General features: G+C 40.1%; 2 protein-coding genes across 2 annotated transcripts in view; one reads left to right on the top strand and one right to left on the bottom strand.

The window, feature by feature from the left end:
* Window positions 1–43,265: 43,265 nt before the first annotated feature.
* Window positions 43,266–129,229, bottom strand: EIF3H (eukaryotic translation initiation factor 3 subunit H). The gene is made up of 8 exons (XM_068182622.1): window positions 129,073–129,229; window positions 110,547–110,703; window positions 60,303–60,470; window positions 58,706–58,805; window positions 57,154–57,303; window positions 48,931–49,051; window positions 45,568–45,700; window positions 43,266–43,528 (listed from the first exon to the last, which is right to left on the bottom strand). The coding sequence occupies exons 1-8, from the start codon at window positions 129,190–129,192 to the stop codon at window positions 43,431–43,433; spliced, it is 1,047 nt and encodes a 348-aa protein (XP_068038723.1). The 5' UTR covers window positions 129,193–129,229; the 3' UTR covers window positions 43,266–43,430.
* Window positions 129,230–143,173: 13,944 nt separating this feature from the next.
* UTP23 (UTP23 small subunit processome component) overlaps window positions 143,174–144,179 on the top strand; it is a 3,832-nt gene continuing 2,826 nt past the window's right edge. The window contains exon 1 of the mRNA XM_068182609.1: window positions 143,174–143,408. Coding sequence (XP_068038710.1) covers window positions 143,221–143,408 — 188 coding nt within the window. The 5' untranslated portion in view covers window positions 143,174–143,220. The remainder of the gene's footprint in view (window positions 143,409–144,179) is intronic.

Genomic DNA, 144,179 nt, shown 5'->3' with positions numbered 1-144,179 from the left:
ACTTCATCCAGAAATGGAATATGCCCAATACTTAATTCACATAGTGAAACAATCCTAGTTCAAAATTTCATTGTAATCTACTAGGCCAAAAGCAACAACGCGTGCAAAAAAGCCAAGTTTCAAGTGAAACTGGACCAATTTACCATCTGGGGTGGAAAACTTCATTCTTCTAGCTAAGTTTTGCTCTGCATCATGGGATTCACTGGAAGCCAAAAACAGAAAGTAAACTCGTATGATAGAGACCCTCCTCAGTTGAAACATAAGAAAAAATGGTGTGTTCCTATGCAGATTATCTATAGTTCTATGTCCTTCTTCCTTTCAGAATTTTTTTGCAGGTGAAGACAGAACTGATACAATGTATTAATTCTTATGTATGTTGTAAGGGTCTCAAACATACGACGCAGTAAACTGGCCACTGAATAACATATGTGAGCATAATTTGCATTAATAAAAGCAAAATGTTACAAAGGAACTGAATCCCCAGTCGTTTGGGGATTTTGTCATTCCTTCCTGTGATTCTCTATAACAGCATGTTACAATTATTTGTCAAGACCTCCTAATTTTTCACAGAGACAAAACCTCTGAGCCTCAGGCAAGCCTTGGCATTGCAGGCAGCCCAGAGATCCAACAAGACTTTGTATGAAGTTACTTCTCTATAATTTCACCTGAACACCAATGGAAAACCCACCACTGATCACAGTGAGCTGTGAAAAAACAAAAATGTTGGAGCAGCTGCAGAGCAACCTTCCCTTCCATACATGGATTCTAAACTGAAATAGCTGTTTCAACTGAAAGATGAAGAATTATCTCCAGCTGTTTCTGGTGGACAGCTATCTCAAAGAAGTGATTTTGTAAGGCCCATTTCCAGTCTCTGTTACGTAGTGTTACTGTCAGCCTGAGTACTTAAAAATCTTCTCCAGTGAGGGTTCCCCAGAATCACAATATAAAAGCCCTGCACTTTTAATTCCTTTTATGTGTCTGTTGATTTACAGCACTGCAAGTGTGGTACTTTGTGCTCACATTCCCAAGCTTTTCTCCACATGCAGGGGCTGGGATGAGCCCCTACCACAGGACTCCAGAAGAGCAAGAGGCCCAGATGTTGGGACTGTAGCATAGGGCTTGTTGACACAATAAGCCTCATCTCTTCTGTCCCTCAGTTCCTGATTATTACATATTATATAGATATCATATATAGATATATATTATTTCCACTGATGTTATGCTTCCTGTCCTGGATGTAATTAATTTCACTGCAAAAAGAGCTACCTGGCTATCAAAAATCTTCTATTTGTTCAGAAGGTCTCCTGGTTTCTCAGGTTCTGTGTGTGTCTCTCTTTTTCCTAACCCCACCTAAGATGTTGATATTTTCAAGAGCTGGGCTTTGTCCCTTCTGATGGCCATTAAATTGGCAATGCTCTGACCGTATATCTGAACTTGGCACCATGTACTGTAGCTTTTGGCTGAAAAAAGTAGAAAAAGGGAAAGGATGAAAGGAAAGAGGTAGTGTATTTTTTGGGTTGGGTGTTTTTTGGGGTTTTTTTTGGTTTTGTTTTTTTTGGTTGTGGGTTTTTTTTGGGGTTTTTTTGGTTTTTTTTGTTTTTTTTTGGTTTGGTTTGGGTTTTTTTTGTGTTTTTTTTTTTTTTTTGTTGTTGTTTTTTTTTTTTGGGGGGGGGGGGGGGGGGGTTCGCAGAAGCTTCCTTGTCCACTTACCTGGGTTCACATCCTGTCCTCTAGCCAGAAGTTTTCAAACTCATCCCTTATTCTCTTCCCAGCAGACAGCTCACCCATCAGATTAAAGGCTCATTGGCAAAAGGAGTCTTCCTGACATTGCCCTGTTTCAGTGGTGCCTGAGTGGAGGGGCTAAGGCATCCCCTTGGGCTTGAAAAACACAGGTCTTATCCCTGATAATTTTATATCCCAAGATACTTTTATATCCCAAGATATCCCAAGATACTTTTATGTGGATGGCATAAGAAATGCCAAATCTGCCTTTTCATCCTGTATTTTCAGTGCTTCGAGAAACATTCTCAGATTAAGACCTGGGTTGCACAGAGAAGGAAAACCAGCTCTGATTGAGCTGACTTGAGCCATGCCATTTTACATGTGTTGAAGTGTTACTTTTTAATCAAGCACTAGGACTTACTCCCATCCTGGGAGTGATTTCACATATCCAAACGATACTCCTTCTGCCTCAGACTCACAATGTAGAAAAAATGTATCTCTGAAACAGAAGAGTGACTAATACGGGGATGTAAGTAATTTGTGTGCAAATAGCATGCAAAGAGCAGGACTGAGACTGTGTCTGAAGCCAAGTGTTCCATAAGTCAAGTCATAGGAAGTGGGAAGTGATAAAGGGTGTGACCCATGAGAAAAAAGTCTAAACTAATTAGGAGGATTCATTCCCTGCTGAATGATATGTGGAAGACTTGACATTTAAAAAGGGGAATGATCTGTTTCAAGCATCACTACCATGCAAGGGGTACTCACAGCCTGTTTGCTCCAAATATGCTTTTTTAAATACTTATTCCAGATCAGTCCCTGCTTTGATCAATTTTAGAGAAACGCCCTTTTGCTTTATATCAAATTTGGAAATTGACAGCCTTGGCCTTCATTTCCTGGTATGAGTCTCCCAGCACCAGTCATCATCATGGCAACACCCCTTAATCTTAATGCTCCCGGGACTGTGACTAATGAAACATAGGTTTTTAGGCCAAATAATTTATTAAGATTGCCCACCCTGACCTCCACTATGCTGCATGCCACAGAGTCCCAAGCAGAGACTGAGTCCAGCACAAGAAGGTCTCTTTAGAAAGGAATGGATGCAGTGAGCCTCCGTGAGAGAGCTGCTGCAGTGGCTGGCCACAGAGGCATTGGCAGTGCTCCCTGCCCTCCAGCAGCGCTCGGTGGGCAGAAGAGGGAGTGGCTGCAAAGAGCAACAGCAGAGCAGGAATGTAGCTGTATGACACACACATGTTGGTGAAGATCAGGTTGGTTTGGATGCTGTTGTTTTCAGAGGTTGAGGCTCCACAGGACAGAAGTCTTCCAAATGGAACATCCATGTCAGAAGTCCACCTCAGGTACAGCAAATTTGTGACCCTTGAAAACTACAAAGTTCAGAGTTGTTCTGTGCTAGAAATGGGGAGTGACAAGAAAAACCTAGGCTCCTCCCCACTGAGGGGACGACCCTTCCTTGCCTTCCTTGTGTTAATCCAAGCCACAAGAGGATATTTTCATTCATGAATCTTCAGAAAGGTTTTAAGGAGATAAATCTTAAAGAGAGAACAACAAGTTACTAATGCCAGCTTGGTTCTCAGAACTTATGTCCCAAAAATATTGCACAGATTTTGTCACTACTAGTATTTTTCTAGAAGTGGTGGAACATGTGCATGGAAAGTGATATGGAAGTACAAAACCTTTTTCTCCAACGTGTGGTGTTTGCAGTCATACTTCATCCTTCTGTTGAGTGCAGCCGAGCTGAACCGCTCTTGGCACTGGTGGGAGGTTGGACCTCTGGAGGCAGATGAAGATCTTCTGACACTGACTCCACTGACTCCAGCTGCTGCACATTGTGCTCAGCAGGATGCAGATTGGGGTGCTGTAGGTGAACTTGACTGTGGCCTTTCCCAAAGAGACCTGATCTGGATTTCAGGAAACCATCACCATCATTTTTCTTATAAAAAAAAGTAAATACAAAAGATTGTTTAAAACCCCAGTCATTACCAGAATAGAAACATAATCTTTAAAATTACAAATATGTACATAATTGCACAGTCCTGATTATAGCTTTCTGTGTTTGCCTGGCTACAGATCTGACAACTTTGGGAGACCTTGAGCACTCAGATTGCTTTTTTTTAATCAGATCACTGACTTAAGTGTGTGCATATAAAGCCCTTGGAGCCTAAGTTTAGTGGCCTATTTTTGAAAATCTTGTTCTGTTTGCACCCAAGCAAAATTACCAACAGTATAACACAAAGGGCTCTTATAGCTGGACTAAACACAGAGAAAAATTTGAATTTTCATCAGAGGCAATTAATCCCCAAGCCGAGCAGCTGTAGAAGATGTCACTCTGAATTCAGAAATGCAGATGTTTCACCCATTTCATCACTAATCAGCTAATGCCATGTTACATTGAGTGATGGCTATGAGCCTCTCCTCCTCAGTATGGCACCCACCATGTCTTTACCTTCAGCTATCATCAGTCTCAGAACATCCTAAGGCAAGGCAGGATTTCCTCATGCTGTCTTTGGATAAAAGCTTCTCCCCAAAGATGAAGAGGACCCCAGGGCATTTCAGCATCCTGGGCAGCTCATTACACAAACTTCTCTCTGCCCTCTCCAGTCTTCTCTGTCCTGCCTTTTCCAGCAAGGACCTGGCAAAAGATCCAGAGGGCTGCTGTGAAGTCAGCACAGGCAGCATCCACAGCCTCCCAGACTGCACAAGGTAAGGTCCAGGGGTCCATGGAGTATTCCCACTTAATCCTCACTGAAGGGGAAGAACAATTTCAGTGCATAGTAAAGCATTTGTTCAATTCCTCTTAGGTGCATGGTGCATTTTAATGAATAAAATATTGGATTACCTCATATAAACAAAGTTTAACACGATCATGAATCGAGGCCTGAGAGTGCTCTCTGCAAGCTCTAAAATTGCCTTTGGGAAACTGGCAATGTTTGGCATTTCCTGACTGTATATATTTTATGGAGTATATTATTCACAAACATAAAATGTGCATTAAATAAAGGTAAAACTGTGTCCAAAGCAGTGGGGTCATTAAAGATCCCATGGCACTTTATACTTATTGTGGGTGTTAGCCCTGGTCTTCTGGCCAAAATCAATTTGGCAATTACAGGCTGTTTGCCTAAATTCCCAAGAAGTTTCAGTCAGATGCCATATTCCTTGCTTCCTCCTGAGACCATTGAGTAGCAGCATTGTGTGCTGCTCAACAGTTTCTGTGTTTCATCTTTTAAATGTCTGTATGGGCCATGTCAGAAATGGGAAAAGCTAGAAAAAGTAAGAGGACACTTGGAAGGTCTTGTTTGTCTTGGGAGGATCTTTGTGGGGTTGGGGTTTTTTTGCTATTTTGGTTTGGTTTTTTGTTTTTTGGTTGGTTGTTGGTTTTGGGTTTTTTTTGGGGGGGTGGTTGGGTTTGGTTTTGGTTTTTGCTTTGTTTTTTGTAATTTTTATCTATTTAATTTAAAAGTAAAACTGAAGAGAATTAAGACATCCCCAAAAATAAGGATCCAGCTAATCTGCAGCCACATTGGAAAAATATGGTTACAAAATGTTCTTCAGCCCTGACCCAGTTACAACCTGAATTCAATTTGCTGCCTACATTGCCCATGGCTGTAATGCATCTCAGGAGCATGTTATTCACGTGATAGGGTCTGATCCAACACCCATTCCTTTCTGTGCTAGTCAGACTCTGCTGCTAATGAGGATGGCATAATTCTCTCCTCGTCGTTATGGCTGCAATCGTGTGCCAGAGGTTACATGTTCCCTTCAGGCACATGCTTTTAAAGAAAGAGTTTATTGTGCACTTTGGCGGAATCTGGAGCTGAAGCACAGAAGCCATATGTCAGGGGCTAGCTGTTTTTATATGGAGGCTTGCCATAGTTACAGCTGTAGGTAATTATTACAAATAATAATGACTAACATTTATGTAACAGCTTTCTCTGAGCATCTCAAATCACTCAGTAAGCCTTATATATTGATTACAAATCCCAAGCCAAATTCTGCTTTCATTCATATGCGCACAACGTTGAGGGTAATCTCCACTGGGATCAACATACGTAGCTGAGGGCAGAAGTTGGTCCTGTGCATACATGTGTGTACAAGTGCAATGTATATACACACACTTAGGTAGGGATATAGAGATTGGTTCACTTGCTGGCTGAAAACTGGAGCCATGATACAATCTGAGCAACATTCAGCAACAGCAAAAGCAAGTTGGGATTAATAAATATTTCCACAGAACAGTTTTCTTTGGAAAATTGGGCTTTGTTTTAATCAAAAATTTTCATTTGGGCAAATAAAACAATCTCCAAAGAAATCAGAAAGGAGTTGGTCTCTGTTCTTGTTCTTTTTTTTCCTGAAAAACTAAATATCTTCAGCATATCAAAACAAGATATTTGCATATTACCAGAGTAAAATGTATTTCCCAAAATGAAAATAAAATACTGTGACATGTCTTAATGATTTCTGTATTTTTCCCCTTGATGAATGATCTGTGAGAAAACAAAGAACTAACTTTCTCATTGACAACAGAAATAAATCTGGACGAATCAAATTTCCCATGAAAAGAAATTCTGCTCTCCAACCAGTTCTCCTCAGCTAAGAGATCTGAACAAAGATAATGACCCTGAAGCCTTTGTTCTCTGATGTTTACATAAACCGGGAGAAGTGGACAGAGTAGCCTTTGCATCATCTTTTAACTTCCCACCATCTGTGAGTTTGGTTTAGCAAAAGTTTGCACCTGCAGGTTGTTCTAATTCTTGCATGCTAGTAAAAGAAAGAAAGCAAACTGGTTTTGAATGAAGCTCCTATACAGGAGAATTTTGCATGAGTGGAACAAAATCACCATAATTATGAGTTAATCAAAAAGCTGAAATAAGCAATCCATATCCTGAGAAATGTCCAGCAGTGAAAATTTTCATTGTGAGAGGCCTCCAGTTCCAGGCTAACCCAGGAAGACAAGAGTTAGGATGTGAATATATGGCACTGTTTCCTACCACACATGTTTTTTGACATTTTTCAGTACCTGTATTGAGCAGGCACAAGAATGCTTATCCATCAGAAAGAAAAAGTTGAGTGACATGGCAGCAGATAAATGTAACAAGTCTCAAGATTCTAGACAGCTTCAGAAACCATAATCAAAGAACACAAATCATTGAGACAAAAAGTGCAAAGTATATACTCTGATGCAATGATAAGAACACTCAGATTCTGCAGCAAGTCGCCTTTTACAATATCCATTAAAATGAACAGCACTGAAGTATTTATTTTAGATATTAAAAAGCACCCTAGTGAATTATTCATCTCTTTCTCTGACTTTAGAGGAGACAGCATGGTACAGCGCAGCTTGTTGTAATACACAACAGCATTTTGATCTGCAGATTTAAAGAATTTCAGATTGCTTAGAGATACATGAGGCTCCGTGGTGGTATGTAACATAATTTCTCACACAGTCTAACCACTGGAACAACTCTTGCCTTAGAGGAGGTAAGTGGTAATATGAAACATGTTGTTTCCTATTGTGAAGTTTTAAAGAAATACATTACATGCAAATAATTGGACTTTTTCCTTCATTAATATTCTAGTTAAATATATGCTACTAACAGGCAGCTCTGGGACAGTTTAGACAGCTTGGCTGATACATAATAAAAACAAGGGCCCTTGCTAAATCATGCATTGAAGTTTTTCATAAGAATAATTCCACTGATTTCAGAAGAATTTCTCTTTTTTACTGAAGCATATTAGACAAGAGAATCAGGCTCAAAGTAATTCTATTGACAGTTTGAAAATGCTCACTCTAGTCTCCACAGAGAAACATAACAGTTGAGATTTCCATTAAAAAAATATCTGTTTTGATGAAATACAAAAGCATATGCTTTAACAAGCTGCTGCACCATTTTCAATAAGCACAAAAGCACAGATCACATTTTAGAGAGGTATTGTGAAATATTTTTAATGAAATTTGCACAAAAGTTCACCCTCTGAGAAAACTCGGTCTACCAGACTAATACATCAATAGAAAAGAAAATGAAACATGAAAACAAACTCTAGTCAGATGACGATAGGAAATGTTAGCTAGCCTAGAGGAATGGAAAGGCTTGGAATTTAATGCAAAATTTAACTCTTCTTTTGACACAGGCAATTATCAATGCTTCTCTGGTTATAAACTTTACTGACATAAAGGCTATTTGTTGAGGAGTTGGGTGTAAAATAAATCATTCTGGGAAAGCTCTCACATCTTTGGCAGGCCTGAAAAATCAGGTCAGCTATTAAGGACTATAAATATAGGTCTGACTCCATTCTGGATTTTTTTTCCACCATCCTTGTACCCAAATCATCCATACAAAACTGTATCTTCTTCCTGCAGTCTTTCTGGCTGCATTTCTCTTCTGGCTGTTTAAGTCACTTAATGCAGCATTTTTGCTTCTGTAGACAATGCCTAGATCCTTGTCTGCCCTTGTGAAAGACGGTGATATCCCAGGAGCTTCATTCTATCTTTTCGGCATTTGAATCTCAATTAAAAAAGCAATCTGTCATAAGACATGAAGTGGGACCGGTGCAGAGGGCTCAGGCCTAGTACTAATCACCTGAAAGGGCAGTTCAGGGTCTGATCCTGGTAAGAATCTGCAGTGGGACATGTTGTAGGATTGGGCTGAGCCCCTTTGCTTTTACAGGACCACCAGCAAGCACTCGGCAAAGTCCTTCATCCTGAAGATCCTCAGTTTTCCAGATGTGAAATGTGAATAGAAGATCTTCTATTATTATTATTATTATTAGCCTAAGCCTCTCCTACCAGTTTTGATATAAAATATTCAGGGGGAATTTATTCTTACTGAATGTCTGAGCTGCACTCCACACAATGAAGCCCCCAGTCTCCAGTGGTTCCTCTTGTAATACAAATAAGCTATAGCGATAAATATGTCTCTCAAGGAACAAGTTTCCCTGAGTCAATGGAGTTCAGAGCAGCCCCCTTAGGCAAATTCACCCTTTCATGCTTAGCATTTAAAACTCATTTTATGAGCTGGTTATACGTTTATAATGTTTAATCTTTGCCTAATACTTTTTATGGGGTCCTTGTGGATGAAGGGTACACTTTGAGGGAAGTCAGGTTATGTGAAAACTGCTTACAACAAGAGCTGGAAGGAATGGTTAGCTGAGAACTGGGGAATAATCCTGTAGGTCCTTAACAGCAGAACCTGAAAATGAGAGAATTATGGCTCTTTTCTGTTATTCTGCATTTTTTTTCCCCAGCTTCTGTTTTGGGTCATTAATGTTTCCCTATAGTCAAGGCAGGTATGCTAGTGGCTGGATGTCCCATACCATTTTCATATTGTCTCATAATAAAGCCAACATTAACTTGCCTTCTCAAAGCCTTAACTGACTTCAGTGAGTATATTCAGCCCTTAAAACTCCCACTCACTGTTGCTGGAGACACCCATACAGGAGGCTGACCTTTAATCTTATTGCACTGCTTCAAGGTAACTCTGTTCACTGTGCTTTGCAGTGGCTGGCTGTCATGGGAAGTATCTCTATAATATTGGCTAGCTATGAAATGCTATTCTTTTTAACTCAAAGGAAATAAGTTTATGCTTTCTGTAGGGAGTCTGGGGAGTTTTGGGTCTGTCAGTGCCTACTGATGACCTATGGCAGCATCACTCATCTGCACAGAAGTCTTCCTACTCCTCCTTCTTCATCCCAACATTTCTGGACCTCCTCTGAGCTTGACTGAGCTCTCCAAGGAAAAAACCAAAGCTCAGCTCTTAGCAAAAAAGGAAATCCCTGATGATTTCAAGTGACTTAGGGTCATGGTCTCTGCACTTCTCTTTGCCTTTACTTCTCTTTGCTAATCTCTGTAGATAAAAACATTTGTTCCCATATACCGGTTGACTTGCAGTACATACACCCATGAACACCCTCTATCCACCTTCACAGAAAAACAGACCCTTGCTGCTTTCTACACCCACACAAGCTTCTTGCTACAGTGCCTCTTCACAAAGCTTTGTAAAAACCAGCAACCCCACATGTTAGAGGGGCTCTGCCAACCCACTGAAGGCTCAGGGCTAACAGAATGGAGCCCTGTAAAATGTGCCTTCTCAGAGCACTCCAAAACATCCACTAATTTGCCATCAGAACCCAGGGAAATCGCTGGCATTACCCAGGGCTGACACTGAGCTGGCACTCCCAGCCAGAGGGAGTACAGAGGCATTGGGCCACGTGAATTCTGGTCTGTCGTGCATTGGGGCTCACTGCTCACATTGCTCAGTCGGGTAATCATATAAACACTGCAAGCCCTTCTCCCTTGTTCTACCCAAGTGCAGACCACTGACATAAAAAAGTTGTATTTTCAGAAAAATATATTGGAGCAGGTTGTCTTTTATGAAAAACAATGTATTATTTCGAACAGTTCCTTTTCAGAGCAGGTGCCTCTGCCTCATCGAGTATCAAGCTCAGCTAATGTTTTGATTGCAAATAAACATCTGCCTTGCCTTTAACTCACTTACACTGACAGTTCCCTGCAGCCATTTGCAGCACAATGTGGTGTGAAATCATCCATGTGAACTGGAAATCTTAATTGTTACTCTTGTCGCTCTCAGTCAACACTGCAGGCTCTTACCTCACACCAAGTGACACCAATAATGGACAAAAACGTGAGGTACTGCTATTTATCTAATACAGCAGCAGAGAGGGAAGGCCCTGAATACTCATTCAAGATGTCAACCTGAGCAAAAACAAAAAAGGAATTATTTGGATGATGATTCAAATCAAAGGCTCCAAAAATCCCAGAGATTATTTACACTGTAGAAAAACCTTTTTGGCCTGCTTAGAACTTTTAAGCAATTTTCCTGTAGTCATGGGGTTGCGATGGATAGTAATTATTTCAGTCCTTAATACAGGCTTCAGCCCCCCTCCTTTTTCTCCTCCCTCAGAAAAAAATAGTTATAGGTAGTAATTTTCCTTCATTGGCTAACACATGGCTGTGTGTGAAGAATACTCTGGATATCCAGCACGATGTAGGCTTTGATGGATGGAAATAAAAGATCATTCTCTGCAAGCTGGAGCTGAAATGTTAGCCTTTGAGAGCAAAGGTTATTTTATCAGGAAATAAATCAGAGCCCTCTTTCATTACTGTTTTTTTCCATGCTCATCTCAGTGATGACTAGGGTGTGTGTTCAGACCACAGGAATCTGAAGAACCACCCAGTCGCTTCATCAGTCCTAGAAGATGACAGGGCCCAGAGTCAGAGCTGCACCATCCTGGATACCTTTTTTTTTTACACTTTTTTTTTTCCTTTTTCTTTTTTTTTTTTTTTTTTTTTTTTTTTTTTTTTTTTTTTATTTGGTCTTATTTCTGTTTGTTTGTTTGTTTGCTTGTTCTCATTTATAGGCTGGTGTTTACAGTTCATTCCATGGACTCTGAGCCAAGAGACACTGGGTTTTTCTTCCAGCAGCCTGTCCCCTGTGCTGCCATGCCACGAGATGCCATCCCATGCTTCTTCCTGATCCATCCCTGGGGAGCCACCTTCCTCCAGGCTGTGGGAAGTATAGAACCTTCAGCAGATCAACGTCCATGGCCCTTCAGTGCTTTTCTTCAAGGAAGAGGCTTTGCTCTTCTGTCTGACACATCTCCCTTGTGCTCACAGCTTGCTGCCAGCTTCTTGTGTGTGGCACTGGGACAGTGTGCCAGCCATGGGAGTGGCTCCAAGGGATGTGGCTATGGAGCCTCCAGACCCCCACAGAGTGTGGGGATATGTTATTAGATCTTTCCTAGGAAAGCATGCAGGAAGGAATTGCACTCTGCCCCTGTGTCTAAAGCCAGGGGAAGGGGGGGCCCAACTGGAGTTGTGAGTTGGAGAGGAGGGAGGGAAGGGTTTGGGGAGACAAACACCGGATGGCAGCGGAGGAAGGTATTGGGACAAGCCTGCACATAGACAAGCATCCCTCAGGGCGGGTGGCACAGGCTGCCAGCAGGGCAGAACAACAAGTGGCCATGGAGAAGCAGGGTCTGGGTACACAAGCGAGCAAGGAGGATGAGCACAAGCCTTGCCAGGGAGCCAGCCCTATGAAGTTTCCACAGCCCCAGGCCCTCAATGCCTCCCTACATCAGTCCTCAAATAAACTGGGACACCACACCTTCAAGAAAAGATACAGCTATTTATAAGCATTCCAACTATGCCTTTGATTCTATTTCAAAACCCTAAGATATAATTTAGGGTTGCTTTTTTTTTTCTTTTTTTTTTTAAGGAAAAAAAAAAAGAGAGAGAGAGTATCAGAGAAGAGAGAAGAGAAAGAAGTTTAAAACCAGAAATACAGTCCTACCATCACAACTCCCCTCTGACTTACAGGCCTACATGTCCCACTCAGCCCCTGCCTTCCTGGCAATCAGACTTTTTAATTCATTAATTTATCACTGAAATTGTACACAATTAAGTGTGTACTTTTTCCAAATATGAATTTTACATTTATCAGCTGCTAAACATACATCACCCATGCCCCTTCTGGAAATGTAATAGGTATCACCATTTTACAGATGGCAAAATTAAGACATCAACACACTAGGTGACATATCAAGTTTGCCAAAGCAAACCTATGTCAGAGATAAGGTGAGAGCATGACTGCTTCATTTTCTGTTCTGATGCAAAATGCCACGCTTTTCTTTCTAATCTATCTTACTTCAACCTGGCAACAATTTTAAGTCTGACTGGAGAAATAAGATCTTCAAATTGAATGTCTCTCAGTGATCTCACTGTGACTCTTACTTTTTTTACACCAAAATCCTGCCATGGATGGAGTTTTTTGTTTGTTTGCATTGTCTTAATCATTGGACATCCCCATCTTTTTGGATACTTCCCTGTTGTATTACAAAGGTCATGAAGCAGTTGCAAGATCCAAGCTTTAGAAGTGTCATTGATCCAGATCCATGCTATGATATTATCCATGAGAGAAGGTTAGTTTGGATAAAATAAGCAGAATTTATGCTGCTGCAAATGGGCCACCTCATCAAGACCTCTTTTGCTTGCCCATATTTTGCATAGCTTGGTTCACACATGGTTGTGAAAAGTCTCTGACTAAGCTTTGCAGGGGGAACAATCAACTTGTAAGGGGCAGCTCTGTCCTGGCCTCCTCAAATGAGGTGAGAGGAGTATCTGAACCAGCATTTCATCATCCTGAACATGCACATCAAATCTGATAAATTTTAGAAGGCAGCATTTTAACCATGGCTGTGACCGTTTTTGGTCCTGGCCTTGTGCCCATGATATCAGTCACATGCTATGAGAACAGCAGCTGGGTTTATCACAGCATACATTTTCTTCTATCTAATTACAGTCCTGAAGTCTAAATTATCTGCACAGCTTTGTTTGAAGTCTACAATGCCTGCTTTGAACATCCCTTAAACTTCCTGCCAGTCTTGCAAAATCTTTCTCTGATTGCTCTGGAGGGTTTCTCGAGGACCCAGCATACTGAGCATGAGCCAACAAAGGCAGCGTCTTCAGGTAATTGCAAGAGCAGAGCCTAATGTGCTAAAATTCAGCAACAGCATGTCATGAGTATCTTACAATATATTTATATCCTTTCACTCCAGAAGTGTAGTTTCAATTCTTCTCCTCCTTTAAGGCTTCTTTATGCTGCTCAGATGTTACAAAAAGAAATGTTTTAGGTTATCAGAGCCCTTCTGCTAGGAAACATCATCCTTATAAAACAGATTGCCTGCTGGCTTGGGAATGATGTAATGACTCTGGCCCTCTCAAGCCAGTGACCCTGGAGGGAAGGAGGGAGAGCAATGGGAAGGACACAGCAAGGACAGGGCAGAGTAAAGGCATGCATGGAGAGGGCAGCATGCAGAGTATGAGGATGCCTTGACACAGCTCAAAGGATGCTGCTCCAGGGCATTCATCAGAGTGTGTTGAATTGGCACGGCCTGGTTTTTGGTAGCAGGGGAGAGCCACAGAAGTGGATTCTGTGAGAAACGGCTAGAATCTTCCATCATCATGGAGCAATCTCTGATGGTTCTGAAGATAGACGTGCTACTGGGCCAGTTAGAGAGGCTGGTAACGCCTCTGTGATGACATATTTAAAAAGAAAATCAAAACAACAGGCTTTTTCCCAGGGGCAGGTCATGGCCATGCACCGTGGCCACCACCATCTTGGCGTGGCCCGCAGCAACCCTTGCCTGCCGGGCCACCCCTAGCCAGCCGCGCCACTTCCCCTGCCCAGTGCCCCCCATGAAGAGAGGCTTTAAACAGCGCCAGCGCCGCGGCGGCCACCACTGCGGCGTGATGGCAGCGGGGCGGCCCGGCCAGCAGTGAAACAGGGCAAACAACTCTCCAACGGAGAACCTGAACGAGATCAACCTCTTGGCACTGCAGGATCCTGCAGGAATTTTTAAATTAGTGGAACTTGTTTGCAATGGCACATACAAGCAGCAGTTTTTATTCTGGTCAAAGAAGAGGAAGAAGTAAGGACATGTGAGGGAAAACAACACAGTGGCACCAAGGTCAGTGGAAAAGGAAGTGGGGGAGGAGGTGCTCCAAGCACCAGAGCCGAAATTCCTCTGCCAGCCAGAGTGAGGACTATGGTGAAACAAACTGTCCCCCATAATGCATGAAGTCCATAGGGGATGCAGACATCCACTCACAGCCTGTGGAAAAAATACGCACACCTGAGCAGGTGTATGCCAGAGAAAGCTGTGATCCAGTGGGACACCCAAATGGAGAGGGAGGGCCCCTGCTTCCAGAGATAGAGAGAGAGAGCCCTTGCTTCCAAACTAGAAGACTGCACCCCATGGATGAATGACCCATGCCACAACAGTTTTGGGAAGGGACCCCATGGCATAGCAGAGAAGACTCTTCTCCCTAAGCAAGAAGAAGAGGATCTCGAGTGATGGATGAACTGACCAAAACCCCCACATCCTGTCTCCCTGTGCTTTCAGTAGGAAGGAGGGAAGGCCTGAGGAGAAAAAAAAAAAAAAAAGGTGTTTTAAAGGCATATTGTACTTCTCATTATCTTCCTCTAACTCTGTTAATAATAAATTTACTTTATACCTTTAAATTTGAACCTATTTTGCCCCTTACAGTGTTTTCTCCCAATCCTTATCTCAACTCATGAGCCCTTCATTTATTTTTTTTTTCCTTTTCCTCTCCTGTGCCCAGCTGAGAGCAAGAAAGGGGTGAGCTAATGACTTTCATGAGTGTCTGGCATTTGGCCAGTGTCAAATCATGACGCAGCGTCCAAGAGGTGCCCTGAAACCCTCGGAAATGGAACCCTGCCTCCCGGCCTCACAGAGGGTATTTTGTCCATACTGTACTCTTGGCTGGGACTCCATACATACCTGCTGAGTTTAACATTTGTGATAGCCTGAGTGCATCACTGAAGACATTATATTTAGCTGTACAGTACGAGGGATGTTAACAAAATATACTGTGAACAGACTTTTCGTAAACACCATTTTCAAAATGCCTTAAGGATTATTCAGCTCATTTTAAATACATACTGTATTTGAAACCTGCTTAAATATATCTTTAACTGAAGACTGGACAAGTTCCAGCAAAGTCATCTATACAGTTGAGCAAATGATACTCAATTTATGACCATATGTTATTTTATTAAATATAAAACAACAAAAATTGTCATTGCCAAAGAGAAAATGAAAATATCTTCCCAGAAAACATGTATTTACTTAGTATTATGGCTGCTATACAAGTTAAGAAAAGGCAAGACATTCAAAATCAAGGCTATCCTTTATGCTTTTACCCAGCAGCTATATGAGGTAAGAGTCAAGTGCCAGCCATAACTTGCATTTCTTGTCCAGCACTGGTTGATGTACCAATTTGTATGTTATGGCAACAGGCTTCATCTGTTCTTTCAAACCCTTTCCTGCTTTTGCAGTGCCTACAATAAGCATCCAGAATTATCCTCTTCCTGACTCTCTTATCTTCCATCTTTTTTTAAGCCAGAGCTGCTGCAGCTGAGCCATCCTGAGAGGGTGCCACTGCAGAGTGGTGGGGCTTGGCCCTCCCAAGCCCTTTGGTGGTGGGGACAGTGCCTGACAGCTTGGCCCCAAACTCAAGGACAGACTTTCCTGGGAGAGGCAAAATCCCAGAGGCCTGACGGATGGAGGGGTAGGATGGGAGCCAGTGGCTGGCTGAACCAAGGGGCCAGTACGTCCTGGTACAGGGAGTGGCCTCGAGCTGCCATAACAGTCTGTGGCCACGCACCACAGGCAGGGGAACATGATGCATGTTCCTGCAGCTTTGGGCAGCTCCAGGCACCAGCTGCCTCTACCCAGCCTCTCTGGACTCAGATCTCTGGACTCATCTACCCTCTCAGAGTACACTCCAGGCCCTACAGGCACTAGCGTGAAAATGATCCTTGCCCTGAGCAATGGTCAGATGGGCTTGCCCACACTTAAGATCCAGCAGAAAAGAGAGCAATGTATCCCCCATAATTTAGGAGCACTCAGGCAAAGCTCAGGATTTCACAAGTCCTGCCCAACCTTGTGATATAGAACCAAGAAGAGCTGAGTATCAGCCACAGCAGAAGTAGCTGGTGAGCCTCAGTCCACAAACTCCACTACTATTTACTGTGCAGGTTGCATTAAACTAAGCACCCGAGCCACAGAACAAGACACCATCCTATCAAGTTCTGTGCAGCCTCAGAACTGAGGGATGATCCCCTCTCTGACAAGCTTACTGGAAGGAGAACCTGACATTGTTCTTGCAGGTGAGCTCTGCTCATTTCTCTGAACCAGTATCACAACATAAAAGCAAATAATTTCCTGATATATTTTCCAGAGCTCCCTTGTCCACAGTATTGGTCCTCACAGCAGCACAAGGAGAGGAGAAAAGGATATGTTCATGGGCAGGTGTGGGAGAGGCAGAGGGATCCCCAACCCCTCTTGTAGGTTGAATGGCTTGTGCTTGAATTCAGTGCATGCTGGCTGACAGGCCAGAGGACTACAGGGTTGCATACCAAGTGGAATTAAGATGTGCTAGTTTTCCTAGCTCCCACAATTTTTAAAGAACGGAAAGAAAAAAAATCTCATGGAATTAATCTAGTTCTTATGCTCATTCCAGCTGTGCTTAATTTACCCTCTGCTATTTCTCCCCTCTGATCAAGGAATGCTGTATCCGTACATTCATATTTCCCCTTAAAATCCCTGTGTTGAGCAGAGCTTTTCTTAATTGCTTTAATATGCTGCATTCTGGGATGGGAGAAGCTGATCCAGAGTGACAGCTGCTCCTTGTCCCCCAGCAGCACTGCAGCCCCGCTCCCCACTGGGGTCTATCATCCCCCCGGCAGCCCCTGCCCACTGCCCGCTGCCCCCCAGGCTGTGGTGCAAACAGGCTCTGGCTGCAGCCCACACTGACCCGTTTGACCCAGCTCTGCGTGTGCAGAGAAGCAACCACGTTATGTGCTTGACACAGTGACACCCAGCACCCTGCAGCAAAGCCAGAATATTCCCCTCTGCCTGGCTCACTTTCATTCATGGATTAAAAGGCAAGAGAGAGGCCTTCAGGCGGTCAGATGGAACCCGGCATCCTGGCAAGACTGCCCAGCTGTGATTTAGCAACCAACGTGCCAGATGGACCAAGCCTGGAAGAACAGGGATGGGGCGATGCCAAGCCAGCAAGGCAAGGGGAGCACAAAAGGGAGAAACCAGGGAAGAGGAGGGCCATTCAGAGGAGTTTGAGGTTTTGTGCATGTGTGTTTGCCTCAACTTGCCTGCAGCCAGTTTACATCCGAAGCCCCTCAGATAACCTGGGCTCTGCACTTAGCTCTTGCATATCAGACGGGCTGCTAGACAGAGCATCTGTGCTGCAGGCAGCCTAAACACTTGCCACAAGCTCTAATGCCACAGGAAGACCTCTCTGCAGGCAGAACAAGAGCCTTCCACCATCAAGTTGCCTTGGCTGGACCAGTGACACCAGTATGTTAGCCCAGATCCAGAGCAGGGACACATCTTCCACCACCTTCACCTGCCTGTTGCCTACTGACCACCCTGCAGATGTGGTGTTGCAAGACTGTGAGAGTACTAGCTACCAAACCACAGCCCTGTTTTCTTCAAGTGAAAGGAGTTTCCATGAGTTGTCCTGGTGGTTTCATTTTTCTTGTCCTTAAAACAGTATCCCATACCCCAGACAATGTGTTATTCTGTTCAACAGTACAGGAGTGTCCAGGAGGAAGGTACAGACCTGTCCTTAGGATGAACCACAGAGGGGTAATGTATCTAGACCCCTGCATAATGACCAGATTGAACATAACACAGCTCTTTGCCAAAATAATCACCCCATGTAGGCCAGTCTCATGTGCTGTGGTAGTCATTAGGTCTAACGTATGTGGCAGAACTGCTTAGCAAAATAGGAATTCCATAACAATTTATAGGGGATAGAATGCATATTCTATGCCATAACTTCCTCCTCATGGAAATTTCTCTGTAGGTATTTCTTCCCAGCCCTGTTCCCCTGCCGAAGATGCCCTGACCATTATTCAGCCTCACACGATGCCCTTTATTAGGAGTCTGTGGAGATGGTTCCCTCTCTGAAGTGTTTAGGATTCATTGCTCCCCTCTTTGAAAGCCACTCCAGGGAAGCTTGGGACAGATCATGTAGCAGGAATTTTTTTAAATTTTATTTTCCTATTCTGGCCTTTCCAGAGACAGCTGAACAACCATAAATAGACCAAACTCTTGGAAGGAAGGAAAAATAAAAGAGAGAGGCAGGCAAGATGATGATGTGAAGTTATGCAGTGAGACCAGGAAGCTGACAAAGAGGTAAATTATCTGGCCTTTTACAGAGATGGTCAGTGGTGGTGTGTGCACTGTCCCCTGCCTTTGGCTTTGGAGAAACCCACAAGCAGCAGCCCAGTGTCTGAAACAAGCTGGGCTGAGTCTCGTGGGTGCCAGGGAACACTGGCACCACCATGCCCACTAACAGGCCAGCCTGGGGTTTCCTCCTCTTGTGGCCACAGCTATGCTTCACCACCGTCTGGCTGGCTGCTGCTATTTATTCCATGATTTTCTAAAAATGTGCTCAACCTAGATGTCCAGACTGTTGCCAACCTCCTTCTTTAATAAAAGTAACAACAGCAAGGTATTGAAAATCACGAGGCATTTAGAAATATACAGACTCCTTTATGGGTGAAATAATCTAATAGACAAGCTGTTGTTAATTTACAACCTCAATTTTCAGACACACTTCTTGAGTCAAAAGTACTTCCTGCTCCATAATTCCTACAGGGACACAGGTGGCCCAAATTGCAGTATACATCTACTGTACATTAAAATGTATTTCGGACTTAGCTTAAACATTTTTGAAATCTCAAGTTTATGTCTAGACTATTTTAATCAGCTAAATGTCATAATAAGCCATATGTTGGGCTTGATAGGTTACATATACCAGCCCTGCTCATAAAGTATCAAAAGGTGTTTTTAAAAAGGAGTCTGTGTTTGTTTTACCAGGAAAATGGTGCTTTTAGTCAGTCGTATCAAACCTACTGGCAAAGTGCACAGGCTCTGACGTAGCTACTGGGAAAGACGGAGGCCAGGGTGGCCGCAGCGTGAGGAACAGAGATGGCTCAGTCCACCCCACGGGCACACGCCAGCTCTGCTGGCAGGGAGCCCTTCTCCTCCTGCCCACTCAAGCAAGAGGCTTCACCCCGTGGAATGGCTGCCAGCACAGTCACTCGCACCCCGTGGCTGTTTCTCTTTGAGGAGCATTCCTGGGCTGCAGTGGATGAATATTTTTTGCCAGACCCTTCCATGCAAGAGCAAAGGGCACCAGCCAGATCCTGAGCACCACTTTGCATCAGGTCTTACCTGTGTAGGGGGTGACTTGCTAGAGCAGAGCAGTGCTGGCAGGTTTTTTGGGTTACACCAGAGAAAGAGAGCTTTCACCAATAAAACCCTGCCATTACCAAATTAAATTAATTAAGCATAACTGCACAAAATCAACCATTCTTTCTCCAGGGATTTCACTAGTATAAACCAGCAAAAATCAAAATCTCTTTCCTGAGCATTGTTAAGCCAAAACGCCCAGCTTGGGAAATGACCCATGACTGAAGGATGCCTCATGCCAGAAGGACGGTTCCTCACCACGTAGGCTGAAAGGGATCCTCTGTTTGCTCTGGGCCGCAGAGGGCCTATGGCACACAGACACGTAGCTTGGACTGGCTCCAGTAGTCAAGGATATACATGCACACAAATTCATCACACTGTTGTATGAGATTATTTCCTTATGAAAAGCTGGCTCCCTTCTGGATGCAGAAATTCCCCTTCAGCTGCCAGCCACTGCCACAGGGAGGTCCTGCAGCCCCAACTCAGGCACCCTGACCAGCAGAATGGCTATGGGCCATGCCATGCCCAATGTACCCCAGGGGAGTATGTCCATCCCCCTCATTCTACTCTCCTGATAGCCCTGGAGCAGAAGACTTTTATTGGAAAAACCACATATGGCCCTAGGAGACATAGTTATGTGTGTCCCAGTGATGAAATCCCAGGAGTTCTACATCTGGGCACTTGCCTCTGGAGGTTCCCCAGGGACTGAATACACATACAGGAGAGCTTAAAGAGTATTTTAATTATAGTCTTTCCTTAGGAAAAACAGTCTGTTCAGTGCACAGAGATCCCCAGGGGCAACACCGGAATTGTGACTAAAAGTAAAGTAACCCTCTGGTTACCCCATCATAGTTCCATGGGATGAGCCATTTGAGATAATAGCTAGAGTAACCCACAAACTGTACACCGACCCCCCTCACACTACCCCAATTCTTTGGCTCCTGGGTAATTTAGCCAGTCACTTTCCAGATGCAATTATTCTTCCCCCTTTTAACAAGCCTCCAGGGCAGAGGATGAGAGAGAAGTTGTCACGCTCTCATTCTGCAAAGAAAGTGTATTTCCTCTGCAGAATGTGAAATACAGCCCAGTTGGGTAAAACCATGAAGAAGCAGAGCATGCCCATGGTACCAGGTAAGAATACTGGCTTTTTTAAAGATATATTTTACTGTCAGTTTCTCCACCACAAAATGTAAATCCTTACGAGGTCCCTTTTTTCAGAGTTCCCCTGTTTGCCAGCAGTAAACATCTGAGAGCTGTTTTTATTCCCACAACAGTTTATTGCCATGCAAATACCATAATTTTCAGTCTCTACAAACAGAGAGAGATCGTCATCCACCCAGTTTGTTACTATACTTGCTGGGCAGAAGGATGTAGTAAAAGTCATGATTGCTCTTGATGTCCAAACTAGAATTCCAGTTTTTAACTCTTTCCTTGCCTCTGCAAGCTTAGGGTTATTTCCTCTAATGCCAGCTAGTCAATTTGAACTCTGGTGTGAAAATCCACCCCATCTTCTCCCTGCCATGCTGACCACCTGCAGAGGAAGGAATAGGCACAGAGTTACTAAGACACAGTGGTAATTCATCAGCCTGTGGAAATTGGTACAGCTTTACTGAAGGTGTCATGCTGAAGATATGCAACATCAGGGCATATGGCCTTAGTTCTAAAATAAAAATGAGTCCATGGCCATGACACACAGTTGGTCATTTCACTTTCTTCTCTCCCAGGCATACATCCAAGACCCTGTATCACTGCAGTGTGGGTCTGCCCAACACCTTCCAGTCTGTCTGTCTGTCTGTGCCTGGACATGAGGAGTGAGCTTGCTTGCCCCAACAAGCAACTTTGGCATGTAGCATTGCAGGAAGGGACAAGGCCAGCTGGATTTAGGTGGCCTCTCAGGGTGTTATTGCTATAGGCAGATCAGCCCCTTTAAGAGAGGACATGCAAGCAAATGTTGTAATTCTGCAACTTCTGGATGACTGATTCCTAATGTAGGTGAACAGGAATCAAGAAAAGAAAGCAGGAAGCAACTAGGAATAAAATGGAAAGAGCAGACAGTATCAGCTGAGTCTCTTTTCTCATGAACGTGGTTCATCTGGGCTGGGGACACCTAGTTTTCTGTAGAAGCAAATGGTGATACCAGAACAAGGATAAGGAATGGGATCTGTATTCATCAATAAAGAGAGGGTAAATTCTGTTGTTAAATCAGAGACACACAGAGCCTTGCCATCACAATCACTAAGATTATGCATGAGTTTTCAGTCCCTCTACCTGATAATGCTCTTTCTTGCTTTAACAGTTCAGTGTCACCAAGGCGATAATTGGTCCAGGTAGGATCAATCCACTTAATTAAGGCTCTTCTAATGCTTAATACAATGGTTCTTCTAATTCCTAATATATTCATGGAAATGACATGCCTCCAGAGAATTCCAAAATATCAGTCCTGGCTATATCTTTAACAAGGGTCCAGAAAGAGCTTCCCAGTCCTAGGTCCGGACATGTAACTTAGCCACAGTCTTTTCTTTCTGTGGGAAGAAAATCTGGGTGTGTTGGAAGGGGACAAGCAGTGTCCCCTCTCATTTGGCTGAAGGGAAAACCAGGGCTGGGAGGCACCTGCTCTTCCTGCCTAAAATCAGCTCTACAGGGAAATCAGGCGCTTATTAAGGAGACCCAGATCCCATTAACAAGTACCTCCATCTTTCCTGTCAATTTGATGCACCACTTTGTTCCCAGATGAAGGGAGTTGAACACAGCTGTTACCTTGAAGGTCAAACTCTGAGCTCAGTCTTGCACCTGAGCAGGCAAAGGACACTTCTCAGTGTGATCCTGCAATTATACTGAGACATCTCATCTGAACGCTCTCGCATGCATTCTTGACATGAAACATTTTCATAAGCACATACATTTCTTTTATCATTTAAATGCTCTGTGTGGCTTGTTTGGGGTTGTGAAAATCAAATCCTTGTGTAAGATGTTCTCATTTTTAATCTATTTCTCATTAAAAGTTGTTGGGTTTTTTCCTAGAAGTAGCTTTGCTTTCATTTTTTGAGGGTCTGTTGAGATTTCCTTTTTTAAACTTACAACAAAGATGATATTTTTAACAAGCAGTAATTATAAAACACAATACCTGTTAGCTTCACAGACAGATGGATCACAAGAGAGTGTAACTGGAGGCGGGTAGGAAATTACACCCCTACCATTCACAGATGCCTCTGTTCCTTAGACAGAGACACTTCTTCTGATCCTTGAGAGGTCTTTAATCTAACAAGCACAAAGGGAAGAAAATATCCTCTTCTACATTGAATGTTGTTGACTACAGCTCTGTCAATCAGCACAACATTTCAATTAGGTTTTAGGCAGTAGATTTTGACAAAATGCTGTCTGTTAGACCAAAGTTGCTGTTTGTACAAGTTGCTAAATGGTGTGGTGCATTTTTCATTATTTATCCAGTCCTGAATCAAAATCTCTATCTTTCTAAAATATATGCTGCAGTTTCACCATAAATTGTTATGTTGGGAGCAGTTCTCATAGTACAAAATCTACAGCTTGTACAATACTAGTCAAAACAGGAGTAAATTCAAAAGCAGCTTGGGAGCACAAAGAGCAACGATCTTTTGGATGAGTTTTATGTTTTTATGTTTTTAAGTACCAAAGAAGTACAAGGCTGCTAAGTCACTCAGGCATTTCTGAACATGCCTAAGTCTTGAGTAATCTCTAGTGTTTCTGTACCATTCCTATTTCCAGAAATAACCTGTTCAGTTCTATGATGAAAGGTACACACCAGCACAGAAGAGCACAGAGACACCAGTGGCGCCTCAGTCAGAGACAAGAAACCGTGTCCCAGCTCCTCCAAGGCTGTCCCAGGAGAGCATCAGCCCCAGGGACTAGGAAAGACCCAGGACCATGAGTCCACCGGGGCAAATCTCTGGGGTACTACATAGGACGGGACTGACAAGAGGACAGGATTAGGTAATTTGTGCTGTGTTTGGGTATTTCCATCTGCTTTACTCTGTGTTGCTTTCAGGCTGTGCACAAAGGTATGTGTGTGCACTCATGTGCCTACTGGGAGCATGTGCTCAGTGTCACTGCTGGCTGGGCCTTAGGCTGTGGAGCTGCAGCAGCTTCCCCTCTACAGGGCTACTGGTTTTGGCAACATGTAATATAAATCTTTTGGGTATTTTCAGGCAAAGCTTGAAATTAAGTATCCATAACTCTTAAATGAATTGTTTAATGTCAGATTAAAATAAAGCATGAGCTGCAATGGTCATTAATAGAAGAACCTTGGGAAAAGTAAATAACAATATCACATCCTCTTAATAAAGCCATGGTATCTCCATTCCCAGCTCTGTTTTAAGCTCTTCCGGCAGTGAAAAAGATAGACATGATATGGAAAACGTTGGAGGGAAGGTCACAAAGCAGGGAAGGGCACATCCTGGGAGGTCTGCAGGCTGTCAGCTCTGTCAGGGCAGAGGACAATTAGATCAATGTAATGCACATTTGTAAAAGTGTCCTGATCAAGCAGATCAGCCTTAAAGGACCTGATGCCCTCCCAGGCTGCTGAACCCACTGACCCAGAACAGAGGCAATCAGGGAGGCAGCAGCATGGCCAGCAAGCAAGAAACATGAGAGGAAAAACACAGCCAAGCCCAGAGCAAATCAGATTATGGTGTTTCTCCCGGTGTTTCCCCTAGACCAGCACCAAACACATCCAAGAAGAAGCAGTTATAAAAATAGCATTCACAAAATTAAAAGACAAGGGGGAGGAGGAGGAACAGAGGGCGTTATTGACAACATCATCAGTCCAATAGACAGATGCCCACACCTCTGCTACCCCCCACCAGAAACTGGCTAGGTCTTTATTTGTTGGGTTGGTTAGTTGGCTTGCTTGCTTGTTTGTCTTGATAATAATACCCTGTGGCTTTCTTCTTGTTCACCTTTTGGGTTTTCAGCCTTGAAGTTGAAAAACTCTCAAGTTCTTCTTCAATAAACTTAGAGCATTACTTAGAAAATTGCCTTCCTCTAACGCAAAAAGAAACCCAAGATTCTTCTCTGCTCACAGAAAATTATGCTTAAAGAAAATATCAGCATCAAGAGCCACACAAGAAAATTGCTACACCATCATTTTTTCAATGGACTACAGGAAAGAACACATTCCTGAAGGGCAGGTGAGGAGGGTTCCCCTCTCATCTGCTCCTTTGGCCAAAAAAAAAATCCCAATTGCTTATCTGTGAGGGATGATTTAGTTTTCCTTAGCTATGGGACAGGTAAGGTATGAAGAGAGTACAGAGGTCCAATGCTGTCTCCACCAACTCTGCTGCAAGTCATGCACTTGGCAGGGCAGGGCAGAAAGATTTGCTCTTTGAGTAGATTTGCTGTTGCTATTATGAGGAATGGGCTGCAAAGTGCCTGAGGCAAAACAACAGGATCCCTCTATTTTAGGAAATGTGTGTGTACACTGAGTATATAAACCAGATCTGACAACCAAAACGGCAGCAAAATTAAAAGAAAATGAAAAGAATGCTATTTATGACTGAAAAGAAAAATCTCTTTTAAGATTAGGAACAAGCAAAAGAGAGCCGGCAAACTATATAATCCTGTTGCCTTGTCTCTTCCAATGTTTTGAAACAGCAACAAAAACAGCCATGACATCAATGTTTAAAATGCAGCACATGCCCCAAATGTTTTTACAGTGGCTGCTCACAAGCAGGGTTAAGCTCTACTGCAGCATAGCCAGATTTATCACTCAGCCAGTTGCCCACAGAATGGGATGTATGTACTGGAGACATCAAGTGCTACAGACCATCAGCCACTCCTGAAAAAACTGGTCTGACCAAACAGATCAAAAGCCCAGTTACTAAGTGGCAACCTGCTCACCAATTACCCTTTTATCATGCAGTGATTGATTTACCTTTTCTTTATCGTAACCATATCATCACTCACTCACCTTTCCTAGGTGGGTACCTTCGGCTCTGATCCCCTGGGAACTGTGCAGGTGGATGCAGAAGTGGGAACCTGTCACTGCTCCAGGACCAGCAGGTCTCAGCCCGAAGCCATGAGCTGTGCACTAAATATTGGCACATGACATCTTTTTGAGGTGAAAGCAGCTTTTACTTAGCATTTGCCCAAGACCTTGATTACAGGAATTAAGAGAAGGTAATGAAGTGATGTCAGTCACTTCCCATGCTGTGCCCCAGCCCTGCACTCTCCTGTCAGACACCCAGTGCATCTGTCAACTCCTCCTCAGGGCAGGTTGAGATTTTGAGTTTAATCTGTGACCACCAACTAACTACCAATCCCAGTGTCCATGGGCTGTCATTGATTTGACACGACAGAAAGACCCCACTGCTGGGGTATAGGGCAGCAGCAGCAGCACACAGTCCTCTGCAGAGCAAAGTTATGCTGACCGGTCTCCTGACAGCTTCATTCATCCCTAGGAAGGAGCTTGGGCTCCCTGTGAAGCAGCAAGCTCAGCAAACCAAGACCACATTGAGCTGGCCTTGAAGTCCAGCTCCTGTGAAACTTTTGCTTCCACTGGGCTAGAAGAGAGCATCCAACTTTCAATTTCCTGCCTGCAGCCACTATGAAGCTGGCCCATACAACTGAAGTGTATTTTTTTAATATTAAATTAAAAAATTCCGACATTTAATACAGAAAAATTATTACAGATGCTGAAAGGTTTCTAATGTTTCACCTGAAATGCATACATTGGATTAAACCCTTGGATGCAATGTCTGAATTAATGTAGATCATTGTAAAGAAATAATTGCTAAATTAAAGTCTATATGAGAAAACCAGTGGAGGTGGATAATTGCAAAACAAGGCATGTAGGACTAGATAGGAACACAAATTCTACCTCAGCCACTTATCAATATCAAAGTACTTCAGACAGAAGTGATTATTTCAGGGAATATATGTAACAGCACATAAATCCTTCATCCACAGTGCCTCTGGTGCAGCCAAGTTCTAAACAGTCATCCAGCTCAGCATTGCTCTGTGGGGCCCATGGGCAATCCACAATCTGAAAGGCACCAGAAGGTGGTCCGGGAACTGATTGCAGAAAAATAATTAAGAAACTAAACCAAAACACACACACAGCATCCCACGCAGCTGGCAGGCGTTTATGTCAGTGCCAGCCCACAGGCACCGCTCACTCCCTGGCTGCTGGTGCTCAGATCAAAAAACCTTGTAGGTCCTTTGATTTTAAAAGATTGAGAAATGCTCGTTTAGCTTCTGTGAAATAGGGCACAGCTCTGACTTGGGCTCCCAAGGCCTGAGTCTTCTCCCACTGAATCAGGAATGTGCCACCTCCTCCCCACTGTTCCTCCATCACAAGGAAACTACCAGCAGAATGTCCCCTGGCCAGTAACATGCAAAATATGCCTCTCAAATTCACACAAAAGTCTTACCCTGGCCCCAACCCCATGGTCCCAACCCTCTGTTAGTAGCATTACAGGGGCAGGACTGGACCCACTGTGCTGAGGTGCTGGGTGGGCAGTGCTACCACCCCAGAAGTGACATTGCTTCATCTGCCCTTGCAGAACCGTGCCACCCATGATCACCCCATTCCAGGAGCATGATAAGAAATGCCTGACCCTGAAGAGCCTACAGGGCAATGGAGTTAAACCATAGCTACAAATGAGAGATCCAGCTCATCCAGTAGCTAAATAAAAGGTGAAAGGATCCCATTATTCCTAAATTTGCATCCTGACAAGTACCAAAGCTTGAAAAATAATAACATCTAGAAATATTTTCAGGTATGACAGACTCTGCAGTGTTCCAGTGAGCAATTTGCATGACCCTGGAGGAATTATTGGGTATGCATATTTAGCTGATTGATAGATTTTATTAGTAAAGCAGATTTCTCTGTTGCAAAGTCTGTTCCAGTCTCCAACTAGGAGTAAAAGAACATTGTTTCTCCCTAACAAAGAAACCAGCATCTTATAACTGCCCAAATTTAAGAAAAATGTAGTACAGAGATTTTATTTTTTTAATTACCCTGTATTTAAAGAATTACCAGCAAGCACCCTATTTCTCTTGTTGGGATCTAACATCAAAAAATTGCCTGACAATTTTTCTAAGAGCCAAGAAAGTCAGCTAGTAATCATGTGGAGTTGTGTGGCCAAAGGTACATAAACTGGCTTCACATGGGACCAGCAGTAGATCAGATTGCATTGGGAGGAATGAAATAAAAAATCCCAGAAGTCTAGTTTCTTTGGAAATGTACCAAAACTGTCTAACCATACCAACCTGGCACATCGTATGTAAAAAGTGACTATTTCCTAGTACAGTATATGGGGTGTTTTATAGAAGTCAAAAAATCAGAATGGCCTTAGTCTGACATCGTAAACACAATATACTGTAATGTCATTGAGAGACTACTTGTTACCTACTTGTCCCAAGATTAATGCTGAACTTGAGCACACAGATCTACCTACAGTTTCCCTCTAAGCACAGACATGCCTGAAAAATCTCTTTGACATACAACTTGGAAATAGTTACAATAACTATGTAATAGCAGAAACCACTTCTGTTTAATTCACATCTATTATTTACATCGGCCCAGGGAGTTTACAGCACTGGGAAGCAACACTAAGGGAATGACATCTTGTTGTGCAGCAAATCTTCTTGCTATCTGCAACACAGCTACCTACCTGCTTGCTGTGACAGCAGAACTGTTTGGAGATACAGGTTATTCTTTCTCCCCCAGTCCCTCCTCACCTGGAGCAGCATGGCAGGGACAGAGCCCACAGCCACCAGAGCAGGGGAAGCAGGTCTGCAGTGAGGCAGCTCCTCAGTTTGGGCTGGCTTATCCGGTGCCATCCAAGAGGTAATTTTTTTCCCCCTTTTCAAGATCAGGCCTGCAAAGGCAAGTCTGTGTGTAAACAGGTTGCAGAAGATTAACAGGTGTCTGTTACTGTACGCAGTTGATAAGGCTTAGGTTTTCCTGATAATAACAGATGCAATTCTGCTGTGCTTCAGATGCAGATGGAGGTTTGACAACAGAGAGGGTGTTGTCATTAAAGCCCATGAGCCCAGTCACAAACTGCAGTTCTGAAAGTGACTACATCCTTAGTCTATTCGTATTTAGCACTTAGATTAGATTATCTCTTTTAACAGGCTGCACTGTGTCTTGGAGTCAGTGCATCATTCTTGCTGAATTAGATATATTGTCTCCAATGTAACTCACAGATCACCAGCAGCCTGGAGGCACGAATCACTTAGTTTTCAATAATAAGAAAGAATGGTAATTAAAAGACGTTGCAGAAAAAAAAAAAAAAACTAACACAATTTTATACAAATCAAGGTTTTTTTAAATGCAAATCAATATTTGTTAAGATTATAGTCTCAAATATAGCTTGTGAACTCCTAAAGGAAAACACTATGACTTCAACTCTCATGTGAGATGCCAAGACTGCTAGAGCCACAAAATATAAAATGAAACAACAGTTAGATTTGATGACATTTGCTCTAACTGCAGATACTGATCACCAGGTGTCCATAGGCATGCAGAAAAGATAGCAAAAAACAGTGAGAAAGCATTAGGAATCCAACATGATCAACTGACTTGTAAACAGCACAGCACCTAAACCTGGAAGTTTCTGCCCACTGCTCCTTCATGCCAGCTTTCAACACAACTTTATATAGCTGTACCCTAGTGAGGGCAAATCAGTCGTGCTTGTAGCAGGAGTGTCTCCCACAGTTACTGGTTAATAGATTTGTGTGGTGATCCTTTTGGGTCCCTTCCAACCCAGAATATTCTGTGATTCTGAATCTAACAAAGGTGGCCTTCCTTGCAAAAGTAATGCATGCAATGAAGAGTCTAAATTCTACTTATGACACTTGCTCCTAAAGTACGAAGGGATTTCTGAAAATGGGAGTCAGACACAAAAATTTTCATGCTCTTCTTTTTCCTTGTATGGTTATTAACTTGCATCAATTAACTCGGCCGTGCTCCCGCTGGTGCCTCTCTCCCCAGCGAGCGTCAGTGGGTCTCACAGTTTGCTCTCCTCGCTGCATTCCTCAGCTGTACCAGATGTCAGTCCCTTCCCTTCCTTCGGAAGGGCTAAAAGCTCACACTCAGAAGGTCCACAGCCCTTTCTAGCCTCTTCATGTCTGTCTTGGGGGCTTTCTCCTTCTTTTGCCATGAAAGGACAGAGCACAGAGGAGCTGAATCAAGTACAAGGTTTTTCAAGTTATCTGCTTGCTATTAGGTATCGCTGTACAGCACTGAATTATTTATTCCAGCTTCCTAGGCAGGTGTGTGGCAAATTTCCATACAGCTTTAATGGGAATCAGATTGCCAACTTCAAACCCAAATTCTTCATCTGCACCACAGCATGACTGTGAAGTGTTGCTGAGCAAGGGCGGGGTGAACAGCTATGTAGGAACAGACCGCAGTCACAGCTGGGAGAAGTATGTGGGTCTCACTTAATAAAACTTGATAGAAAATATTTGTAGCTATTAAAAAATATCGACAAAGGCACGATACACTTCATGTAACCAACATGATTGTCTCACTAAGATGGACACAATCTGGATTTCAGAATTTGATCATCAATGGGGACTCACTCCACTTTCAGAGCACATATGCGCACACACACACCTGCTGGCAGACACAGGGGAGGGTGGCACAGCACAGCAAGAGCACTCCTTGCATGCAGACTTGCTTTATTCCCATTTCCAGGTGCAAATTCAGGGTTTTCAGAATATCACATGCCCAGCATGAAGAGGCAGATCTCATCTACATACAAAAGATATTGGATGAGCTGGGAAAAACAAGGTGGGACCCTCCACTCCAGTGTGATCTCAGTGGAGGTACCAGGGAGATGTGCATACACCTGAGAAGGTAACCCTGTGCCTCCTCTGCAGTAGCCAGAGCTCAGGGCACAACCATCCCATCCAAAAGTAGGTGCCTTCATCTGATCCCCTACCTGACCATCACACACTTCATGGAGAGGTACCAGAAGACCAGGTCCAACACAGGCAGCAGATGACAGCTGAGATGAACCACTCTGGAGGCAAGTGATACACAAGAGCCCTTGGCAGGTGGTAGCCTCTAGATCAAAGCCAGCTTGTGTGGTCTCATCAAAGGGCTTGCGCAGGCCAGCAACCAGCAATCCAGGTGGCATGGCAGCCAGGATCTCAGTGGTATTGCTGGATCGGCTCTGGGAGTAGGTAGTGGGATGCTCCCTGGGTGGTGGCTCCCAGCAGCGCTTCCCCTGCCAAGTTGATTGCTAAATATTTATCCTACCAACCCACAGTCAGGAGAGTTTTGTGAGGAACCATGGGATGCACTTTCTGCATACCACACTACAGACCTAGATGACCACAAAAAAATCTAACCAAAGACCAAGAAACACCCCTCCCCCCCAAAAAAAAACAACAAAACCCCCCTCATTTCACAGGGAAACAACAGAATGCCTTTATTTGTTCTCTGGCAATGTCAAATATGATTCACAGTCAGATGTTAAAATAAAATGGCCTCATTTTTACTGTCACTACTAAGTTGTGCTGATTTAGTCAAAAATAAGACCTCTTAAAAATTACAAAAACCTGCACAGCTTCTGGAACAAAAAAAAAACAGTTCTGAGCAGAAAAACAAAAAGTTAGTACAAACTGATAGTGTCTGAATTTGTTTCTTTTAATAGATAAATGTCTGTGATTATCACAAAAGGGGTAGAGCCAGCAGTTTCACTGAAGAGTCCTTGACTGAAGGGTCCTCGTGGTCTCCCTAGGCTTGCACAAATTGAATGTCTGCACTGCTGGCATAGCTGCTCGCCTTGCCAGCAGGGCATTGAGGGATTGCTGGGAAATTATGGTCTCAGTTATGGACGGGGAGAGGGAAAGCTGTGCCTGGATACTGGCCATGTTTGCAATGCTGCAGCTTGAAAGTATGCCAAGGGCAAGCATGCCTTTATCACAGTGGAGCAGATAGAAGCATTCAGCACACCTGAAATTTAAGAGTTTTAATCCAAAACATCTCTAAGGGGGATTCAGTTGCCCAGGGTACCATGCAACCTTGGGTGAAGCACATGCTTGGGAGCAACTTCTATCCTAATTATTCACTTAAATAAGTACGAAAATAAAATTGAAATGGAAATAAATGTGTAAGGGAGTTCCATTTTGGCCATTGTTTTGAGTCACAACATAGAGTTCAATACTGCTGCTGTGTCATCTGGATCCATCTCCAAATGAGATGTTTCAAACCAGGATAACTACACTTGGATATTGACTTGGTGAGCTGAGTATTGCAAACAGTGTGCAGCAGTGAAGGGGAAGCTCCTCAGTGCTAGAAAAGCTTATTCTGAAAGAGACACACACAAACAGAAATGGCAGTCACTGGACAACAGCAAGATGGTGCTGGGGGATGTGATGAGTTCGGGAGCCTTGGTGAAGGCTCTGATTTGCAGACATAAGTGGTGAGGACACATTCCGGTTCTTCAGAATAAAGTGTCATCTGTGAACTAATATCTGAGAAAAAAAAGTTTCCTCTACCACCAAGACCATTTTCACTGAGCATTGCCCTACACAAACACCTACACTCTCTTCCCAGGTCACCAGCATAGTCTCACCACTTGCAGAAGATTGCTCATCACTGGCTTCAGTCTGCTCACATTCATATTTATACTTAGTTTGAGCTGCCTCCAGGCAGAAATGTTCCTTCTCAGTAATATGAAAACCCACCTTTGCATCTGCCCTTCATGTCCTCCTCACACATGGGCATTTCCTCAAGTCAGTTGATTTATTAGGGCAGGTAAATAGCTCTGTGTCTTCCTAATTCTTCTTCTTTCCTCTCCTCCACCAAGATATTCCAAAATGATCCCGCATGTGCTTACCCTCTTAGTGGTCACCTTCCTACCAGTGTTTTTGAAACACATCCTGTTTTAAAGCTGGCCCCAGATCCACTGCCCTCTGACATGCCAGGCTGGACAAAGAACAGGCACTCACTTCCCCAGTCCTCCCCGTAACCTCAGTGTCCTCCTGCCAAAACCACAACATTCATACAAATCCAAACCAAGAAACATGGACCAAAAGCAGGTTTTTCAACCCTTCCATGTCAGAAATGTCACATATTCTTAATAGCCATTACTCTTGTTATACCCCCCTTTGGAGACTTCAGACTTCATGTCTTTGGCAAACCAGTCATGTCAGGGCAACCTCTGATGGGCACTGAGCTGGTGAACTACTAGAGGAAATCTTGGCCTGGAGATGACAAAGCTTTTCATGAACAGTGTGAATAAAATCATTCTTACAAAGAAAAATTTAGAAGTTCAAAGCAAAGGGTATTAGAATGTAACTCTTTTTTTGCTATCCACAATTTGTGATGAATCAGAAAAGGCCCTGCTATTCCTGCATATATCACCCTTCAGTGATGAACAGGATTTGGGTTGAAAAGACCACAAGAAAGCAGAGACCAAGGTACCTACTTGTCAGAAGCGTCTCCTCCTGTTGGACTAGAGCAAACATCTCTGCCCAGCAGCCCACACAGGCTGTGTGCCAGCACACTCCATCTGCTCACAAACCACCATGTTTTTGTAAATGGTCACACCTGAGCCTGCTTTTTTCACTTGGGGAAATCCATCTTTTTATCCCACTAGTTGTGGACACTTGTTCTTCACTAAAGTTAGCCCTCTTCATGTCTTCAAACTGCAGCTCTCTCCTGGCTTTCCCACCTTCTCTTTTTCCCCTGCCTTTAGCTCAGGCCCAGATGCCAGAGCATCTCATTCCCTGCTGCACACAGACACCTTCTCCAGCATGAGCCCAGCACTGCTGCCCCTACTTTCACTGTGCCCTGCCCTCACCACCTGCAGGGAAGTATTGAGTAGAGCTTTATCACCAAAAGCAATGGGAAACTGTACTGAAAAATGGCATGGCCTAGCAGCACCTCCCAGCACTCATAAAGAAAAACAATGCAGGAATTGGTGAGGCCTAAAAGATTTTTTTAAAAATAAATTCTCTGTATCAGGGTCTCACAGGAGGTGGGTCTGGGCTTTTTTTTGCCATGCTGAGCAACAGAGATGGAGAAAAGTGTGAGTGGCCTTCTCAAGGCACAGCAGAGAAGTAGTTATGATCTTGAGATGAGAAGACTTCAAAGGGACAAATAAAGCAATGAATTAAGGCATCCTGGTGGCAAAAGGGCTATTACATGTGAAATAAACAACTTTAATGAGGTTGCAACCCTGGATTTATAGTCCCATCTTCATGTGCAGGACTTCAGGTGCATAACTCCATTAGCACTAATGGGATGTGCACAATTAAAGCCCCATACAACAAGATGAGACTGCTGCTATTAAAATCAGCCATGAGCAAGCTTCAAAGAAGTTCTCCCATTTAGCTCAGCAGAGTGATCCGAAAGAGAGAAGCTCGTTTGTAGCTGAGCTGATCACTTTGCAAGGTGCTCAAGTATGAGCACTTACTGTGCTACAATTCTCTGTATGGTGGATATGAATGGGTTGGATGCTACTCCTGCCCCTGGACATGAATGGTCAGTAAAAGTGCTCTCCATGAATGGTCAGTAAGTGTTGGTTTCAGTCACCATCAACTCTTGCTTTCAGACTGGGGAGGTGCTGGCACAGAGGACATCCTGAAACCTCCCTCCCTCTCGATTCCTTGGCACATTGCATGGAATGGCACAGGCTGGGCAGCGTGGCTCAGCTCAGACACAGCGTGCTCCCTGAGGCTCCCAGCCCGACGCTGCCTGTGCTGTGCACAGCACACAGAAAGGACTCCAGCTAGCTGGGGTACCACAGCCCAGCGAGGTGACTTATCTCAGGCAGTGATTCATCCCTCTGAACTACTTGCTCCCAAAGACAACTCTGGGCTGGCCCATGCCCTGGCACAGCAGGTTTTTAGCTCTGAAAAAAAAGCCTCTGGGGATTCAAAATCAACATGACACAGCATTGAAGATATTCCAGATTTTCATGGGGACAAAAAAAAATTGCCTAACACATACAAAATACAGGACAAAATGGCTCAGTATTTTAAATCTGCAAATGTCTCAACTGTTCTCAGCAGCAGAGCACATATTATACAGCCCAGTGACAATATGCCAGCTGGGACCCTACTTGTTGTCCTGCTATTAAATAGTGCCACCAAGCAGCCATCTCCAGTTGAAAAGGGCAGCAGTTTATATTACCAGTTTCTTTAAAAAAACAATGCAGGTAATACAATTGAATTGCTTTCTTGCCAGAGAGGTAAAAACTATTTAAATTGGAATAATTCCACAGCATATCTGAGGATAATGGAATAAGGTGCAGAGGCTGAAACAGAACTACAATGACAAAACATGAAATACCAATATGACTTTAGACATTATATTATGGTCTCCCAAGAGCTGTAATTCTTCAGATATATGAAGCATTCAGAAAAAAATGAATTGAACCCTTCATCACACTTTTTTTTTTATACAATATTAAAAATGTAATTTTACCAGAAGCCATGGGAACTCTTATGTTCTTAATACACTTAGAGATTTTTACAAGCTAATGTTAAAACTGACTGAATTGTCGTACACATTCTTGTTCACACTTAAGTCTGGTCTGAAAGCTATTCTCTTTAGTTTTGCACTGTAATGCCTATATTCTTATATTCTTAATACTAACAGATTTCAACAGTACAAAATTTTCACATCACCCCTGAAAAGTCCACGTTCACACAGAATCCAATAGTTTCACCACCAGCTTTAGTGGCAGCAGGCTTAAGCCTAGAAGTCTCAAATCTGATAGACATTAAAGAATGAGCAAATTTCCTAGTTAATCTAATTTAGCTAGCACAAGAACATTCTCTACAAGGCCAAGGATATTACTGGCAGCACAAGTAGCCACACTTATGAGGAAGCTACTTAATATTTTCCATTGTAATACTCTGCTTCAGGATAACTTTGAACAATTCAGGCTAAACATTCCTGATGTTAGCTGTCTGACTAATAGGATCTTTTTTGGGAAGCTTTAGCTCAAGGGATTCAACTATTTCCAAGGCTGAGGTTACAGAAAAGGGAAAAAAAAAAAAAAAAGAAAAAGAAAAAAGAGAAGGAAAACTAGAGCCTCATATGAAAAGCTCTGTCACTTCCGCAAGGAAAAGTAAGAGTTTTGATCTTAAAATTCAAAGAATGACCAAGGATGAAGGCTGACAATAAGTAACATGATGATCTAATTACAGAATTAAGAAACATAAGAAATTAAAATCAGGTGCTAAGAAGAGGGGAGGCAGAACAACCTTGTCTGGCTGGTAGCATTACCAGACCAGAAGGGTTCATCACATCTATGCATTTTGGCCTCAACACGGCTTTGCTGTTCGGCAGGTAGCAAAGGAGCTCATTAACACCTCTCTGCTGTCAGGTACACATAGCAGGTAATTGCATTGTGCTGCTGCTTTCCACTCTCTTGCCTCTCAGAGAGAGTAACTGTGTCTCCAACACAGCCTCAAACACAGCTGGCATGGCAGTCTACACAAATTCATACAATAATTTCTGCTTTACTAGACTTTGGAAATCTGAGCCCTCAAGAGACAGGAAAAACCTGAATTGTCAGTGCAATCTTCATCCTGTTACTCAGTACACAACCTTTTAATAGCCTAATCATGTACTATTTTCTCCATAAGATGTAATAATAAGGCAATTATATTTAGATTCTCCAAACGATATCAAGGGCCTGCTGAGCATGGGCTGGATTGAGCACATGAAGTACTTTAAATGCATATGACAGATGACAGCATGTGTCTTAAGGAGCTTACACTCAAAAAATACAAAAGAGAGAATTGCTACTTGTTGTACTGGAGGAATGAAGCACTGGGATTCAAGGGCCTTCTCAGGGAGGACCTTTATCTGGATCTATTGTATCCGGGTTTAGATAGGATTCCTGTTGGGCTCACATCTGTATTGCCAGGCAGATGTGAATGAAGAAGCAGCTCATACATTTCAAATCAAGAAGAGCTGCCCTCTACATAAAGAAATTATTCAGCCATGTCTATCAACAGCACTACTGACACTGTAGTACCTAGAGTGGCACATTCACTGCTATGGTCTGGTGGCAGGCAGAGCTTGTGGTTGGTGAGCCACAAGACATGGACAAGCTTCTTGCCAGGTGTGGGGGGTTTCCTCCTTTGGGATTGCTAAGCCCATGGCCCAGGTCCTCTTTCACCTCCTTCAGTGAGGAATGCCCTTCTATATTTTGTAGGAGAAAATTAAAGTTTGGTTGTCCCTAGAGAGGAAAAAGCAGCAGCCACCTGTGAAGGGGATGAGAAATTTCAGATGCCTGATTTTTGCCACTTATTTAAGAGAGATGAAAAATACCATATATAAACAAAAGTAGTCTCTTCTAGTGATGCTATGATCTAATGAAAGTTCTAATGATTTAAGAAATATTCACACCCAAAAATGCTGACTTTTCTGGCAGCATGTATAATTTACAGACAAACACAAACCAGTCACTTTACAACCATGGAAGTGATTTGGTGGTTGATGCAGAAGCCTCTCATAAATTACCTGATTTCCCTTCTATAGTTACATAAAATTAAAATGTCTGGCTATCCCCCCTAAACAGAAGTTTTCCTTGGAGCGTGGGGATTAATTAAATGCTCATGGAAATCTTAACAAAAAATCAATTTGCGAATGGGAGCTCTTCACTTCCAAAGAGCTTGTTTGACTGCACTCCATGTAAGCCAGCCCAGGATGGATGCTGGTGGTCCCTGTGAATGCAGATCTGCACAGCCTCCCCTTCACACACTCTGTGCTGCGCACAGCTGGTGGTGTCAGCATTAATGAAGGATGATGTTGAGCTTTTCTAACGAGGCAGAGCTAACACAGTCATGCAGCCTCTTAGCTCATCTGATACCTTCTAAACTCACTGGCCAAGCACAGTTACGAGACAGAGCAGCGGGCTGAGCTGCCAAAGTCCCGGGCAGACCTGCAGGACACACGGCCCTGCGGGCTGGGAGCCGTGGCCACGGGAGCTGCACCAGCACTTGCTCAGAAGTGAGAAACTCCTGGAGAGAGAACTAAACATCTAATGTGGCAGTTGTGTGTAGGAGTCATTGTGAACAGATATTTGTGGTTGAACTAAGAAGACCAAAAAGCCACAAGAAACCAAGCCCATGATTGCTTGTGCTCACATATATAACTGTAGAAAGTGCTTTTCTATGAACTGAAAGGGTTTTTCCCCTCTAACTGTACTAGAAACTTAGATGTCTTAGAGCATGACTGCAGGAGTCACGTTAAAAATTATTAACTTTAATATGACCTTAAAGTCCATGAAAAGAAGTTGTTAACATCACTGGGATTTGGAATTGCTAATCATTTTGGAAACTATTTTCTTCATAGCCAGTAACAACAGATTTGCCAGACTTCTGCACAGCAATTAATATAATCATGCCTTTTTTGCCTTTTTTTTTTTCCCCAATAAAAAAATCTGTGTGGAAATCACACATTTGGTCCAAAACAGAAACTGCTCATGTATTAAAATTCTTGCAAGACAGACTAGCCTTGATCTACTTACTTCTAAAATTCATAAATTGGTCATTATTAGTCAGGACTTCCCTTTCAAGCACATTTTTTACCACATCTTGAAAAAGGCAAGTCAATCACAAATGGTGAGTTCCAATTATATAATATGCTTTTCTGCCTTAGATGCAATCTGTGAGCTAAAAATTAAATGTGCTAATGTTAAAGAAGCAAAGTGAAAGAGTTTGGAAAAAACAAAAAAAACCAGTTTTGTGACAGAGAAAACCTATTAAAGTGCTTTGTTTTCAAACATCAGGATACGCAAGCAAGCAAACACTGCATGTGTTATGAGACCCCTGAAACTTTCAACCAGATTTCAACTTTCTAACCCGAGGGATATGGCTCTCCGTAAGTTTTATTGAGAGATAAGGGATGAAATCACACACTGAATAATGAAAACATGACATATAAAACTACGTATGTATTGGTCAAATCCAGAAGGGAAAAAAAGATTGATGCATCATATGACATTTAAGCAACATCACCCTCAGTAATGGAGAGAGACCGAATAAATTGATCATTCAAACCAGAATGGCAATCCTTGTACATATATTCTTTTCATCTTATGAAGTTTGGAAGGCTTCAGTTGTGTTTCTGATGGATTAATATATTGCTACTCTTCCTTGTTTATTTTACTGACACTCTAATGCCTTTTAATATCATTGTAAAATGGATCTCGCCATTTTTCCTCACATATAAATGTTTGCTTTAATTGAATAAGACATTAACTTTTCTTTTATTAAGGAGTGTTTTGCTTTTCTCTCAGTAAGGAGCCTTTTGCAAAGCTGTTGTTTTTAGACATCCTCCACAGCTCTGCACAGTTCACTACTGCTAAGCATATGATGAGTTGTGTCAACAGCAATCTGTTCTGTCAATAAAAGATCAAAAATAAAACATAAGCCCAACTTTGTATAAACCTCCTTCCAGTAATAAAGTTGACATGAAAAGCTTCTGAACGAGTCCCTCTGGACTAGTCCAAAGAGCAGCACCACCATCTCCTGAGCAGTGCCAAGGCTTTAAGGGCCCTGCAGCTGAAGGGCAGGGCCATGAGAAAGTTGAACTTGGGATCATACCTGACACCTGAGCAAATCAAACCTCCACCATAAATGGAATGTTCAAATCACAAAATTTAAAGCATCATTCCAACTGCAGACAAAGCTTTCCAGAAGAATTCATGGAAAAATAAATATAATGACAGAAGGCATGGGGTTTAGAGCAGCATGCTGGTTTTGCTTAAAAATCAACAAGCTGTGGGCAAAATCTGAAGAAAATTAAAAGGCAGTATAGGATTCAAGGGGAGAAACGCACAGGCAAGGAAAATCATGAGGGACGTATCTCTCACCCCAGGGCTGTCAATCCGGATGAGAAGCAGTTCTACAGACAGCAATTCAATTCCTCTTGCTGCACACACTGCACAGATTTTGACTGGGATATTATTTGCACCACCAGCTCCTAACGACATCTCAACAGAGCATTCAGAGTCTTTTGGCTGCCAAGTGAGAACCATTAAATAGTGCTTGCTTCTTAAAGATGCCTCAGATTGTCACCCGTGATTTGTCATATCAGAGATTCGTCAGAAAGGAAAAAACTGAGCAATACAGACCAACAAGATGAATGCATGGGTGCAGAAATTTGCAAGTATAAAGAGCATAAACACAAAAATGTCAAATGTTCTTTACAAGCGTTATTGGTTGCCAATGGCAATCCCATTGAGCATCCTTGCTAGCACCAAAAAGGACATCTGCAACCTCACTCAGACCTTCTCTACTCTGCCCCTCTGTGCACATGTTTACATCTGCACAAACACTACTCACCCTTATGTGGCAGTTCCTCATACCCACACTGGTCAGCTCTGCATACATGTCCAGACTTCAACAGGACACACAGGAATAGAAATTATGCCTCCTAAATGTTTAAATATTTGGGAGAGTATCATGGGAGTGGAAAAGAAAAAAGGAACATGATAACCTGGGTAGAAGTGGGGGAGCACCCTGTGCTTCCTCCATGGGGGCAGTCAGCAGCAGAATGCTTTACAGCTTTGATGGATTCTGGTCCAACTTTGAAAATACCAAACAGAGAATGGAAACAGCGCATCGTATCATGACATCAAGGCAAGGTCACATCAAGTACATTCAGATTATAGAAAAGCTCTCCCATTTAGTTTCATTTTCCTTAAATATTAATGTTAAGGACTAGATTCTGACAACAGAATCTAGTTGGCAGAATCACTGAACAGAATCACTGGCAGTTAACTGTATCTAAAAAAATTATTTTTTCAGTTAAACCAATAGATAGTCCAAAGTTTAGCACCTTTTCCTATGGCCTGTCCTGAGCATAACTGGGGTGCTGATCCAACCAGAGACATTTCAGCCTGTTAGAAATGCTGAGATTAACCTGTTCCACTTTGCCTTGAGTCAAGTGGAAGCATGCACATTGCTGTGACTATCTCAAACGACCAGAGCACAGAATTTCTGCCCCTTTATACAATACCAAGCTGCATCCACCTCACCCTTCACCAGCAAGGCTTTTTTGCCTACACAGGACAAGGGTGCTGGGAAAGGGGCACCTGTAAGTGGCAGCCATGGGAATGGGACCTGAGCTAGTGCTGTGGTTAAGGGACACAGTGCTTCACTTCCATGTTGGCTCCAATTATTGGTACAATTAGACTTTTCACAAGCAGCAGTGGAACAGAAACAGTAAATCTCACAGCAAAATCTCACCAGCTATACTGGTAAAGATCCTAAGTATTAAACAACTAGAAGAAATGCTGTTCTTTTCCTGCATCAAAACTAAGATAATTGTCACCTTTTTTCTCCTTTCAAATGTCACTTTTGAAAGACTTGCACATCTAGCTTGGAGAGCCTGTAATATTCACACCAATTAGAGATGGATACCATAGTAACACTTTCTCTTACAAGGATTACAGTTCTGCAGAAATAAAAAATAAATTACAAGCCAGTTATCCCAACACAAACCTGCAGGGTTAGGAGCCTGACAGGAGATGACAGCTTGATGCAGACCGTGTGTGTAACTAGTAACCACAGGGCAGGTTTTCCCCTGCATGCACATTTGGTCTCCTGTGTGCTTATGCGTTACCTGTGAAGAGGGAACCATGGGGAAGAGGCCATGCCTGCCTCTGCAATGGCTTACTGACCAAAAAGAAGTTCTAACTTCTTTATACACATTTCTCAAAGACATTATATCACTACATATTCACTAGTATACAAAAAAAAAGCCTTTCACAGACAAGAAAGCAGAAAAAACAAGTAGTGCTATGATAATCAGAAATAGAAAGGTCATATCTTGTGGTGCATGAGCTGCCAGCTCACTTACATTAGGTAAAGAACAAGTAAAAGCAAAGCTATAGAAATAGCTATATAGCTATAGTGGGGAAAGTCCACACTGAATCCAGTATGAAGACACAGCCCCATCCCTATTAATCTCCCATCTCCACAGATGTCAATTCTTTTATTGATCAACACCTTCAAGTGATTCCACCTCTCTTGCCTCCCAGAGAAGCTTCCTCTTGATTATTTCCACCATGACAGAAGACCAAAGTGTAATTCAGAACAGAACAGTTAAATCATCTCCAAAATCTGCTTACACCTCACCTACTTTTGTATCTCATTTCCCTTTCTGACACAGGTCTATGCCTTTAGAAGCTACAAATCTTTACTGAAGTCTTCCTTATTTCTTAATGGACTTTAATTGACATTTAGCATATTTTCAATCTGGCTAAATAAAATCCACTGAGCTTGTTAAACTTCAGCGCAGAATATTACTGCCTTCTTTCTCCATTTACATCCTCAATCCTAAAGAACTAATTCAAAACACACAGGTTGTTTTTAACCTGTTCCAAGTATTTGTTTTGCTAACTTTACAGACCTCCTAGTATGTATAATGTTACTGCTGCTTCCTTCCATACACATACAGAGTCAGTCTTCTATTCCCAGTTATCCAGAAGATCGTTTCTTCTCTCTCAAATGTCTCATCTTAGCCTAATTATCTGCTCCTACTTCTGTTCCCTGGTGGTTATTTTGGTGCTACAGAAAACTAGAAAAATTAACACAGTTTGAGTATTTTTTGTATAGGAAATGAAACTCAATCATGTGGCACTGTAGCAGGATACTTCAGTGATCTTTGATTTCAGAGGAGTTCACTGTATGAAAGCTAACACAAAGAAAAGGTGCCCAAGGTTTCCAAAGTAAAATATCAGCCTGGCAATTTGACAGATATGTGAAGGCTGAACAAAATTTGCATGCATATCTACATAAATATTGCAATCATTATAGTTTAGACTGGAAAAGAATAAGTACTTAGTCTAAACCCCTGGTTTCACACACTTGACTATCCAAAATATACACCTCAGAGGCTGAAACATTCCATGCTAGGTCCATATTTAGAGGGTATTATTTTAAAAGCCCAAACTACACTTTTTCAGCCATTTTAAGCTCTTGGTATTCATATAACGATATGCAAGAACTCAAGAGGAAAAAAAGACGAAATCATGACAGCAACACGTGTAAGTTGCCATGTACTAAATCTTTAACTGTCTTGTTAAAAAGGTAAGTAGACCAAGTTCAGGAATAAAGACTCATCCACATGACAAAGCTCCAGCAGATGCTGCTCTTTTACACCACACTGGCTGCTCCAGCTAATTCTGGACTTTCTGTCATGAACAATTCGGTAGCATCACTGGATTGTACAGAATTGCTTAGGCTGGAAAAGACCTTTAAGATCTCCAAGTCCAACCATTAACTGGTTTTCATTGCAGCTTTTTGTTCCAGATTCTGACTTCAACCCAGCTGGTGGCAGCAAGAGGAAATGGGAACACAACAAAATATGGTGATGACCAGTCTCCACGTCCCACTGGTTTTGTGTATTTCTGAATGTGAAGTCTAAGAAACATTTGTGATACAGAAGGACCATTGCACCAGACTGTCCAAACAGATTAAAATAAAAATGAGCAACTGCCCCAAGTGTCTAGCACATTGCAGTTGTAACTTTTCAACCAAAACTGGGAAATCTTAAATTTCTCCTCTAAGTCAGTTATACTGAACATTTGTAATATTTGTTTTTATTTCTGACTCCAAGTTAAATAAAACCTGTATTATTTGCTATGACTAAACATGAATAACTGCCAAACATTTATAAAACCTGAGCAACCACAGAAAATTCCAGTTCAATTCGGCCAACAAGTAAGAAAATACTAAAATATCATTAAAATGTGCCTTTATTTTTCTATTATAAGAGAATTCTACATAAACCAAGCTGACTGTTTTACAAGACTTTCCTCCCAATATAATAAATTTTCAAGATGATCATGAACAGTGTAAAGCTGTAAATTACTCTTCTTGTTGAAGGCTTCAGCAAAGTTTCTTCAGTTGTTGTAATCCTGGAGAGCCTGAGCCATGAAAAGCTTGCCCAGGTTCTGTGCGTTGAACTCCTTAATATTCTGGCAGTAGGTATTAATTTGACCTGTCAAAAGGAAAGAGTAAACCCTTGTCAGTTTTGAAATTCAGAAAGACACCCCAGAACATAGTTTTTCAAAAGCAAAATGTGTGTGAATCACTGAGGATTTATAGAGAAGCCATTAACACCGCTCAACTACTCCACACAAAGGAATTTTACATTTTCAGGATGCCCAAATATGTTTGGGAAGAAGAAACTAAATTAGGAGAACAGGTAAATTGGTATGCTCAAAAAACCCCTTAATTTTCCAGCAATACTACATACAATTTCTGAAAATACATATGACAATAAAAAGAATAAGCAATTCTTGCTGCTGAACTGAAAGCTCGATCACATTAATTCTTCAATTTAGCTGCTCTAAAAATTCTACAAGACTGAATTTCAGTTCTGTTCTTATGCATATGCTTTCTCTATTAAAATTATTGCAAGAAGTATTTTTCAGCAGCACAATGAAAATTGTGCTATTCCTCTCTGACATTCTGCTAGCCTTTTTTTCTACCTAACATTTCACTTTATTTCAAAAATCATCAGGGTATGAAGATTTGTCAGTGCTTTACAAATCAAACGTGCCCATCAAAACATTTTTATACTCTTACAGCTACAAGTTATTTCCCTTGTTAGCTACGAATAGCAAAACCTGAAGCCAGTTTAATCAAAATTAAGGCTGTTTAGAAAGCCAATAAACTCTTGATTTAACTATTTGAAAAGTTTTTCAATGCCTCAGAGACAAAGAGCTAAGTTTTATTCTTTATCCACAAACTTTACTTCATCTAAGTTGAAGTGGATGCTTTCAATTCTTCCCCTGACTTTACTTCAAATCTTTCCCCTGACAAAGAACAAAGAAAGAAAGTGCTTTGGCTGAAAGCTGTCTTTAAGTATAATAGTTTTCAATTCCTCCTCTTGTAAGGGGTGATTCATCCTAAGCTTTCACTTTCATAAAACACACGTCTACACATATACACTCTTCAGTTGCATTTATAAGCTCTGCTAGAGCTGAATATTTAAATACTTTAATGCTGCTAGGATTCAGTAACTGCTAAAAACTATAAAAACAATAGGGTTTTCTAAAAGACTCTGTAAGGAGTCATAAATCAAGAATATTCTTTCTTCTAAACACAGCACTTATTATCACTGTGAAACTATTAAATATTAAAATAATAATCTCTTGGTCACTTCAAAATTCAGGTAATTCAAATCCACTTTTTTTTTTTTTAACGTCAAAGCACTCTTTGATGTACAGTACATTACCAGGATTTTGAATTTTCTCTCAGTACAAAACAAGGTGAGAGCTATCCGGTCCAAAAAGCCTGCTACAGTTAAACAATTTGCTTTCTCATGACATTTTCCAAACTTATTTTACTTAGCAGGACACCTAGGTTGCCTGCTCTCTGTTGACACTGTGAGGTCCCAGGTATTTTTACCCTTTCAGGAAGCACAGGACAGGCACTGACAGTGGCTTTGCCTGCAACCCACCAGTGAACTGAAGAAACTGGGGCGTGGTATCTCTAACTATCTATGCTTTGCTCCCATTTATATTTTTCCTCTCCTGGCAGTGCAAGAATATGGGGATAGTTTCCCTAAATCGCTGGCCATACAAAACAAATAAATTATCTCCATTCTATTTGAAATTAAAGCAAAACCTTCTCAGCTGATGCAACAATCAGTTCAAACCTAGAAATGTTATCAATAACTTGGGGCTGCTGTCAACTGCTCTGAATCAGAAGTTCCAGCCCAAAGAGCTTATTCCTGAGTCTTGTCTACACAGCTCCTGGACTTCTGGAGCTGAGGGAGGAGCTGGGGCATGAGTGAAGGGAGCAGCTACACCCAATCATGCAGAAAGCCTTCCCTGTGGAGCATTTCTCCATCTCTTCATCTCAAATTTACAATATCAAGGATAGGATCTGGAATGCTACCAAGCCAAAATGTCACACCATAATGGCAAAAGTAATGAAAACTTAAAATGCTTTCAAAGGATACAACTGCACTTTTCCCCAAGCAGATATTCTTATGTTAAAAGGTAATTTGAAAGCACTGCTAAACATTACCTGCAATAAGGAGTGACTCCATTCTTGGAGGTGGTTGTGGTGGTTTAAACAGCTTATTGATGTCCTCCTCAGGAAGAGGGGGCTCTCCTCGGCTTTGACGCTGTATATTTTCTTGCTGACGTCTCTGCTGATACTGAAAATAAAACAACAGCATCAAAATGCAGCAGGACTTACAAAGCTGCAAAAAATTTTATTTACAGATGTTTTCAACAAACCAGCAAGTGTGTTTTAAAAATTACATTATTTAATGCAATTCAGGCTACTACAAACAATAAAATGCAATCCACAATTTACTGTGAATTCACTGGCAACAAGGCATTCCCCATCCCACATACTGGCACCTTAAAAAGGTGAGATAATGGAGAATCATATAGTACTGAGATAGTGGGGTTAGCTTCTAAAACTTTTCAGAGAAAAACACTGTATCTGATGGGAAGAATAGAACATGGTTGAGAAAGGCCTCCACTGCCCCACACAATAGAGAAAAGCAAGGGTGGAATATGTGGGTATGAGAAGCCACCACCTCAGATAGTTGCACAAACCAAAAATTCTCCATTTTATGTAAGTTAAAGGTCAAAACAATATTAATGTGAAAGGGGAAGAGAACTTGATTAAATGAAGTATTTTAAGCAAAAAAATATTAACTCCAAACTGAGAACAAAGTGGTGGCTGAAACCAAGCACAATGGTTCATTTCTCTATTAATATGCTAGAACAGCAGCTTGTAAAAGTTTTTCTGCTATATATACATGAAAAAAATTATTTTCCATACTTCTCTTTGCCACAGAGATTACTCAAACTTTATAAAAATTGAGACAAACGTTTCTGCAGCTACCAGATAAACATTTGTTCTTGCAAAGCTCATAAATTCAGGAACTATGTGAGATTTCATACTGTATGTGGCAGTGAGGATTTAGTTATAAAGTTTGTCTTCAAAGTCCTCACATTCAACACAACAAAAAAGTCTTTAAGGAGACAAAGAGTACAGAGTGTTTTCTCTTGCTTACTTACATGTATCTGCGATCCAATGAGTTTGAAAACAGTTCTTACTTGGTGGCACAATCAAATGAACTAATTTTTTTTCCAGTAGTAGTGACAAATACATGGTTTTGGACAATGTTAAAAATAAAATCTGAAATGCCCATATTTGTATGTGAATTGCATGCAGTTTCTTCTTTCTTTGCATTATCCCATTCACTTCTCAGCAGTCTGCCTATTATTCTTTATTGAAATGGCTTGCTCTTAATCACAATTGCTCCATTTTAGAAATGAAGTTACAACCACTAAGTATGCTGCAATGAGCCACTACTAAAGCAGCTATAGTTAGTAAAGAAATTAAGTGAGACACCATGGAACCTACTTTGCTCTGCTTTTCAAAATAAATAGATCCCCTTGTTGTTAACAAAAACCTTTGAAGTAGATGTCATCTTTCTATTCAAATTAGGCAATGAGGGAATAAAAAATCTGAAGTAACATGCATGAAGCTTCCATGTCCCTGGGAATTCCATGGCCAGGATAGACCACTGATCATGTGCTGCTTCCCTAAAATATTCCCTGTTCAAGCTACACTTTATTTATGTGAAAAAAAGTAATTTTGATTTTAAAACAGTCAGTGATGAAGTCTTTTTAATAATCACTTTGTGTGGCAATAAGTGCAACGTTTTATCTTAAAAGTGATCTGGCCCATTTTCAGTTGACCAGTACTGAATCTTGTCATATTTCTGTCTGCTAGATAAAAGAGCTCAAATTTATTCTTCATGCAGGTATCTCTTGAGTAAGCAAGTAACTTGTTAACTTATCATATTATGTGAATTCTGTTCATGAAAAATCTTCTCTCCAGGCTTTCAAATAATTCTCATAGTGCTTTTTTCCTATTTACCACCATCCTCCTACAGTCAGACGAGCATTGCTTTATCTGTGCAGCCAGAGCAAAGAAAGTAATACTGTCTTCAAACACCAGAATAGTTAAGGTTGGAAGGTTGGAAGGCACCTCTGGAGGCCACCTTGTCCAACCCTTCTGCGCAAGCAGGGTCACCTAGTGCTGCACTTCATACTCAAGATTCTCTAATCAGTGGATTTTAATTCTAATTCTCTATTGCATTGGATTTTATAGAGGCCCTTTGGCACCAGGGATTGAAAGTCAGCATCACCCAATCAGCATCACTATTTATTGATACTAAATGTGTCTCTTATGTCCTTTTCAATCAGAGAACAGTCCAACTTCTTCACAGTCCACTGGACTATATTTCTTTATTTCTAGATGCATGACTACATGTGACGGTACTAAGACACAGTTTGGTTTGGAGCAAAACTTGTAGTTTCACCCCTTTCATTTACTGAATATCTTATTCCTGTGTCCATGGTGTATTTATAAATTATTTTGGTTTATCCTAAATCGCTAATAAACGTGTAAAATAGCAAAGAAAGCTAAATCCATACCATATACCCCTAGAAGTGAATTAATTCATACTGACTAACCCATTTTATAAATCTTCTTGTACTGCATTTGTGCGGCAAGATTTTAGTTACCAGGGGGACTACAGGGGTGGATTCTGTGAAAAGCTGCCAGAAGCTGCCCCCATGTCCAATACGGCCAACAGCAGCTGGCTCTGAGATGGACCCACCACTGGCCAAGGCCAAGCCCAACAGTGACAGTGACAGTACCTCTGGGATAAAATATTTCAGATGGGGGAAAAAAAGGGGAAATATGCCAGCTAAGAGAGAGGAATGAGAGTATGTGAAAGAAACAGCCCTGCAGACACCAAGGTCAGTGAGCAAGGAGATTCCTCTGCAGCCTGTGGTGCAGAACATGGTGAAGCAGCTGTGCCCTTGCAGTCCATGGAGCAGGGGAGGAATGTGAGGGGACCTATCCCTGAGGAGGAAGGAGCAGCAGAGATGTTATGATGAACTGACCACAGGCCCTATTCCTTGTCCCCCTGCACTACTGAGGGGAAGAAGAGAACGTTGGGACTGAAGTTGAACCCAAAAAGTAGGGATGGGTGAAGGGAAGGTGTTTTAAGATTTGGGTTCATTTCTCATCACCCTACTCTGATTTGACTGGTAGTAAATTAAATTAATTACCCTAGGTCAAGCCTGTTTTGCCTAAGATGGTAATTGATGAGTGATCTGTCCCTGACCTCTAGATCAACCCATGAGACTTCCGCATTTTTTCTCCCATGCCCAGCTGAGGAGAGGCCTTCTGGGGCATTTTGCACCCAACCAGGGTCAACCCACCACACTGCTTAATAGGTGTATTTTTGAAAGATTGTGCTTAGATCCCAATTAATCTGTCTTGGATAACACAACCCAAACTGTATTTTGTGTGAAAAAAATGCTCTCATTTAAGTTTCTCCATGTTACCAACCTGATGTTTCTGCTGCTGCTGCTTGCTTACATTCCTCAGGTAGGTATTGTATTTAACAATGTCTTGGCTCATCTCATCCACTCTGTCCATCAGCAGCTGCAGACTCTTCCCAAGATGATTACTGAAATAGGAGAAACATTAATGAAAGATTAAATTTGCTACTGAAAAAAAAAATTAAAATTAAAAATTCATTCTGTCTCTTGACCAGTATTTCTGTACTAATGGCACCATTTGCAAATTTTTAAGTTCCTGATTAACTTTGCTCATATATTTATTTGATGATACTTTACATGGCATCTCCTCCTCCAGCATCTTTGCTTCACTGCAAATACCAAGTTTAAGTGTTTTGGTCTTTCCAGGAACCTCCCACTATTGAAAAAACAATTCACGCCTTGCATGAATTTACAGTTATTAGAGATGCAGGTCATACATCTAAAAGAAAAAGTCTGATGCTTCTGTGACATGCAACCCAAGCAACATTCCAGGAGATGCACTCAAAGTATTTGGTTTCAAATTACTTTTTAAAATTCACTACCTGAATTTGGTTTTGCACTAATTTTTAATTATCCCCCTGTTAAATATTACTCTGAGTAAGAACAGTTAAATATTCTTCAGAACTCCATCTCATTAACCATGCCTGGAAGTTCAGCAGACATGGTTTGATCCTAGCTGTTGAGAGGGAGTCTGTGTCCTGTCCAGCCAGCTCCACATTCCATACCATAGGCAACATGGAAGCAGCAGGCTGGGCGTGTCCAGTTCCAGTTATGCGATCTACTGTCTTGGCCAGACAAATGCAGTCTGTTAAACAACTTTTATTGTTACCATTTTTAGCAATGGATTCAGTATTTTGCAGGAATGTTCAACTTAAGGTATACCTTCCAAGTCAGAGTTTTGGAAGTTTTTAGGTCGGTGCCCATGGAGACATCCTCCTAAATTGTGTTTACAGGGTAGAGCAGTAAAAGAAGGGACACTTTCTCACTTTCACTTTGCTCTCTATTGATCCCTTTGATCAGAAGCTGTTTTGCTGGCTCTGTTGTCCTGCTTGGCTGAAGACCAACAACTCAAAAGCTAAACTCCATCTTTCTCTTCCTCAACTGAAATCTACCAATAATCATGAGAGTTTCTTTCCAATTTAAAGTTTGGTGCACTTCAAGGTCAGAATCACACCCTTCAATCACTGTTTCACCAAGTTATCTGAGATTCTCTGTTCTTTCACAATGCTTTCCTACCATCCTACAGCCTATGGACTGGAGAAACTCTAACTGCAAGACACATGAATAAAGTCAAAAGAGAACCACACATGTAATACTGTGCACATCCCTCTCTAAATGTAAATTATTTCCAGAATCCTTAGAACTCATAGCTGGAGACAGAAGCTGATCATGCACTTAGGAATACCTGCAGAGAACACAGCTGGAGACACCCTTATCTCTGAGTGCAAGGACAGCTGTTTCACTCACTGAGCTGCTCACTGAACAAAGGTCTGCATCAGGAACTTCAGACCACAATTTATTTACAAGCCAGAGTGTTAAATTGCACTTGCATACAGAGGCAGATGGTGTGGAGGATTTCAGCTCCACAACAGCAAGAAAGGCGCCACTATAATAATTATTTTTAAAACTCCTGGGGTTTTTTTTTGGTTGAACATTTCAAGCACGTGAAATTTAGAACTGTGGAATATTGCCATGGCCAGGAGCATGCATGTTTTCAGTTTTTAACAGAGTTTATATTGTATGGAGTTAGTGTTAGAACTGGGTATTATCAGAAATGCCTGTATAGGTACACACTAATAGCCTTGTAAGGTATGTGCACAACAGAAATACATAATTATTTTACAGATAGTGTCCATGTGAAATATAGCTGGTTACAAAGAATGATTTTATGTGAATCTCTTTGGGACCAGCTTAGTACAACAGAGTACAGAAACAGAGAATTATTGTCAGAAGTTGCAGTAACACAGTGTTTGCTCTCATTGCCAGGGCAACAAAAACCAGATAATTTAAACAGATGTGAACTGAGACACGAAGTGATAAGTATGCTGCAAATACAGGACCAGCTTTTCCCTCAATTCTCATGTGGCTGATACCCTTTTTTGCTCCATCTCTTTAAAAACCAGAAAGACAAATAGGAAGCAGTTTGTAAAAATGCATATGTACAATCTCTAAGCAAGTTTTATTCAACTAAAGTTTATTCTGCTGATACTTTGGAAGTTAGATCACATTGCTCTAGCCCATAACACTCATCATACACTTAATTTGCCCAAAGGGTGCTTTACGCACCTCCAAACATTGTGCATTCCCTACAGCAGATCTCAAAGATCACACTGCCAGGTACCTAAATGCCCCTTATGCATCAATACAATTAAAAAAAAAAGTTTTAAAAAAATTACATATATATAACTATATATATATATAGTTATAAAAGTAGTGCCAGTAAGTGCTCCTTGCTTCCTTATCTAGACTCACTTCCTTACAGGGCTCTGTGACTGTCAAGTATAGACAAGGCAGAGCTCAGCGCTTGTACTTGTTGTTGTTCTGGGGGGGATCAGTAATAATGAAACTGTTATTTCAATGGCTGCGTTTCAGTCAGCAGATTCAGCAAAAGAGTCGATTAAATTGAGTTTACATTTAAATTAGTGACTAATGCAGACCAACAGGAACAGACCTATAAAGTGAAACAGCTGGTGCTGAGAAACCAATGGCCATGCTACATGTGTTTGGGGGGGTTCTTATCACTACTTCTGACATGGTCCAGTGATCTGCAAGCAGCTGAGGCACAGTAATTATCCTCCCAAAGCCTCTTTTCAGTTTAGTTTCATCTGAAACAAATCAGGTCTGAGATCACACAGGGGTGATGACCTGAAGGCATTCTTGAATTGAGCTAGAAGACAGCTCCACCTTAAGACAGCACCAGGAGACCATAATTCCTCTGGTACAGTAAATCTTCATGGAAGAAACCTACCAGCTTCCATCACAAAGTCACCCCTCTCACATGGGGACTGTGATGTTTTTTTGTGAAGAAATACAGATAAGAAAAGGAGGGGGGGGGAATTAAAAATCAGAAAAAGTACCTGCCATATGGATTCTTACACATCTAATGAAGAATAATGTAATGTGAGAACACTCCTTCACCACAACTGTTACCAGAATCATGGACCTATAAGGAGTGACCCATAGAAGTTCTGGAAATTTATAATTTGAGATTTATTTGTGTAGCTGAGATAGCATAATCAAAAATGCCCCAAAATGACTAGCACATACAAACTGCCAAAGGGAAATTGTCAAAGCCTCTTTACATCATAAAACACACTAGAAACTATAGTCTGGAAAGCAGTTTCTTGAGCTGTGCATTTTTTCTTTATCAGCCTTATATGTGATGGGATGTAATTGTTTACCCACAAGGGTAGATATAAGATCAAGTCATTGACACGTGAGATTTCTTGTTTAACAGATTCCTTGTTTAACAACTGTCAAATACAAGGGTCAATTAATTCTGAGGGTGAAAAGTAGAAACCTGTAAGCAGAGTAGCCTAATCTGCAGATAATACTGATGGTCTTTCCTGTCTTGTTCTTCCTGCTAGCGAGCCCAGCAATCAGCAGTGATGGAATCCAGCACCCATAGAAGGAGAAAGCAACAACTATACATTAACTGAACTCACAGATCACTAGCTGCACAGGGCATCCTCTTAGGATCCAGATCTGGCTAAGAGACCTGAATGCAAGCCTTCCTCTTCCCAAGGGAGTGGTTATACCACCAAAGCCTCCCTTTGCAGATATATTTTAAGGAGAGCAAAGGTCCAGTTCACTGTTGCCAGCAAAGGCAGTTTAAAAGGTTCCAGCATCAGCATCTCCCTGCCTCTCCCTCTTTGCCCACAGGTTACAGAACTCTGAGCTGTACGGATTCAGCTGTTTGCGTGGGCACACTTCAAACTCTTTCAGTGAAACAGTCTACTGTAAATGCAAAACCACCCCTTGCTGGGGTTTCTATTTTTTTTTAGGGAGGCAGAGGGGAAGGCTGGAAGGGAGGAGTGGGAGTCTGACTTTTTCCATCAGACTATGCCACAAAAGCTATTTGTACAGCCATATTCTGAAACAGATGAGGAAATAAAAATCTTTGAGGGTGGGAGGGATGTAGAGATGAAATGGGGATAATGGGGAGAAACAAGACAAGCAGCTGGGACTGGAACCTCAAACTGGCTTCGCTTCTGTAGCATTCGTAATGGGGGAACTACACATGAAGCCCATATTTGCTTCAGCATCTTTAATCAGAAAAGGACTCCAGACACACTTGCTAAAGGTCTCAAACACCCAAAATGAAGCTTCAAGTCAGACACTCAAGTTTCAAAGAGAAGCAGCAATTCCCGTGGCCCCCAGTGCCCATGTGCTGCTCACAAGTTTTGCCTGTGCCCTGGCACAGCTCCTGGCTCAGCTGGCACAGCCTGCATCTCCCTGCTCCTCTGAGACCCGAGTCACGGTGCTGCACCAGGCACTGAATTTTGGCCTATAACAATCCTGAAGCTGGAGATGTGCAAAAAAGACAGCCCCCTAAACTTGCCTACAATTGCCATAATTGGACCCCCCCTCACTTACTTTATTTTGCTTCTACCATGGCTAAGGAAGATGAGAACAAGAGACAGCACGAGGAAGCGTTAGAAAATGCTGTATCTCCTGCTCATTTTTTCCACTTTCCGTTAGCTCCGCTGAGGACCCCTCTCAACCACTGCTTTTTGGGAAAGATGCCATCCTGTACAGAATTTTCCTCCTGGTGGGAATAGCTTTGGGTGGATTAGAGAAGTACTGCTGGGCAAAGCACATCTTTTTGATTAAAAATTTGTAAGGTATGTTCCCACCACTTAGCAGAACTTGTTTACATCTCAGCATTTCAGCCTGCCTTCAACCTGTGCTGTTTAAGAGGATTTTGTTTGAATGAGATATATAAGTCAAGAGTCTTGAGTTCCATCCTGTCTTTGATGTGTACCTTTGGGCAACACATTTACTCTCTCTGTGTCAGGTTCCCCCACCTGCAAGTTAGAGATTTTCATAATTATCTTAATAATCCATTAAGCACATTGAGAGTTTTGAATAAGCAGTGCAATGTGTAAAGGTTAATATTGTTTTTAAAAGCCAAAGCAGCCCTTCTGTTACTTCTGCAAAAATACTGCATCTGATGTTTGAAAAATATAACTGCCAAGTAGATGTTAGTGCAGTAAATGTTCAGCACATGTTTGCTTCTACTGACGCACACTATTAGAAAAATTGCTTGAGACAAATTGAGATATTATAGAAGAACCCTATTATGAAGCTAGACCACAAAAAAGCTTTTTTTAATTTAAACTAGATCATCAATAGAATAAGGAAGAGATGGATGAGAATGAGAAAGTTGGTTGTAATTATTTCCCTGCAGATCTGGAACATTATCTGACAGGATTTTAATTCTTGAGTCTCTATCAAAAGACTGGCAGTACTCCAAGGTCTTCAAGACATTTTGGTCCTTAAGGGTAGCAGGATGACTGTTTGAGTAAAAGGCCTTTACTTGCTATTACTTGCTAACCCTGTGCTACTCTGCCTTCAACCTCTTTGCCTAGAGTACTTGAGTCAATTCACATTTCACAAGAGAAACACAACTTTATGTCCAAAAAAGTAAATTACTATATACAATTATCACAAATGTACTTCAAATGGAGAAAGATACTAAGATGCAAACAAAGTGCCTCAAATAGGTAGAGCTTTAAACTCAGACAAGGTGGGTGGCTGAAAATGTGAAAATCTTGATGAAGCAAACTCTCCAGAAGAGAGGAACTATGGGTAAATGATTTTATTGCCAAAATCATTGCTTCAGACAGTATAGAATTTCAGGGATGCTCCCAAGGAACCAAAAAAGCCCCCAAAAGCCCAACAAATCCAAGATGCCAAAGAAATAAAACAGCAACAAAACCCAAACAAAAATAAAAACAAACAAACAAAAATCACAAAAACTCAAACAAAAAAAAAATTAAAAAACCCCCACACACATTCAAACAAAACAAACTAAGACAAAAACCAAAAAACAAGGCCAAATCCAAAAGGCATCTTTGAAGCTACTGTCATCAACAGCAAAGTGAGGAAGATATGCACCAAAATTAGAAGTTGTTATCTGAAATGTTTTACCCTAAACTGCTGAAAGACAAAAATAAGGAAATGTGAAAATAAAACTCCAGTATAGTGGAGATTTGAACTCCCTACTTCAGATAATATATGCTTTGACAAAGTAACCTTCGTACCTGAATTCAAGTAAAAACTAGCTAAGTATTTCAGCAGGCAGTACAAGGCACCTAACCTTGAATAAACAAGCATTAAAATGCTTTGATTTGCCACCTGCTTTGCCAGTTATACCAATATAAGATATCACTGAATGTAACCTGCTTGGTAACTAAAAGCAGCTATCAAATATTAAACAAAGGACACATACAAAAACCTTCAAACAACCCACTGGAGTAATTTCTAAAACTTTCTCTCCTTCAAACCAAACTAAGTACTTTAAATTCCTCAAAGAGACCAGGTGAACTTCAAAAATCTGCCAGGATAGTCTGTTTTTAGTTTTGGGCTGGTACCTCTCTTGTTCACCTCTCATTCCCTTGACTGATACAAAGACCAACACAAAAGCCCGTCTTGCACCAGACATTTAACATCAGAACAGAAAATAATTTGTACAGTTCTTATCTTTTATCTTGAGTCAGGACAGTGGCACAGAACAGTTACTACATAAGACCTAAAGCTGTGATTTGTGATCTGTCTAAATTACTTTCCATTTCCAGAACTGTATTGTGTCACTAGCGTCAGCCCTTACTAAATCTAGGGTAGCCACAGCCCTTTATATGGGAGGAAACCCAAAGGATCAACCAAGGGCAAGGCTGCCAGGCCACCTGGAAACCTTCTGTATCCTCAGCAGGGTCCTCATTTTCACCACAAAGTGATGGAGCTCTCAGGGAATCAAATTGTCATCTCCTACATCCAGTGCTCACCCTCTCCTCAAATGGGAAAAGCTTTGTGATCTTTGACCATGGAAAGAAAATGACTTAACAGAACACCTGCAGAGTCAAGCACACTGAGTATCTCAGCAAGAATTCTTCACTTCATTAATTCCAATGTGCAAAGTAACAACTTTACTGGACAGAATTACTGACTAAGTATTACATGTGGCATTTGTAAATACCCCAGCAGAGTTCAAGCCTATACCCATTCTCTTGATCACTTTCTCTAAAAGCTATCAGATCCCTCTGAACATCGACATAAGCTCAAGCAGAGAAAGTGGAAAATTTCTGCTAACTTAGGCAACATAGGGACCACTAGAAATACATATCCATTAACTTCAGCCTTACATGATGGGGAAGGGAAGGGGAGCAGGAGAAAAAAGGAAAAAGAAAAAAGGCCACTAGGATCAGAATCTTGATAGAAAATAGCTTGATGTCAAAGTGAAGTGTTTTACCCCAAAAACCTATTAATGAATACAGCCTAGCTTCTACATGCAACAAGATACTGCGTTGTTTTGTGTATCTTGTTATTTTGGTCAGACCATTAATAATCTAACTGTATTGTGTTGTGTAAGATTTAAATACCGCCACATTTTTGATCATACTGCTAGAAGTCATGTCTACTTTGTAATAAAAAGTGTATTTCAGGGCAAAGTACTGCAAGAAGACAAAGTTATTCCTAGACAAGTTGTGAGATCATTTTAGAAACTCTTAAAACAATTTCTGACATCATGAATGCTGTGTCACGACAATCAGTGGCATTTTTTACCAGTTTCTCAGTGCCTTTATTATTTTATTTTCAAATTCATCCTGCTACCAAAGTAAAAGAAATGCAATTGCTTTTTAATCAAAATAATTTATGCAATTTTTAACAAAATATATAACAAAACCTATTTTTTATAGATCTATTTGCCTGAATTTTCTCAGTGCCCATATTTTCTTGAAAAAACACACTCTTTTGAAACATTTATACATTTCAAGCACTGCAAGTATATGAGCATCAGAGACTGAATTTAGTCCTTCAATCTAATGCTACAGTTTTACCACGCAGTTTTTCCTTCAGCAAAAGAACATGAAGGGTAAAGTGTTAACCCCATTAAAAGTCAAGGCAAAGCTTCCATGGACTGTAATGAGACTGGGATTTCACCCAAGGTGTTAAACTGTGGTTTGGGAAAGCGAATAAAAGTACATCTATTATTGTAACAAGTACTTACCTGCTAGCCAGACTGAGCAACTCATGTCTATCGGCTACGGCGGATTTCTTTTCCAGTTCCCACAACATCACATTGATCAGGTATGAATTCTTAATTACAATAGGCACTTCTTCAAACATGTTTTCATATGCAATATTTGCTTTTTTCAAGCTGTGAAAAAAAGTTACGGAATATTTACTAATATAAACAGTATCTCTCTTATTCTCTTAGTTGAATTGTTGCTCCAACAAACAACAGTTTTGTAAAAATTCTTGATTTTCATAGTTCCACAATTAAACAAGAGTCAAGTTTTGTTAAGAAAGCATTTGCATGGTAAAACCTCATGTTTACAAAGACTAGGAAAAGCTGCTCTAGGAAAAATTCTCAGAAGACAAGCAGCTGCCTTGCTTGTTAATATATTATCTACATGAAAAAGCCTCTAGCAAGAGACTGTACTGACAGGATTAACTCTGCCCCTTCCAAAATATTTTACTGATTTTCCTGCCATCAGCGTTTCTTGAGCAGAACTAAACAGTTAGTTACCACATGATGCTAAAATACCTTTAAATATCGTAACTACTACAATGAAGAACAATTTTCCCAAGAGCTGAATAAGTAAAAATTTTACTGACCAAAAAAGTAGATTCACAAAATACTGTATGTTTTGGAATAATTCAATTCTGCGGTGAACATTAAACCATAAATTTTTAGTGTGTATTTTTTTTTAAGTATACACATAAAAAACTATTGCTGTTGCTTTATAATAAAGTAAATAAAGTAGACAGTAATACTTTTCATAAAATATGGATATAAAAGCATGATTTAGAAGTTTCTACAGAAATAGAGCCTTAACTTCTTTAGATTCATGCTGGATTTTGAAGAAAAACTTTTGCTTTTTGCCTCCACCTCCCCTTTTTTTTGACTGAGATTTGTTTGCTCATCATTACAGTTTAAGACACCAAGCAATGAAATGAATACATTTTTCCTCAACAAAGTGATTATAACAAGTGGTTTGTGCTTTTGCTATTGAACACCAAGCAGTGGAGGCAAAGGATGCTATGGCCTACATCTGTAACAAGTAGCTAATCTTTTGAAACAGAGTAATTATCCTACATTACTCCAGAAGATGGTGTCCACATGGGGAGTTAATTTGGAACAAATACACTAGGACAGCTATTCCAGAATACCTGTTCCATTTTAATTCTGGGGAGAGAAAAGAGCTTAAAGACAGATGATCTATTTCCCTCCCCCCCGCCCCTTTTTTTTTTTTTCCGTCTGTTTTTGGCTCTCTTCCCACGTACAACTATCTACTCCATGGTCCTCACAGCATGCCCTCTGACTAGCCCCAAACCCAGTTTGGGTGCCCCCACTTCTGAAAATGCCCTGCCAGCCTTCCAGACCTCCTCAGCCCACTGTGCTACTGCATGACTGCCACAGCCCATAGTGGCCCATTTTCCCCAGCACACACTGTTACATGAGATTTTAAAATACAGCATTCCATAATCCCAGGTACCATTCTGCATCCCAATTACTCAGCAAGCCCTATGAGAAAACATTATTTGAAGTTACTTACGCTTCTGGAGAGAAGTCTTTTTCCTTGCAAACTTCCATCAATTTGGGAGTCAGCCTGTAAGCCTTCAGTGACAAAGACCCTTGGGCAGTCTTAATGGGATCTATTATTAAAAATGGAAAGAAGCCTATTATTACCAAACCCAGACTGCCTTTTTCTTTTTAAATCTGAATGACATAAACAGGACGAAAATTACTAAGTGGTCCTAGTGAAAAAAAAAAATTAAGACAACACAGAAAAGACGCTATAGCAAAGGCAGTCCTACTGCACTGCTGTGTAAAATACAACTAACAATATAAAGTGATGCCAATTAGTAAACTTAACTTGGAGAACTTGAGGGGAATCTTGATTCATTCTACTTGCATTATTTCCCCATTAAAGGTCCAATTCACATTTCCTTTTTTTATATGAATTATCCACAGAACTTATGTAAGAGTGACCTTATTTAAATAAAGATTCTTCCTTCCAGTCATTCTGCAGTAAATTAAAATATTCGTTAAACAACATTTTGTATGAAAAGAAAGTAATTTTAGAGTAGCAATAAGCTAATTCAGATCAAGCTGCCACGCTGCTTTGTGCATGACAATGTAACTGGTATATACAAAGATTTGTTTTGCCTTGACATATTCTGCTGAATTTAGGGGGAAATTTTCTAAACAAACTGTTACATTCCTTGGACAAAGAAGCTTAACACTTGCAGCATGATAACAGCTGAAGCATGCCAACACGAGAATAAAAGCTGTGTTAACATTCATGTTGTCTGAAACTTAACACAGTAAAACTTTTAGCAATCGGTGATAAAATGAAAACCAAAATAGACTGAAACAAGTGGAAAATTCATCAAGGTCTGATGATGCAATGTTTCCAGCCAATATAAGTATACTTTAACAACTTGTTCTTTACTGTAATCCAATTGTTAACATACTGAAACAATTTTGGGGCAGCTCATAAGATTGATCGTATTCATTAGTATTTTTTCTGACAGATACTCAGGACGTTACATTTACTTCTCAGCTGGAAACTATATGCAAGTCTGCCAGATATGGCAAACTGTGAGTGTTTGGGGAGGGGGAGGCTATAAAGCTGTTAAATTGCCTACGGTTCTGATACAGCACAGAACATCTGGTCTGGAGAGCTTGAGGAAACACCATTAAATAGGCAGAAAAGAAAAAAATCTTTGTGCTAAGAAACAGTCCAGGTTTTGTATGCTTCTGTCAGAGGTATTAAAAAAACTTGGCAATTCGTGTGATGATTGGTCAGTCACGTACAGAGCCAGACACGCTAGCAAGCAGGGTTTGTTAGACATCTGGTCGGGTTCCACCAGCCCCTTCCACGAGGGAGGGGAGATGAAGGAATAAAAATGAAGCAGCTACTCCAGCATTCCAAAATGTACACATCAGGGCTCTGATAGCAAGAAAAATAAACAGAAAGAAGGAAACCCTGTCTAGACTTAGCTGCTGCTGAGGCTGCCGTAGACACAGGGTTGGTATTTACTCGAAAAGGCCTGCCAGGCTACTCTTACAGGCAAAAGACAGAATACAAAAATAGTAGTAATAATATTAAGAGGGGAAAAGAGTAATAAAGGAAACCTCATACTAACCGTAAATGAGAACTACAGACTCCTCAATTGCATGCTGGTAACTAAACTGGGAGTCCAGGAGGGCACGGGTGACAAAAGAGCCATAGTATGTGGACTGGTACCAGCCAACGTGAAGATGATCAATGTTTACGTGGCGCAGGCTTCGCATCATTTCCATCTGGTATTGGACTGGATTAAATAAAAAGCATGTTAAAAAAGTAAACTTACACAATCAGTACTATTTAAAGAGAAAGCTTGATATTAAATGAGTATGTTGTATTTTATTTTCATTTTTGCAACTGCCTAGAAATGTGTTTACTCACTGGACTGTCTTCACTAGAATCCAAAGTTTCCTCAGAGAATGAGATTAGGACCAGCCTGAGTAAGCAGACTTTTTTCAGCTGCAATTAATTGCTAAAGTGATCAACAAACTGTTACACGTCATTTACAGTGTGCATTACCTTCTGCATTCATAAAAAAAATCTGATACTGGGTTTCATTAAGCAGCAACATTTTACCATTTAGTAACAAAGACTTACTGTGATTTAAGTTGCAATACTGTCTGGAATTAGGTAACTTTTAGAATCAAAAGGAGAATTATTTAATGAATATATGGAAGAGATTATAAACTATGTCTTTTACACAACATAAAACTACATTTTCAGTATCAGAGCTTGGGAAACCAGCTATAGCTGTTACATAGTTTTGATTGCATTTTATTTCCAATTTTCACCACTGCTTCTTCTTTTTAGGTGTATATAAATGCAAAGGGTGCATGCATGTTCATATTATTGTTTATAATACACATATATCTAAATACAGAGAGTTACCTTAAACAGTAGAGAACATATTTTTTGTAAGGCTTTTCACACCAGCAGCTGTAATGTTTCATTGTACCAACACAAAAATTCTATTTCTATTAAATACTTCATTCAAACAAATCACCTTCATGGAACAGAGTTCTGTTCAGGAATATTTAACATAATCCCATCAAACAGAACAACACACTTTATCACTTATCAGACCTTTTAAACAGACAGACACTGTGCCTACTGGTTAAATTTCAGGAAAGAGAAATCAGTGTGATTATCAGATGAACCAATATTCAGAGCCAACTCGTAGGAAATCAAATGCAACAACACTACAGAATCCTTAAGTTTTGCCTGCAGCTGAAAAAATTACAAAGATAACACACACACACCCCCCATGTGTTCATTTTTGGCATTTTTTTTCAAGGCTTCTCCTTGTACCGATGCAAATATGATATTCATTATAAAAGAGAGAAACACAAATTAATTAGCCATAGAATGTGCTACATTCTCAGACCCCACTTCATATCCTTTCAAAAGGGGAAAATGAATCTGCACATGTTATTTAAAGATATGAGGAGACATTCTTCAAGACTGGACAAATATTTTTCCAACTTATCACTCACCCTTGCAGCACAAACTACATTCTTCAGTCTTCTTCAATTGCCTTTTCATTAAATTGCCATATCTGACTGACTGTTGTTTTGAAGTAACCTACATACACTTAAAGAAACCCCTGCAGACTTCTATCAGTATGTGCTGGTGATTGCATTCTATACCATCGTATCTTAACAGTAATTACTTGAAATTTGTATTTCATCCAGGGCCATGATAATACAGCATCCTGAAACTAATACAGCAAAACCACCCTGGCTTTGTTCTGAAATGCCCTAACATAGCCAGTGAAGGGGAGACCTGCTCGATGTGGGTGTCTCTAAACCAAGGCAAATCTGGAGGTGCCTCTACACTCTTCAGGGCAGCCTGCACAATTGATCAAACAGCTATTTCCAAGTCAGAATGAAAACCTTTCCCTTTGCCAGACCTAAGCAAGCTCATTGTACTACTTCCAGAAACAGAGGCCAGGCTGAATGAAGCTACTTACCCAGAGCCCAATGCTTTTGAAGCAAAGATCTAGTTTGTCAAAGAGGCTCAGTCCTTAAACTTTAAGTTTTTGTGGATTTTTTGCAGGTGTAAATGGTAAGTTTCTGTATTTTATAATTAAAACAAGAACACAGACCTCCTCTAAAATAAACTAAAAGACTCCTCATGTAAACATGATTTTGAATTGAAAAAGTATATCCAGCTATTAAATGTAGCTAGAATAAACTCTTTTGGTTAAAAATCTATTTTCAAAGGTATATCTGTGTAGAAAGCAAGAATGACTTGTTTCTCACATGACTTGCTACAACATGCTAAAAAATGAAATTATAGTTAGATCCTTTGTAGCCAAATGAAGTCATTAAGAGGAAAAACTAGAAAGGATTTTCAAAAGCAGCTGAAACAGATAAAGGATTTTGTGATAATTAAATTAAATTAAATGTGGACTTTTGAGTTAGCTGAGCTAGACTTCTTGCAGTGGCAATTCTCTTGTGGTGGTGGACACTCTCAAAGTAGAGGTAGTCATGTAATGATGGGAAAAAGACACTTAGACATAGATTCCTATGAAATCATGTGGCTGATACATCCAGATAATTTCCACCTTGAGAAGTGTAACATTCAAGAGCAGGAAAACATCCAGCTCTTTTATAAACTTGAATAAAGACATATCATGCTCTCAAAAATGTTCTTCTGGGAGCGAACTGGTAACTAAGTTCCAGGACAAGTACTTTTCTTAAACACAGTACACCCAGCAACATGTAAGAGATGTAACACGATGCAAGAGATACTATCCAGAAGAAAAAGGACTCACTGAAAACCATCCAGATTTCATGCCAGCAATTCCTCCTCTCATGGCTGTTAGCAGTTAGATGATAATGAAGGCAATAGTGGAAAAAATGTCAAAGAACCAATAAAGCATCAATAGCTAACATCTTTGCCTTGGGAAAACAACTGCAGAAATTAAAACATGATGCAGTCCCCACCAGGGAGAAATGGAAACTCTTTTAACCAAACATATATATTTTATAACATGTATTAGTAGCTAGATAGCTCCAACAAGCTGCCAACTTGCACAAATGGGTAACAGCCCCCAAGCTGCTTTTGTTGATACTGTTACCACTGTTTCTTTACATCCTTTGCCCAATCTACAGAACGTCATCTTTTTACCTAGCAGCTTAGCATAGACTGGGCAAGAGCTCCCTCTCTCCTTCTATTTATTACTCAATCTGCTAGCATTTGGGACAGTTGTGCACTTTTTCTAATGAATTCACTGTTTCATGTTACAGTCCCTCCAAAGCCACTCTGCAAAGCTGACACTGAAAGAGCCACTAAGTCTAACAGCGCCCAGAACTGAGGTGAGCAAAGAAAAGGGCAAGCGAACAGCCAGACCAGGATGCTGCCTCCTTCTCCCTACATTTAGACAATGTACCTACATTGTAAAACAAACTATTTGTTCAGGGATATCCTTACCATGAGGAAAGCCAACAGCCACGCCTGCACTTCCCAGTGGTGCTGCTTGCACTGACAATGTGCAAACTCTGTCTCCTGAGCCATCGACCCTTTCCTGAGCACCTTTCTGAGATTCTTAGATTTAAATTTTTTTAAAAGATTCTCTATTTTCTTAATATTAAAAAACACCATCTCCTTCCTCTAAAATGGTGACTTTTTTGTTCGTTTGCAAACAAATGGGTGGGGGGAGGGAATTAAGGAAGCAAGAAAGCATTACTATAATTTGGCTAAAGCAAATAAAGTGCAAAACTATACAATATGGGGTTTTGTTTGAAAATGACTGACTTGTGTGGATTTTATTTCCAAAATGCCTTGACTGAAAAATCTTGACATTAAACCCTATTACAGTAATTTGTTTTAATAAATACTGTAAAAGATTTTTAAAAATAATAGACTAACATAAAGACATTTTCCTTTTCTAGAAAGTACTGCCAATATTAGAAACTTTATCTGGGCTTTAACATATAGGAGATACATACCCTACCTTACCAACAAAAAACACCCTCAAAAAAAACCAAGCCAAACCAAAAAACACAACCAAAAGAAAAAATACATAATATATCAGATACAAGACAAAGAACTGAACTCTGATATAATGGCCCATTCAACACTGGGACAATTCAGCCATGTTTTCTATACCTTAAAATATCTGATCAGTAATTTCACTATTTGAAAACCTAATTTCAGAATAGGTCAAACCAGCTGAAGCAATGAAAAAAGGTCCATCATTATTCTAAAATGCAAACAAATCTAAAACCCTAGAGTTCAAAAACAACTGGCAAATGATGCAAGTTTATTTATTACTGAATTGTTTCTTTACCAAGAAAAATCCAATAGAATTCACCTCTCATGGGATCACATAAGCACATTGCTGAAATTCAGTCCTTAAATAGTTACCATTATCATCAGAGGAGATGCATTTCAGCCTGGCCACATTCAGACTATCAGAACTACTGTGACAAGTGAAACCCATGTGATCAATAGTGGCCCGGAGGCAATATATTTGATGACACCTTACTGGCTCAAGGCCTTAATTTCCAAAAGATAATTTAATCTGATACACCTTAAGAAATTTAATTTTAAGAGCAGCAATCCATATGCCTCCGAAAAAGCCATGCCCCATTGAAATGGAAGGACTCTGTACCAGTGTTAGGTGCCATTGACTGGTTTTATGCTGCTCATCACCAAGCTTGCTGCAGCGGACCCTGTGCAAAAGAAGTAACAACCAACTGTAAGCTACAAACAACTAACATCTGTGTAGCCTTCAGTCTGCCACTCACAACTTAGTGTTTGCCTGACGTTTCCCAAATCTGTCCTTTAACTGTGCTCAAAGAGCATTAGTTGCATGTGTCTTCAGGAGGGCAGGTCACTGGTTCAAGAACAAAGTGGGCCTTTACTGCTCACAAACCTTCTACAGCCTCCTCACAAAGATACTCTCAAGGAGAATGAATCTGAGGGTGAATATTGTTTCCTCAAAGAATGCTGAGCACCCAGAAGACAGCTGAAGTAAAGCTACCTAAAATTTACTCAAGACTAGGCATACTGTCCAAGGGACATGAAAGTCCATCATAAGAGACAGTATCTAGTTTCTGTGCTAACACTCCTGTGAATTTAACTAGAAACATGAACATAGCAAATTTTGGTTAATCTGGTCAAAATATACTGAAAAACAACCAAAATATTCCTTTTATAGAACCGCTATTAATGTGGGTAGTATTTTTAATGCAATAATTTATCTGTTTTGAAGTGCTACCATGTGGTAGCATGCATAGTGAACAAGTGCTATACACTTCGCAGCACAAAAAAATTTGGGTTTTTCTATACATATTAACTTTGCCAAACCACATGTATGCTTCAGACAGTATCTTCAATGACTAAACCAAGTTAGCAGATGCTAGTTCAAGGAACCAGCGTATGCATTTGAAAAAGAAGGAAAATTGATTTATTTGATTTAGCCCAGAGGATTATGGAGACAACAGATTAATTGGTTTCCCTCCACACACAAAATCTCAATTAATTGTCTAAAAAACTATGAATCACAATAACTGCATCTATTGATAACAATTCCAATTGTGAAGATGCAAAAAAAAGGAATGCCACAACCAACTTGTTATGGTTAAAAAACACAACTAAAAAGAATGAGAAAAGAGAAATAAGAATTCAGAATTAATTCCAGCAAAGGCAACATTTCATCTGAAAAGGCCTTTAGATACTGCTGAAATATATTTCTCTATCCAAAGTGTGCACCACATATGCATACAAATATTTACAGATTTTTATCTATATCCAACCACCTCACACATACACACTTCTCCCAAGACAAATGCACAAGCTCAGTAACTCAACAATTCTTCTATTCACAGAGAAAAAAAATTAAAAGTAAATATTGCCTTCCTCAATAATATTAATTTCCTCCTCTGAAATATCAACTCAGGGTTACAAAACAGTGCTCTATTTTATGCACTTCTACTATACAGGACTGAAAGCACCTGACCTCGTCTAAACTTGGAAGCTAAGCAGACCAGGATCTGCAGGTAGCTGGATGGGGAAAAAAATCACATGAAAATAGGCAAAAGTCCAAGAGTCATAGTCATAAGAGCACAAAATGAAAAGCAAGTCAAAAGACTTAATTCAACCCCATTTTAATTGCTAAACTGTAGAATGAAAAAAAGGGTAGAACATATCTGGCCATATTGCAGACTCACTATCACTAGGTTGGAAGAGACCCCCAAGATCACCAAGTCCAACCCATGCCCTAACACCTCAGCTAAGCCATGGCACCGAGTGCCACATCCAGTCTTGTTTTAAACACACCCAGGGACGGTGACTCTACCACCTCCCCGGACGGACCATCCCAGTACTTTACCATCCTTTCTGTAAAAAACTTTTTCCTAATACCCAAACTAAACTTCCCTTGGCACAGGTTAAGACTGTGTCCTCTTGTTTTGTCAGTTGCTGCCTGGACAAAGAGACTGACCCCCACCTGACTACAACCACCTTTCAGGGAGTTGTAGAGATAAGGTCACCTCTGACTCTCCTTTTCTCCAGGCTAAACAACCCCAACTTCCTGTCATTCCTCACAGGGCTTGTGTTCCAAGCCTCGCACCAGCCTTTTTTTTAATAAGGAATTTTGTGTTCTAAGAGTTAGCATCAGAGGAAGAAAAACTGAACATTCACAAATCTGCATTTTCTGTATAGGCTATGAGATAAATTGGCTACAAATCTTTAGGAATCCCCTCCATCTATGCCACCAACACTATTGCTCTAGTAAGAGCCAACCTCTTCTGAGTGAATGCTCATTACAGCAACTGAGCCTTTGCTAGTACCTTCATGTTTTTCTAAAACAAAAAGGTCCTTGCTTTTATGAGAATGAATTAGAGAAACAGAAGAGGAAAGACTCTTCAGTACCAATTCATTATGTTCACTCAGTAAACTCATTCATTTTTAACCTCGATCACAACTCAATGATAGTTTTATGACAGCACTATGTGATATTAATTGTGCTCAACAGAATAAAGTACAGGACACCCAGAGGAGATATCACAATCAGTAGGTGAACAGTGAAAAGTAACAGAACATAATAAAAATAAAAAACAACATTTGGAGTGCTTCTGTTGGGAGATACTTACCAAGTGTAAGCATGTACCTCCAGACTGTTATTTATTACCAGTTGGGCCAGCAGTTGCCAGAACACAGTCCCCACCAGAGCTGATGACCACAGCCCTGGTATTACAGACAGGGAGAACTGTCCTTGGATCTGGGACACTCCTGCACAGCCAGCAGTGACTGCCCATGACTACCTTGCTACTTTACAGAGGTGGCTCCAAGCCATAGGCCAGCACAAGGACAGCTGACAGCTCCTGACAAAGTAGGCCAAGGTAGGAAAGGGCAGCTCTGTCACTGGTGGGAATAAAGGATGAGGACAAGTTTTGAGAGCAAATGAGTAAAACAAGGGAATGGGAAGCACAGGGATGTGCGTGACAGGACAACGGGAAAGCAGAAAATGGAAGCACACCACTTCCTGCACATGTGCTGGCACTTGCCCAGGGTTTTCTGACAGTGAGCTTGGGACTCTGGTCTAAGCACACAACCAGTGAATTAGGAGGCAATCAAAGCCATCAACCTATTACAGCATTTTATTAACACATAAGCAAACACTCAGATAAGCCTTTGGACAAGCTAAATCTCACTGACCACACAATTCTCTACACAATTCAAGATAAGGGAAACTTGTCCTTTTTTTAAATAAGTACATCCAAGCCTCAAGATGACTCTAAATACGATGGGTAGGACTGTCTAGGTAACTTGTGAAATTGTCTTCCAAGGTATGCAACGCTATTCCAAAGGACAAAAGCATTATAATACTATCTTTCAGAAATATTAAAACACTGAATTTTCAAAAAGCATTTTTAATTCAGAAATCCACTACAAATTAGCATCTTGAAATAAAGTTAAAATCAAGCAATATAATTCAACTATTTTGTTGGCAATGATTATCAAGGAGAAATGGTCAAAAGGAAAAGCAACATATTTGAAGGCTTTCTGCCGTATCTTTGGAGTATTTTTTCCCACATTTATCTAGAAATTTATCACACTTCTCTCCATCTTCACAGCATCTTACAAACACTTTCCAATTAATCCTCCATCTCCTCCTATATGGCAGGTAAATATTATTCTTGTCTAAGCATCCATTTGGCTTACTACACTATTATTTCTACATTGATTGAAGACAAATTTCATATAAGATCAAAATCTTTATCCACAGAAAAAGTTTCAGTCAGCCTACATTGTCATGACAGCAGTAAATTGTACTACTAAAAATGCCATCTGTGCAGCCTAAAGCTTGCTTTCCTTCTAAGAAGGCAGGAAGATGATATCTCATTTCCTAATAAACATCACATGCCTAATGAAAGCATCAACTGTTTTCTATTAGGAGTGTATTCCCATGAACTTCAGCACCTTGAAGCCTTTACTTACACCAATGTTGTCCAGTATCATTCTAGCTGCTAACACGCAAAGTAGGATTAAAGGCATGAAAAGGAATCAGCATGTTCAAAAAACAACTCTGTGTTACAGCAACCTCATATCTAACAAAGCACAGCCTTTTTTAAAAAGTGGCTTTTTAACGTTTCCTGAGACATCCTTAACTTTGTTTAATAGCCTTTGATTTTAGCTTGTTTACTCTAGTGAGGATACATTAACAGGTAAAAGCTATTTCTTTACAAAATATCAACATATTCTTTACAACATATCTACCTCAATGCTCAAAGTTACAAAGCAATTAAGCACACAATAACACAAAGATGTGTGGTGAAACTAATTCCTTTCCTACATAAATGTCAATCATATTAATGTATTTTTATGAAATTTTATATTACATAAATACTCAGAGAGGTTATTCAATTACCTGGAAAAATTTGGAAATGTTTAAAGATTAATGAATTATACAGTCACTTTTACTTTAATATAACACAGATTTTCATATTCAACAATTTGAAAGCAGAACAGGAACAGACTGAAATGGAAACAACTCAAAACCCCCTGTATTTTGAAAATCAGTCATTTCATACAGCATGCATCACAAGAAAGTCAGTCTCATTTAGTTAATAACTTTTCAGTAAGTGAAGAAAAATGATGACTTCATATAAGGGGTTTTGGGCCTTTTAAATTCCTCATCTCCCCTGAAAACACAGAAAAAACATCCTTCTTCTTTGTAAAGCTTCAAAGTTTGGGTATTTTCTACCAATCACTGTTTACACTGCTGAAATTCAAAGGGCAGTGGGAAGTGGAGGGACATCTTCCACAGCTTATTTAAAGTCAAAACACCCATCTTGTGTTACCAGATACAATGAAGCAAGTGGTTTTCTGATAGCTTGGTATTAAATATGGATAAGTCTGCTTTCAAGAATTTCTCACATTGTTCTTAAGTTTCAAGCTCATAAAACACAGTCTGAACACTGAAGCACACACAGCCCCCATATAACAATTTTCCTGAATTGTCTTTATAGCAATTCATTGCTACTGCCTATTTCTTCAGTTGAATGTTACACCAGCTATTTTTCTGTGACCTCTATCAGTCCATCATGTAGGGATAACACTACTAAACATTTAGCAGAGACAATCAGTGAAGTTCTAATTTTTGGCAAAACAGAAGAACATGGTAGCCACCCCCATAAACTCATCATTTGAATCAAAATTACACAGGTATTTTATTAAAAAATAAAAATATTATTGTATCTTCAGCATTGCCCTTACTGCTTCTTCTGCTGGGGGCCTACTGTGCAAGGCAAGACCTCCCCATGCACTGGGAAGGCCTGAAGCAGTCAGCATCTATTGCTCCTTTCAGGAAGGCAGAAGGATCCCACACAGCCCCCAAAATTCAACTAGTTTTACAAAGTCTACCAGTTTTGTCTAGCCCAGGTGCTGTTACTTGCTGAGCAAACAGCTATGAAATGCCAGATTAACTTCTTTCTCTCCAGTAAGAACAGCACTTAACTATCACCCCTCATTTAACACAGCAACTAGGAGCTTTGTCTAATACCTAGATGAACACAATGTCACAAGGACGCTTCAGCACGCTTCTTACAACATCTTAGAACCCCACTTACATCTCCAAGTAACACATCCCATTGAGCAGTCCAGGACACAAAGACAGACTGAGACATCCCACTGACCAGCTTAGAGAGCAATGACTAAGCTGAAAGCTCTAACAAAGGGCAGCTTCACTTGGATCTCTGCTGTAGGACCATCTACAAGTGCTCCTCATGGCTGTCACCCAGGTCTTCAAGCCATGAGCAACACTTTAATTCACAGGAGGTACAAGTAAGTCAGAATTCAAGCCAAAAGACAGACACAATTCAAGCCTACCCAGCAGACAGATGACAAAGTATCTCTTCACTACAAGATCCAGGGTCAGACATTTGCTTTGCCAAGCACTGACTTCAGATAAAATGAGTCAAGTCCTGTTGCTTGCAATCCCTGACACAAAAGAAATCTTTGCCCTTCTTTAGCTTGCAGGCAGATTAGAGTGACAGATTCCCTTCTGGTTTAGTTCTTGAGCTAATGACTGCCACTACACAACAGACACATATATTCGACACCACTTATTATCACTAGGCAACTCTTCAAAAGAGAGTGAAAACTCAGCTTTTATTATCCAAACTCTAACACAAAAAATTCTTAACATGCAGGCTTACAAAAGGATAAGTAAAAAAACCCTCCACCTCAAGATTTCTCTAGATGAAGTGAAAGGTTTGCATTGCACATGTGGAGGCCATGGATCCATCAGAGGTGATGCCTAATGAGAGCCAGAACTGACTATACCAAACAACTCCATTTTTTGAGGGGCACACCTTACACTGGTATTTTATTGTAGCATGATGGCTACCAAGAACTGCTTGCAATTCTCTTCAGGATAATTTTAAGTTTGTGAAATAATATGAAGGAAACTGATTTTAGATGGGCTTAAAAGTAGAAGACACTGATCAACATTTTCTATGGAGCTTGAGGAAAAATATTCAATTTTGGAGGACGAATATGCCTAGTGATTCAAACCTTGTGAAAGCATTTGCCCAAAAGACTCCTAAATTACTGTAATTAGATCACAAGACATTTTATGCTTTTTTATTAAGTCTTCCCTGCCAACCTACAGTCACAGCACAGTTATTTTGGAAGCTGTTGGCTGCACCAAGAAACAAGAGACTAAATCAAATTCTGATAGAGGTAGTCCCTTCCTGCATGTGAATATCAGCCTCCTTTGCTCCCTAAATATTACATATAATATTATGTGTGTTTCAATATGACAGGTGATAGCATTAGCAGGGTATTGGAAGAAATTATACAGTGGCCACATATGCTAGCAGACAGCAAGAGCTTGCAGTAAGAGACATGACACTGACCAAAAATTCATCACCCAGAACTGATGGCATCCAAATTTTCAACACATCTCATCCCATACAGCTAAGCAATGATGTTAGAAAAAAGCACGTCATTAGGTAAAACCTTGTTTTTATGCCAATTCCAAAACAGAAAAGTTCAAGAACATCACTAATACATCATTGTGCTGTTTCCTTACATGAGTACTACCACAGCATCTATCAATTCATTAGCATGCACAACATTTAATTAGTGAAGAGTATTACAGTGCTTCAGGTTTTAAAAGTGTACAGTTTCAAGCATAACAGCACAGACTTCTAAATAACTCCAAAATGATGCTTTAACACAGGGTTAGCAATTCACAACAGAGGTGCCATGGAAAGCCAGCAGGTACAGTTTTGAAAGGCTCAGTGGCAGCTACTGCACCACTTTAACACAAGAACCATCACAGATAGGGAGACACACACACACCAGATGTTGTTTTAACACACAGGAATCTACTGCAGTACCTAAACAACAATGGTTCCATTTTCAGAGATTTTTCACATGGATGTAAGAAAAGTAAAACCTGGTACACCAGAATGGCATTTCAACTGGTCAAGACAGATCCAGACTAACTGTGCATTAACTGCATTAACATTTTCCAAATCCTCAAACTATTTCTATACCAGACTTCCAACCTTGCTCTGGACAACCAGCATAGTTAGTTACTACATGTCCCATTTTCTTCCCAAGGAAATCAGATGCATCATCGTCACTTACTGTCTCCTTCATTTTCAGTCATGTGTGTGTATATATGTACACATATATACATACAGATGTGAGAGGGGTGGAAGAAGAGGGTGAGAGGAAAGAATACATACACAAACACACCCCCCATATGTAAATATATATTTAACCATGATTTAAGGTGTATTTCCCATGGTAAATGTTAATGACCATGCTTTTACATACATAGAAAAAGTAAGGCAATGGCAACTTCTCAACAACAAGACACAGAAGGCTGACAGCATTTGTCTCCAGTATCACAAAGTTCATCTCAATCCCTACCCCCACTCCCCGACCCCAAAAAATTTTCAGCTTACGATTTCTCACCACTGCCCAGATAATAACATGATGGTTAGGGAAAATCAGGCCAAGGTAACTCAGAACAGAAATCCCCATTTCACTGAGCATTTCTGCTGCGTTACTGAGTGTTACAACACTGCACAACATCTACTGAATGGCATCATCATTGGTATTACTCAGTGGAGTTTCTAAAGCCCAAGCTAACACTAGTAATGCCTGCCTCAGTATCACTTCTTCAATGCATCCTCAAAAAAACAATGAATTCAGGCCATATTCAGGAAGTCTATTCCATAGCTCAACAAGAGGAACAATAAAACCAGGAGTGGTTAGATATCTGAGGTAAAAGACAGCCATGCCTTGGCAGGAGCAGCCTTTGGCACACAGCAATTTGAGATTGTGCACTATGTTCAAATGCAAATATATGAAATAATTTAAACAAAACTAAAACCCACAACAGCTTAAGAATATTTAATTTAGAAAATAAAGCTCATGGCTTTTAGATCAAGCTACACAAGACAGAGTCAGGATGAATTTCTCCTGTTTCTAGGGCTTGTAACATCATATGGCAGGATTTTGCAAGCCAAAGCTAATATTTCAGCAACACAGCACTTGCAACTTTTATATCTAAGTGTGGCTTGTTCTTTTAAAATAGCCAAGAACTGAACTCACACCCTGTATGAACAGGCAGAAAAAGTGCTCTGTGCCAAGAAGGAAGTTATAAACTTAAAGAAGGTTTTTTACATTGGAAACAAGTTGGAAAGCAGAGGGGCAGATTCACTGCAATCAATTCTTTAATGAGTAAGAGAAAAAGCACAGTACATCAGAGCTGGAGGCAGTAGGCTGTGGTTCCACTGCTTGCTCAGCTGAAGGACTCCCTGATGGGGGCTGGACAAGTCAATTCTTTCCACTCCTGCTTGTTCTCTGAAGACTACAAACCCTTGGGACAGCACTCACCATTTATTCTGAACAAAGCCTCAAAGCAAAACAGTTTCATTTGAGGAAGAGATGAATCATCAAATCACTTGGTGGTACCTATTTTTCACTGACTGCCAAAATGCCTTTGTAAAAACATTGTAAATACAAACTCAAATTATAGTTGGAGGGGGAAAAAAAGAATACAACAAGATTAATACTATCCAAACAGACTTCAGAAAAAAGCCACAAAGATGATGAGCCATGCAGGGCTGTGAGCAGCAGCACTAAGTCCATCCGGATGCCAGTCACTCTTTGTGTGCCCAAGGGATCAATACTGGATCCAATACTTGTCTGTCATCTTCATTAATGAGCTGAATGATGGGACAGAGTGCACCCTCAGATAGTTTGCCATGATAAAAACCAGAAGGAGGTTTGTGCTGACTTCCAGAGTGACTTAAACAGGCTGGCAAAAAGTTCAGCAAAGGCAAATGCAATGTCCTGCTCATGGGGAGGATGAACCCCAGGCACTAGCACATGTTGGGGCAGGCTAGCTGGAAAGAAACTCAGCAGAAAATGCAACTGGGGGCCCTGGATGGACATTCAGTTGAGCCATCAATGGACCCTTGCAGCACAGGCTGGTAGATCTTGGGCATTAGACAAAGCATTCCCAGCAGGACAAGGGAGGTGATCCTTCCCCTCTGCTCAGCCCTGGCAAGACACATCTGGGGTGCTGTGTCCAGTTCTGTGCTCCTCAGCATGAGACACGGACCTACTGCAAAGAGTTCAGGGACAGGCCACAAAGATGACTAGGGCTGGGACATCTATCATTCAAGGGGAGGCTGAGAGAGCTGGAGAAGACTCAGAGGGATCTTATCCATGTGCATGAAGATTCTGGAAATTCAACTTCAATATATGATAAAACAGCTTATTTGCTAGCTTTCTAACTCTGAGGAAGAGCAAAGTTCCCAACAGGCTGTCAAGAGAAGCCGTAGAGCCTCCACCCGTGGAGACAATTAAAACTCGTGTGTACAACCTGCTCTAGCTGTGCTGCTTTGAGCAGGAGGATTGAACCAAAGACCTCTAGGTACTCCTTCCAAGCTCAGCAATTCAATGATTCTTTGACTGGAAGAGATGGCTCAATAAGTTAGAATACAGTAAAGAAAAATAACAAAAAGAAATGCCAAACATTAATTTCAGTCACATAAATTTATTTTTTTTAAACGGGGCCAAGATCACAAAGTTCTGTGAATTACTAAAATAAAAATATCACAATGTAAGCAAACCAAGTTTGGCTTGAATAAAATATAGGTTTCTAGAAACAAACAACCATAGTGTAAAATCTCATTGAAGGAGATTTTTTGTGTTTCAAAAGCATTTATTTTCATTCTGCATTCATCTTTCTGTTATTGAAAATGTTAGAAGCAATTATACAGAGGACTATATAATTCTCAAAGGATTCAGCCTAAATAGTTTTTCAAATGCAAACAAGACACAAGTCACAACAGGTGAAAAATCTTTGGTTAACAGCCACAGACTATATTTATTTTAGACACTCTCACTGAATGTCAAAAATGTAACAGAAATTGTTTCAAAAAAATTAACACGGGTAAGCTAGTCTGAAAATATTTTGTTATACAAACTGTGCTTAGATTTGCATCTGCAGTTCAATATGGTAAGCAAATACAAAAATACAGAACTGTCAAAGGACAAAAAGGAAACAAAGCCAAGGACTGAATAACACTGAACTGCAATGTCAAGAGGACTTGAAAATAGAGGCCTAGAGAATTCATTTTGTTCAACAGAAGCATGGCAGAAAGAAATGCAAATTTAAAAGCATCTCAGTACATTGACCATGATGTCCTATTTTTAAAATTGCATTTAGATTTAAAAAAAATAGTGTTGTAGCCATCAAGAACAGAATCGGTAAGTTCTATTTAATATCAATATAACCAGAATTACATCTAGATTGACTGCTGAAGACTCCTTCTCTGCAAGATATTACAAAGAATGCTATCTCCTGAAGTATTTCACTGAAGAAACTAAAAACTTCCATTTGCCACAATTGCACATTTATACCAGAAAACAGTTCAAAATAATACAAGTTTAATGAGTGGAACAGTGGCAACTTTGACGTATCTGTTAAGGTGACAATTTAGTAAGAATAACCTCAATTTATGCTCACTTAATTATTTTAAATATCCCAATATATTTTATTTTTATGTATAACAATCACAGTATCAGGTCCCAGCAGGGAATCTGCAAATTTTGTAAGAAGTTTATTCTGCCTTAGATGAAAGATATTTATATAATTTTCAGGAGTCTCTAAACAACTACTTAAAAACCTGTAATTTGTGTTTTAAACACCTCCTCCATATTTTATCATTAGAATATACTCAAGGGGATTGGAAAAAAAGTCCTTCTTTTTGTGGGAAGACTAAGTCAGCAATGCTTATTAGAGAACCTTAATGTTTCCACAAGACACAGAGCTTGTGGTCTATATGCACAAAGCCTTAGCCATAAAACACCAACCAAATCATGTTGATTGGTAGCATAACAGAACAGTTTTTGCACTGCCCAATACATTCAGCTGCTGATTCGATAAGAGTCTAATACAGTTTTTTTACAAATAATCTTTAATTCTTACCCTTAAGGAGTTCAGGAGTCTTGAAACCATGTCCCACTCCTTCAGCAAGTGGAAGATTCCACACACAAAAAAAAAATGTCCTTGCCAAAGTCCTGAGAGTTAGAACTGACAATTGCACTACTGAAACTTCTCTGCAGAAGAGATGAATTGACAATGGTTTCACAAATCCAGAGTTCCACCTGTCACTCAGCATAACCCAGTCCATGGTGATCCATGCCACTTCTGCGATAGACAACCACTCCTCCAGAGAGACTTCCAGGCAACTGGCTAAATGAGCTATATGATCACCCCAACACAACTGAAACTTTGCCCATTCCATTGCTGTCCTTTAAAGGAGGAGGCGGCCAGGGTCTTCTCCTCTCCTCCTCTCTCACCAAAAGGCCCTGTGGTGATCCAAGTCTATTCTCACAGCCTCCTTTCTGAGGCTTTACTTTGGAAGCATGAGGAGAATCAGGAATACTACCCTGGACTTGTAGATATGCTAATTAGCTTTTAAAACAGACCTCCAAATTCCCTGACGTATCTTCACGCTATTAAATGTGTTGATGAACAAAATTCACTAAACAGATAAACATTTCACTTGCTACCCTCTACAATTTTCCCTGGTAAAACTTTCAATTACATGGGTTTGCTACATTCTTTTTTGTTCACAGACACCAGACACACACCAGCTTTTGGACAATTCTGTAATTCAAATATGGCAAGAGCAGCACATGGTTTGAGCATGGGAGCAGCTGTGGGTGGACAGAAGCTCAATTTCTGATAGCCCATTCTGCACAGAAGTGAAGGCCTTTGTGCAAAGACAAAACCAGTGAGCCACACAAGTGGCCCAAAGATGAATTTCCTTCAAGAAATATCAACTGCATCAGCCTAAGGGATCTCTTCTTGAGATTCACAATTATTACTGAAATTACTGCGGCTTCTCCATCCAAAAGACTACTTTATGCTGTGAACAAACTCTAGCAGTAAATATGTAAGATATCAAATCACATGAACCATCAATAAATATAGAAGTAGACAATAAGCTTACATAAACTTCCAAAATCTGCTCTGTTTAGTGTTACATTATCTTTACAAGCAAGCTTAGTCTAAGTCAGATTGGATCATTATACAAATGGAAATTATAAAATATCTTGCTGAAATACAATCTAAAAGAAAAATATATTTAATATGAGACATTACAATGGTTCTTCAAGTTATAAAAGGTTTCCTTTATCTCCAAATATTCCTAACATGTTTAAAATATATTCCAAATTTTATTTCTCACAGTGTTTGATATAAAAAACAAACCAGAAGGTTGCCCTAAAGATAAATGAAACATCTGGTGGAACATGTAATAAGCTTCAGGCTCACATCTGCTACTGAGGTTAGTATTCCTGCACCATAGCTACAAGCTCTATGCAAAGCTCTACAAGAATAACTGAGAACAGGGAGGATTATAGGGAACACATTCCTCAATCTAAATTGATATTTCCTCTTCCATCTGAATCAACATTATGCTTCCATATGTATGAATTAATGCCCAGTGCAAACCCTCAGTGGAAAACAATTTCTAAAAGTACAGTTATCTCAATTAAAACCTATTTTATTATTTTATATCATAAGAGGTTTTAGGCAGTTTTAAACAGATGAAACCATTTATCTAGGCATATTTATATACATAAATATATATAGCTAAAACTGGATATGTGCATATATACAGTTTCACTAGTTTTAGAGTGCAAGCAAACTTACAGTTAATTCACTCATATGTCATTACATCTGACAAAACTTATTGACAAAATAACAAAGAGTAAACATTAGATGGCATAGTTACTGCAATTGTATAGAAGTGAAGCCCCAAGTATTTTCAAGCAGTAACTGATAAAACTGAATGTAAGATATTTCCTAAGGAACAAATTGTGTGTAACTCACATTCCTGTTTCTATAAGGAGATTGCTCAATATTTATCTTTTTTTACCCATTCACTCCTAAACTTTCAATTTCTTCCATAAACAATGACAGCAAAATGTTTACATTTAATGCCAACAGAAATTGCTTTATATTTTTTGACATTTTAAAAGGACCCTTTGTGCCATGAAGAGTTTAGAAAAAGGCAGATATCTGCACAGCAGGGAAAAAATGCATTTACATTTTGCAACAGCTGTGAAAGATCAGTCCACCAGGGAAACCAAAATCAACGGCAAACTGGGAAGTGTTTAGGAAATAAAATGTTTCCATCACCTCATACTATCATTCACTTCCATTAGTACTGACGAAAGAGAGACTGGATTTTATACAGTGTTATAAATGGTAGGAACATTACAGGCAGTGGAAACAGAACTGATCACTAAACATCGTTTGGTGACCAACAAAATGCGTCACTAAACAATTCTAACATCAAACCTGGGACAAAAAAGCATAAATACCCAGCGAGCATCTGGTTAGTCAGAAGATGAAGAAGTGATATCCACATTCAAACTTATTTTTCTTGGATAAAAATTTCATAGTAGAATTGAAAGTGATTAAGATATTTAATCAGAGGAACATGGAAACTTTTTCAAAAATAGATTACGTGGTAACACAAACTGTACTGCAGAAAACTCCCTCAGTACAGGGCCTTTTTTCCCATACTTAAATTTGCAAAAATGCAATTATTAGAATAATAAAAAAAGTTTTATATATATTTAATGCAAGACATGGGATAAAAAGAGGGAAAATATAAACATAGTGTGATCACCTAGGGAACAGAAATTAAGGACTGGCCACAGAAAACGTGATCAAGCCAGTAGTGTCATGATATAAATTATGCACAATACCAAGAATCTATCATGCAGAAATAAAATTGCAACACCAGGCATACCAAGTTATTAGGTGTTACCTGTGTCCTGCTCCTTGACACCCTGCAGAAAAGGGATGAAAGGTTGCAGGAGAAGAATGGATAAAAAAGGACCGCTTCTGACACAAGGAGAACTGAGGTGTGGAGAGTGCACTTGCATTTGTTCAGATTTAAGAAAAAACAAGCAAATCCCAGCTTCTCTACCAAATAACTGTTGCAAATAATTCACTTTGCAATGTAACTTTGGAATACTTTGAAGACAAGTGTGATGCAAAAGTTTTTCAGAACTCAAAGTAGCTGTAGGGGGAAAAAAACCCACCCTGTATTCCCAAAAAACCCAAACCTACACAAACAACCTAAATGTCAATCTGATGCAGAAAGCCCTATGAAACTTCCATGCTAGCGTCTAGAAATCATTATCTATTTACACTGCCTTGTACATAGTAGAGCAGTTTGGATGAATCTCAAGTGTCATTGAAATGTTCAAGTAACCTGTGTCTGTCTTTGTGAGCTCAAATTTAGTTTTTCCCTTAATGAGAGTCATTGCAGCTGCTTAGCTTTTTTACAGAATTTGACAGTCTACAGCTGTGAAACAGGTAATATTTTGTTCAGGCTTATTTCAGAATTACTGTATCTGACACTATCTGTGTATTTAGCTAAGAATAAAATAAGTTACGACAATAATGTTTACAGCTCTTGGTAATTTTATGACAAAATAAACTCGCTGCTGTGTTGACAGACAACAAAGTAAATAAGCTGGGAACAAAAATTAGACTGTTTCATGTCACACTCAATCCTTTACCCTCAACTGCTGCTGAAATGGGTGGTCCATACCCAATCCTCCCTCTTCCTCCAGCTACACGAGCTTCATCAATGTGTTGGATTCACTCTCCAGTAGATGAACAAGCTGATGTGACTCGCTCTGTGGCCATGCAAGCCCTAGATCCTGCACAAGGCAGGAGGCAGGAACAGGCAGCCAAATGCACAGAGGAACAGCTGGGACCACTCCCATCCCTCGGCGGATAGATTAAATCACATGCATTATGAAAGTTCAACTGCAGAGAACAAATCACTCCTAGAATGAACAGCACTGTAACTAGAAATACCCAGTCAATTCTTTTTTTTCCCTATTCATCATTAAAAAAAAAAAAACTCTCCTAAAAATATCAAAGAAGGGATAAATTATATGTTTTGGTTAATTTACCATTCTTGAAGACATCCAACTTAATCAATACGCTGTTGCTTTCAAGCCACAATACAAATGCCTTGGTTAGCTAAGATTTGCTTTGCCGGGGCACTTAAATTACAAAATTTAACAGCCAAGAACATATTTAAATTAAACTCTATCTACAAAGGTCTTCCCATAGCACGTATCATTTGCTTCAGAAACTGCAGAGCAATGAAATGGTCTGCTCCCAGCAATAAATGCCCTAACAAGAGCTATAACAGATTGGGAAAAACACCAGCAAGACACTTAAATAACATTTAAATAATTTAAAGTAGTCCAGAACTTACAGAATTGATCAAATAATACCTATGTAATTTGTTTCTTACATTTGAGAAACTGAAAAAGAATTGCAAAACTAAAAGCCAGGGCCCTGTGTCATTTAACTGGAAACTTTAATTCATTGAATTTACAGTGTGAAGGATAAATACATAGTCAGAGTGCCTTACATACCAACACAGGATTTATGCAGCAAATGATTAAAAAGGAGTGTCAGAATTCCAAAACACAAATCTTCTCTTAACAATAAAACAAACAAAACTAATCACAGAACCCCTCACTTCTGTGTGGAAAGCTGTCTAAAGAGTAAGCATTTGGTTTGTCACTGAAAATAGGCATTTGAGGGGGCACCATATATCAATACAAAAAGTATTCTAATGATTAAAGATCCAATCCAATTTGGGACAGAAAAACATGCAATAGAAGAGTGCATTAATAGTCAAGGTCTTCAGAGGCTGTTGGTGTTAGAATTACTGATTTGAGTGTTTTCACATAATATTAAGTTAGGAAATAGTTTCTGAAAATTCTATCACCAACCAGAGTTGCAGGACTTGAAAACATTGACATATCTTGTTTTAAGTTATTCTGCAGTCTTCTCTCATCCTGAAGTGTGTGCAAAACACCATCCCCATCCATACACACAGATCTCTGATGCTATTTGCAAACAGGAGTAAGATCAAGTTATGCAGAGAAAATTATGGTACACAGTGCATTTCAATCTATGACTAATTAAAAACTGTATTAAATAAGACAGGAACCACCAAAGAAAGTGTCTTCCTCTCTGCTTAATGTTATGCAGACAAGATGAATCACAAAAAAATATTATTCAAATTTCAACTGTGAAAAAGGAAAGGGAGAGAGGAAAGAGAGAGAGGAAGGAGAGAGAGGAAAGAGAGAAGAGATTTCTATTCTTGGTAGATTGACAAAATAGCAGAATAACTAAAAGGCTTGAGGCATATGTTTAATTTTACAGCAAATGCAGGATCAAGTCCCTGAATTAAGCTTGATCCTTCAGACTGGATCACAACAGCATGTTCCCATAGCACCAGTTAACAACTCCACACCCTTTCTAGGCAAGTGACATTCTTGGGCATCTTCCTCTTCAATGAAAGCCACTTCACCAGCTCAGGCTTTATACAACCCACTGAATCACCTTTTACCCATTTTGCAAAACCTCTCAACTTCTTCTCTTAGTAGGACAGCTGATAAAAACTAGCCAGTGTATTTTCTTCTTATTATTCCTGGCTATTTTTCTTCCTTAGCTTGACGTTCCCTACAGCTCATTTTCTTCTCAATCCAAGCAAGCTTTACTTTACACAGAAAATACCACCTTGAAACACATCTGCTCTTTTTGATACATAAAGCTCACTAAATACAATGCTTACAGTCAAAATGTGGGGATCCTCTCAAATTGTCTCCTAGACACATTCTTAAAAGAAGTCAATTGCAACTTAAAATACAGCCATTCCTACGTACAGGATCCACAAAGCAACAAATAAACAGTCCAGTCTCTTGGTATCTTCTTGTTTAAAAATCATTATAATTGGCCTTCTTTAGCTTTGACCAGTACACTGATAATTTCCTCATATCAATTCACAAAGCTAATACAGATAGTTCTCCTATTCAACTGCTTGAATATATTAATAAAGAAGGTTGGAGGGGAAAGGAAAAGCTGTTGTTACAACAAATATAAGTTTATCTCTCTACTTTTAAGCTTTTGTCTAGCTTTCCATTTTCTGCATGTAAATACTCCTTCAATACTAAAGGCTCATTTCCATTTTCCTATTCTCACACTTCCCATCAGCATTTGGCATTATTTCAGCTACATTTTTTACAAAAAGCACAAACACTGCCGACTTTGCTTATGAAGAGTTGTCCAAAACCAGCTGCAAATCATTCTCACTTTTCTTTGAGGAACCACTCCTCTGTCAGGATGCTTGAGAAAGCTTGATAAAAATCTATTAATTTATCAGGTCTATTTTATAATCCCAACACTCAAGTTGCTAACACTTCCAAGCAAGGGAACACAGCAGTCGGTGCATTACACAAATGCAGCATGACCACATTTTGGCTTACGGGTACCAGGGCCACTATTCTAGTGCTGGTTTTACCTGCCTCACCATCAAATGGTTGCTGCAAGCAAGGAGGACACTTTGCTAGGAACCCATTCACACTTTCTGAGTCACTTAAATACAATTTATGGGAAAAGACTGAGTTCCATGAAAAATTAGTGAGTAGCTTACAAATTACTCTAAAAATCCTCTGAGATATCCAACTTCTAGGCACATAAAAAACCAGCAGAGAAAACATGCTTGTGTTTTAACAGAGACAGTTCATTAAACTGAATACTTGAAAGGCTGAGGTACTGTAAGAATCCAAACACCAGAACAATTTTTTAAAAACTGTTTCAGCATATACTTAAAAACAAAACCAAACCAAAACAAACAAAACACTCAGGAATACAGGCCACTCCATTTCACCAGAACACTGAGTGCAATTACAGTTTCAAATGTGCTTAAACAAAGAACTCAAGAGAGGTTTTGCAAAAAATCAGACTGCATCAGCTAAAGCACAGGAAAAACTTGATTAAAAGCATGTACCTTATTGTAAACCAAATGTGTTACCCTTGAAGTTTATACATTGAAAGTAGTTCTGTGTGTAGTAAAATGGAAGATATCTCACCTTATCATCTCTTTGCTTGCATATTTCTGTGAGAGTGTAACATAGTACTGCCTTATAAACTTGGAATGAAAAACTATCATCTCCTCCAGTAAATACTTTCAACATTTAACAGGTTGAAACATTTAACATATTTGGGTTTTACCATTTGTTGCTTAATTCTGATCACTGCTGTCCTTTTTTTATGGCCAGATTACAGGTACATTCTCGTCCTAGGGTGAATGTCAATTGAGATTTCCCCTGCCACCAAATTTGTTACTCTCTAAGACAGAGAGAACAAGTTTACAATTTTATAAGTGCAAAGTAAGCCTAGCAAGATTTGTTTCAATAGAATAAATCTGGCTTTTGAAATTTTAAGGGACATTTCCAAGCTTCTACCCTACCCTTCCTCCACCTTTGTAAACTGCTCCCTTTGTCTGCAATAGCCCACACTTCCACAGCAGCTACCAAAAACTCAAAAAATTATAAGAACCAGAAAGATCTGCATGTTACCTTCATGTTAACACCTTTTGGCTATTTAAAATAGCCAAAAAGGGCATCCGAAAAACAGTAGATTCCTTGTGCCTGCAATGTCAGGTGTTGAGTGTGACTAGATGATGGTCAACTCAATTTGTCATTATCTTTTTCCTCAATTAGGTGAGATTAGTGAAATTTTTAGAACCAGGTAAGTAGCTGGCTTATTCTAAAGAAATGCTTAAAATTCCTGCTTTAATCTGCCTATTACATGGAACAGTGAAGTTACTAGACTTCATCTTTTGTGGAATTGTATAAAAAAATAACTGAAAATCAGTTTGGCTTGTTTGAATTTTTTTCCCATTGGTAATAACTGACTTATATAAAGTAGACGGGAAAAAAATTAGGAGCCATTAATTAATTATACTTAGAAAAACAACGTGTTAAAATATTTCCAATGATTTTACTCTTCCCCCTTTTCAGTATCACAGAAAGAACCACAAGCTTTATTTATTTTGGAATGACTTACAATCCATTTTTGTCTAGCTGGTTATAATATTGTGCAGTCTTCTAAAAGATGTGAAGTATCCTTTTTTCAAAAACAAATTACACAACCTATTAGCAAGTCAGTTATTTCTCTTTCTTTTTCAACTACCATGAAGGCCATCCAGCTATAGTAATTGACTGAAATGTATTTTCTTCTTACTCCTAAAGAAAACAATATACCTACAATAAGCAGCAGACAGAGCAGACCTCAAATACTGCGACTCTTGTAACTGTTCAGGGTTTGTTCCCCAGCTGGTTTTATAATGACATATTTAAAAAATCTCAAAGAAAATTCTCAGAAATTATTTTTCTGTTGGGAAGGAGGGAGTGCAATATTTACATGCCCAGTTTTCAGGTAAATAATGTTTAAAATAAAATCTAGCCTGAAACATAAGAATACTAGTAAGCATGGTGCGCCAAAAACATATACTACCATCTGACAGCACCTCAAACAGATTCTACTCATTAACTTCAGATGTGTCCTGAAGTGACAATATTTTGTATAAACAGCTCACTTTGCTTAAGAAAATAATCTTGTTTTCTTGAGTATGTTTGAAGCAAACATCTTTCCTGGTATGCAGACAGATCACCTTTCAGAATATCTACAGAGCACACTAAGTTTTTGTAATATGTACTTTATATGTGGTTTTTGCAAAATACTGTCTACCATGATGGAATACACAATGATTAAGTACTTCTAGCAATTTTTAAAAAATATACAAAGCCTGTTCCTCTGACAAAAAAAGGAGCAGTCTGATATGGCTTGGCTCTTCACATGAAGATCTACCTACAGCTCAAGTAACTACACATTTCATATCCAGTTCCTTCATTTTTAGAAAAGGAAAACATGGTTTCATATGTAGAGGATAAGTCCATGAAAACCAGGGAACAGAAAAAGCTTCGAAATCTTTTTTGAACAGAAGACATAAACTGAAAATAGAAATTACTATTAAAAAAGAAAACACCACATGTTCTGGAACAGATGCCCACATTTTCATTTTGTAGTGTTTTGTAGTGTTATCAGATTAGGTGGCACAAGGCAAAGATTACTAATCCTCTTTTCATACAAAACACAGCTTATTACCAATTTATGGTGAAATACATTCTTTGCTGTCAGATGTTCAGCAATTGTGTGTCTGGGAGTCAAAGAAAAGCCTACATGAAACGTCGTATCTGCATTTCTGGCATGTCTAAGGGAACATATATTAGGTTTCCATATGGAAGTTCTCTCTTAGGTTAACAGCAGGAGTTATTTTAAAAAATTACACATTTCCCTCAGTGTCAAAAACTTGCAGGCCTCAGGGTCTCTTGTGGAGGTAAAATAATCACTTAGCACACAGTTCATCAAATTTCTCAAATACTGGTTTTTATGCATTGAATCAAATCCTTTGATTTTTACAATGTAGAAAATAAATTTACCCATTTTAGCCTTATCTTTACAGAAAGAGACTATACTAAAAAAACAATACCCTGCCCTTTAACTTCTACTTCTTATCACCACTTCACTCCCAGTAACACAGAATTACAACTCCCACTACAGTAAATACACTATTTCTTCATGCATAAATTCTCTTCTCTCTCCTTCCACTCTTAGCCAATTTAACGACCATATTTTTCCATTGTCCCTGCATGCTTAAGCATTGCCTGTTTACGTATGCAACTCTCACTGAGTAAATGCAAAACTAGTAAATTATCATCTTATAAACATAAAAGTAGTACACTATCATCTTCTGCATTTCTCACTGATATGTTTTTTGCCAATCCTTCTTTCCCTGTTTACCACTGGGAATTATGGATAATTCAACTGATTTTTTTCTCAAAAAACGTGATAAAGACATTCTTTTCCCAGTCAAAACTGTAAGTGAACATTATCTTGTAGTCCATTTAGTAACCCACTTGGCTTGTTCAAGTCCCAGGATGTGACTGGCACATCTCTATCCTCAGCAGAATGGACCTATAGTACTACTTCACTGTTATGATATAAATCAATTACTACATAGTTTCCATTACAAAGAATCTCATGACATCCATTACATTTGTAAAAATTACTTATGATCAACAAATATAAGGACATCTGCTTTTACATGCAAAGTTTCTTAAATAATGAAAATATATTAATTTTTTAAAATGTAAAATTAATAAAATGTAATCTTCAAATCAATGTTGACCTGCAGTCAGATTACTACTGTTTCACTCTTCTTGGGAGTAAAGCCTAATTAACTTGCATTAAAAGTAGTCAATTTAATTTAAAAAATAAAAATAAAATCTCTTCCTTCAGGGCTGAATCATTAAATGCTAAAAACTCCATTTCCAGCCCACTGTGAAGGGAAAACAGTAAATAGGTGTTTCAAATAGGTCAGCTGGATTATTTTCTGTAAAGACAATACCACTGCATCTAAGAGCTACAATTTCTTGGGCATTATTATTTTACAAATGGTTTTGTACAAGAGGCAAATGAAATAAATGTATCTTTCAATGAAACATCAAGCTTTTAAAACAAGTTTCTTCATATTTCTGGGGTTTTCTGCATATCCTAAAAATAATTGTGTAAAGCAACCAGGAGGCCCTACTACTTAGCAGGATGCCAATTTAAAAGAAGGAAACAACATGTTCTTTTGCCAGATTCCAAATCAACTTGATGTCCAGGCCAGGAACAAAGAACCACCATGCTCTGAGATAATAACTTAATAAAATTTGTGGCATCTGAAGTAGCAATCTTTACACCTCAGCATGATATTCACAGGCATCAAATTTAATAAAATGGCCCCAATAAAAGTTAATCAAAAGTGTTTAAATGTATTGGCAATAAAACAAATTTTATGGCAGCAGAGTCAGTTCTCTTCTGTGTGACAAATGAACTGAGCACTGAAAATGGGTGAAGCATCAATACCATTTCAACAATGAAAAAAGCATTCAAGTCCGGCAGGAGAGAAACTCCATGCAGGAAGAGCACAGAAATAAGTAAAACACCCAGAACACCATGCATTTTGTACTACACAGAAGAGAAAAACAACCAAAGGGGTTTGCTTTTCTTCAGGATGACCATAACTTTACCTAGGGTACAGCAACAGGTAATGTCTGCTTTTTAATTTAATTGCCAAAAGCAGAACAAGTACCAAACACTAGAAAAGTCATGGTCAGAAGGTTTGCAGGTATTCTTACAAGAGACGAATTCTGCTCCACTCTCTACCCTGCCAGTTTGAACACTTACCAGTATGAACCTCTGAAAGTTGTAACACACAAACTGTGACCCTAATTAACCTTCTTGGAGTTGGATGATGAATTGGAAAGAGTTGGTTAACGTTACCTGTATGCAGACAATACAAAACAATTATTTTCCATAGCAGAGGGGGTAGAAGTAGGTGATCTTTAAGGTCCTTTTCAACCCAGGCCATTCTGTGATTCTACAGTTTTTAAAAACAGCATAAGCAGCTGCACTTAGCTCAAAACCTGTCAACTTGTCATTTGAACTTAAAACTGCTAAATTCTTTTCACAGGCAACAAGCAACAGGACAAGAGGAAATGGCCTCAAGCTGTGTCACAGAAGGTTCAGGTTCAACATCAGGATGAATTTCTCCGGTGAAAGAAAGGGTAGTCAGGCATTGGAATAGGCTTTGCAGGAAAGTGACGGAGTCACCATCATCAGAAGTGTTCAAGGATTGCCTGGATGTGGCACTACAAGTTATGGTGTTCAGTAAAAGGCTGGACTCAATGATCTTGGAGGTCTTTCCCAACCTTAATGATTTTAAATTTTCTCCCTAGAAAGAATCCATTACCCTTCTCATCACAGCAATCACCTTGTGCCACCTAAAAAGTTTCTAAAATTGTCTTCTGTAACAAAGACAAGGTTTGTACATCCATTTCAAAATATTTCTCTTTAAGAAACTAGTTAAATTATGTTCAGCCCTAGTCACTCTTATTTTAAGGAAGAAGTACTGTATGGCCTTTCTAAATGAGATGCAGATCAAAAACAAAAGACAAACTGCAGGTTTGGAGTAAAAAAAAAAGTAAGTAAAAAAATTTCATCTATCTTGAATACTTCACCTCATGATTCTGCCTTTCAGCATGAGATCCACTGTGGCATATTAAGAAGTAGAAAAAACCCTACTTTATCTTGTGAAGAAAAGCAGCTGAAATGAAAGATTAAAACCAATTACCAGTTTTGTCAAGTCCACAGTACTTTAAGAGAAAATCCTGTTTTACTTTTTTCTTTTTCCTCTACAAAGCTGAGGTCAAAAAATGTGTTCGGCTTACTGAGCACATGACTATTATTATATTTTTCTCACTACCTTTGACTGTCCAGTGTCTTAAAACCAAAAGGAAGTCACTGCTAATAATTGGCACACATAATATGGAAATCGTGTTTCATGATGTGGGGAGGTATGTACGCAGTGTCCATTTTTATCCTTGTATACTTTAAATCAGAATATATATTGTCACAGTTCAAAAACAATTCTGAAGTACACCTCTACCTTAAGAATTACTACTTTGAGTCACCTTTCTGAAGATAGCTTTTCGCATATACTACTACAAAGGATGCAGCCTGTAGCACTGTTTCCCCTAAAACACAAATTTCGTTTTCATATGGCTCTTTAATCAATTACTTGAGGTGTCCTTTCCCAGAACATACTTAACTTCTACGTTCTCCTGTTCTCCTAGTATAGAGAAGAACGAATTTTACACCGACGTGGTTAAAACAATAAAAAAAAAATAGTTCTGGTTATTTTATTAATAACATGGAAAAAAAGACCAATAGGAAAAAACTAAGTGGAAGTTTACTCTGGGTAACAGAGAAGTGTGTCCACACACTAAAAGAGAAATGTAATTTTATTTAATGCTCATAAATTCTAACAGAGACAAAGCCATGCCTTCATGGCAGCACCGTTAGCTACTTTTTAGTTCACCCAGAATTGCCCAGCCACCACCAGCAAAATACATATTTAGCTTCAAGCATGACAACTCAGGCACTACAGGATTACTGGTTTATGATCTCTTTAAGTGATCATAAGGGAACAAAAGGGAACAAAAGGGAACATATAAAGAATGTATTTTGACACCTGCATTTTGAGAAGAGTGGGAAGAAAGGCAAGACTTAACCATTTCCATGGTAAAACTCTGCTCTTCAGCATTTAGAAGAGACAGACAATTTGCATTGCCCTAACTCAGTTAAAAGACCTTAATTTTCTTTTTCAACAGCTGTCACCTGTAAGACCACAGTTCAAAGGACCACAGGGAAAAAAATAACAGGGAAGGAACTCACACAACTGAAGAGCCAGAGGAACAAAAAGAGCTAGAATCAATTACTGCCTTTTGTATAGGGAAATTAAGTGTTGTGATGCTAGACATTCCAAAATTAACATGACACGAACTTCAAATATTTCTGCCACAATTACGCAGGCATCCCAAGGAAGTCACTTCAATTCTTCTATGCATCAGCTTCTTTAACCGTAAACTAGTGATAGTTTTTACCTCACAGAGAGGTTATGAGGCAATTAACTGATCATAAAGCACGCCAAGATCGTCAAATGAAAGGTGCTATGCAAGTGCAGGGTATTAATCTCACACTCCAGGTACAAATCATTCTCTTATCCCACCTTTTACCTAGTGTTGGCAGCTTTACAACCATTAAAACTCTCTACTACACACATTGGCTCGATTCCCTGCAGCAGACATCTTAGACACAGTGCACTTTTGTGGTTCAGCTACCTACACTTTCCTACATAAAACAGGGCATTTGGTTCGAGACATCTGCAGCTTCAGGTAGACTGCCTGAACACACAGCCTGCAAGCTGGATACAAACTGTGTGTTTGGCTGCAGTACTACAAGATCCATGAAACTTCTGTCAGCTGCATGTAATGTATGTTGCTAGATACCATCTAATGAGCGTAAAAGCTGTAAAGTAGAAGCAGCAAAAAGACCACTGGCCACCCTTGCGAATTTAACATTTAATTGCATATTTTTCAAAACATGCATTGGTTCTACTACGAGTTAGAATGCTTACACTTCATTCATCATAATGTTATTTAAATAATATATTAGATGAAGACTTCCTTCTAATTAATAGCACAATTTTAAGTTTGGAGCAGGCAGTAACATAAACACTGGAAAATTTATACTCAGGATCACCAGTGATGCAGATTCAACAGAAGTAGCAAAAAGGACAGTGCAGCAAAGAGATAGTGCTTTTATCAGCCTGGTCTGCAGGTCAGAAGACCAAGTAGAAAAAGGGTTTCCAAGCAGGAAGTGCAGGGGAGAAAGAGCAGCAGTGCAAGCAAGGGCAGTTCTGTTCTATGTTAACAGGACAAGCTGGGGGAAGGTAAGAAAAAGATCAAGGCAAGAGACAAGAGAACTATAAATCAAATCTAACCCTAATGCCACAATCTGGACAGGGAATGGGAGAGACTTGAAAAAAGAGGTGACAGTAAAAATTGATTTATCATAGAGTGATATTCCATAGAAAAAGATGAAGTAAAACACCAAACACTTTAGAAAGCTAAAGAAAATACAGCATTTGCAAAGTTCCAGATAGGACAGAAGAGCAGTTTTGGAGTCTGCACGTGTGGATGACATGATGAAAACAAAGCCATTTCAAAGACAGCCTGGGACACCACGAAAGAAATGCAAACAAACCATAATGATGATCAAAGTTACACAACACTGGCTAAATCCACTTTAGTCCTGCATTCACTATAGCTTCAAGTTATGATTTACTAGCATAAACAAAGTCATTTTTTTCCTTCCACAGCTCAGAAGTGCTTTGCAATTCCCCAAGCCTGAAACCTATGTCCCTTTCCATTCCTTTCTTCCAAGTCTCTTTTGAGTAATTTTCCCTTTTCACAGAGCCAACAGCAATAGCATTTTATAGATGTTCAGTGCATTATACACCTCTCTTCTACACAGAGACAAAAGGAAGCACACATATACCATTACCCAAGTTCTGACAGGAGAAAAACATTTGGGAAGAAAAATATCAACAGGTCTTCTAACAGTTAATACTTTTTAAATTAGAAGACTACTGATGTCTACTGACTCCCCTTTATGTCACGCTATATTATTTCTGTACCTACATAACAAAAAGCAGGGGGACCAGGGTGGTCTTAAGTTGTAAGAGTTTAAGGTTTGTACATCTGTACAACCTACTGTACAATCTTTTATCACTTTTAGCTACAACTTGATATTATGAGAATGATGATCTGGTGTTAATCAAGATTTGACAGTGATCTTTGATGACACTGGAAGGTGTATTATTTTACCACTTTACAGAACGAGTTGGAAGGGACCCACAAGGATCATCCAGTCCAACTCCTGGTCCTGCACAGCACATGACCAAGAGCCCCACCATGTGCTTCAGAGTGTTGTCCAAACACTTTGCAAACTCTGTCACTGCTGTCACCCGTTCCCTGGGGAGCCTGTTCTGGTGTCCCAACACCCTCTGGGTGAACAATTTTTTCCCTGATATCCAACCTAAGCCTCCCTGACACAACTTCAGGCTGCTCTCTTGGGTCCTGTCACTGGTCACCAGAGAAGAGAGATCAGAGTCTGGCCCTCCTCCTCCTCCCCCTATGAGGAACTTGTGGACTGAAGAGGTCTCTCTTCAGTCTCCTCCAGGCCAAGTGACCTCATCTGCTCCTCATATGGCTTCCTCTCAAGGCCCTTCAACACGTTCTTTGCCCTCCTTTGGATGCTCTCTAATAGTTACTATCTTTCTTATACTGTGACACCCAAAACTGCACACAGGACTTGAGGTGAGGCCGCCCCAGAGCAGAGCAGGACAATCCCCTCCCTTGCCCAGATGGTGATGCTGTCCCTGATGCCCCCAAGGACAGGGTTGGCCCTCCTGGCTGCCAGGGCACTGCTGGCTCATGTTCAGCTCGCCACTGACCAGGACCCCCAGGTACCTTTCCACAGTGCAGCTTTCCAGTGACTCCCTTCCAGTCTGTACACACAGCTGGGGCTGCCCCATCCCAGGTGCAGAATCTGGCACTTACCCTTGTTAAACTTCACACAGTTGGAGACTGCTAAGTCCTCTAATTTGTCAAGATCCCTCTGCAGGACCTCCCTGCCTCTGAGGGAGTCAACAGCTCCTCCCAGTTTTGTATCATCTGTGAATTTGCTCAGTGTCCCTTGCAGTCCCATGTCCAAGGCATTTATGAAGATGTTGAACAGCACAGAACCCAAGATGAAGCCCTGCAGAACCCCAGGAGTGACAGGTTGCCAGTCTGATGTCACCTCATTCACTATAACCCTTTGTGCCTGACCCATCAGCCAGTTGCTCACCCGTTCCATGATGTGTTTATCCAACTGTGGGCTGGACATTTTGTCCAGAAGGATCCTGTGAGAGACAGGAATTCAGAAGCTCTACTGGAATCCAAAAAGATTCCATCAACTGGCTTCTCTTATTCAACTAGGTGAGTTACCTGACATGAAAGGAAATCAGGTTTGATACCAGGACCTTCCTCCCATGAAGCCAGGCTGGATGTGACCTACGACTGCAATGTCTTTCTGGTGTTTTTCAATCTCTCTCAGAATATTTTCCTTAATTTTTTTCAGGCACTGAAGAGAGACTGACAGGTCTGTAGTTTCTGAGCTCCTCCTTCTTGCCCTTCTTGAAAATTGGGATAATGTTTGCCAGCTTCCAGTCAGCTGGGATCGCTCTGGATTCTGTCTAGAAGATATCTGCACTATTTGCTTGCCCTTTGATTCTCACACAGAGAATCTCAATTGTGCCATTGCCAACTGTGAGCTCCATATATTCAAACACTTCTGTTATGTACAATGACAACCCCCAGCCCCTTCTGCCCTGCCTGTCCCTCCTGAAGAGCCTGTAACCATCTAACAGGACACTCCAGACACAGGACTCATCCCACCAGGTTTAGCTTATACCAGTGTCAAATCTCTGGGACTGGGACAAAGCCTGAAGCTCCTCTTGTTTGTTCCTCACCTCGCATATATTAGTGTAGAAACCTTTTGAGTGTGGTAAATTGTACCCAATACCTACTCCTTTCCTCAAGTCTTGGCACACAGTCCCATCACTCATCACTGGCAAGCCTTGCTTGCTCCTTTCTCCCTTCCAAGCTAGTTTAAAGCTCTAACAATGAGCCTCGTTAGCTCCTGTGATAGAGCTCTTCTTCCCCTTTGAGACAGATGCATCCTGTCAGGTGTAAGATTGGGTGTTGAGTATACCATCTTACAGTCAAAAATCCCAGTATTTTTTCACTGACACCAACCTCAGAGCCATTGACCTGATGGATCTCCCTGTTCCTATCAATATTACTCCTTGTTACCAGAAGGATCAAGGAAATCACTACCCATGCTCCTGATCCTTCTACCAATCACTCCAGGGCCCTGAAGTCTTTTTTGACTGCCCTCAGATTTCTCTGTTATTTTGTCACGGCCAGCTTGAACAACCAAAGTGGATAGCAATCATAGGGCTTTACTAGACTGGAGAGTTTTTCAGTCATGTCCCTTACCCAACCCCCTGGGAGACAGCAGACTTCCCTGTGAGTGAGGTCCACTCTGCATATTGGGCCCTTTGTTCCCCTTAGAAGGGAGTCTCCCATTGCAATTACCCCACTTCTGCTGTTAACAGAGGAGGTCGTGAGGCAGGGTAGAGGTGGTTTTGCTTTAGGAGGTCCCACTATCCCGGAAACACCTTCACTCACCTCATCAGTTGTCTGGCTTGCTAGTTCCAAGCCTCACACCTCTGCAGAAGGTCCAGTCCTACTTGTGAAATTCCAAGGAGGAACCCTCCTCCTGCAATGTGCAGAGAGACCTGCTTCCAGCCTTCATCATGAACAGACCCTTGACTAACAGTCCTTCGACTAATTACCCTGCAGGGTTCTGAATCCACCTGCTTTTCTTCTACAATGGAGGCTTAAGACTCCCGAGAGACTTGAGACTGTGGTGTCTCTGAAAAGAACCGGTCAATCTCTTGCTCCTTTGCTGAAATACTGTGTAGCCTATACACTTCCTCCTGTAGCTCCTTCACCTGGTGCCACAGCTCTTAAACCACAGCACACCTTCTGCAAAAGAACTGTTGGCTCCAGCCTCAGGGAGAGGTATCAGGCACTCCTGGCAACCTGTGACAAGGAGGGCTGTAGTAACAGTAACTATAACTGTTAGCTGTAATCTTCAAAAACACAGAGATAGGCCTTTACCTGAGTCAAGGATCTCCAATACCTTACTAAGAAATAAAACTAAAAAAGTCTACTTGAGCTGAAGGCCCAGAACATTAGCAACACCTTTCCTAAAAATGGCCTATCCAAAAATGTGCTCTTAGAAATTATAACAACTATTTTCATCTAAATTTAAAATAAACAAATATTTTTTATCAATGTATTTCCCTATTTAAAAAATACATTTTTGGCTGAAAGACTGAAAAGTATGGTAGAAGTAACTTAATGAGTTAACAGGAATTGGGAGTGTCCATTAATGTTATCCTTTGACACTTGAATATAAAAACTGACCACTAACATTTGCTTCTTTTCACCAATACCTTTTTAACATTAAGAAGAGTGCCACATTTGAGACCTGATCCAGACAGAAACAAACCCATTGATGAGGGAGAGCTGAAAAATCTCTTAATCACACAGGCTAGGTCCAGATAACCTCAGCAGTGACCACCTGTCCCCATTTATATGGCACTTCCCAGTTCACACCTGTACAAGCAAGGGCTTGGCTGGAACTGCAGCTGGAGCGAAGCACGCAAGCAAGACCCCAGCCTGGAGCGCGCAGCAGCACCGGGTACACACCAGCTGGGCACCCGGTGTGTCCCACCAGGTGGAGTGACAGGACCTCAGTCCACCAAGGAGGAGTGACAGGACCTCAGTCCACCAAGGCAGTCCAGCATCTCCTCTGGATGTGTTTAGAGGTTCACTTAAGCTTTGAAAGTGAGTAAAAGCATAGTGACACAAGGATGAGACCTTCTGAAGCAAGGAAAAGTGAAATAAGCAGGAAGGTTACAGACAGAGTGCATGTGCATGGCCTGAAAATACAGACCTACTGCTATTTCAACCAAGACTGTATCACTTTCTTGAATGCAAAAAAGTCAGCGGTAAAAGTTATTTAATAATTTAGCTTAATTATTAAACATTATTTGTTTGGAAACAGAAAATGTGGGCTAACAAAACAATCACGTGCACATATTTAACAAATTTTAATATTAACACTACAATTGCTAAAAATATCAAGAAAAAAACAGATTTTCCAATAAAAAAATATATATGGAAGCTTCAACTTTTGCATGCAAATTGGAAACAGAAAAAAAGAAAAACCACCAAAGTCAGACATTTAAAAATGGGGAGGATTTGCCCTATTTCGCCCAAATTTGCCCTATTTCCTACTAAACTCACCTGTTCTTAATTTATAAAGTAGCAGATTTTAAAAGACATTTGGGCATTACTCCATGTTTACCATGTTCACATCAACTACTTTCCTTTATGTTATAAAAAGGAAAAACCTGCAACATATACAACTGAGTAAAATGACAAATAATTAAAAGTAAAATATTATTTCTTCTTTTTACTCTTTTGACATACTTGATCTACATCAGTTGAGATGTTTTCATGCAAATGTTGGGATTCCATTTCATAACTGTACATATTTCAAATTAAATCAAACCACCTTCACATCAGCCCCCGCACAAATGAAGACTTCCACATATAGGAGGGTGTATGGAAAATATTACTTAACTAGTTGATCAAATTACAGTAGTTGAAATGCATCAGTTTCAGTAATTTAAAAGTCTCTTTCAAATTCAGCATAAATAGGATATCAAAATCATAGGGACAGAGCTAGAAGTCATCTGATAGCCGTTTCCTCCCATTACACACTGTTTGTAGCAAACATCTGGCTAACGTATCCTTCACGACCTCCCCAGACTTCCACTCAATCTGCCCTACTGTACCACTACTCTTATGCTGTTTCTCCTCATGACTCACCCTTAATACAAGTTGAACCCGCTGCTTCTTCTTGCAACCATCCGGGACACAGGAAAAAATCTTGGTCAAAACCATTTTTCTTTAGAGATTTAATCAAATGTCCCTTTATCCTCTCTATACTGAAGAAAGCAAAGGCACACAACAGAAACAATCCCAATTAAGAACTACCATCACCATTACTATAAAACATTAGCTGTTACATAGCTGTGATACTAAAAAGGGGGGGAAGGCAGGGGACAGGGAATTTTCAGCAGCAGGTAACTCAGCAAGAAAAGCAGTGTCATTCGAGGCTCAACAATATGCTCAAGTATCCAAGACCAAACCAACACCCAGATGCCACCAAACAAGGAGCTCTCCTACCTCTGCCAATCAGCAAAACCTCAAAGAGTTATAACCTACACTTGTATATAGTGATGGCTTTATTTCATAGCTGCAGAACTGTATCAAAATTTTATCAATAGAAAGAATAAAAACAGATCTTTCCCCTATTCAAGTTATTAAGATAGATCAGATTTTATTAATTGGTTAGCAAGTATGAGCAGGATCAGAGGCTGGACCCAAGTGCTCCTTCTTTCATGTTAAAGTGCCATTTAAATGCAAGAAGAGAAAGCAAAGGGAAACCTTAAGGAACATGTCTGCATTGTGCAAAGGGCTGTGCTGAGAATCCAAGACTGGACCAGCAGTGCATTGCAGAGCCGTGCCTCCTTGTGACACCAGTTCCTAAGGGATACAGCTGCACCAAACCAACACACACATGGCATCATTGACGTCTACCCTGATCCCTCCATCCAAGATGAGAGCTCCCCATTGCATGTAAACTCCTCTGCCTGCTGCCAGCAAGCCTGAGTTATTACCACTCTCTCCATGGCATGATGTGTCCCACATCTACTGAAAGTCATCTACTGCTCTTTCAGATTACAGGTCTTGTTTAAACAGGTGCTTTTGTTCCCAGGTTGACACATTGAACTAGCATCTCTCCCATACCAGTTTCCCATTTGAGTACTGTCTTGATTTTTGCAATTCCTCTTTGTATTGTGTCAGATTAAAATCTAAATCACAGTGATGACAAGGAACATTGATGTTGTAAACAGGCACCTCTTTAAATAAAGTTGTGATCAAAGCATCAAGTAGCCCAATAAAACCCAGGTGGCTCTAGCTTATCGCATGCCATACTCATTATTTCAAGTGTCCTATTTAATAGATTTCCAGGTGTCAACAAAAGGTTTGTGCCAGTTCTTTAACTTCTGGCTCTGTTTATATATCTGGTGCCTTTTGATAAGAAGGTGTAATATTAAAAAAAAAAAAAAGTTAAAAAATACTAATTTTAAAATCAGGCATTTCGCCACAGTTGACAAAATCACAGAAACTAGTGTGTCTTTGTATTATTCACCATCTACATAAAGCATAGCTAATTACAGAGGAATACCAAATGACAAATGTTTGCCATAGTTTTCTGTGGGCCAATATGTTTATCCAAAATAGTCCAAAAAATTAAAAATATAATGTCAATTTTAAGAAAGTTAATAGGAAAGTTTCATGTAAAAATACAGTCAAAATTTTTAACTACTTATGGAAGTCATTTCCTTTAAAATTACTATGAGATCTGACAGCAAGCAAAGAGAAAAAAAAAACTCATTTGACATTTATTCTTCATTTAACTTTATGCTTTATGTGTCCGAATACATCAATTAATTTTTCACTTGAAACATCATTATAAGAAAAATGCCTTGGAAGATTTGGTCAAGTATCATACAATGGAGCACTGTGAATAGCAGGAACCTTTATCAAGTGTCATTTTAAAAAGTAAAACCAAGAGCTCAAATTTCTACATTTGAGGATAGAGGGATGTTTTGTTTTTAATTCTACACCATTGCATCAAAGCAGAATTTTACAAGGCACTTCCTCGTCCCTCATCCTGTCATTCATCATTTCAAGTAGTGTCTTGCTTCCTCTCGAAGCACACGTTATTTTCTGAGCCACTATTTCAATTTCTTTTCATACAAAAGAAACAAATTTTTTGCATGGAAATAAGGTTTAGGGGTCTAATCTTTCTGAAATGCTATGGCATTTTGCCTTCCAAACCCCCACTTGCCTTTCGGTTATAACTGAAATTTCATTTTCCAAATTAGCCAGGTAGAGATGCCAACAATATTTCACTGAAAGCCATTAAGAACTGGACACCTAAACTCCTATGCTGTTTCTAAAATGTTTGAGCAAGTATGTGTTTGTATAATGTTCAGGACACCCAGAGCCAGCTGACGCCTCTGGGCATGAGCACAGTAAAGCATAAATCAGGTCACGCTTCCTAGTTTGAGAGCTACACAGCTTTCAGGGTGGAAGCACTAACCTCATTCCAATTTACATCTAAACATTTCTTACTCCCACTCCTTATTCCATCTCCTCAGCATTCCTCATATCTTCATCACTTGGTGCCTATTGGAAACCATCACTGCCTCCAAGTCCAGTAAATTGACCAATCCCAAAGCCATCCTCAACTGTCCTTTCCTCTAGTCTTCCATAAGTAATGCACCACCAAATGAATTTGACACTGAAATGATCTAAAAAGAAAGCACATGGCAGAATGAAACTGTATATAAAAAAATACATACACATATATATATCTATATGTATATATCGATAGATATATGCTTACAGGCAGACATTTCATTAACATTTTTTGGCCTTGTAATTATTTTTCCTATTTCTGAGGAGAACTGTCATATTTGATCTAGTTCCTAAACAGCTGGTGTTGCACTCTTGTCTCTCTTATACATGATGGGAGGTACGTAACTAGACAGCAACATACCAAGTCTAGAAAACCATTCTCTGTAGAACTGAAAAAAAAAACATGTCCTTGTATTTTAGTTACTCCTTGTAGGACTGAGGACAATGTTTCTCAGCTACAAGAACCACTAGGCTCAGGGGACGAAGACCATCAGAATTTCCTGAGTATACAAAGACCTCCATTTTTACAAGTGCCTGCTGTTCCACTGCGTGAGAAAGTCTTTTGAGGTTCAGTGTGTACCAGGAGTGGCACCCAGTGTCCAAACTGCAACCTTACAACAGCGTTTTCAGTTCCCTTCTCAGTCTCTCATTGTTCCTTTCTCCCAGGCTACAGTTACAGAAAATCAGCAGTTCTCTGCTTAAACTGTGCATATACTCTAAGCAAAGCAGTTTACACACACTTTTTGCCAAATTGTTTAAATCAACTGTGCACAGATGAATGAAATTTTCAACTATTCAATGTGCACAACAACTACTAAGCCCAGTAAAATACTCCATTTAAGCCACAGAGATACAGAGTTGAACTCTGAGTGAAATCAACATTTGTATAGACTATGGTCTTTTAACTACACTCAACAACTGACTTCATAGTCCCAGGCTGATTTATTCTCTATCATTGGCACTGCTTTAATAGTCCAATCCAGTCTTCCTAAACATGTTTTGTTAGAATAGAAGTAAAAATCACTAAAAGAATTGGAAAAAAAATCCAAAACAACAAAGCAACAACAAACAATTTTCATGTTTTGCAGCTATGCGGGATTTTAAAGATCATCTACTGTGCTTGGCTAAAACAACTGAGTAAAAATGAAAGTAACAAATCTAGAAAAGAAAATTGTTTTGGTCTTCCCAAAACTGATCAGAGGGATAACAATTTTAAACAAGATTTAACACCTGGAGTAAGTTATAAAGAAAAGTTTCCCCCAAATTGCTGCAAAAGCTATGATTTCTAGCTTTTTTTTTCTTTCACTACCACAGAGTAGCAAACAACAGATCAAGAAAAAACATTTAATTATTATAACAGTTATTCTAAAGCATTAAACAGTTATTATTCTATCTGTAGGTAAGAGCACAGTATGGAACAATAGAGCAATACAAATTGGTAAAAAGGAAAAGAAAAAAAAAATCCCTATTTCCATCTACATGTGAAAGTCAAATTGCAAACATCCCTTTCAGTAGTTTTGCCAAACTTCAACCTGGTCAGTTTTGTTGCTTCAATAATATCAAAACCTAACCCCTCAAACAATGAAGCCCAGCACTATCTGCCTCACACGTGCAAGCTGCAAGAACATTACATGCACCTCTTCAGGAGTCAAATGCCTCGCAGCTAAGTGAAATTCTGAGTTCATTAAAACCTAAAAGATTAGATCTCAGCTCCACTGCAAATGTCTCTGAAGAAGCTTTTGTTTCTCAACCAAAGACACAAAACTGGCACAATTTAACAGTTTATCGAGAACTTCAAAATAATGATGTTCAGAGTCTGTAGTTCCTCCCTTACCCCTCTGATTTCTCTGCTGCATAAAAAAAACACTATAAAACCTGCAATGCGCACCACATGGATCAGGTTTATATATATATATATTATATATACACACATATATACAGAAACACTAAACAGCATGTTCAAATCCTTGAATTACTTCCCTGGTAAGATTTATTTTGTTTCAACGAGACTTCTACTTGCAAAAACACGCACACATTGCACAGCAAATACATCTCTTGTTAGGTGCCTAATATGGCCAGGGAAACCATTTTGATTATTCTGTGCCCGCTTATGCATTGTCCTACAAAACAATAAGATAGAACAGCAAGAAACTAGCAATTAAGAGAGTCTAAATGCACATCGGGAATCACTAAAATCCACGCTAGCCAAGTCAGGAACAATATGACTGATGAATAGGCCGTATTATATTGGGATTGTTAGCAAGTGTTAGAAAATTATCCTTAGCAGATGTCCCTTATGACCTATATATATCACACAAAGAATATGCCTGTCTTGTTTTCTAAAAAAGTTTTAAGAAATCTTTCCATTATTATTACTGACTAGAACTCCACATGTCTGCATGCTGGCTATAAATACGTACAGTGGATTTATCACGCTAAACTTACAAAAACATGTAAGTATTTTACTGTAAACAACCTATTTTCATGTATATTTTCTACTGCATGAATTTACACTGCACTGAGGCATGTAATCCAATAAAAGAAATCAAACTGTGCATTCAGCACAGTGAAACAAAAGGCAAGATACATACTACAAGCTGCATACTACTACTACAACTTATCAACTGATACACCATAAACCAAAACAGAGTAAACTTCAGTTAGATGGGTGAGAGCCTTATCTGCAATAAAAACATTTTGTGGATGCAGTCAATAAGGAATTATATAAATCTAAGTTACTGCATGCTATTACATGTGCAACAATGCACACCCTGCTCATCTTCACTAGAGCTTTAAAGTAGATTTTACTTTCTTAAATTTTGCTGATATTAAGATTCTATACACTGGATTACCTCCACACTACAGAGATAAGCAAGATTTGCTCAGTTTGAGCTTTCTCAGTTTCTCCATATATTTTTGACTGCAGCACTAGATTTCACAATACATATGAATCATAAACAACTAATGCCAAAATAAAGATACAAACATAAATTCTACTAAGGATTTTTCTCTCTTTCTATCAAAGACTAGTATTTTTAGAACACCTTTAAAGTTCTACAATTTTTTATGAAAAAAAATTCTTATATCTCTAACTCCACTGCTGCAGTGAGTTTCCTGCCAGCAGAACGGATTTCGAGTCTGTTCCTCAACTATTTAATTCCAAATTCAGTCCTGAACCTTGGGCCAGCTTCTTGTCTCTGCTTTTCCATCAAAATAACAAATGTGAACACTATGAACAAAAGAGGTGCAACTTAGGTTTCATGTGTACTATACTTGAGTATGGAACATTTTCTTAGAGAATAATGCTACATAATTTTTCCACATTATGCAGTTGATAAGTCCATAAGACATTATTGAACAAGAAATAAGAATTAAAATGATTTTTCATAATTTACTGCTACTATTTATTTCAATCAGTTTCTATTACTTCTCACAGAGATGTATTGATTTGAACTGCTTTTCAATAGAACTATAGGCATTTCCTTAATTTTAGCTCTCAGAAAAAAAAAGTGATCTGCTCATTTTGCTGTGCTTTCCTTCAGCTCCCTCCAGTTTATTACAGCTTTCTTTGGGAAAGGAAATGGCTAAATACTTGCATTAGCAAAAAAGGAAAGGAGGGGGACTGGAAAGAGGTAATAAGAAGGTGTTGAAAGAACTCTCTCTTCCTCTTGGTCCAGTCCCGCTGGGAAAAGAACAGATGACCGTAGAGTCCAAATGTATGGCCAAGGCTGAGGGGAACCACAAGGTCCACAAACAATTGGTCCCTTAAGAAAGGACATGTGCAGACCCAAGCAAGACACGCAAAAAGCACAGAGAGTGAGATCCAGGCAGTCCTACTGAAACAACCGCTCCTGTACCACATTGTCCAAGACCAAGGAATAATCATCAAGGATGAAGAAGCTGAAAGTTTTTAGCAGAACTGACAATGTCGTATTCACAAGGTTTGAGCTTCCTTCTGAATGAAGCTTTAGTTCCTCCAAACACAGAGGTAGACACAAGAGCATATACTAAGTGTGTGTGTGTATGTATATATATATACATATATATATACATACACACACACATACACACTTTCATTATTTAATTGGTTATAAGCTTCTGTGCTCTTTTATGTCTTTAGTCAATGCTGAGCTGATTATATTAGCACCAAAAAATTAAATTCAGAATAGCTCATTTGTAGTATTTTACCAAAACTGAAGGTAAAATAAATTGGGCTTTCATATTGCTGACCATATAAAAATTAATGACTTTCGGCAAGTCTTACAAAATTATATGAAATGTCCATAAAACAAACTAAATTATTGTATATTATGATTATAAATAAAGAATACAGCTAAGATAAAATATAAGCTATGAAGTAAAAACTTCTGGCTTCAAAATGAAATCTTCCATATAACGAAATGTTTAAATGCATAGCTGAGTTGGATACAATCTCCCAGCTCATTTTAATGCTGCTAAAAATCAGTTATATACATCTAACTACCTATCTCTTAAAACAGATGCTTTTCTAACTTCATTTTCAAGCTAAGTAAGTGGATATCCTTAAACACAATTTTCAGTAAAGTACAGCATGGAAGATTATTAAGTATGATAATAATATTCCTGCAATTATGAATTATGGGGGAAAAAAATCAAGCAACCTACAACAGATTTTAAGGTAGATTTTTCTGTTTAAAATTGCTCAAGGAAAAAAGCCATTAAATATGTTTTCTTAAAAAAAAAAAAGCTAAGAGTTAGTAGAACATTTTGCATTTTAAATCAAATTACACTCACTTATTTTGCAGCAGAATTTCAATGGAAACTGATTTAAATAAACTCTAATATGCATAGTACTTTAAAGTGAAAAATTATTTCTCTTTTTTGATATAAAATTAGATGTTGAATAAAAGGATTAGCCTACCACTTTAAAGTATTGCCCCTACAGTAAAAATCAACTTGAAAATCCAGAAATGCAGTCAACAAAGCATTTCAGGCAGTTTGTGCAATACTGTCGAAAGAGAAACAGTTGACAGGCAATTTTTAAGTCTGCACAGTCAGTAGTGTAAATCCCTTTAAATAAACCAAGGAGTTCTATCACAATTGCTGCCTCCTCTTTCTTAGTTACGCGTGGTAGAAGTGGGACGCAAAGAAGCAAACCCGCAGAACAAGCAAGCTCCTGTCCTGCTTTTAGGATACACACATTAGGATACAATCTGAATTAAATTCTCCCCATCTACACTGAGCCTTAGAGCACACAGCACATTTAGGCTGATTTAAGAACCGAAAAAACAGAGTCGGGACAGTCAATGCACTTTGTAATATATTTTCTGAATTCATTTGTGTAAAAAGATTAGATGCACCGTATCAGACGAAGGTACCGTACACCCCTGCGCTGCCGCACGCCCCGGGGCACCCGGCCGGGAGGGCGGCGCGGGCTGGGGCCGTGCGCTGGCCACGGGCGCCCTCTGACGGCGGCTCCGCGGCTACGGGGACACGGGGCCACCGGGAGACACACGGCCACGGGGGGACACACGCGGCCACCGGGAGACACACGGCCACGGGGAGACACACGCGGCCACCGGGAGACACACGGCCACGGGGGGACACACACGGCCACCGGGAGACACACGGCCACGGGGGGACACACACGGCCACGGGGGGGGACACGCGGCCACCGGGAGACACACGGCCACGGGGGGACACACGCGGCCACCGGGAGACACACGGCCACGGGGGGACACACGGCCACGGGGGGGGACACACGCGGCCACCGGGAGACACACGGCCACGGGGGGACACACACGGCCACGGGGGGGGACACGCGGCCACCGGGAGACACACGGCCACCGGGAGACACACGGCCACGGGGGGTGGGGGGGGACACCCGGACAGTTCACTTGCCTCGGGCAAGAGAGTTAGCACAGCTCCTTAGCACTTGTGATTACAAAACCATCCTCTGGCATACACTGCCGCCTCTGACACAGACAAGTACACGCATCCACACACCGAAGGCGCACTTCAGCCCGCACCCGGTAAAGCAGCCTTTTATTGAGATTTTTTCTTTCTTACCCATTAAAGACAAAAACCTCCAGTCATTACAGGTAAGTCTGCACAATATGAAAACTTAAGCAAAACATTTAACAGGCTGCATGCCTGCTACTCCACTGAACCATCACAATTACACAACCCATGTCAATATTTGCTTCCTTTCAGGAAACAAATCAAGAGCTTGCACTAGGCACAGGTAAAGTACAAAATAATTCAGGTGTGATTAGCAGTTTTATTAAAGAACCTTGAATATGTGATACATCTTAATAGATGACAATTAAGCACATAATAAATAACGTTTGTGTCCATCAGTATATTGCAATATCAGTTCTGGCAAACCACATAAGAAATCAAGTATCAAGTGACATTATTTTGAGTGCTTAACAACTGACCATCCACCCTTTCTCATAATCACCTCAATTCCTTATATAAATTAAACCTTATTGAGCCTATGGACTATTTCAGACATTCATCACACCCAAATGATAAAAAAAGATACAAAACCAACAAAACAAAAAACCTTAAAATTCTATATCTTTTTTTTTTACAGAGAGAACGAAGTTCATAAACGCATGGACAAACCTGACAGGCTTTCACCAGCACTCAGTAATTGAAAAGTCAACATTTACACAGTATGGCTTTCTTCCTAAATTACAAAGGCTTTACAAAAAAACACTGATGAGGAATTTACATAAACTGACTACAACAGGAACCAGAACCAAGGCTGTGATTAAGGAGCTTTTGGGTTATCTGTTCCTGTCCTTAGTGAAATAAAACTCAGATTTCATGTAACCTGATTTCTTCGTTTCATAAACATTCAATTTTCTTAAAGCAAATGACAATAGACATGAGCTACAACTGTTATATCTAAAGAGAATAAACCTATACAAACAAAATAAAAGAAGAAAAAACAGCTAAAATTGTATCTGCCTATTCAGAACAGCTACAGTCACTGCATGTTCAAGGTCTGTCACACAATACAAGAGAAATACAAGATGATAAATACAATGATAAAACCTTTGATTTAAACTGAGAATAAAACAATAAAAACTGACAAAATCTAGCCTGGACAGAAGCCTTTACAGAAAACAGATGAACCAACACTGCTGAGGGGGCAGTGATTTAATGACACCAGGACTTCTACAGCAATACTAGCAAAAGAAATCAACCCTCACAGAGTCCACTTGGACCATACTGCAACAAGGCTTATGAAAGGTCTAGAAAATATGTCTTAAGGGAACAGCTGATGGAGCTGTGTTTGTTCAGTCTTGGGTAGAGGAGGCTCAGGAGGGACCTCATCGCTCTCTACAACCATCTGAAAGGAGGGTGTAGTGAGGTGGAAGCCAGTCTATTCTGCTGTGCCTGCAGTCAGGACCAGAGGAAATGGCCTTAAACTGAGAAAGGGGAGATGCAGATTAGGTATTAGAAATTTTTTTCCCAGTGTTAGGGTAGTCAGGCACTGGAATAGGTTTCACAGCCAGATTCACCAGTCCTGGAGGTGTTTAAGAGGTATCTGGATGTGGTCCTGGGTGATGTGAATTCAGGGGTTACAGTGGTAGTACTGGGCAATAGTTGGACTTGATAATCTTGTTTTCTTCCAGCCTTGATGATTCTGTGATTTACCTTCTGCAAGGACCACATGCCGCAGGTGAGCACAGGCAGCACTGCAGGTAAGGCTCTGCAGCTCAAACTGCTGCTGCCCCTGGCCAAGTAAAACCCTGAATAAGCACTATTTATGAGCTATGACACCTTTGTCTACATGCAACTGCACCCATTTGAGGCTAAAAAAATGGTGGGTTTGTGGAAATCTTGCCCTATGTTATTTCTAGTTGTTACTGAATGATTACACAACTAAATACAATCTAAAGCACAGAAAACCACAGTAATTGAATCTTTAATCACCTAGCTAACTTCTAACCTGAAAACCAAAATTAATCTTTTTAAGTAACAAAGTAAAAATCGTGTTGGGGTATGTGGGAGAAGGCATCAGCTTTCCTTCTGGAGCATTTTAGAGGGAATCTAATAAAAGAAGAAAAAGTTACAACCATATAGAACTCATTTTGATGTATAATTATATAACTGTCTCAAAGTTCCGATTGGAGTATTTACCACAGGGCTTTGTTTATTATTTTAGCTTTGTAACTAAGTTACTAAAATACATCGGACTGAAATAAATCTGTTTCAAAATAATGTCTCACAGCATCTATAATGAGTGACAAGAGGTATAATTCATTTTTAACTGTTGTATTTCCAAGAAGGGAATATAAATTTCCTTTAAATTGGAAGAAAAGCTAGTCAGTGAAAAGGACCAAAGATAAACTCAATAAAGTGTAAAGGATTGAACTTAACATGTTGTTTAGAAATATACAGACATGAGAAGTACATTTATTTATTGGGAAGAACATAGAGAAAATAAGGGTTTTAGTAGACCTTAACTGAAAGACAGCAAAACTAGGTTCAGACAAAGGCTTGGAAGTGCCCTAAAGTGAAAGCACTTCTCAGAAAACTACCCTCAGTAAGACAAGCTGGAATACTACAACTTTTCACAGAAGTACCTAAGCCAAAAATCCTTACAGCAGAAATCTGATTTAAACAAGAGTTGAATCTGTGGGGTGGAGGATGTGAGGAAGGGGAGACAGGGGGCACAGGAACAGGGGTTGCATGTCTAAATCACTGAAAGTATCTTTATGAAATTTAAGATCAGTGCTTTGAAAAATAACATCAATGCCTCCTATGAGGATTTAAGTGCACCAGCAATAAGGAAACACAATTATGTGAAAAGTAAATGCCTAACCAAAAGCCCAAAGTGCAGCCCTAAAATACTGAACATTCACATTGAAGCATCTTTTGCTGAGGACTCAACAATTGTGCAATTTTCCTCTATTAGCTCACACATCATCAACTAAACTTCACCTACAGATTTCTAACAGAGAGCTGGGTTGAACCCTCTCACCCCAACTAAAAATCTCATGCTGCAGCAGGCCAGCCTAAGTGTTTAAGACTTCCCTGACAGGAAATCTAACCAAAAAAATTGCACTTTGTAAAAAGAATCATAGGAAGACAACAGTGCAGGAGAAAATTTCTAAGATGAAAAACACCTGTGGACTCATATGTGGTGGACAGCCCGCCCACATCTGAAGTAAGAATTACCTGAAGTTAAAAAACCTCTCTCTGTTTTCTGTAGTTTCAGAAATAGTCCAATTCAAACTGCATTAAAAATGTTCTTGCACTAAAAGAACAAGTTCAGATATGGGGTTTCTTTTAAAAATTAATTTTTGAAGGAATTCTGTAACAGCAAAGAGTCAAAATTTGATACTATCTCAGGCATTAGCAGCAAGAAACAAAATGGCACCATAACAAAAGCGAAACTAAGCATATCTTAAAAATGGTTGTTGTAAGCAAGTTTAAATACATCCTTATCAAACTGATTCTTAAATGTCATGCATACCTATTTCAAGTTCAATTTAAGGATATTTTCTTAGCACCCTCAAAAATGTGTTTTATATTAGGTTTGCACAGCTTAAAAGAGGAAAACATTCACGTAAATGTGTCTTGCCAATTACCCAACAGTTTATTTGCTCAAATATCACCCTCCTGTACAAAAGCTCAAATTCTCTTAACAGCAATCACCTCGAGACCACTTAGGCCTACACTAAGGCAGAAGAAGATGCAACATCACCCTGACAAAAAGAGCACAACATTAAGTATTATTCTGTGCGATAGCAGCGCGGAAGTGCTAAGGCATTTGTATTTTCCCTCCGTATCTGTGGGCCTGAATTTGTGCAAATATATAAAGCCAGGTAGGGTACTGAAGTAACATGCAAGTCATAGGGGGAACAAGGTGCCTTGTAGTCTTTGTTTTTTAGCATCTTGAATTTTAATATTCTGGCATATAACAAAAGATTTCTCTACTTGAATTATCTGCATCTAGAAGAAAAAGAATCTTTTGAAAATCTGGCAGGATGCTTGCATAGGGAAACACAGCTCCAGGGAAAACAAACAGGGGGTATTTATAAAACATTACTGTTTTTCACACTGGCAAGACAGAAGACAACTCTGAGCCTAAAAAGATACTAAAGGCTCAAGCTAGCAACCTCAACAGCTTTAGGTTTTCATCTTCCCTAGGCTCTACGACATAGGTTAAACAGCTCAACAGACACCTAGTACAGGGAATGCAGAATGAACACGAGCATTTTGCATTTCCTAAGTGGTTCAGTCTATTTAACTGTATTACACTGAGAAGAATACAGAGGCAACATCTCTCTGATCCATGAAGTACAGGTTAAGGAAGATGGAAACCAATGGGAAATTCTCCTGAATTAGCTTACAGGGTTTAGCACAGCAAGATCCCTGACTTGGCTGCAGATTCCCCACCACTGCCAGAGGCAGCATCAGCCTCACTGCCACAGGCTCACTTCCCACTCTGGCCAGAGTTTGCTCTGCTTTCTGTGCCCACAGCATGGGAACAGAAAGCTGAAAAGCTAAGGGGTCCAGGTGAGGGAAGCTTTGCCTTTGGACCTTACTTAATGTCAGGATTATTGCCTACTTGCTAAAAAAGGAAAGACTTGTACCAAAAATCACTTTCCTGGAAGGAAGTTTTTCCCAAACACGAAGAGTTGAACCCTGCATACCAGATTACAGGCTTACAGCTCAGCATGGGAGCCATCCTACAGTGAGCTGAATCCATCTCTGACACTGAGAAATTCATTTCAATGGTTGCTCTCCTATCAGCTACATGGAAATAATTCAGCCATTTTCTACAGGAAAAAATGAAGCATGGGGTCCAATTATGAATTTAGATTACTTCAATCCTTTGAAGAGCTCCAGAGGAGAAGGAATCTTTAAAATATTTTTTAGGCTTTAGAAAATACAGTTCTGACTCAAGCACCATGTTACTGTAGGACAATTAAGATTCCTTTTTGTTTTGCACTCTTATTTTCTTTGACCTAACTGTATAATCCCACAAAGGAAGCAATAAACAGTGGTGAAACCTTACCAAGTTGCAAAGAATTCTTAAAATTATCTCTGCTATAAAAGCAGAGTCCAAGATTCTTTTATTGTAAGATAAAATATTAATTTAATAATACCTAGTCTCATTATAAGCAAGAAAAAGCAGTTCATACTTACAGATTAAGTGATCTTGCACAAACTGAATTATCAAAACAGAATCAACTGCAACTACTTTGACTATATTGCCTCTTTAGTTACTCTTGAAGTTAAACTGATGCTTTATGCCCTAACAAAGTTTTTCTACTAGTATCATTTAATACACACATATATACTTATAATACCAAGATTAGAACTGTAAGCCTTTTAAATTTGCTTTATGATTTTGATGTCATTCTATGCCAAGCCAATCATACTAACTTACAGTGTCAATAACAAAACATCACTAGGACTAGCAAAAAACACTGAGACAGAAACCACCCATGCTACATTCTAGCTCACTTAGAAAGCAAAATGATCACCCAGACTTCAAATTAGCCAAAGCCTCCCAAAACTTACAAAGCTCTGCTCTCCAGGTTTTCAATGAGTACTTAATGCATACAATTAAATCCACAGAGAGGCAATCTATGTGCCGAGCTCCATCCAGATGTGTATGTATGCACACACGTACACACAGCCATTTCCCTAAAAAGCTTTAAAGTGATTATGAATTACAGACAGGAAACTAGTGTAACTTCCTGTGTGGAGTCTCATCCTAAACTAAATGTCCATATAATGCAGTATTCATCCCCTATAACTTCCCTTATACAGACAAGCTTTATTTGGATATTCAGGACAGCACTCCGATTAACCCACTGACACCTCAACCCACAGTAAAAAATCTCCCTGAGTACATACAAGCTCCTGCTCACCATGTGGGGAAAAAAGGTCTTTTTCACCTATACAAATAATCTTTTTAGTCTAAGTTGTACAAAACTGTAAATATTACCTTCATCAAAGTCTGCATCATCTTCTGTATGTTGAGGGAAAGGGAAGCAATTTGTGATTTCAAGTCTATCATCCACCACAAGACCCAGCAGCACGCCTTGGACCACTTCATTCCCCTGTCCTTCTTCTTGGTAATGTTTAATGATCTTTAACACAACCTAGAACACAAAACAAAATCATAATATGCAATGTATTATTTTTGTCCTCAGACTATGTATCTGGAATTTAAATTTGTTGCATGGTTTAGAGCTGCAAACCACGTGAGCTTAAGCACCAGCAATTTTAATACAGGTTGAGGAACAGACAGCCATCCTAATATTACAGGGAAAAAACAAGACCATTAAATTAACCATCAAAATGCAGATCTAAACCAATTTTCTGAAACGCCATTCTAAAATGAAATATTGATCCTTTTTACTTTAGCTTGTCGCTTCAACTGTGAGCTTTTAACAGTATCTTGCAGGTCCAATAATCCCCCTCTTGAGGGAAACAGTGCACAAGGAACTAACAAAACATCTTAAACTATGCAGAAACCGGTAGGATTTTTTAAAAGGTGCAGATCTCATCAGATTTCAATTACATTAATCTTCTAAAGTACATCTCACTGCAGTTTTACTTCAGATGATAGTTCAAGTTATATAATGTGAATGGCATGTCATAGGGTATTTAAGGAAAATCAATGATTAAAGAAAAAAAATATGCACAAATTACTCATAATATTTTTAACACTGTAATTTCCACTTCCTTCCTTAAATCTGAACTCTACAATGAATAATTCTCAGGAGATGATACTGTAAATTGGAACAGTATGAACAAAACCACTCAAAATAGTCAGTCGTTTGCTAGCAACACTTCATATTTGAATAACATTTTATACTTGACAAGAACTACAATAAGGTAAGACACTAACTACAAACATTGACTTGAAAGAACTTAGGCTTTGTCAGGCGTAAGAGAGGTTTATTTTACTAAACACTAATCCATTCATTCAAAATTCAACAGAAAATGTCTGATGATTATGCTTTCACTAAAGCAATACTACTTTAACATCTGCTGGCAAACAGACTAGTTTAGTAGATTTCAGCTCAATTGCCCTCAGAATAATCTTTGTACAAGTACTGGCTTTTAATGAACATTCTACAGGGGAGGAGGGGAAAAGAAAGGAAGTTAAGCTCATACTTACACATCAGGAACATGTATTTGTCCCTAGCTTTCTCCTTTGTTGATTAGCAGATGTCACTTTTTGTAAAACACCATTAAATGTATTAAAGTACGACAATACAGATTAAATGAAAGAAAAAGGAGACTAGAATAGAAATTATTTGCAAATACACTGCCTTCTTGGGCTAAAATGGGAAAATGAGCTTCATACTTGGAGGCAGGGCAGAGAGGGTAAAACTGAAAAGAAATATCCATTTTCAAGTAAGTTGGACTTCAGTATCAAACTGGACTAACATCCACTGATTCCTTGTTTATTTACAGTATCACTCATTTGTGCTTCCTCTTTAATCTAGATATACTTGTATTGAAGCTTCTCAATCATAGATAGAAAACAACATTCATTCACATCTGTCACTCCTTTTTATTCAATGCAGCCACACCTTTTTATTCAATTTGCTAAAACAGGTCTAAGAGCAGAGACACAAAGAGATACTTTGGTTATATACATCTTATTTCATAGGCAAACAGGAAATTAAGATCAGTGGGCGGTGAAGCAGTATTTAACAGTGATGGAAGCAGTACAGCAACCACCAGTTTGAGATCACCTGGACATAGCAGATGAATGTACCACAGAGTCAGTACATAAATAATATTCAACTTGCATTTAGTGTAAAGCTAAGGTTTATCATATATTTGCCATAAGCTCTGTCTCTGTCTTTTGCAGTCACAGCATCCATAACTATACAACACCAAGTATACTCAGTTGTCTACTATACAACTATTCTCAGCACCTTTACAGTCTTGTAGGCTTCATCTTTCCAGTATTTTTCTCATTTTCTCTTGAGCTCCCTATGCACACTGACTGTCCCTGTAAATGTGAGTGTTATTTGCTTGTTTGATTTCATTCCAGGAGCATTTGTGATACAATGCCAACTTGCTGCAGCGTTTCTGATTATAATTGCTCACAGAAAGCAGTCACAAATGAAACAAGCATGGGCTGTCACAGAGTATCAATGATTTTTCGGAGAAAGAAAACTAGGAGTTCAAGGCGCTTAAATGTTAACCAAATACCCCAATACACAATGAAGTTATTACACAAGCCTGCACTTTTCAATCTCCAGACTGAAGACCAGAGCAGACATTACCCAGGGAGATACAGACCCCAGGGATTTAAGCCTACCTGCAACCTTGTTTTCCAACAGAGTCTGAGAAAGGGAGCAGAAAAGTTCATGAACTCAATACTCCAAATTTCACAACCATTAGGACACTGCAGAAGTTTGTGTTTATGACTGCACTGGAAAATACATTAGCTACTGAAATAGCTTATAAAAAGATGCATCCAATGACAGAGGATTTTTGTTTTCATTTTGTTCTTGGTTCTGGACAGTTTTATTTAGCACATAAGACACCAGTCTTTTGTACAGCAGACTTTTCAATGCAGACTGAAAAACCTGCCACCAAAACACTACCATATGACCAAGCAGGAAATGTGCTCTGAAACTTGTGTTTCAGTACTAAAAACAGACCTGCAGGTGTAAAGCAGAACTATTTATCTAGTAATAACATCAGCTACAACATTAAAAATGTCATTTCCATTTGTTTGCTAGTCTAGATACAGCAGGAAGAGTTGACCACTATGCAAACACCAATGCCATGACATTTCTGACTGAATGTACAAACAAATACTTCATACTGAATAAACCACATACACCCAAGAAAAATGAGCACTAACTTGTATCTAGATATTTCCTAAAAGATGTTATGTTTGTGAAGCATCAGAACAGAATCAGCGTAGTTATACTGGTCTGAAAATAAATGTAGTAAGTGTTAATATAAATAATGCAAGTAACACAGCACATTGAAAAATATCCATTTTCCAAATAACACTTTAAAGAAATCCTAAAGAATTCTAAATGAACACCAGTATAAGCATCTTTCAGTCAGTGCTGATTCACCTTCCAAACACCATTTATAATTCCCATCCAATTATTCCCCTAATAGGAGATATTGCTCCTTTGTACAAGCTATGATTGTTTTTAAAAACCCTTCACTGCTATGCCATAGCTACACAAAATTAACAGTACCTGAACCAAGCCATTTCAACTGCTGCTGTTACTGAAGTAACACAGCTGGCCAGCCAGGAAAGGTTATGTTTTTAAGAAGAAAATGTATCAAATAACAAAAAAGCCCTCAGATTTCTAAACTCTAATGCCCTGAATACAAGTCAATAATCATATGCAGCATGATTTAGAAAATCAGCATGTAAGAAATATTCAGGTACATAGTGACTCTTTAGAAAAAGATAAACATATAATTCCTAAACAAAACTCAAGAGCCCCCCAGTCTTGTAAATTTAGCGTTCAAAAACACCAAAGTAATTTAATCACTTGGAGAAGCCACTTCTCAGATTTATATGACCATTAATCCTCAATTTAAAAAAAATGCTGCAATTCTGCAGTGCTTCTAATCTCCAAATCTTCAAAGCACAGCTCAAACATTAAGAATAAAGTCAAAATAAAAAAAAAAATAAAAATAATTTAAAAGCCATTCTGAAACTATTAAGAACATCAAAGATACACATTTTAACTGCATACTGCCAAATTTTAAATTGGGCTATATCCTGACATCACAGTTGTTCATTTCAAAAGTTTGTACCTCACTACAAAAATACATGTAACATGAACCCACAGCTGAACTATCATGAGCCTTTGGGGAGAGGATTCTGTGAAGATCCCACTGTAGGGACATGAATATACCAAGATGCACATTTCTGCATTTATCTAAAGAGAAACAACAGCAAATCAAAGCACTGAGGATTCATTTATGGCAGTGTTCCAGAGAGCTGAATGTCACCACACTGAAACCAGATTTCCAGTACCTGCGCCATGTCTTACACATGTGAAATCAAACAAGCGAGCTTCTGTTGGCCCAATGAATACATGATGTAGCACACTGATCTACAGTCTTAAATTAAGTATTTATATCTTCTTAAATGCTTAACATTTTTTGCCACCCAAGAAAGCTTTGTGGTCACAACCATTAGCATCAACTGCCAGCATCTGGGGAAGAGGATAGGGAGAGAGTCTAAATAACTCTTTGTTATGTAGCTGGTTTCAGCATTCACATGGAAGGTGCCACGAGGCTCATATCCTTTAAGTACTTAACACTACTGCAACGGTAATCAGTAATAGTTAGCTTGGCAAAAGGGTCTTGAAAGCTATGACTGCTAATAATCTGTGATACAATTTGAATACATCTATATTACATATGTAGCCTTCTCCATAGAAACCCTTAAAACTCAAACCATGAACTTTTATTCTTGAGTGTTTCAGCATGAGCAATTTACTTAAACTCCTAGCATAAACCAAATTCAAGAGAGAACTGATAATGCAGCTTTGTAAATGGACAGATCACAATGTTAAGTCATTACTAACAATGACTCAGGCAATCATGTTAAACTCAAAGTTGCCTGGAATCAACATCTTCTTCATACACATAAAATGCATATATGCCACCTCTGGATAAAGAGTTGGACTGTTTAGCAATTAATACCCACGTGAAGACATACCGCATTTTACTCTAATTTAGTGGCCATGTCTCCTTCCCCAGGTAACCCTACATCAAAAGCAAATCTGCAACTGGTGGTGTGCTGAAACAACCAGTTAGCCATGAAAAAATGAAAGTTAATTAAACAGTTCTGAAATCCTCAAATAAGCATGGAATGGCTTTGTTTTTAAACAAAGACTTGGAAAAAATACAAAAAACCTAGATATCATGAAACATGAGCAATGTTAACATTTTAATAGTTCCAGATGAGGTTTTTACACACTACAGATAAGTGCTTATCCTACACTTAAAAAAGTCAAGTTCTGGAAGCTGACCAAAAAAACTTGCCTTGAGCTGATTTGTCTCCTGGCTACAGCACCATTTGATAAGACAATAACAGAGACACTTAGCTTTCCTGCCAGGAGAAAAGGAACTCTGAAGTAAAATAAAGATATTACTGCAAGGATTAACATTAAGAGAACACATGTCTGATACACATGACACATTCTTCCAGATGATTAAGGAGACAGATGTTTATAGACACACAAAGAAAATTCAACCTTAATCAGTGCAGTCCACAGAAAAGGGTTCTAGAAAGCACTGTGACAGATAACATGTCAGAAGTACAAAATCAACAGGTTGATACCCCAGTCTCATAGCTGTTGGATATGAACCTTTGTGGCACAAGGCTTGCCACCACATAAAGTCACGGCATGAGTTCAACACCAAGCTGAGTTGTGTGGTTGACAGTCCTGAAGGACAGAATGCCATCCGGAGGGACCTGGACAAGCTTGAGAAGTAGGCCACAGGAACTGCATGAGATTTTGTAAGGGCAAGGTGCTGCACCTGGGTCAGAGCAACCCCTGGTACCAACACAGGCTGGGGAATTACCTCTCCTGTGAGGAAAATCTGAGAGATATGGACTTGCTCAGCCTGATAAAAAAGGCCTTGGGGTGACTTGACTGGCCTTCCAGCACCTGCAGGGAGCCTACAAGAATAATGGAGAGGATTTACAAGAACATGTAATGACAGGACAAGGGGGAATGGCTTCAAACTCAGAGTGGTTCTAGATCAGATGTTAGAAAAATTCCTTAACTGTGAGAGTGGTGAGGCACTGGCACAGGCTGACCAGAGAAGCAGTGGATGTCCCATCCCTGAAAGTGTTCAAGGCCAGGTTGGATGGAGCTTTGAGCAACCTGGTCTTGTGAAAGGCTTCCCTGCCCATGGCAGGGGGGCTGAAACTAGATGATTCTTAAGGTCCCTTGCAAACCAAACCATTCTATGAAACTAAGATTAGAGGTGAAACTGAATTTTACATGTTATACTAATCTCAAGAAATATGACTATTTCCGCGGCTTCTCTTTACTTTGTCTGCCCCGGTCAGCTCCCGAATGCCCGGCTTGGGCTTCTCAGCTTTTCGTCGGGGCCGGGGCTCGCCACAGTTTCCGGGCGCTTTTGCTGTCGCGCTCCGGGGTGGGCTGATGGCTGCGCTTTGCCGTCGGCGCGAGGGAAGAAACAAAGAGGCGGGGAATTCGTCCAAATCCGTCCGCGTGGCGGCTGGATGCTTTATTGGCTGCGAGAGCTGCGATGGAAAGGCTACAGCCGCTCCCACCTTCGCACGGACGCAAATGGCCTCGAGCATGCCGAGGAGTGGGATCAAATAGGGAAGGGACAGGGCGGACGAGGAGCCCTCCCGCCCAAGGAGTACAGACATCACGGTGATGACGTGTACTACAGCGACCAATGGGAACACGGCAGGGGCGGACGCAGGACTTTGGGGTGAGTGGCACCACGAGACCGGGAACACAGGCACGGAAATCGCAGGAGTAGGGGAAAACCCGGGGGATGCACGAGGGTGCAGAGAACTGGAAAACTAACAAAGGAAAAACCCATGTGAACCTAAACCTGGGATGCAACGTATTTCTACTGATAAACACAGAATTCATTTAAATGCATATTCCAGCTTATTTGCAGAGATCTTTGAGTTTTTCTAGATTCTCTTATTGAACAGGACTGCATTTTTAACCATTTCTGACATCATGGATGTCTAGACATTTTTTTTCTTTTCTTCTTCATACTTAACTTTAGAATAAAAGTTAATAAAGCTGTTATAAAGCAATAAATCAATTATAAAGTTATAAAGCAATAAAGCAATTTTATCTCAGAAGAAGAAAAAAATTTCAAAAATAATTTTCCATTAAGACCTTCAACATCTTAAAGTAATTATTCTGGCAGATATCTTCAGTTCTAACTATGTTTGGTGGCCAAAAAAAAAAAATTAATTCCCTGAGAAGTAATCAAAAGCTACTTAATCTAACTATTCTGTTGAAAAAACATAAGGCCAAGACCGAGTAGACTTAAAAGCAAGGTAACTTCAGAAAAATGTTGTTCTGAACAGCAACTTCAGAAATAACAAGCCTTAGCCCCCACTGTTCTATCTAGTAAGTACAGCAGTCATCTTTTGGACAGAAGACCTCAAACGCCCTGCAATAATTTACCCTTATCTTGACTTGCTAGAGGTAAAACAGCATCATTTATGAAGTCTTTATAAATACAGTTCTTGGAAGAGTAAGCTTACATTTTATGTCACTCAACGGCTAATTCAACACCAGATGTTAATATCTTATTTCTGAACTTGACAAAAATTTGGGGCTTAAAACAATAATTATATAGGAAGCATAACAGAACACTGCATGTCATTGCATACGATCTCAATTGGGTGCAAATAGCAAAATATCCTTTTGACATGAGCAGAGGTTTCTTGGAGCTGAGCCTAAGTTCACCAACAGTGAACAATGTGTATTGATCTGAGGTGGGCATCAAGCAGAGAATGCTACATGTATTTTCACAATGAAATTATAAATTATAGGAGTGTGTCAATTTTGTCTCATGTAGGTCCTCAGCACCAAACCATTCTGGAAATCCATGTTAAATTTAATGGAAAATTGTCCATCTTGAACTATGGGGGGATGATGTTACATGCTTCTGTACTATATTAATATTTTTGAGTATTAAGAAGCACATGAGAAGCATCCAAAGCTTTTTGTTCCCTGGGTGTCTTACTACATCACTTAGTACTATAACACTTGCTTAGTTTGTAAACCTCAAGACTTCAGATGACTTAACTGCAAGAAGGAACATCAGTAACCTTTCTGCTCTACAATACGTGCATGAGGCTAAAGAAAACTACCCAAATCATAACAGACTGTTGATTTAACAAGTCTTTTCTGTCACTTCTGCTTGGTTTAGAAACCATTTCCCCCTGTAATTACAGGAATCTAGATGGTTTCCCAGACTACCTCTTACTCATAGCTATCTCACTTTCCTTCAGCATTTGGTTAGGGTTTTCTTCCAACAGGACAAGAATGTGATAATATCCATATACAGCAATAAGCCAGATATAACATCCCTTGTCATTTTATCTCAGTAAGTGGCTGACTCAAAGCACAATTTTTAGTCAATGACTGGCCAAGAGGCATTTTATCAGTTCTTCCTAAACATTAACTGTTTATGTGCACTTTTTGGAGTGGCTGAAAAAGCTGTACCTTGCTTACCCTGAAGCTTAATCTAGAAAAAGTAGACATTCCATTCATTTTTCACTTTCTGAACAGTCTTGCATAGATTATGTGCAGCTCAGCAGCATGCTCAACACAAACTGCAAGCAAATCTTCAACCACCACCAAAATACCCCACAGAAAACACTTTTAAAGTACCTGCTCTTTCAGTTGCTTTATTTCTCTTTTTAAGAATAATTACTTCCAAACTGCTGTGACTCAAGAGCTCTAGAATTTCCCTAAAAGCAAGAGGGAAAACCATTCTAACAAGAAGGGGGCCTCCCTACTTCAACACAGTCTGGCTGCACCTTCCAATAGCCCCCACTTCCAGTCAAGGTGGTTGTTTCCACAGTGCAAGCCCAGATTCCTACAGACATTGCCAAGTGATTGACACACAGGCTGTTCACTCACTGGAAGCAAGCTTAGCTGCTGCATATATGGGTTAGCTGCTCCCTCATTCTATTACTGGGACACTTTCAAAGTCACAAAGATTTTAAAAAAATCATAACCTATAAAAAAAGCTACTTCAAATTACAAAAATCACTCATTTCATGTAAAATCAGACCCTGAACATGGAAGAGACCATTTCTCAATACCTAGAACTAAAACTAGTTAATAGTCAAAATATAGAACTAAATACCTAGAACTAAAACTGGTTAATAGTCAAAATATAAAATGGAATAGACAAACTGAGACAAGACTCCACAGATAGGTGGAGTTCAGAGTGAAGAACTGAAACAGTACAGACACCAAGCCTGTTTCTGCACAAGTTCAACATTAGAGGGGAAGAGTACTGGGTTTTGGCTAGAGGCATGCTGGGTTTTCATAGGCTGTGGTTTTCCTTGACTCTGCCAGGAATTTACATTCATCAGCTAATGTTTTGTAGGTACCATGAAATATCTGTTAAAGTCATTTATTTACTCACGTCCAAGTGAGCTGCTTGTTCTTGCAAAAGGAAGCAGTTAAACACAAACTGCAGTACATCAAAGGAAAAACTAATTAAATAGTGGAGAAAAGAAAAGGCTATTAAAACAGGAAAATACTGAATGTTAATCAAGGTGTATGTTACCAAATAGACCAATCTCTTCTTCATTTTTGTCCCACTACACTTGACTTTTACAGCAGTTCATGTTAGCAACCATCTCCAGGGTTAATCACAAGCCATTAGCACACTTTAATGTTGCCTCAGTGTAAGTAAAAATGCACCATTACATATGTGCATTGAAACTCCCCATTGCTGTGCTCACATGCTGGTAAAATGTAGTTCTCTGCAATACAAAGTTTCATAACACATTTGACAGTATATGGATTCATGCACATTCCCATGGAAACCGTCAAGGCCATGGGCACTGCAGAATCACTTCCTTAGAGAAACACCTCCGTAAGAGAGCCCCAGGACCTCATCGTGCAAGGGCAGGGCATTAGACATTATTAGCACACTGTCAGGAGGCAGGGATAGGGATGTGATGAGATTAACATCCAAAATTCTGCTAGTTGCAAGCAGGATGGAGCATTTCCCTGGGACTACTTAGTATATTATTTCTTCTATTTCCCAAATCTCACTGAACAAAAAACTTTTGAAAACATTCAGTATTTCAGGCAGTTTTTGCAAATTGCCAATACAATTAATATTTATTATTTTTAATTAATTCAATAGCTAGCCATCATTTCAAGAATGAAAGCTGAGGACTATACTCCTTCAGAGCAGAACATATGGAAATGATATAGAAGTGGTAGAGACAGGCAGTTTCAACATTTTCTGCTCGAAACACCAGAACTCTACATTTATCCTTCAGCATACAGTCGATACACATGTTCTGTGTATTAGTGAATCACCAATGTTCAAAATTCGTGGTGCACAAGGAGTGTATTGCAAGTACAAAGTTTTCTTCAGCATCAACTTCTAGCAGCTTCCTATAAAAAGATTTAAAGATGACAGCCAAAAGCAGCAGTAGCAATTTTAATGGCCTATTCTTTAATCAGATTGTGCCACACTACTACCACTTTGAAGCTGAAGAAAAACTGCAAGACAGTTACCCTTATCTATTTTACCTTCAAAAATTAGCAAAGTAAGGCAGATCTAGATGGGGATGAAGGAGTGGAGGTTCATCTGAGACCACCGATCTTTTCCAAAAAACATACCCAGCACAACGAAACTGGAATATGCTATTTAGGGGTGTGTCTTTAAAGCATGGCTTCCATATGCATTCAACAGATGCTTCCAAGTAACCAGTAAAATCCCTACTGGAATGACTTCCATATCATTTTAATAATTTATAACTTTTGGCACAATGATTTTTTCCACATTGAAATACTCAGCCTTTCTGGCAAACACTTGGTTATGTGCTAAGGGGCTGCAACAGAGTCAGATCCTCCTAGTAACAGCTAGTGCAATCCAGAGAACCAAGCCTGCATGAAGTCTCAGTTTTCCTGCTGACTTAAAAGTATAAAATGGAGGAAAAAAAAAAAGCCCAAACCATGAACGTCAGTTATTGCTTCAGCTTTCCCATCTTTCGAACAGAGATTTGCCTTTCATCATCATCTGAACACTGCCACATGAAAATCACTTCCAGCAGAGTTCCATTTCTAATAACAGCTACTGTGACAAAGAGATTAAAAACAATAATTCTAATTTTATCACTGAGAGTGCCAGTGGAGAAGGCATTACTTCTTTCAAATTGCTTTCAAGGAGTGATGACAGCTGCAGTAAATATCTTAAGTCTCATCTAAAGTTTAAAAAGCTTTAAAACAGCTATTTTTTTTGCATTGATAATAATGTAATAGTAAAAAACCCTAAGACCTAAGTGCTCAAAACGCAGCCCTACATTGATGAAGCGCTTTGTCAGACTCCATACTTTTCTCAGGTATGCACAAAAAAATACCCAAATACTGGTAAGTGATTTATACCTCCAAGTTCCTAAACACCAAAGAACTTGCTAAACAGGAAGGGGTATGCACATTGCTTCTTGCACAGATATGGGCTCCAAGGAACAGGAAGGATGTGCAGCAAACACACTGCAAAGCAGGATACAACACATGAGCAGAACAAAGGCAAAGACCAACAAGACTTACATGCTCAAAGCAACATCCAAACACTCTCTTTCCTGAAAAAAACCCAAATATTTACAAAAGAGAATAAACCTGTTATTGCATTCACAAAGCAAAATTCAGGCATATCTTCAAACTACAGTGAGTAAATAAGCCTGTCTGTTAACTTTAAAATTTGATAAAGCCAAAAGAAATTAATAGAATGCTTATCTAAAATAAATATCCATATACAAGTCATTCAAAAATATTCCCACCCTTATGCTGAAGTAACTTTGTGTATGCACATTAAAAAAGACATTATCAAAGTTAAGCTCTATTGTCTTAGTTTTAGATTATGGAATAATCATACAAAATACTAACAAGAATATTTATTATATAAGCCTAAATTTTTTCCACTTGGTACATTAACAATTAATTTACTTTCCATGAAGCTGATATGATTTTGTTATGTGGTAACGTAATTAAACTGCTACACACTGTTGGTAAAGCCAATATCACATCTCTGCAATCTTAATGCTGCTGGAAGATTAACAATTATATGAAACAAAAGCATGCTCAAAACTGTACCATCACTGAGAAGATATTTTGAGCTTGTGTGTAAACATGGAAAAACAACATCCAAAGTAACCATATCCAAAAAATATCTGTGGCAAAGAAAGATTAATGATAAAGTACCATAGCAACAATAAGTTGAAGATACATCATCCTTTTTCAAAGATTTGGGGTAAAAAAAAAAAAAAAAAAAAAAAAAGTTTGCTCCTCTTCCTACAAGGCCTTACATATAGTCTGTAAGATTTATTTAAAAGGTGGAAGAAAAAGTCCTAAGACTGAATAGGGTCTAGGAGTTGTTCATTTCATACACATCACCAAGGACCTTTAAGTATCTGTACCTGCTGGGTTTCTCCCTGGGGCCTGCAGTTCTGTGTACACTTCCCTCACCTACACCACACCTAATGTCAGCTGCAAAGCTGTAATCCTCTTACAATGAACTGAAAGCTAAAGGAGAACATTCCAGTGTGCAAGCAGACATAATGCACTGCCTCAGCAACAAAGCCATCACTGGTCACCACCCAATGCACTGAGTCAAAGCTAACAGCAACCAGGACAAAAGGTAACGACTATTACCTGCTGCATTTTAGATGCAACATTTTAATCACTAAAAGGTAGGAAGGAGTTTATTTGAAAGATATCTGGTGGAAATACTCTTGTCCTCAGTATCAGCACGGCCAAATAGGAATCACAAGAGCACGATCTACTGTTTTCACAGGAGCTATGAATTCACTATTACAACGACAGAGACCAGTTCAATGTGCACATAAGAGGGCCAAAAATTGGAGGATTTTAACTGCTAGTGACAGCAGTGTAGAGGGCAACACATTATTTCTCTTTGCATGCAACAAAAGAAAGAAAAGCCTGTTTTGAAGTAAGACTTTCCCCTTGAAGTCCTGAAGTGTAACACTGCTCAACACATTTAAGCTACCTCCACATTTAGAGTAACTCCTTTTGTCAGCACACTAGTTTGATGGCATGAAGCGATACCAGATGTTCCAGTTCTAAATGCCTCACTAGGGTACACTTACCATGACACTTAGGAGATGCTGAGTGCACCACTGCACTCTTACAAATCATTTAAAGTTTGTGCTCTGTTAGCACATATCCACTCCTATCCACTGACAAAACACACTGAAATTTGCATTCTCAGAACATCATTATATGGGTACTTTACTGCAGTTCAAGAAATTTCACTAAGCCTGAAAATTGTTATATTCCAAGGAGGCTCTTGCCCTTTCAACTTACCAGCACACATTAATTCTTTCTCTTCTGAATTTAAGCACAGATTATATGTCAGAAGTCCCCTTCTGGGTTAGATTCATGTAACTCATTGTTAACACATGAAGATTAATAGAATATAAAACAAAGCTCTTCTGTCTTCTCCATGGTTCAAGATATCCATGAATACATCAAGCCGGTATTCAATTCACACATCAACTCTCAGAGCCAGCAAAATGTGATCTAACTCTTTAGGGAAACAGGTCAAGGAAAAGTCAACAAGATTGAACTTCAACTTAAAATTCCATTTTAACTCCTTTGGAAGACACACAAAATATAATACAGCCCGAAGGATGTTATATCCTAAAATACTACTCTACAGCTCTGCAACATCAAGAAACTCTACAAATAACAGCATGCAGAACCCACCACTGTGCATTCTTGCAAAGTCTTCAAAAAGGGTAAAGAAGGAAAAAAATAAACACAAGAATTGCTAGGAAAACCACAATATTCACAACTTAAGAAATGTCATAGATTTTAGTCAGTTTAATATAGGCTTTACCTCCTTTCTTTCAATAGTAACAAAAGTTGTCATTTAAAAATGTCCTTACACAAACATTAGCAAGAAAAGTCTTAGAAATTGATTTTCAGTAACCATGGTACCTTATTTCATTTACTGTGATCAAACATATCATCTTGAAGGGCTCCTCCCTACAAAGAGCTGAGGATACAGTCCAATGTATCCAACCCCTTTATGGCAAAAATGGATCGTAATTAAAAAAAAAAAGGCATAAGCAACTTAAATATCACAATTAGGAATACAGCAACTACTGAAAAATAATTCAGTAATGATGTGAGGGTTTTTTTTTTTTATGTAGACTCATATATTCTTATCTACGTTTTTATAAATCAATCAATAAATAAATCCTCTATATATATTTACCATAGATAAGAATACAAAGCACTAGGCACACTACACCATCACCAAATCAGAGATGATGTAATGAAGCTTGAAGTAACAACCTTTGATTAAATCAGTTGTATCTGACACAAGAGAATGTGGCACTATAGCCCCACTGGGGATGATGGTGCACAAATGCAGACAAGGCCTACAACTTTTAACCATCTTCTTGACATGCTTATGTTTTGGCCAATGTATGTTTGTATTTACTATAAACAAACTTACAAAGATATCTTAAGGTGTAGAGGCAATTTGTTACTAGCTTTAACGCTTTTGCACATCAGCAGTTATGAAGATTTAAGAACAGAAACCTATAGGCATTTTGAAAAGCCTACATAACTTTTGCTACTTCCTACAATATATAAAAATTTTGTGCAATGGACATATATCTAAAAAGAAATCATATGCAGTGGTTGAGTAAAAAAGGAACCATCATTCCCATGAAAGAAATTACAAAACCAATGCACATATTAATGTTATAGCATGAGCTATGGATCTAGTTATATTACTCTGCAAGAGCCGTGTATAAGCAAACCTTTTTCAGTCAGCTAACACTGTTCTTCAGAACCATTCCTGGGTGTGTAATTTTTTTGAATGTGTAAATAAATACAAGGGTAGGATTTAAAAAGACAAAGTAATTTTGGAGCTTAAGAATTTAGTTACTTTTACCTTCCTTCCTAGAATAACCTCATGCAGAAGATTGCAGAGAATGAAACACCTTCCCAGTAAAAACATAGTGCCGTGTAACTACGCTGAAGGCAAATGGGATTAATAATACCACTTAGCTGGCCTGGCAGCACACTCGCCTTGCTAAGAGTTCCCCATCTCCCATCCCACAGCTGCTGTTTTCCAGAAGAAAATTTCCATATATCCATCACCCACATATCAGTGGTCTGACACAACCCACAATCCACCACATGGAGTATCTGGTTTTGGATATTAGTTCAATTTCTGAATGACACAGACTTTGATGCTCATCATGTAAAAATGCTACTTACTTGCCCTAGCAGATCTTATGCCTTTGAATAATGCACCAGTTCACTTCTGCCTTGACAGCTTTCTGTGTTGCCTGATATCACTACTAAAATAATGAGAAATGCATAAATATGCCAAGGAAGTCCTCCATAAGTGCAATTTTAGACAGTGTAGTATGGTTAGAGTTTCACTAGGGAAGTATTTTACAGAAGTCTCCGAGATCTTCCATTAACCTAAAAATCATTCAAAGGAATAATTATTTCTTATATTCTAAAATACATCAGCTTATAGTTTGAAATTTATTGCACCTTACTGAAAGAAAATACTATAATATCAGTGAACCAAATCTGACTAATTTTAGCAGGTGAATTACAAAATATTTGGTTCCCATTGAAGAATCTCTAGAATAGAACAAACCTGAGTCCATCAACACTTCTTGCAAAAAAATAAAGATGCAAGCAAATTATGGCATTTCTGTACAATTATTTCTGACAGTTTGTGATAATCATAGAATCAGAGAACTGTTTAGGATGGAAACGATCTCTAAGATTGAGTCCCACCATCAACCCAACCTCAGCACAGTATTCACCATGAAACCACGTATTTGAGTGCCACGTCTACATGTTTTTTTCAAACACTTTTGAGGAATGGTGATTCCACCACCCTGGGCTGCCTGTTAAAATATTTAACCACTCCTTCAGTAAAGAATTTTTTCCTAATATCCAATTTAAACCTCCCCTATACCAACCTGAAGCGATTTCCTCTTGTCCTATCACTTGTTACCTTGGAGAAGACACCAATTCCACCTGGCTATACTCTCCTTTCAGGCAGTTGTAGAGAGTGATAAAGTCCCCCCTGAGCCTCCTTTTCTCCAGGCTAAACACCCCCAGCTCCCTCAGGCGCTCCTCATCAGACTTGTGCTCCAGACCCTTCCCCAGGCCCTCAATGACTTCCTTGTAGCAAAGAGCCCAAAACTGAACATGGGATTTGAGGTGCAGCCTCACCAGTGCTGAGTACAGGGAGACAATCATTCCCCTGGTCCTGCTGGCCACACCGCTACTGATCCAGGTCAGGATGCCATTGGTCTTTTTGGACACCTGGACACACGCTGGCTCATGTTTGGTTGCTGTAAACCAGCACCCCCAGGTTCTTTCCCACCAGTCACTCTCTCCCAAGCCTGTGCACTACTGTAAACACGAGCTCTCCTTGGGCTCCTTGACTGGAGAAAACATGATGGAATATCTATCCAAATTTCTACAACAGGAAGTAAGAACAACAGGATGCAACATACGGCACCCGATCTGATCTTTTTGTCAGGATGGCCAAAAACAAATACGTGAATCCTTACATCTCACCTGAAGGAAAAAAACACATTTTATAATGTGCTTCTGGAGAGTTATTTTATACCCTGCATTTTCTAATTTCTTAGAAAGACCAGACCATCCACACTGTAATCTATTTTCAATCTAGGTTTATTTATTAAGAAATTGAACAGATTAAAATAAGAAAGAAGTTAACTTCAGGATGTTTTATCTGTACAAGATTTTAAAAAGAGGCCCGAGAAGCAAATATTGCTGCATTGTTACTTGTGGAGGTAACATCCTGACATTTAGAACTTCTTTTCATTACAAATACTGGGGTTTTTTTACTTTATTATTCCTCTGAAACACCAAGCTTTCTAAACATACTTTCACCTTCTCGCATACAGAGATGACTGACGCATCTTCTATTTTGCACTCACAGACTCCAAAGCAGCCTACGTAAACATGCCTTTGCTTTCAAAGCAGCCCCATTTGAAGGATTAATTGTGACACTGCCAAGAGATGACACACCACTGAAGAGGAAGAGATCACCAACTCCCCTGATGCCCACCAGAATTCAGAATTCTTGGCATGTAATCCCCCTGGTCATCATCAAGATGACTGATGAAGTCCTGTTAATTTGTGAGAGCAGACAAGACATTTAAACCATGGGGTATCAGAAGCACTTCAGAAGAATTTCAGTAAGACATTTTAAGGACTTATAACAGAAGTCACTTTGTTTGCCAAGCAAGCAAATTTATGCCAACATTTCTCTCCATCACAGACGTCACAAAAGTTTACAAACCAATGTCAATGTCCTGAGAACACTTTGTCTAGGAGACATCTTCAGGAGGTGGAAAGTTGAAAGCTTTCATAGTTTTCAGTAAATCACCTCCCTCTGTAGTGACTCCATGTGAGAGGCACCACTGTGCTGCGCCAGAAGAAAATACAAGGAGAAGGAAAAAAAAGCATGAAACAAAAAAAACCATCATAAGCACCTGCTGGACTGTCGGAAGCAGAGCATCAGGGCCACTCACAGCTGATCTGAATCAACAGCAGCTCACAAAGCAGATTATATGCCTGATAGAGAACAATCAGGAACAAAATAAATCTCAAATTTACCAGCTGTTATCAAAGTGTACGGCACCAGCCTGCAGCAGGAGCAGTCTGCTATCCACTGCTGGGTTTTTAGGAACATTTCACAACTGGTCAGTTTTCACCACTCCTTGAAAATGCTCCATGCACCAAAGCCACAGGCACAGATAGCTGGACAGAACAGGGCAGAAAAAATGGGATTCAGATTTCCTCTTTCACAAGACCTGCTACACACAAATAAATTATTTTTCGTCTTCCCAAATATTTACTACACTGTATACCTCCAGGGTAAGAGCTGAGGACTACCACTAATAATGCCAAGCAGGCTTCAAAGCTTGTCTCAAAACTATGATTTTCTTTCTCATAACCAGGGTACCAACTCTCTCCTTCACACTCCAGCTGTACAGCGTTCTACTGACACTTGGTAAAGCTAATGAAGTAAAAAACAGTGTTTCTATCCCTAAGGAACTTTTTCTCCTTGTGTCATTAATAGCGTTACCAACTTTATAAGGCCTGAACCAACACAAAAAGATCCAGCAGCAAAGCCAAGAACCAACTTTAGCAGACGCTCTTCCACTTTAGCCCTGCACTGATTGTCTGTATTAGGATGGCTCTGTTCTCTGCTAAGTCTCTTCACCCCATCGCTTTATTTTATTTCCCATTAAGCAAACGCAGCAGGTCCTGGCAGCCCTGGCAGAGAAAGCAAGAAGCACAAAGGGTGAGGGAAAAACCCTCCGTGCTTCTCAGCTCTTACACCTGCGGCATTTCTGGGTATACGGTATGACTATGAGGTCGGAAAGCTGCAAAGAGCAACTCCGAGCACAGGGGCGGCGGAACTGAAAGGTGGAATGGGACATTTAAACACAAATCACTTTGCCCCGGCCCGGCCTTTGCTTACACGGGGCGGGAGCCGCTCCCCTCACCAGGACGGGGGACCCGGCCACAGGCGGGAAGCTGGGCAGGGACAGGAAGCCATTCCTGCCCCGCGGGAAGCGCCGGTCCCGGCAGGACACGAGGCTCCGCCGCGGCACCGCCCCACGCGCGGGCCCCGCCGGCGGCTCCACGCGGCCACCCCGCCCGCCCCCGGCCCGCGAAAGCCCCAGGCCCTCTGCTCACCAGCCCGTCGATCTGCACTTGCTTGACTGCCGAGTCTCCCGCGGCGGCGGCTTTGCCTTTGCCCTTGGCGGCGCCGAAGCCGCCGCCGGCAGCGCCCGAGCCTTCCTTGCGCGACGCCATGGCTGCCCCCGCACGGCCGGAAAGGGAAACGCGCAACACCGGAAGCGGCGCCGCGGCTGGGGCGGTGCGCGGCCAAAGGGCCCCGGGCGGGAACGCGGAGCGGCGCGCGCAGGGTCCGGCATGGCGGCGGTGCCGGCTCAGGGCTGCGGGCCCGGCCTGGCTCGGCCCCGCCGGCCCGGGGGTGCCCGCAGAGGCTGGGCCTTGGGCCAGCTCATCCGGCATGGGCAGCCGAGAGAGCCTGCCCTGCCGGCTTGCCTCTCCACAGAATCATTTACCGTGGAGAAAACCGCCAAGATCATGGAGTCCAACCTGTGACCAAACGCCTCCTCGTCACCTACAGCAGGGCACTAAGTGGCACGTCCAGGCGTCTCTTGAACACTTCCAGCGATGCCGACTCCACTCCCTGGGCAGCCCATTCCAGTGTTTAATCACCCTTTCTGTGAAGACATTCTTCCTGATGTCCGACCTAAACCTCCCCTGGTACAGCTTGAGGCCATGTCCTCTGTTCCTGTCATCCTGTCGCTATTTACCTGGAAGATGAGGCCAACTTCCATCTGGGTTCAACCTTCTTTGGTTCCAAAATGTGAAATACGTAAAAAAAAAAAAAAAAATTAAGAAAGTATGTTCTTTTATATTTGCTCTTTGTATACCTTCAAGCCTAATCAACAAGAAAGGAGACTCAATCTGTGAATTAGATAGCAGCTAACAAGGGCTAAGTGATGTCCAGACATTAGAAAGAAAAAATACTTGTTGCCTTGTTAAGGTCTAGTGCTGGATATGCTTCAGTGATCTCAGACCTAGGGGGAAGTTGACAATGAGCTTGGGAAGAAGGATGTGCCACTGGCAGCGGACACAAAGAATGCAGAATTTATGGGCCACAAGGGCATTTGGCAGAACTCTCAAGATAAGGAAGAAACTAATAAGGACAACTCAGCAACTGTGCTGTATCAGCTCCCATGGGGTAAAAAGTCATTCCGGCAGTGGGAAATGATGACTCAAGAAAGCCACCAACACAAAGGAAGAGAAAGACTTAGCATACAGACGAATTAACATGAGGAGCAAGAGAATGATTAACCAATAGAACACTAATTAATAAGAGAACTAAGTAACTTCTAATGAATGAACATTAGTGTCTTTGCTAAAATGTATAAATAGTGAAAAGTTTTGGTAGTCATTGTGCTGGCTTTGTGGATTTGCCACCCAGCACCCCTTTCTGCACAGAACTGTAAATAAATTATATACCTCAACACTGTGGATTAGCCTTTTGCACACCAGGTGAAAGAACCTGTTTGGCAACACTTTCAGGGAGATGTAGAGAGCAATAGGGTCCCCCTTGAGCCTCATTTTCCCCAGGCCAAACACCCCCAGCTCCCTCTGCTGCTCTTCATCAGACCTGTGCTCCAGAGCCTTCACCAGATGCATTGTCCATCTCTGGACTCGCTCCAGCCCCTCAATGTCCTTCTTGTAGGGAGGGGCACAGGATTTGAAGTGTCGCCTCACCAGTGCTGAGGGGAGGGGACGGGCCACTGCCCTGGTCCAGCTGCCATGTGGCCCCTGGCAAACCATTTCTGACAGCCCAGAAACCTCCATCTGCCAGGGCCACCTCGGGCAGTTCTGATGCCACAGTGATGTGAATTCCCAGACCTGTTGCTGGGCCAGCCGTGGGCTGCAGCAAGGGCTCCCCGGCATGGTTGAGGAGACTCCGGTCTTGAGGAAGGATTTACACCTAATAAACATGCAAATGCTGAGGGACATGTACTTCTTATAGATTTGAAAGCTTTGTATCTTTACAAAAAGCAAACTGATGTGGAGTGACATGAATATCTGTCCTGAGCATGAATAACGAGGCATCAGTGCAAACTCTTAACATTACACAAATCCCTGAACTATCAGCTGCTCATGCAATTCTCAGGAATGAGTTTGTGTTGCATTAAAAGAGTTGGTTTTGCTGCTCTGTTTTGTTTGAGGTAAGGGTTTCTTGTCTGCTTTTTTAAAATTTAATTTCAAGCTCTACTCTTCAAATTCCTTCTGAAAAATGCAATGTTCTATGAAAGGCAACCCTACCAAACCCCCCAAATCTGTTCAGACAAATATGTGACTTCATAAAAATTTATATTTTTAACAATGTAGTTAACAGTCATTTCTAATTAAGGGTGAGGAACATATTTATCAAGACCAATATTAAAACATATCTGTATTTGCCTGCAGCCACAGACCCATTTGCCTGTTCCTATAAAACTATTCGAACATCACTTAGAATAGTCCATATCAGTTGCTTGCATTGGTGCTGGAACAAATTCAAACAAAGAATCCAGTATAATAATCATCCCAACAAGGCAAAATGTATCCTAAATGCCACTGATATCACTGACTAAACTGCATTGACCCTAACAAGAAATCTGGACATCCAGCTCTGCTAAGGACACCTTGTGATAGATGTCTAAAGCAGGCTATGATTTATCCCACTTCACATTTTCCATTGGGAAAATAATTCTTAAATGGAGATTGAAGGGGCAGCTCAGAATGGCAGCATCACTGTGTCTTAGATTGCAAGGCAAGATGTATTCAGTTGCCATCTGTTAGAGATGTGGCAGTTATCTTCTCTTAATTGGGCAGTTTTCTTTGTCTCTTCTACAAACCAATCTTTTCTCCCGGGGAGACGTGGGCTGTTAATGGCCTATTGAGTGCCACTGCATGACTGATAAAAGTTGCAGCATCCCATTGTGAGATGCTCTGCCCAGAGGGAGGAGCCAAGCATTTCCACCTGGATGTAATCTTGAGTTTCTGGAACACCAGCATGGCTTTTTTTCTGCACTGGATTTCCCAGAGGAACAGCTGCCTCTTCCACTGCATCTTCAGAGGAAGACTACACCCTTTTATACAGGACTACTGCTCCAACAGAACCACAGCTGACACTCTAGGAAGACTGCAGCCATAATTCCCAATTGGACTGCTGCCAACACCCTGACTAACAGGGTTTCAGGTTGTATTCTGACTCTGTCAGTGTTGTTTTAGTTCACTGCATTGTTTATTTTATCTTTTTATTTTCTTCCCTAATAAAGAACTGTTATTCCTGGTCCCATATTTTTGCCTGAGAGCCCCCCTTAATTTCAAATTTGTAACAATTCAGAGGCAGGGGGTCTAAATTATTTTTCCATTTCAGGGGAGGCTCCTGACTGCCTTAGCAGATACCTGTCTTTGCAAACCAAAACACACTGAGGTCAAATGTGCCTTGTGCCCCAAAGAAACTGAAGTGCAGGTGCAGTGGGATATGGGGAATTTCCTACAAGCAGTTTGTAGAGAGGCTGATGCAATAATATCCCCGAGCTTCAGGGCAGTGTGCTGTGGCCAGCGAGCTCAGCTATCATGTAGGTCTTGAAAATTTGAGTCCTGCCCTTATGTTTCCATGACTGAAGGCTGCACTCCCACTGGCATTGCCTTCTGAAATTTGCATAGAGAATGAAGTTAATTCAATATTACTATTTCTCGTAGCTGTTATATTAATATGAATATCCAGTTTTAATTTACAATATAATAGAGTCATCGAATAATTGAATATGCTGAGTTGGAAGAGACCCATCAGGATCATCGAGTGCAGCTCTGGCTGCACAGGACATCCCCAAGACTCACACCATGTGCATGAGGGTGTTGTCCCAGTGCCTCTTGAGCTCTGTCAAGTTTCATGCTGTGACCACTTCCCTGGGGGGCTGTTCCAGCGCCCAGCCACTCTCTGGGTGAAGAACCTTTTCCTGATATCCAACCTAAGCCTCCTCTGACTCAGCTTCATGCTGTTTCCTCATGTGCTGTCACTGGTCATGAGGATGAAGAGATCTGTACCTACCCCTTTGCTTCCCCTCCTGAGGAAGCTGTGAACTGTGATGAGGTCTCTCCTCAGTCTCCTCCAGGCTGAACAGACCAAGTGACCTCAGCTGCTCCTCGTACAGCATCTCCTCAAGGCCCTCCATCACCTTGGCTGCCCTCCTTTGGATGCTCTTTAATGGTTTAATATCTTTTTTACATTGTGATGACCAAAACTGCCCCCAGCACTCAAGGTGAGGCCACCCCAGTGCAGAGCAGAGCAGGACAATCCCCTCCCTTGCCCAGCTGGTGATGCTGTCCCTCACGCCTCCAGGACAGGGTTGGTCCTCCTGGCTGCCAGGGCACTGCTGGCTCATATCCAACTTGACATCAACCCCCAGGTCCCTTTCCATGGCACTGTTCTCCAGCCTCTCATTCTCCCGTCCATACACAAACAGGGTTGCCCTGTTGTGGGTGCAGAATCCGGCACTTGCCCTTAACCCTTAATCTAAATCTGATTAAATGGTTTTAATTAAAGAAACAAAGAGTAGGAAGCAGTACTGTAGTAATACAGTGATTTTCAACTCCCATCCAGGACTGCTGGAGATCTGTGGAATACTTCAAATATGTTGTTGAAGGGTATTTAAATAGGAAAACATACCTTCTGAAATGCACAGTGCTTTACCACTGGCAAATTCTTAGGCATCTGAAAAAGAATGAAAACTCTTGGGATAATATGAATGTGATATATTATCCTGGCCTACGTAATTTTTGAACAGAAAGTCAATGCAATTAAAAAAAACAAAAACACAAACAAAAACAATCAAACAACAAACAAAATGAAACAAAACAAAAAATAACTGACAAACAAACAAAAAAAAACCAAAACAACAACAAAAAAAAAAACATAAACCCAATAAAAACCCACCAAAAAAACCCCAACAAGTAGCTACAGCATGGAACATCACCATTTTCAGAGATATTGCTGTGGGCACCCAAAATATCCCTATTCAAGGTATAGGGCTCACTACTTAAGGAACTGCCAGAATAATTGAGTCTATTTTGTTAATTATGATTAACATGAAAAATGAAAAACAAATATCAACTTTCTACTTTGCAAAACTCACCAAATCACTGGTGGCAAGAGGCCATAAAAGTTCACAGTTGAAATTTCTGAATTCTTGAAAAGGAGGCCATGGAAAGGATGTCAGTGTGAAGAATTCAGAAACATTGCCCAAGCTACTCAGGAAAACCACAAAACAGAAGACTTTCATCACAAAATAGTTTAGAAAATTCAAGTAGTGCATAATCTCCATTAATCATTTTAAAATTATACTCTAAATCAAAAGACAGCTGGAACCAACCAAAAACCCTTTAATTCCCCAGTCCTGTTTAAGTTAAAACCTTGGTGAAACTGAGATGTGTCATATCCCCCAAAGCACCTCTGCACCATATCAGGGCTATGAGCAGAACTAGAGTTGCTAAACAGAAATTATCTGATTAGGGTTCAAAGATATAATCCCTTCCAAATCATCAGACTGACTTTACCTTAAGGGTTTAACCAACTTGAGTTTCATTTATGTATGCTGCAGGCTAAGACCATGCACCAGAGATGGGCTAGCCTGCAATGACTTGTTACCACTTGGTAAATAGGTCATGTCTGAATTCTGTGTTTTTCTTCCCCTCCCTCTCAGCAATTCCAAGTATTTCTAAGCATAATTAGTACTTTAATTTCATTATCACAAAGTGTAAAGGAATAGGGAAGAATCACTTAGGATACACATAGCAGTCTGTACTTGCACAGAGACATAACAACAAGCAAATATAACCTTGCACAAATAGCTCGAGTTGCCTAAACCAACATTAATTATGTTAAAAAGAGAAATAATTGTTTCCAATTATCATTGTTTTCCGTAAAATAATCTCCAAAACTAGGTGGCAAAAGATTCTCCTAACACAAACTTAAAATCACCTTATAATATCTTGCAGTTTACAGAAGTTTCAAGCTCCGAAAATCTCAGTGTTCTGAAAGAGGTGATGTATTCAGGCTCAACCTTTCAAACATGGGGAAACACAGGCTTGTGGCACATCTCTATATGAATACATTGGTGACCTTTTTCAGTGTGCCACAAAGGGAATGTACTTATGCTGCCTCAGCAGGCCAGTGCACTGCTTACAAATGAAGTAAGAATCCAACACCTTTTCCATGTAAAGTAAGGCTTGTATTTGGGAGGAGTGTAGTGATTTTAAGGCTGTACTTAATCCTCACGTTCAAATATAAAGCTATTCTAAATAATTCTATGCTTGCATGGCCTCTGCTCCTTTTGAAATCCTTTTCTAATTCACAGGACACCTTTTGATAGGAGCCTCTCCTTTACATGCCACTCTCACATCCCTTTGGGAGAGTGAAAATCCTAATGACAAGAGGTCCCTCTGTGTATCTGTGAATATATCTGTGGTGGGTTAACCCTGGCCAACAGCCAAACACCTACTCAGCTCTCATCCCCCAGCATGGGAGAAAAACAGAAGGATAGCAAGAAGACCCATGAATAACATTTCCGAAGCCACGGAACAGACAAGATTCCTTAAATACTCATTCTTTTCTTACCTTTGTTTCCCCCCCTAAATGATGTAACAGGAACCCTCATGTCTCACCAGCAGATGAAGTTTTGCCAGGTGCAACAGTACAGAACCTATAACTTCAGTTACATTCAGCAGCACTGTCTGCCACATGCAGGGCAATTCCAAATTCCAGCCCCAGCCTCAGGAAGCAACCTTGTGTATAAGTCTTGTGTAATTCAGGAGTTTCAGCTATTTGTGTCCTGCTGACCACAGCAATTTAAGACTCAAAGAAATAAAATATCCCCAGGCATACCAACCCATGTTAAGGTTGGTTCTCCCTGATAAATGAGGCAGCACTTCATTCCCAATTTGTTCAGATATCATTGATCACCAGCTGCAATTCACTGAAGTCAGGACCTCTGCATACTTATTTCTACAGCATTTACAACATTCTGTTTCACTGATAAATAATCATCCCCTGAAGTGTCAGGTATTCATCTAACATTTACTACTTTCCACAGAGGAGCTCAATGGGAAGATTTAAGATCAGGTTACATAAATGCGTGGGCATTTTGTGCAGATGGATTTTTAATTACTATTATTTCTCATGAGGCTAGTTGTGATTTTAGAAGTTAATGATACCAACGCTCAGGTCTATTCCACTTTTTTTTTTTCTAATTTTCTTCAAGACAATCAAAGTGAAGGAATTGTTTTTATTGTTATTTGGTTTTTTGGGTTTTTTAATTTTGTTTGTTTGTTTGTTTTAGTTTGAAGTAGGAAATGGAAACTAATAAGGTTCAGGAGAGAAAGAAAAATTTTAAAAGTGGGAGCTGCAACAGCATGGAAGCCCCCAGGGACAAACATCAAATGCAATAAGGAACTACGGGACTAGAATATAAATTTGGAAAATTCAATTTCTTTTCTGTAAGAATTGAGGTTTCAGAGGCCATGGAAGGTTTCAGCCATGCTGTTACACAGGCAACCTTTTAGCATTTACTGGACAGAAGTATAAGCCTTATACTAAAATAAAATGGACAGTAGTATAATAAGGTATTTCTGCATGTGAAGGAAATATTAAAAATATAAGCTCTTTCCTTGAGAAAGTTTGGGGTTTTTTCACCACTCAACCTTTTTTCTCTGCTTTTTTCAATAGACATTTTCCAATAAGTGTTTTTAGGTACCTTCTATTCTTACTGACTTTTATGTTTCAAGTGTTTATAGCAATGTTTTATTATTAATGGATCATTTACTACTGCATCTCAAACCCATTAGCATACAGCTAACAGGAGCAAAGCAATGACAAAGGAATTAACAATAAAATTGCCTAATTGAAAATGCATTTGATAAAACAAACTCAGACATTTTAAGTGCTAATTTTGGCCTGGAAAACAAAGACAAGGTATTTCACAAAGTTAACATATGTTTCTAAGTAGAGCTAAACTCTTTTCTAGAGTATCAAGCTGGAAAATTATGTAGGTATAGGGAGCATGTATGATTTATTACCACACTGTAATGTCCACTTCTCTGTTCCCAGTAAACTGATTTCTCCCTGAAATCAATGAAAAGGTGAAAAGATATATAGTGTCTCAGGCAACTGAATTGAGTTCTCTGGCATAAATCAGAATTTTGGCCATAAGTTAATTTCTTGTTGGAGGTAGGCTTCTCAAATAATTTCTCTTTTGATGTCAATTTGTTCAGCCTTCTCTTCATAATCAGTAATTAATCGATCAGTTAATTGACCCTTCTGATTCTTGGTGACACACAAGCCATCCCATGATGAATATAACAACCTTCTCTAAGGAGGACAAGAACTGAGGATATGGAAGTAAGCATACCAAAAATCAAAAATGTTTTATGTCTTCTGAGCTTCCTGTCATAGCCAAGGTAAGACCATGTAGGTGTTTAAGAGAACTAAAATGGACTTATACTTACTTTGTATCAGAAACAGTAAAAGGGGGAGAGGGATGTTCTGCTCAAAATGAACCAATAGGTACAACAGGAGATGAGGTGTAAAGCATCACTCTGTTATTCCCCTCTACCCATCTTGCACATCAGATGTAGGATAGTTAGGGTTTGGCAAGGTATCTTCCTCTCTCCTGTGTTCTTCACAATTCACAAATTGAAGTTACAATTCCAGTCCTGGGTACTCCACTAAGACTTCCTATTTTTCTACATTATTGCACTTTTACATCATTCAAGGGCTTCTACAAGTGAGTACAGAGGGAGCAGTACTGCAGTATGTCACACGTGGTGCAGAATGGCAGCTAACTGGTGCAGATCTTGAGGAACAGTTCAGGGAGGGAAGGCTGCTCCAAAACAATGTCCTTGTGTGTCCTTACAGGAGTATGAAACCAGTTGTTTAACATGCACATCATAAAGAGCTGCATCAACCAAAAATGCTGCATAAACTAAATTATGTGCATCAGAGATGTGTATCTATACAGAAACTTTAGTTACATTGGATAAGATCTGATTCTGTTCTGATCTGTTCTGATCTTTCATGTGAATTTAGTTCCAGGTCAAAAAAGACAGCAGAGCTAGTTTAACATTTGAGAAACTGTCAAGAATCCCACTGATTATTTTCATCCCTCTATTTCTTTCGGCTCTAGTAAGAAAGGTAAAGTTGACTGCAAAAATCTTTGTTCTCCAGAGCATTCTCAAAATACATGCTACTATAAGCAGTCACAAAACCTGCATTGATAGTCTCTGTATTTTATTTTTTACCCTTATGAAACTAAATATGCTGCTCTCTACATTAAATGTTTGCTTCCTATGATACACAACTTAAAAGACAGTTAATGTGGGACAGTTACTGATGGACCGTTATGGTATTTAAGCCAGAAATAATTTTCTAGCTATGGTAACAATAGAGCCAGAAAAGCAGAAAGCTTTGTCATACACAAAATTCTCATCTGCTAAAATCATACCAACCCATGAAGGAAAAACAGAACTTGTCACAGCCATGGTTATTATAAATCCAGAGACTGCATTCCCATGAGATGTCAGAAAAACAGGCACTGTAAAAGAAGAATATGCAGGATAAAGACTAAAATTCAAAAGCTCAATACCAACCCCAAGGCAATGAAAGGAAGGGCCACCAATGAATAATATACATTCTGACAAATACAATTTAGCAGTAAATGTATCTGAATCTTCTGCTATGGCCTATACATACCTCAGAAAAATTATCATAAAATACACCTAGGAAAGTATTTTCAGATACCCTCCAACAATGATTTATGAGCTGTGTTTATTACAGTTTTGTTTATTTTTAAATGTTGAAATTGAAAACCTTACCCTTTTCTTTTTTTTTTTGGTAAATCAGTTCATTTCTCATATTTAAGCACGATACTAAGACTTATTGCAGATAACCACTCAGCACATTTGCCCGAAGCAATACATTCAGATTAAAAAGGTCTGACACAGGACAACTTTGGGAGAATCAGAAGCTATTTTCTCAACAAGCTACAAGCATTTGACAAGTGCCAGCTATTAGGGGGAAATCCTTGTTACTAGGCCTACATCAAAGCTCCTTTGATAAAGAACAGCTTTCACTTCAAGTAATCCATGTCACTGCAATTTTGTTATTTAATTCTACTACTGCATTACCTAGCACTCAAAACCAGAGCTGAACTCATTTCTGCCAAGAGATAGTGCTCTGCAGAGAGCTAATTTTCTGCTGGAGCACATTTTGTGTGCAGTGTGCCTGGTGAAGCCCAGCTTCCTGTAATGCCTGGTTCACCGCTGCACAGGCTTGGGAAGTTCAGCATGAACAACTCCTCCCACTCTGGATACAGAGAAAGAAGGTCTCCTTCTTCAGTGACCCCTTTTTTCATAAATACTGTCTATTTACCGTCAAGGTATTAATATTATTGATAAAGGCACAGGAACTGTTTGTCAGGTCAGAACTGTACCCAGAAACCTGTATCGTGTCTGGCAGCAAACAAGGACTTGTATTTCAGAAAAAGAAGTTCCCCATTTCAAATTATGTTTCCTGTCCTTGGACAAAGCAAGTCACATTAATAAAGGTAATCTTAAAACAACCTCCACATTGCTCCTCAGGCTCACTTCTGCAATGACACTACTGGTAGGCAGGCTGCTGAAGATGCAAGAGGTTGGTTAGTGCTTCAATAAAGTGTTCACCTTAAAAAAAAAAAAAAAGACAAAAACCAAAACCAACCCCCCCCCCCCCAAAACACTCGAACACGCAAAACCCCAAACTCAGTCTTTTAGTGGTGCAGCCAGATAAGTGATGAAACTTCTTAATTTAAAATACAATGGCAAGAAATTTCTAAGACATAACCTTTCCCTGAGCTTTATGACAAGCTTTGCTGTGCTACTGACAGTCTTTGTAAGGGTATGTGGAATGCAAAAGCATCTGCTTCATTGTGTTTGTTCAGTATAAAAGATGACAGAAGGGCACGTGAGCTATGAAACACACACAGGTGCACAAAATTTGCTGAGTAAGTAGATGGTAACAAAGACAAGAGTGGGGAGCAGAGGCTTTTAGGCCATTAAAGGAGCTGTCCAAGAAGACACCCTGAAGAGGGTCTGTTTGAGCTTTGTCTCTGGTAAGAATAGGAAAACATGATTATCCATGAGTGACACAAGATATTTGAGGGGGTGTATAGCACTGTGCAAAATTTCCTATGGTGTATCAGCAGGAGTCTGCAAAATTTTATACGGGGTGTTCACAGAACTGGCCAAAGACAGGGAAAGATCAGGGAGGATCAAGGAAGACACATGGGAAAATGAGATGTAAGGGGACTCATATGTGAGCTGGCAGAATTCAGTACATTTGTCTTACTGAGCTCTCTGTCTGAGAGCAACTAGTCCTATCTTTTTATAAAGCTTGTTTCTAACTTTTCTTTTGCACCTCAGTTTCCTGCCCCAGTGAATTTAATCCTGTGGATGTGTAATCTGCTATCAGATTTAAACTGGACTAGCCAGTGAGCAGGAGACACACGTACATGCCTGGGAGGGCCAGGGTCTAGGCATGGGCATTGGATGGACTGAGGGGCCATGGGGATTTGTGAATGAGGGTGTTCTGGTGAGTACAGGGAGTGAGGATGTGTGAGTGATCACCTGGGCATTTCAGTCCTGTTCAGCTGGAGAGGGGGAGCAGCACTTCACTCTCTGAATGTGCATTACGTGTCATTTCTGGTAGAGTTCTGTGTGCTCTGGTAGTCTGGCTGGCTCTGTTAGTTACCTCCGTGTGTGCCCTGCTTGTCCAGGATACATGGGAGCATAAGAATCATGCTGGGTCCAGAGAGTGTATGTGGATGGATTTCAGCAACCAGAAGCAACAAACCCCAGGTACCAGAAAAGTCTGGATTCAACACCTCTCGTAATATCCCTAGGCTTATTTTTAAAAAAAATCCACTTTACAGATGGCTCATGGGAATAGTAAAAGATTTGAACTTGGAAGGAATATAGTGGATTTTAGTTTATGAAAAATACTGTCAAAATATGAAAGAAAATGCTGAAAGAACTGTACTTCTCTGCACTGCTATAGTAGTCTTATAGACCTTATTTTTAATATTTTAAATTTATTTTAAAATTTTTTTAAATAATTGCATACATGTGAAACAGAATTGTACTGAAAGTAGTTTATCATCCAATTAATGCCATCTTCTGACCAATGAAGAAGGAGAAATCTATGCTGTGTTTTGCCTGCTAGACAACCTTCTGAACATATTCCACATATATACCAACTACATTACAACTTGTCTGTGATTATACTATTTACCAGAGAAACAGTATCTCATTACAATGGTATTTAACACCCGACTCTGGATTATATCTTACTTTGCACTTAGTTCAAAAACTAGTTCAATTTCTTCTTTACTTGTTTTTCATTTTTATCTCCATTCTGTAACAGCAGCTGTTATCACTGGAGATTCCTCATTCTAGCTGTAAGGTGTGGAAAGTGTTCTTAACATGGAATAAGTGCCTGTCTTTGGGCAGTTACTTAGTTGTCATCACACAGAACGCAAAAACAAACAAGCAGAAACCTACTTGAAGAAAAAATTATTTCTCTAGAAAGGTTTTACTTTGGAGTCTTGCTGAATGTTTTTGTCCAACATCTTCAACAATGAAACTGCAGTTAGATAGGAGAACTGAATCATCATGGCATTATAGAAACACATCAGCTACAGGATTGAAGTTTAATGAAGACTTTTATGTATAAGACTATGTCTAATTATGAATTCAACATTTTACTTAGCTCATAATAAGGCAAATATCCATGTGTGTCCATGATACCCAGGAGCACACACAACAACACAGAAGACAGCTGGAAAGAAGGATTCAATGGCAGAAAAATATTGTCAACAGCACAACTGGATCCATGGAAAATATTCTCAATCACCTGTTCTTTGCACTTTTCATCTTAAGTGCTTTAAAATACTTTTCCATGTAAACATTTGAATTTCTAGAATAGTAATCACTTTCTCTTGACACTAACTAACTTACTTGGAAGCACTTATTTTCCATGTCTATTTGCTAGCAAAAAGGCCAATATGACAGCTGAGTATTTGGTTAAATGATCTTAGAGCAGCCTGACTGATTACAACAAACTGGCAGGTGCTTGCCATGGTTTTGTTTGCAGTACAGTTGTTCCAGGCAGAAAGATGTCTCCTGTGGAACCTGCATATCAAGACAGATGTCTCCAATTATTGTTTTGATGGTGTTAAGGTATCACATCCTCTTGCCTGACTAAAACAGGGTCATTAAGTTTGGTTTCTTAATGCTAGATGTCTGGTGTGTTCATGTTTTGTGTTAGACAGGGAAGAGTTTGTGCACTTTTTCAATGACAGCTGTGTCTCCAGACTGCAGTGCAATTAAATTGTCTTGGGAAAAAATTAAAATGTAGAATATGTGCTTCTCAACTTCGGTTTTGTGCACATTGAACTTAAGACTGATGTAGCCAATGCAGGCAAAAAATATAAATGGACACTGACTAAGCCTTCTTAAGTATTCCTAAACCCTCCAGGTAACAAGTGTCAGCATGAGAGGATGTAGCGTTAAGCTGTGCCAGAGAGGTTTAGATTGGACGTTAGGTGAAACTTTGTAACACAAAGGGCGAGGTGACATTGGAATGGACTGCCCAGGGAGGAGGTGGAATCACCGTCTCTGGAGATGCCTAAGGCTGAACGTGGCACTTGCCATGGTATGCTTGACAAAGTGGGGCTGGATCCTAAGTTGGACTCGATGACCTCAGAGCGCTTTTCCAACCAAATTGATTCTGTGATTCTGTATGCTGACAGCAACTGTAATTTTATCAGTACAGTGAACTAGCAAAAAAAGAAAACTCGGCATTTCTTATCTTAGCAAACGGCAGGAGCCAGAACAGCACCGCAGAACAAGGGGCAATGAACCAGCCCTGAGGTTACCCGTGTGCAGGGCGGGACGGGCAGGCGGGACCCTCGGGGACGGGGCAGCTGCCCCGGCCGGTCCCGGCTCCCCGGGGGAGGCCCCGGCACGGCCCGGCCGGTCCCGGAGAGCCGGGGAAGACCTCGGCCGGTCCCGGCTCCCCGGGGGAGCCCCGGCTCCCGGGGGGGAGCCCCGGCACGGCCCGGCCGGTCCCGGCTCTCCGGGGAGGCCCCGCCCGGTCCTGGCGCAGCTTCCGGGGCAGCCGCGGCCGTTCCGGGCGGCGGCGCGGACGCCATGGGGGTGACGAGACAGAAACACGCTAAGAAGATCATGGGCTTCTACAAGCACAACTTCCAGTTCCGCGAGCCCTTCCAGGTGCTGCTGGATGGCACCTTCTGCCAGGCCGCGCTTCGCAACAAGATCCAGATCCGGGAGCAGCTGCCCGGGTACCTGGACGGCGCCGCGCAGCTCTGCACCACGCGGTACGGCGGCGAGCGCGCTCCGGCTGCCGGCCGGGCGAGGCGGTGGCGCTGGGGGCTGAGGGTAACTTGCAGGAGGCTGGGAGCATCCATCGGACCCAGCTGCCTTTCCGAAAGTGGCACCAACTGCGGGGCCAGCGGTAACCGCGCTGTGTGAGGGAGGGCCGGGTGGGTCTCGTCCCACCCGCAGCGTCTGCTTGGCGAGGTGGTAACAGCAGGGGCAAGCGGAGATTTCCTGGACCTGGAGGGAGTTCCTGCCTGGCGGGAGCTGCAGCCTGCCAGTGCCGGCTTGTTTCCAAAGCAGCTGTTCGCAAGGGAGGACAAGGATGGGCTAGACAAAGATATGGAAGTAGAGCATGCACACGGCATACTGAAGTTGCCTCCAAGTTGCCTTTGTTATTATTTGATTAGGTATAGTGTAAATATTAAAATACAAAATACAGTTACATTGTATATCTGCAATAACAGAATAGCCAACTGCCCGCTATGGAGGCAGATAGTGAAAATAGCCGGAAGAGGTTTACCCTAGGCTCAAAAAACACTGAGCCTTCTTGCTCAGCGTATGGAACTGGCCTGCACTTCTAGGCAGTATAAAGTATTGAGTCATGTCCTTAGCTGTGAAAGATTTGGGAATTGCTTTGATCCAAACTATTCCCATCATGTTGAAACGTCACTTCTTGCTTCTTTTGTCAGCAATATCTGTTGTTCACTTTGACCAGCTTCCACTTAGGCCAGCTGAATGAGCATGTTTTCTCTGCTGTCAGAATTCTGACT

This window comes from Anomalospiza imberbis, chromosome 1 (assembly GCF_031753505.1).
Source record: "Anomalospiza imberbis isolate Cuckoo-Finch-1a 21T00152 chromosome 1, ASM3175350v1, whole genome shotgun sequence".
Classification (NCBI taxonomy): Eukaryota; Metazoa; Chordata; class Aves; order Passeriformes; family Viduidae; genus Anomalospiza; species Anomalospiza imberbis.
Note: the sequence above shows the minus strand (reverse complement) of the source record. Positions and strands in the feature narration are given on the sequence as shown.

Bases quoted from the DNA above. Each gene is read 5' to 3' on its own strand.
- EIF3H (XM_068182622.1), bottom strand. From the start codon at position 129,192: ATGGCGTCGCGCAAGGAAGGCTCGGGCGCTGCCGGCGGCGGCTTCGGC. The intron at 58,806-60,302 runs GTTAGTATGAGG...TTTTAATAATAG, and splicing joins GTCTGTAGTTCTCATTTACG to ATCCCATTAAGACTGCCCAA. The intron at 57,304-58,705 runs GTAAGTAACTTC...TTTTTTTCACAG, and splicing joins AAAGACTTCTCTCCAGAAGC to CTTGAAAAAAGCAAATATTG.